Raw genomic sequence first — 144,179 nt, 5'->3', positions numbered from 1 at the left:
TTTAAACCTTAATTTTATGAGCAAACATTCTTCTTTCAAACCTTATAAGGTCTTAATCCCACTTACACGATGTCTACCTTGTATAATAACTTCCAAAGGCCCTCTGGCTACCATAACATTGAGGGCTGAGGATCTTAGTATTGGAATTTGAGAGGAGTAGAAGTTCTATTGCATTACAACCTTCCGTGAACCCACACTGGGCCTTGTCCTTTCTTCCCTGAACCCCAATAAAACTTTCAGCTAAGCCCATTTTATACATGAACCCCATTCCCTGGTCTTTTCTTTGCTCAGATTTTAACATGGGTATCCATGCAAGGAAGCACTTATGGGTAAATTTAAGATGTCTAAAGGTTAAAAATTCAATTTGTTCTTGTCTTGGCAGTACTGATTCTGTTCTCATTCTACATCATTCTCTCTCCTAGGGTATAATCCCTCTTAGTTCTTATTGGTGACTATCATTATCTTTTTCCTTTATTTTGAGCTTTTATTGATATTTCTAGGATATTGTTGTTCTTTTAATTCTGGTCTTCTCCGTGGTTCAATTTTCAGAACATGTCTCCAACACATATATCCGCATGCACAAAGATAAACACACACATCACAACATCCACATATTTCATTATTTACTTCTTCCTCCTCACATAATTAAGTATGCTTGCATTATTGTAGCTGTGAAAATGCTATATACAGGTTATAATAACCTGGGTAGTAAACTTTTCCTTAAAATGAATAACTTAGGTTGAAGAGTCAGAAATTTCATCTCAAACTGGAACTGGCTGAAGCCTGCACACACACACATACATATATGCATACATATATACATACATACATACATACATACATACATACATAATGTATTTTGTATCAAATCCACCAGGCAGTTCCCCCTCCCAGATTCCCCACAACCGTATCATCCTCCAAATTTCATTTCTCTCCCTTTTAAAACACTGAGTACAATTGATGCTGTAAAATTATGCATGGGTATAAGATTATCCACTGCCATGGAGAACCTACCTTGGGGTATAAAAGCATGAATGTGATGGGCAACCAATGGCTTTCTGGTTAGATTTAACACCTACTCCCCAGGACACAGCCCATATATCTAGCACTTTTAACTGCACTATTTCTGTTTCTGTAACTGGAAGCACTTCCCTCTTCGTGCATGAAGGCTGTAATGTGTCATCCGCTTTCTATAACACTTATGCACCAAGCCAATACAAGCATGAATCAAACATAATCCCCCCATCCTCCTCATATTTTTTGGAACTCCCTACAGATATGTGTATAAGTAACAGAAGAAGCTCTGCTATAATTTGAGTGGCTGTCATGCAGGTCTGGGCTGCCAGCTCATGGAACATAACTCCGTTCTTGTATTCTATCACAGATGTACCATCCCTACCTTGGCATAGAAAACTGTAGGTTTTATTTAACTTTTAGACTTCATAAATGTAGCAAAACTCAGCTCACAGTGGTAAGTTCTGAAACAGAGTTACACTGGCATCTAATTCTCAGATAATATTTCTTAAACAAATGATATTTTAAGAACTCAAATGGCACACAATCATGAAATAGCATGGAATTATTAGTCTTTCTCTAGAAGCATGGGGGTTTGATTGGGATCTTAACACTAGCACTTACCATCTATCTGTGCTAGATCCCTGTATGGTACTTGTGCTTCCGATGCCATAGAAACTAAAGAATTACACAGCACAACAACAGAGCTCAGTACTGCATGCCTAAGCCTACATGTTTGTTGTTGTTTGAGGTTGCAGTCAAAAACTGATGTACTATATGCTGTCCTGTTTTTCTTGTAGAACACCGTGGCAAAATCACTACATGCCAAAATATTCTCTATGCATTCTCCTCTGAGCTGGTAGTTTCAGCCTGACTTGGTCTGTACATCCAATATCCACATTCCTCTCCCATGTTCTATTCTCCCTGCATCTTCAAATCTTCTTCCCTCTAATTTAATTAATATTGCCCTATTTTCTGCAGACATAGGACTTATTGAAGAACAGTCCACCCTAATGACATTTTTTTAACTTGGCTCTCTCTGTAGAAAAACATAATTCTACATAAAGTCACATTATGTGGTAGTAGAACTAAGATACATTTTTGAGGTAGTGAATACTCAAATCAACTAGATAAAATATACAACCACTTGTCCTTTGCTATGGATATAATACTCAGATAGATACTCACCTGAACTCTACAATCACATGGAGAGGAACAGAAGTCCTCATATCAACACCAACTTGCTAAGCATGCAGGAGTCAACATGAGAAGGACCATCCATCCCCAGACAAGCCTTCATGGTAGATGCTCTAAGTCAACAGATGAGAGAGGCACCAGAAACATCTTAAGTACTAAGACACAGCCAGATACTTTTCCATCTAATCCCACAGAAACCATGAGGAAAAGCAAAACTGTTTTGTTTAGACTACTATTTTTAAATGATTGATTTTACACTGCAAAACAATTAGTATAATCTAGGCTTTTGGTTTGGGAAGGTATTTTCTTTGGTCTGTTTTTACTTTTTGCTTTTTTGAGACAGGGTTTCTCTGTGTAGCTTTGCCTCTTGAGTGTTAGGATTAAAGGTATATGGAAGTACTACCCAGCTATGATCTAGTTTTTATTTCAAAAGCTCTCACAAAACAGAAAGCTATTTGGTTTTTTTTATGGATTATTCTGTTGATACCATTTTTTCTGTCTCCTTTGCTAAAATTATCAATAGCATTTTTAAGAAGTTTTTTTTTTTTTTTTTATAGAATTTTTTTATTTCTTTTACAGTCCAGACTTTATCCCCATCCTGGTCTACCTTCTGACTGTTCCACAACCCACACCTCCTCCCCACCCCCCAACCCCCACTCCTAGTCTCTAAGAGGATATCCTTACCCCTCCACCCCACCACACCTCTCTATTCCCTGGAACCTCAAGTCTCTCAAGACTTAGGTGGTCCTTCTCTGTCTTAAGTCCAGACCCAGAAGTCCTCTGTTGTATATGTGTTAGGGGCCTCATATCAGCTGTCATATGCTATATGGTTGGTGGCTCAGTGTCTGAGAGATCCTGCTGGTCCTCCTTACAGGGTCGCTCTCCTCCTCAGCTTCTTCTTCTCCTCAGCCTTTTCCTAATTTAACCACAGGGATCACCTGCTTCTGTCCATTGGTTGGATGTAAATATCTGCAACTGACTCTTTCAGCTGCTCATTGGGTCTTTCAGAGAGCACTTATGATAGGCCTTTGTCTGTAAGCACACCATAGCATCAGTAATAGTGTCAGGCCTTGGGGCCATCCGTTGAGTTGCAGCTAAATTTAGGCATATCACTGGACCTCCTTTTCCTCAGGCAATTCTCCATTTTTGTCCCTGCAGTTCTTTCAGACAGGAACAATTATGGGTCAGAGTTTTTGACTGTGGGATGGCAACCCCATGGATGCCTCCACTTGATGCCCTGTCTTTCTACTGGAGGTAGACTCTACAAGGTCCCTCTCCCCACTGTTGTGCATATCATCTAAGATGCCTCCCTTTGAGTCCTAAGAGTCTCTCACCTCCCAGGTCTCTAGTACACTCTAGAGGGTTCCCCAACTTCTTACCTCACGAGGTTGTCGGTTTCCACTATTTCTGATGGCCCTCGGGCTTCAGTCCTGGCCCCCCAATACCTGATCATATTCCCCTCTTCATCTTGCCTTTCCCACCCAGGTCCCTTCCTCCTTACCCACTCCTGTGATTGCTCCCCCCACCACCACCAAAGAGGGATTGAGGCATCCTCAATTGGGCTCTTCAGCTTGTTAGCCTTCTTGAGTTCTGTGGATGGTATCCTGGGTATTCTGCACCTTTTTTTGGCTAAAATCCACTTATTAGTAATTGCCTAGCCTACAAATCCTTTTGGGTCTGAGTTACCTCACTTAGGATGATATTTTTCTAGTTCTATCCATTTCCTTACAAAACTCATGATGTACTTGTTCTTAATAGCTGAATAGAAAGGAACCACATTTTCTGGATCCATTCTTTGTTTGTGGGACATCTAGTTTGTTTCCAGCTTCTGCCTATCACAAATAAGGCGCTATAAACATAGTGGAACATGTGCTCCTGTGGCATGGTAGGGCATCTTTTGGGTATATGCCCAAGATTACAACACATATATACATGTGCATGAATACAAGAGTGTGTGTTTATACATATTCAGTCTTTGTCAACCTCCTTTATATATTTACATACAGACACAGGTAATACTGAGTTGTTGGATAATATTTTGGTATTCATTTATTTTTATGTGTATGAATATGTTCCTGTATACACCATGTGTAGAAATCTGTAAAGGCTAGAGGAAGATATCAAGGTCCCCTGGAACTTGAGTTGCAGGAGGTTGTGGGCTTCCATATGGATACAGAAACTAAATTCTCTGCAAGAACAGTACTCTTAACCACTTACCTATCTCTGAAATCTCCATCTGATAACATTTTAAGCAAGGCATTGAAAATGGGATAGAGTATTTGGAGCACATCAGGAAGGATTATGCTAGAGCTGCATTGAACCAATGACAAAGACACTTATAATATTGGCTAAATTTATCCATAAGTGAATCGTGATCTTACAAAGAATACATGATTTTTTTTTCCTGGAATTATTCAAGCACATTTTATAATTTAGTTAGAAAGGAAAAGAGGAAAACCAGAGATATTCTGAAAACTAAATAAGATGGGAGATTTGTCACAATAAGTATTAAGCCATAAGAAAAGAGAATTAAAATTTAGTTTTAATGTGTTAATATGCAGACATATCAGTACATCCTAAAATCAAACTTCATATAGAATCAAATACATATGGTGATTTAATATATGATAAACTTGGCATTTCAAGTCAAAGAGAAAATGTGAACTATTTAATAAATTGTGTATGAGATAAAGGATTGCCATCTGGTAGAAAATAAAGTAAAATCATACCTCTTACTTTACACCAAAACAAATTCCATATTAATCAAAGTTTTCCACATAGGGAAAAAAAAGAAACATTAAGAATAATAAACAAAATGTAAGTCTCATAGTAAAGATGATTTTAGGGGTTTCTAAAACGCAGAACCATAAGATGCAATAACCACATACATAAAACAAAACATGCTTAGAAAAGGCCACTATAAATAAAATTGAAAGAAAAAAGATAAGGTCTGAATGGAGATTTGCAGCTTACACTACAAATAAAGGGTTAGTGCCCTTTTAATAAAGACAAAAATAAAGATGGCATCCCTATAGAAACATGGTTACAAGCTATTAGTCCACTCCATTTACAGAGAAAAATAATTTAAAATACCTCTTAACCAACCAAGAATACATTAAATTCATTCGTATTAACTAAAGCTGACACTATAATACAACAAAATCTGCATTTAGAAAGAACCATTCTATATTAGAGGAAAGAACATCAAAAGAAGTTTTTAAACAGATACAGGGAATTTGAACTCAGGTCCTTATATTTGCAGAACAAATGCTTTTAAATTTGAGCCTTCCTTTTAACACAGATTATACTTTTGTGTATTTCACTATATACATGAATGTAAAACAATACATGTGCAAGAATATCTGTTGCTTCTTTCTGTAGTCTCATGATAGTGGAGGAATATTAAGAAATACACAAAAGTCAAACAACAGACGGCTTAACCATGATTCAAGAAGACAAACCACAGTGGAATGAATAGCATGGTTATTTTGTTTTAATGTAGATAAACCTGAAGTCACTAAACTAAGTATATTGGACATAAGGAGATGAATCTCCTGTGATTTCACTCACAGAAGTAAAGAGCAGAATGTTAGTTACCAAATGTTGGGGAGAGGAAGGACCGGAGAAGGTGTGGAGGGGTAAGTGAAAAGACACAAGTCACGACCAGATAAGGTGAATATGATCTGGGTTTCTGACACACAGAATGATGATAACAGTGAACAGAGTTGTACCAAATAATTCAAAATAAATAGAAGATAATGGTTTGAATTGCTTCATCACAAAGAAATAAAATGTTGGAACCTGCCCATCTACTCATCTGCTAATGAGAGTAAGAAAGACAAAGTGGGAAACCACATTACTCTGATGTAATTTGGCAAACCCCAAAGTTCTTGGGACATGAATCATTGCAAACTAGTTTTATAGATATCCTGTCACCCAAAAGATAACATATTCGATGTTTAATGCCAACACTGTGCAACTGAGAGCCATTGTGGTACTCATAATGGCAAAGCCCAGCTAGCCAAGTGCCACACTGGATATCTAACTTGAGTTTCCTGACATTAGTTCAGAAAGCAGAATTATTTCCTTTCTTTTGATTTAATAATAAAGGTTTTAATTATATATCAGACATACTTAATAAACATCAATTCTTGACAGGTTGGGTCATACATATGAAAAGAAGTTGTATATTCTTATAATTTATTAACTAATACATGACATACCATAATACATGCCTCTTCCCCCCTCCCTTCCTTCATTCCATCTTCTCTCCCTCTTCCGTTTCTTCTGACCCTCAATAAATGGCAGATGTTTGTATTGATCTTCTGTCAGTTTGCAAAGGACTGAGAGGCCTATAGTCTGCCATGTGTATGTAGCTGACAACAAAATTTATAGCAATGAAAACACGTGACGTAAGTATGGCAAAGGAAGAATTCTGCAGGTCAGTATTCAGTCGTTTCTTGAATTATTGGGCTACAGTTTCTTCCTGATGCTACTTATATACTAAGCAGTAATCTCGGTTCGTTAACTATTTACTCTTTATATATATATATTTACTCCTTGTCAGCCCATACAATTAGTGTATCAAAAAAAATGAAGCATCAAAGACAAATGAATTTATCTAGCAGCACGCAAATAAGAGGGAACCTTGGCATTGTGGTCCTTACTGGCTTTCCACTGTCGCTATTATCAAGTCCCTATAAATTTTAATGTACTATTGGGGTATTTCTGTATCCCTCTGTTGAAATATTACATCTCTCAACAATTTATAATGATCTCTTAGGTTCAATGCAACCTGAGCAGAAATAAGAAGGTTCTAAATTATGTTTTAAATAAATAAATAAAAATGGTACCTTTTAATAGTCTGTGGCTAAAAGCAAGTAGAATGAAACACAGTCAAGGGCAAAGGTACCTTGTCTGAGCAGAATCTTATCATTTTTTGATATCATCTCAGGAGTGAGAGAAGGTAGTAATGTCGTTCAGACTCCAAGAAAATATAACTGATATAATATCCTACCTCGGTCCTAGAAACCAGAGCAGGGTGATGCCCACTGAGATTTTGATTAGCAATGAGAATGTCCAGCTGTCTTTCTCAGACTGCATTCACTTAAGAGTGCAGGTTTCTGAGTGAGGTACACACAGAAAGTGACATGGTCAGGACGTCTCTCCACAATATTGCATCTTGTCATCTAGGTAAGCAGCAGAAGTGGGGAAGGCCCTCTGACCAACTCTAGATGTTCTTACAGATCCAGGACATCACAAGACAATCCTCCTTGCCCATCTTCCCACAAAGCACATCATCAAACCTAGGAATGTTCTCTTTCCCTGTTCCCTTGAAGACCTGTGTATAACAGGTGTCCATCTGTGTATCCAAAAGATAACCAAAGAGGCCAAGACAAATCTGAACAGATAGGTCTTATTGCATTTCCCCAAGGTTGTTTTTTTTCTTCTTCTTCTCCTTCTCCTTCTCCTCCTTCTCCTTCTCCTTCTCCTTCTCCTTCTCCTTCTCCTTCTTCATCTCATCCCCTTAGAATGCATCCTTTTGTTTCCTGGTTGTTCTTCTGCACAGGTCTCAGAAAAGTATCCTGGTTTTTCATTGTTCTCCATTCCTGAAGGCCTCTGATATGTTTCTCTTGGTTACCTCTTTTACTAGATATCCACCACAAAACCTGTGTTTTAGTGAGACAAAATTATATTTGTGTCTCGATGGAACTGAGGATTTTTCAGAACATTCCAGTGAACAGAAAGTGTAAAGAAGAACTCTACCTAACACTTAAAAAAAAGAGAGAGATGGGGTCACAGTACCATATCTATTCTATCATTAGCCAAATCTAATCATACCATTCAAGTCACGGAGGGGATTGCTGGTAAATATTCTTCATAATAGACAATCATGTGTGCAACAGAAAATGAGAAAGCCTACTAGGAAAAGAACTAACTGCACATGTTACAGGAAAGCTTGAACAAAATTTAATTCAGGAAGCATGGTAAAATTTGCTATATAGAAAGAAATTATTATACTTTTAGAAAATTTCACAAAACCACTTAGAATACTGAGGAGTCTAGTAGACAGGTTGGGATGGGTCAGGTAACATTAAAGGACCCTACTATATGTGTTGATACCCAGGAAGCTAGAGGTCAGAGAGATAAAAGAAAACATTCACAGCAAATCTGTAGTTGTCAGGAGAGAGAAATATATAGAAAACCCCAAGGAATCTCAGCAAAGTGGCAGAGAAGTTACATGGCCCAGAGGAAGTGATGGGAGCAGTCGCCTTTTAATCACCGCTGTCTCTCAGTGTCTCATTCAATGCAGGGTCTCAGAAATAGCTTAGGAGAGCTGGAGTAAATTAAAACTTTCCCCTGCTCCTTCCCTTAGACCTGAAGACTCAGACAGGAAACCTTATTGAAAGGGTTTCTTTTATCCTTCAGCCGCTCACAAAAGCCGCAGAGCCCCATCTCGGTAGAGCTGAGTGAATGGAGAACTTCAGACGAATAAAAGATACTGTGCTTCAGAGAGATCAGTCTGAGGAAGGTGCAGATGCTTGTCAGCCGAATAAAAGTGCTGAAAGAACGTACATTATTCTGAGGGAACCCATATTGCCAGAGTGACTAGAAAAGGCAGAATTATTTAAGGTCTGGAAAGGATCCAAGAGAGGGTCATCTAAGATTGGGAAATAGTATTTAAGAATTAGACATTTGCCGAATTAAAAAACTACAGTGTAGATGGCGGTGAGAGAACAAAGGAACCTAATAATCATCAATTTCAAGGCAAAATAATGAAAAAAATGGAAGTGATGCCAGTGGAAGTAGAGGGAGTTATGTTTAAAGGAACACTGTAATTGTGAAAGGCCAGTAGAAAAAGATCTATTTAAAAGAAATAGATACAGTCTCAGACATACCCTCAGTGATGTTTCTCAGATTAGAAAGCTGAAGAAGAAACACCTCTTCAAACTTAAGACAATGAGACAGGCAGGCAGACAGACAAACAGTGGTAAGATGTCTCTTAGTTTGGAACATGGCAGAATATACTCAGGCAAGGTTGGCCTGGGTCTCCAGGAAATAGTCTATGGAGAACTGAAAAACGACTGTCCAAAAGGCTAGGCCCAAGGCAGCAGAGGCAACAGCGGAAGAATCCAGAACTCTCATCCTGGCACGGGGCTACTTGGCACCAGCAGTGACTGAGCAGATGGGAGATGTCATTTCCAAAAGACTTGAAATAATTAACGTTTAAAATGGGGGAGGGGGAGAGAAAGAGAGAGACAGAGAGACAGAGAAGAGAGAGCAATTCCTGCTACATGGTGGCTTTAGAGCCCCTGACACTCAGCAATCCACACTCTGAGAAATTGGAAAGGGGCAATGGTCTGAAACCTGGTAACATAACATTGTGTGGCTGTGGAAAAGGAACCTGGAAACAGATCTGAAAAGCAATCTGATGGAAACTAAAGTCCGCATTAGAAATCTCCAATAGGCTCTAAGAAGTGTCCTAGATACCTGCAAGAGCTGAAGAGGGGCTGAGCCAGCTATGGCAACTAGAGCCCAGAAGACAGACATTCTCAGAACTGTGGCCAGGTCTGAGACTACACCTGTAAAACACACTGACATAGATAACAAAGGTAATCCAATTGAATAAAGGAAGGCCCAGAAAGGATGACTTTCCATTGCAAGGAAACTCAGAATGTTGAAGAAGGAATATGAGAGCCTGGACTACAAGCAACAATCAAGGCAATTAGTGCTGATCTCAGTCATTGTCATAGAAGCTCCTCCTTGTGGTGTATTCATTCATTCGTTGCCTACTCATAGCTGGAGTGCAGAGGACAAGCAAGTCTTGAATGACTAGCCCAGAGGGATAATAGGAAGTGCAAGGTGGCCCCACTCTGAAGGGAACTAGTCAGAGATACAGCCCAAAGAAAATAAAAGCATCCATATGTCTGGTGGAACTTGTAATCATCTCCAAGAATGTGGCAGTTTTACAATAAATTTTCTACAACCTGTGAGCTGCCCTATCATGATGCTGGATAGGTTATCATTAGCCTTTGTTCTTTTAATTCCTGATTCCTCCTTCAAGACGTTGTTGGTCCTCTTTTTTTCCTTGCTGGAGGATCTTTCCTGAGCCTGTGATCCTACACTTGATGCATTAAACAAGCACAATTCCCCAAGGATGCTGAAGTTAACCAACCAGATTTTTCCCAGCTAAATGTCCAATTTATACATGGGCAGGACTGAAGTTGCTCATTCCCAGGACATAAAAGTCTCTAAAATTTCATCTGTCAAGCCATTTCTGTTAAAATAATGACCTGAGATGAAATTTCTTTAAAATTTCAGGTAGGTTTTTTTTTTAAGAGAGAAACAAAGAAAGACGTTTGTCAACAATGTCTCCTTCTAAAATTGTAAACATTATTACTATGTAGGAGCACTTTGACATTAAGAATTATAGTGAGATTAAAACTAAATATAGGGTAAGTCTAAACAGTTTTCCTTGAAGTTCCCATTTAAAGCAAATGACAAAATACTCAATGCACCATAGTATGGACGAAATAATATATACTCATACTTAATGTACAATGTAGCATAAGTTCACGTTTATTAGAGGCCTAGTTGTCTTGTTTGTTTTATAGAAGACAAGGTCTCACTCCAGCCCTGACATGCATGGACCCCGGAATGATCTCTGACTGACAGTAACCCTCAGCCTCAGTCGCCAAAGTAACAGCAATACAGGAGGGAGTCCTGTTCTGCTCGAACTCTGGGGTTTTTAATCTCTCAGGTTTAAACCCTAGAGTGTATTATTTAAGGATATTTAAGGGTAACTTAGAAAGAAGAGGGTGAACTCAGCTGATGGGCTGAGGGCTTACACAGGATCCAGGTCCATGAGCGTGAATACTGCAAGTAGCTCTGGCCTATCTAGATCCAGGAATATATGGAAATACATCCTTACACAGTATCTCCTACTTAGGAGATTGCTGTACCTCACACCAAATTTTTATCCTTCCGCATGTATCTACGCACACAAAGTTGTTCCTCCTTGTTCTGGCCATGACCTCCCAGATACTTCAAAGCCATCTGGGAGGAAGACACTCTCATCTCACACCATTACTCTGTATCGTCACACTCCTCAAACCCAGATCATTAGTGTGGAGCTTACCCAAGTTCAAGTTGCTCTTAAAAAAAAAAAAAAAAAAACATCAAAGAGTTTCTCGTGAGCTTTTGATTCATGGGACCTGAGAAGACCCACTTCGAACTTTCTAGCCCAGCCCCTGAGATTTCCAGCCAGTGTGTGCAAACATAGTTGGGGAGGGGGAAGGTCATCTTTCCAGAAGTGTGCACACGTTATCATTCAGAAGTAATTACAAGACTGATGTATGTTATGGATCTAGTAAGGTGTAAATGCTTTTAATTGGCTTGTGGGTGCATTGGGGGCAATGATGTCAGAATCCCTCAACTCCATACCTCATAACAAAGCCACCCTGTGTAGGATGGAACCAGCAGGGTCCTGAAATTATGCCTGCCTGGGCTCCATCCTGCCTGCTGCTCAGAATCCCTCCTCCTGTAAGGTCTCTGAGCTGGGCAATCAGCAAAGCCCTGTTTGTTTTCGCACCTTTCTGCTTCAGGGGAAGTGATAGGCTTTCCAGGTTCAGAAGAGCCGCTCTGAGCTCTGCTCCACAGAGGAGTGAAAGTAAACAGGAAGGCGAGAGCCTCACACAAGGCTTTGTAACCCTTGTGTTAAATTATGTCAACAGGATGCTGAGTACAAGATCTATGCAGGAAATTCCACAGCCCAGTGATGAAACCTCCCTGGCACCTGGCTGGCAGAGACGCCTGTGTGGCAATTGCTTTGATCTACCCACCTATAAGGAAGATTTCAAAGAGAAAAAAATATAAAAATTAAAGGCAAACTATAACATGAAATAACCCAATGAGTTAGATCGCTGCTTAAGGAGCAGCTACACTCAGCGCCCACCTTCAAGGCTCAAATCAAGCATGGGCTTCTAAAGGAGCAGTCAAAACTTTTAAGTCCGATTTTAGCTTTTAGCTTTGGGGAAAGGTCTGTGCCTTTGTTAACACTATTCGGGATTCTTTTTTTTTTCCCCCGTTTTCTGGAAAGGGACTAACTTCAATCTCCAAAGTACACATTCAAGTTAATGAAGAAACATGAGGGGCAGCCGCATCGCATCCCTCCTTCCTGTTCACCTACTCCAGGGACACACCGCCATGTGGCAATGCTTACTCCCCCCACGGTCTTTCTCAGGGACATCAAAGGACACTGAATTAGGCTTAATAGTTGACAATCAGAATGTGTCTTTATGGAAACGTACAGCTGGCTGGCTGTGTAATTTATGGAAATTAAGCATGCATACATCTCCATTGTGCTAGGACACATTGTTATACAGTACGATGAGACACACAGGCAAAAACCTCATAATGGATCAAAAACGCTGTGTGTTCAAACACAGCACAGAGCCTGGACAGAGATTAAAAGTCTGCTTTTATATCACAGGGCAGGGCCTATTTCAAGAATAGACTAGAGTCATTCTTGTCCCTGTTGCTTTGAGAGAAGCTAATATTTCATGGTATTTTTAAAAAAATATTTTACCGTAAAGATCACTCTTTTTTTGCTCCTCCACCCCCATCTAGAAGGATTCTTTTTAGAGTATTGAGCTGATTTGCACATAGAAAGCAGGATTGTATTCCTCATACGTTGAGATAACTTTTATTTATTTAATTCAGGAAGTATAGCAATTTCTGATAAGTACTGGGAAAGAAAACATCTGATGACCTCCGTCAGCTGACTAAAATGTTCCTGGGTATGAACTTTATAAATAAGGACATTTTCTTCATTAAAACAGTGTCTGCTCCAGTACTTTTGTAAGAAGTACTCTTTGTTTTCTGTTTTTTGGGTTTTTTGTTTGTTTGTTTGTTTTTTTGTTTTTTTATTTTATTCCATGAGTAAGGGTCGGGGATTCACTCCTCAGAATGTTTTGTTTGTTTGTTTGGTTTTGGTTTTTTTTTTTTTTTAAAGTAGAGAAAAGCCAATCGTACTAACCATGATAACTGGTAATAATACAAGTGGTTTTGCTCACAGGCTCACCATGTACTTTCAGAAGTTAATGTGAGTGTGCCTAGTTGATCAAAGTACCTTGCCTGCTTGGGAAACTCACTTCGATTTCCCTTTATGATCTTCATTCTCAGGCAGTCACAGTTGGATAGGGTCGCAATGCTTCTCCACAGCAATGAGCAGCCTGTCAAGAACGTAACAGAATTCAGCAGGTGCTCTTCGGTTTCCTCAAACTGGAAAGAAATTCCAAAGAGATTCACACTTGTTGAGGTCCTGCCAAAAATGAGATAAAAAATTACAAATAAATGATTCTTTAATTTCGTTAGCTCATGAAACTGTGGATATACAAAATATAATTAAAATGAAGACATAAAAGTTAACTTTATTTGGGAAAGTGGCTACGTACCAAATAACTCCTTCGATCTGGCTTTTAGGAAAATCGACTTAAATTATTAAGAAATATGGACCCCAGTGGTAAACGGGATCAGATGTGCGATATTTATAGCCGCATAAATAAACACATTTCAAATTTTGTTTATTGGGGGCTCTTAGTAAAAAACGGAGAGAGAGAACTCCGGTGGAAATGGGAACCCTGCCATCTAGTGGTAATTTGGGGCATCGTTTCTTAGATAACATTTCACAAAAAAAATGTTGAGTCAGTTTAAGAATGAACTACTTTAGATTTTAAGAACCACTATAAATGGAAAAGTTGAAACAATACCACTAAACGTTTCTTCCCCACGGTTTATGGTGAAATAGCTCTAATGTTTTAAGTAGGATCAAAATAACTAGGCCTTTAAACACGATAAGTTATTTCTCAGTATAAGCCCACTTAATTTTAAAGGAATAATGTTTTTTCTAAATTACTAATTACTGTTTATCCACTTAAGACCTTCGTGAAATTGCACCTACTAACCTGTGTAAGAAGCCCTGCACGCTCCTCTAGTAATCATTCTTGTGCCTGTAAGATAAATTTCAAACTCATTTAAAAAATCCTTTATTTTTGGTTTTGATTTTCCTTTATAAAAATAAAACCAACCAGAAGGAGCTTGCAATATTCTGAAGCATCTTCATGCTTCATTGAGTCTTGAAATTTTGAATTTGTTAAATAGCAGTTGACTCAGTTACAAGGAATCACAACGCTAGTGTATTAACATACATTATGTCAACTGACATTTCAAGAGTAAACTCTATCGAAGTGGTTGGGAAATGTTACTTCACTTGGAAAACCATGCAAATAGTGAAAATATCATTTCTTGTCATATAAAAATATTATGTTTGGGCCCAGAGATCTGCGGAGCCATATGGAGGAAGAAAACTGACCTCCACAAATTCTCCTCTCGACTTCACACACACACACACACACACACACACACACACACACACAAATAAATGGAAGTTTAGAAACATGCTTAATCAGGAGCCTTTACACTCATTTATTCATCAAATTCCCTTCTCCCAAATTCCCCAAAGCGCTGTTACTACACTGAAGACACAGGAGCAGACGGCAATGTGTGTCACGAGTGCTGCCATAGTAACATGTGCACATGGCTCAGCTGTGCTGTGATGTAAGTAAGGAACTAAGACTCCTCCTCCATGCCTCCCTCTGTCCTTCTCTCTCCCTCCCTCTTCCTGTTTCCCTCCTTCCTGCCATCCCTCCCTCCCTCTTCCCTCCTCCCTTCTCCCACCTCCCTCTACCTTTCATGTAAACATGGCATTGTGGGCATGGGAACCCCGGTTAAGTAGGTGCTCTATGACCAGTGCTCCAGGGCCAGACCTGTGAAGACTCTCTATTCAGTAAATGAGAGGAGCAGCTCATGAGGACAGACCATGTACCCAAATGTGGGCATTGCAGGTAGGAAGTAGACACATGAAATGATTCTCACACGGAGGTGTGTGTATGCTTATAACATCATATTTATATTTTATATAATTATACTTCTTATCATATAAGATTATATGTTTTGGCCTAGATGGCTCAGTGGGTAGAGGTACTTGCTGGTAACTCCAATGACCTGAGCTCCATCCCTCTGGTGAAATATATATGTGTGTGTGCGCGCACGTGTGTACATGGTGTGTGTATGTGTACATGGGCATGCATGTATGCATGTATGTATGTATTACCAACTCCTGCAATGTTAGCCCTTCATACTGGGCTTTCCATCTTATCCTTCCAAGCATAGGTGCCCTCATCTGTTCTGGGCAGAACACTGTGTTACCAGAATTGGATATAGTTGATTATTCAGAGAGAAAATTATAGTAAAGGTGGCATTCTCTCTTCAGATCAATTGGTAAGAATACAGGAGCTGCAGTTCTTGGCTATGAGCCACTATGGACATCCCTGAGGGGACCCTCCAACCCTGTGTCTGAGTCCCACCTGCAGCTTTGGAATAGTTACAAAGTCATGGTGAAATCCTGTTATGCGAGTTGTCTTGGCTATCATAATGTGAGGATTATTTCACCCTTTTCTCAGGAAAGGACTTAAGGAAGCCCCAAAACATTGAGAAAGGGATGGTTGCTTTTGTATTTCCCAGTTTGCCTGACACATGTGCCCAAATGTGAGAGAAACACTGGCCAAGATGCAATGCTGCAATGCTGTTCTTTAAATGTAATTCCCACTCAATGAAGTTTGAGTAAATCTGGCTCCCTTTCATCATGTGGTTGAACCTTATCCAAGCAGCTAAAGGACTTAGGGCAGATGCCAGCTAAGGTCCCTCCAAAGAAACAGTTCTGCCTCCAGACTGCCTTTGGCCTCAAAACTGCAACATGAACTTTCCCCTGGCTCTGTACTGTTAGTACACTCTGGCAGGGCTATGGAAATTCTATGAACTTTCACTAAAATAAATTCTCTGGGGCTGGAGAGATGGTTCAAAGGTTAATAACACCAGCTGTTCTTCTAAAGGACCCAGGTTCAATTCCCAGCTCTCATGCAGCAGCACATGGTTGTCTGTAACTCTAGCTCCAGGAGATCCCATGCACTCGTCTTGCTTCTGCAGACAGTAGGCCACAGATGTGGTACACAGACATATGTGAAGGCCAAATAGCCATGTACACACAATACAAATAAAAAGTCAACATTTTGTGGGGCTGGAGAGGTGGCTCAGAAATTAAAAGTGCATTTATGCTCTCGCTGAGGACTTGGGCTCTGTTATCAACATCTACATTGGGCAGCTCTCTCTCTCTCTCTCTCTCTCTCTCTCTCTCTCTCTCTCTCTCTCTCTCTCTCTCTCTCTCTCCTCTCTCTCTCCCCCTTTCTCTCTCCTCCCTCCCTCCCTTTCCCTGCCCTTTTCCCTTTTCCCACCATTGCTTTTCTCTGTAAAAATCGTCATTTTTCACTTATGTCCCAGGTAAGCTTTCAGTCCACATTAGATGAGAGAGAATCTGTAACATATATGGAAGATACAGATGATGTTGTAACTGTCATTGTTTAGCTTCCATTAATGGCCACTAAGAAGCAGAACAGGCAGCAAGGAAAAATGGCCCTAAATTAGGTCACCTTGTCTGCCTTTGTAGATCTTCTTTCCTCTAGGTGCTAATATGAACTATTACAGGTTTTGAACATCCAACAGAAAGATTACTCATCCATCGATGATGCAGCTGAGGTTTTTGCAAACACAACACCGAGGTTTGCATTTGGGACCTACTTAACATCAATCTTGCAGGAGACAACAGCACGTTATGAAACTGGAGCAGTGTCCTCATGGCATGCTTCCTGGCCTTGCCATACTTGTTTTTCAAAAGATAAATGCTTTTCTGGGGAGTCTAGATAGAATTCTGAAAAATAAATCTCTGAAGTTCTGTAGCAATTACTTGTTCTTCTAAAAATAGTTGAATTATTCCTAAATCAAATTCATTCAGAGTGTTGCATGGTAGAACTATACTGGGTTCTAGAAAAACACATCCCACATTATAAAATTCTGAGAGAAAGAGAGAGAGAGAGGGAGGGAGGGAGGGAGGGAGGGAGAGAGAGAGAGAGAGAGAGAGAGAGAGAGAGAGAGAGAGAGAGAGAGAGAGAGAGAGATTGCATATGTCTCAATAATCCTGGGAAATTTTCTCTGGAAAATTATTATTTATATAGCTACATATGAACATACTTCAATCCAAGTCATTACTCAAAACTGTACTACAATCATACCATAAATTTGACCCTGCAACTGTAAGACTTTGATGAGCCTTAGCTACGGGAACCCTCTGAGTGAACCACATGGAGCAAGGGATCGATGCAAAAGCAAGAGGAATTTATTGTTCCAGTGCTCTGGGGGTCATCCTGCACCAAAGGAGAGGTGGGCAACCCTGGACAGCTCATTCAGTGAGTTTTTATACAGTTTCCAGGAGCAATCATGGGTCTCACTGAGCCAGGTCCACCCAGAAGGGTCATGGGCTGCAGAAGCAGCAGAGCTTCTTGGAAAGAATCCCTTTGGACCTTCATCCCCAGCCACGAGGCAGAGCTCATCCTCAGACCTCTGTGCACCTTCCCCACCAGAAGAGAGCTTGCCTACAGTATAGAGCATTAGCAGCTAGGCAAAATATGATAGGCAAAACAGTGTGCCCTTTAAATTGATTGGTCTTTAGGAAATGAGGTAGTAGAGACTTAGTCAGCCTCCCTCTTCCAGCCTACATACTCTCTGACCTCTCTCTTCTAAGAGGGGAGGGGTACCTGGTGGAATTTTCCAAAGGTCCTGAGCTGACATCTTCACAACAAGGAGTAATAGACTATTGATTCATAGAACAACATAGGTGGATATCAAGGGTATTCTAAGTGATAGATCTGAGCCCAAAAGATAATTTTCTGTATGCTTCACATGATACACTTAACATCACATAATTATGGGAATGGAAAATAGATTATTCACTTCCAGTAGTTAAAGTTGCCTTGGAAAAGCTTCTCTGCTTTAAACAAGGTAACTTGGAGGCTCAAAGACAGCAACATGAAAAGAGAAGCTATTAATTACCTTACATGTGATATTGACATGCAATACCAATATGCTTGCTTGATAGCCATGTTTAAGGTTTACTGATTAATTATTTATAGATATAAGGGAACACACAACTTAAAAATAACCATCATTAAAACCTTAAAGTTGACTGACAGCATTGGGGATATGGAACCTGAAGAGGCCACCTCCTGTAGCCAGGCAGGAATCCTAGTGGAGAGAAGGAGACGGCAACAACCCCACAAAACTTTCAACCCCCAAATTTATCCTGTCTACACAAAATGCAGAGATGGAAATTGGAGCAGAAAGTAAGGGAATGGTCAACCAATAACCAGCCCATGGGCAAGCACCAATCCCTGACACTATTAATGATACTCTGATATGCTTGTAGACAGGAGTCTAGCATGGCTGTCCTCTGAAAGGTTCCACCAAGCAGCTGATTCAGTCAGATGCAGACACCCACAGCAAAGCAGTGGTTAGAACTTGGAGACTCTTATGCAAGAACAGGAGGAAGGATTGTGAGCACCTAAGGGGATAGAAACCCCACAGGAAGACCAACAGAGTCAACCAACCTGGACCCTTGGGGCTCTCAGAGACAGCAACACCAACCAAGAACATATACAGGCTGGATCTAGGCCTCCCTGCATATATGTAGCAGAACTGCAGCTTGGTCTTCATGTGGATCTCAAACAACTGGAGCAGGGGTGATCCCAAAGCCACTGCCTGTATATGGGATATGTTCTTCTATCTGAGCTGTCTTGCCTAGCCTCAGTGGGAAAGGATGTGCTTAGCCTCACAGAAACGTGATATGTCAAGAGTGGGAAGATACCCAGGGGTAGCCCCACCTGCTCAGAGAAGGGGAGGGGATGGGGGAAGGAATTGTGAGAGGAGTTGACTGGGAGGGACCAGTGAGCAGGATGAAAAGTGAAAAAATTTTTATAAAAAGAAAAGAAAAGAAAGAAAAGAGAGAGAGAGAGAGAGAGAGAGAGAGAGAGAGAGAGAGAGAGAGAGAGATTTAAAGTTGGCCCCTGCCCCCTCAGACTGAAAATCTGAGATTTGTTTCCAGAACCCACACAATAGAAGGAAAGAACTGATTTTTGCAAGTTGTCCTCCGACCTATTAAATGCAAACCAGGATACACATGTGTGCATGAATCCACATTGTAAATAAGTAGTGAATATTGATATGACCAATATTTACTTTGATGATCATAGATGACAATAATTGGCTTGATGATGATGAAAAGACACAGAAAAAGAATCTAAATATTGGCGAGCTGGAGTGATAGGTCGACCATTAAGAGCACTTGCTACTTTTCCAGAAAATCTAAATTTGGTTTCTATCTACTGGCTGTTGTGGGAGATTCTCATGTGCATCAGTACCTTCAACTCCAGGATATTTGAGCTCCCTCTGGTTTTGTGTGCACCCATCCTTATACAATTGGCACACAGGTGCACACACATTAAAAAAGTCCTTTAAATATATATTTTTATCTTCCGTCCTAGAAGGATAAAGACATATTTGTTCTTTAGAAGACACAGTAACCGAATATATTTTAATGCATAATGTAATAAATATTATTAAAAACAACAAAATCTTTTAAATGTTTGTTTTATGAAGAAAATAAACTTATTTTTATTTAAAACTCCTTGTTATTTCAATAATAAACTTATTAGAATTATTGAACTTTTTAAACTATGATAAATATACATAAAATTAACTATGGTTTTCTCATAAGTTTGGGCCCAGCCATGGCAGTTCTACAGCCTAGACTTAGATAGATAGATAGATAGATAGATAGATAGATAGATAGATAGATAGATAGGAGCAGATTAAGCAAATATTAAAGTATGGAAATGGTCTCATAGACTGTTGGGAACTATTCAAAATGCATAGAATTAATCTCAACCTAAATCTGTGGAGAATTATGTAAATGAGAGCATATTCATAATGTTGAAAGCCAGGAAGCCAGGGAAACATCTTCAATGAGCATTAATACATTAGAAAAATTGGAATAGGATAATATTTTATAGGCCTTGAATAAATAAAGTATAGCACATGTATGGATATATGTATTATATCATGTACAAAAAAGAAATATATTTTTAAGGAAACAATATTTTAACACCATGCATAAAGGTTGATACATTTCATTATTTTTGTACTTCAGCAATTTGTACAAATGTTATAGTATTTCCTAATTCCTGACTTTCCTTTTTTAATCATAAAAATAATCTGTATTCCTCAACAACAAATCAATCGATAAATCCCAGTTAGTAAAGTTAGGCTGTAGAAGTATAACTTGGCTCAACTTAGCCCAGGGATCATTTCTGATGCTACCTCTGCAATGGAACCAGCAGAGCAGCATGCAGTGACTATTTGTTAAATCCAACCCACAAGCTCTATTGTGTATGGATTCCTCAAAAACCACATGGCTAAAGGCCACAACTCCCTGCATGATAGTGATCTAAGTAGATACATCTATGCCATGGCTCTGCTATAAGGGAGACCTGGATTGTATAAAGCAGGGGGGAAGTACGTACCTTTCATCTATTCTGAAAATATGTTTTTCAGTTAGACATTCATTTGTGGTGAAGCTGAGAGTAGCCCTGATCAGACAGTACCAGAACCACGGGAAATTGCTGGGGCATTGTGTTAATCTGTTGATCAAATATAACATCAGTGATGTGTGATAGGGCAAGGCAAACTTGAATCCTCAAAAGCTGCAGGATAAATGTAATCAAAGCGAAGTGACAGCACCCTGAATGTACTCTACACCAAAAGAAGTAATGTCAAGTTCCCTGAGAGGTACATAGTTGTGAACCCCAGCTGGGAAAAGGGGAGTGGTCTAATTTCAAAAGTAAATGGTGGTACTATGACATCTCCTAAGTTTCTGAGTCAGAATTGTACTTTGACCAGCCAAGGGAAATGACATAACCTTGATAATGATGGTATTTGGCATGCATGGCATTATGGTTTCTTATTTTGGATAAAGCCAAAAGCCAAATACACTTATTAACATGATTCTCCAACTGAGATTTAGACCTGAAATGCTTTAACTTTTCCCTCTTTGTCTTTATTGACCAGAGTAAGTTTAAGACCAAACCCTAGCACCACATTCAAAGAATGCAGCAATAGATTTTAACTTTCTGTTTGTTTTGATATTAAAAAAAAAAAGACAGAATCTTCCTACATAGCCCAGCTAGCTTTGAACTTATTATTTGGTTATGCTCAAAACTTCTGTGATCTTGCATTCCCCTCTTGGGAGATAGAATTACAGATATGTACCACCATACCCACCTGAAATAACTCCTTGATGGATTGATTTGTAAAATGAGTTTGAAAAGTAGATTTAGAAATAACTAAGAAACTCTTAACTACTGGATTTATTCTACTTATTTACAGATTTTACATATTTTCCCTTTTATATTATTTTAATTCATTATCTGCTTTAAGGAGCACATCACTCTATTTAATATAGCTTTGAAAAGCTGCCTTACAATATCATTGGGAAATTTTCAATTGTTGTTTAAGCTTGTTAGAAGTGAATTCTAAGAGCAATGAAGGTTCTCCTATCCCAGACACTGGAATGTTTATTTCATGGCCTCCAAAAAACCTTTGTCTGCAAATTGGTTGTAACCCTGACTCTATATCCAGGAAGAGGAGGAGTAGTAAAACAACCTAAAAGTGAAAGCAGTGTGCCCTTGGAAACAGCTAGAAGGTAAGTCACTGCCAATAGACACTTCTGTGGTTTAATCCCAAGATGTAAACCATGACCACATTGGACACAGGAGGCTGGATGCTCAGACATAGTTAGGGTTAGGGTTAGGGTTAGGGTTAGGGTTAGGGTTAGGGTTAGGGTTAGGGTTAGGGTTAGGGTTAGGAATTGACAAGACTCTGAAATTCAATGAGGAACTCCCTCTAACTAGACTGACTTGGCTTCTTTAACTGATTTAATGATGTTACCTATCTTTGTCTATTTGTTCTTTTTTTGTCTTACTATTCACCTCACTTCAGATTCTTTACTGCTCTACATGGGATTCTTCAGAAGGAATTCTCATTGCCTGCTTCAGTGAGTCTCTTCAGTGAATTTCTTCTGGATGTGTGGAAGTATCCTAATGGATTTGAGTGTCCAAAAATCAATCTCTCTCTGTCTCTGTCTCTGTCTCTGTCTCTGTCTCTCTCTCTGTCTCTCTCTCTCTCTCTCTCTCTCTCTCTCTTTTTCTCTCTCTCTGACTGTCTGTCTCTCTCTCTTCCTCTCCTCTCCTCTCCTCTCCTCACCTCTCATTATTCCTTGCTATATACTTAGAAAATTCTTTCAAATAGAAAATATACCCATTATAAATCATTCTCTGGATTGTATGCAACAAAATACGTTAGAGACAGAATAACGTACCTACTAAACTACTAGTAGTTTAAAGTAACTACTGGTTAGTAGTGGACTTACTAAATGAACATAGATCTCACACACACACATGCACACGCACACGCACATGCACATGCACACAGGCACACACTGTGTTTTGGTATTTTAGATCAATGTGTCCCAAACTCAAGTCACTTGGAAGAAGTAACTTCAATTGGGGAATCACACTGGTCAGATTGGCTTTGGGCACATCTGTGTGGCATCCTCTTGGTTAATGATTGATGTGTGAGGGTCCAGCTCCCCATGGCAATGCCACTCTGGAAGGGGGGATGGCTCTTGATTGTATAAGAGAAATAAACTGAGCAAGCCACAAAAAAATCCAGTTAGCATGAGTTCCTCTGTGGTATCTGCTTCCGTTGCTGCCCTGATTTTCTTCAATGATATACTATAACACAGAAATGTAAACCAAATAAACTGTTTACTTCCACAAGTTGATTTGGTCATAGTGTTTTTTTCTTAGCAACAGAAAACAAACTAGGATAAAAATATTTGCTGACTTGCCCTATACTTAAAATTATTAAGATATTATTCTAATGGGAGAGACAGAAAAGAAATAAAAACTATGATATACTTTGTACTTCTAATTATATACATTACTATAATATTAACATTACTAAAAAGAATTTAAATAATCCCTAATGCCTATTATGGATTAGTCAATTAAGTATTATTGTTTGGTTACTCCATTACTTTAATACTATAATTGTTTTCAATGACAGAAACTGTGCTTAGATACATTATACATGCTTATTCCATTTGCTTTTCATAAGATAAAATGGGTTGAGAGTATCATCCTCATTGTATTTTATAAAAGAAACTAATCTGAAGATATTAAGTCATTAGCTAACTGAAAGAATCAGATCTTGAACAGAATGCCTTAGAAAATAAACTATAAATTATATTTTCCTTTGTAGTTGAAAAACCATTCATATGTGACAAAAACACATTGATTAATTGCTCATGAACATACAGTGCCCTTTATTTTAAATATCAACAATCATTCCTCATCATTACCACATAAATGGTAACACCCCATTAACACTTAAAAAATGTCAAGTCCTAAGAGGTCAAAGGACTTGAGCTCCCTGCCACATAATGATTTACAGAAGAAGAGACAGAGATGGTGGCCTGATTCTCAGTCATTCTAAATACTTGGTATCCTGACTGTAATAGAATTTAGGGTGGAAACATTACTCAAAGATTGTACATCTAGCCCCTAGCCAAGATTTTAACTTGTCTTGAATCTCCCAGGGAAGTTGGTGGGTAGGCTCAAATTAATCATGCATTTCATATGGCCCACATACTACATATGAGAGATGCTTAATATGCTTCACCCCATTTAAACTTCAGGGCACCTCTGGGACATAGTTACTAATTTCATAATATAAGAAAAATCCAGATTAGTAAGATAAAGTCATTTGCTCAAGGTCACATAACTGGTAAGTAGTAAAATTGGTATTGAAAGTAGTATTATTCAATACTAGAGCATGCCCTGCCTCTTTACCACACATCCAATAAGCATCCTGATAACCCTAACATAGTGACAGGCATATCCAGGTAGGCCTTGTAAACTCAAAGAATATATTCATAAATGTGTTTGCTTTTAGGGTTTTTCTAGTGTTGGGGAACAAATATATTTTCCATAAAATCTAGTATATACTGGGAAAGAACCTAAAATCCCTCAGCCACTAGTTTATTACAAATAAGTAGTCAACCATGAATCTTCAGCCTGTTTAATGGAAAAAGTATCCTGCCCATGAGATTGATCAAAATCAACTAGTCACCGGAGATGGACACTAATATTTTAAATATCTCTGCTGGCTATAGCCCTGGGACCCTGTGAGCCTTCTTTATATGCTTTTACATGGGTAAGGTAATACCTATGAATAATGCCACAGTTTAATTAACCATATCCTCAAAATGAACTTCTCCATCTCATCAGCACACACATCCCTAGTTTATAGTTCCGTTTCTCCAGCATAATTCTGTCTAACCAACGGAGCCAACACAATGCCAAATAACACCATGTAATTCTTGCAACATCATGAGTTGAAGGTAGTTAGTGATCAAATATATAAGAAACACATAGACTAAGTATATTGGTAGGTAAATAGACAATTATTGATGATTAGCCATACTCACTTTAAGCAATCACCATGCTAAATGTTCTTGGTCAGTGTTTTCTATATGAAAACTATACTACAAGACAAGATTTGGACTCTGTAAACACTTTTTTAAAAGGATTTTTACAAAAATAAAGGAAATTGCTCTAGAACATATACAGGTATGCACATTAAAAACACATACATATTCAGAGGGATGGACCTCAAAGTACCAGTACCTTGTGCTACATGGATATGCAATGATACTTTCAGAAGTCCTCTGGTTCTTCCCTAACACCTTCATCATCATTCTTTCTTTCACAATTGCTGGTCTGTGCTCAGAGGTCCCCATGCCTCCCCATTTGTAACATTCTCCATTGTTTTTGTTTGTTTGTTTGTTTGTTTGTTTGTTGTTTGTGATTTTTTGCCTTTGGCTGCTCTTGTTGGGACCTCAGATACTGAGATCTGGCTACCATCTAGCCCTACACCTGTTTGTAACACACACATTTGGGAATTTCTGGAGCTAGCTGTCTTGGAGGAAAATAATCCCTTTGTTGTGGATGCTTCTGTGGATTTGAGATGGCAAATGACAATTGTAGGCGGCCACTGCCCATCATGTAAAACAGAAGCAGAGAACATCCATCTTCTATAAGGTTATGTTTTACTTTAACTGTTGACTTTAACTTTAACCTAGGTTGGTGTTTTCAATTGGATGCGGTCATCCATGAAGCTGGTTTTATAGCCTTGAAGAATTCACTGAGTCAAAAATTATTATGGCTGCATTTTTTTTTTTTTGCAAAGGCTGAATAATTTTATTGCCCTCAATGAGATTGGTAGCTGAGGAAGCCGAGGCAATGATGAAAATAATTAAATCATGTGCTTCAGGGCACAAAGCAATCAAATGCAGATGAAGAGAGAAATTTTGCATTCCCTTTCAATCCTTTTGACCTCCTTCTCCCACCAGCTCCCCCTCTACCACCCCCAGCCTGATACAACCACTGTCTAAGAAAACCAAACAACTGTGCCTTTCACTGGCAACTTAGCGAGTTGTGAGTTGTCATTGCCTTAGCCAAACAGGATTGGATCCAGACAGTAAGAAGATGAGGTTCTGCCAGAGACAAGCTTTATTTCCTTGGCTCCTTTCTCCTTTAGCTGACTGGGTAAGGACTTTTACTAGCATTATTTCTTATAATTAATTGTTTCACTTCACTGATCAAAAGCTGCTTCCAAATCTGATCCAAGGACAAGCACAGTCCCTGAAATTCATGGATCTTGACATTGCAAGCCCCATAAACCGCCAATGAGGAAAGGCTGGACTTGGGCAGAAATGCCTTTGGTGCCCTTTCACAGACCATAATCCACTCTCTGTATAGAGCAATGGAAATTTCTGACTATAGCTATACAGACAAGACTTCAATGTTCCTGCCTTTGAATTCTCAACTGTGGCTGTCTGTGCACATAGCTTTTCAGGAAAAAAAAAAAGGTATCCTTGTCCTTGCAATCTATTGCTCATTTGTAGGTGATGTAAAAGAGTAAATAATTCTTCTGGGGACCTTAAATGGGTTTTTCTACTATGATGTCATAGTGCACGAAGGCTTAAAGACAGCCTGTTTTCATTATAATTTACAGATTGTATTGTATTCAGATGTTTTCTTTTTTTACACAAATTTATTTTAAAACATCAAAGGAATCATACTCATTAAGAAGACAATCAAATTTGATTAAAGAAAAGATGACTTTATCATAGTTTCACAGTAATAATTTCAAAAAATTTAGATTTCAATAAATTTCAAAAAAGATACATTCACTAGTCACCCTTTTCTATGTTATGGGTCAGCACATGGGCTGTACATCTTGAGGTTACTATTCAACATTCTATATCACTGTGATTAGAAAGCTTCTCCAAAATGCATTGTTAGATGACAGTTTTGATGACTGTCTACAGGAGATCTCTCCCATAACTTTGTGTTCCTAACCATTTCTTCTGTTAATTGGCTACTGAACAGAACTATAGCTCTTTCCAACTTGAAAACCGGCCTAAATAGAGGTCTAGTTTTAGAGGAAATCAGAGATTCAATGACTATAGGTGTTTATGTAAAAGAAGTGCAGAGGACCAGCAAGTCAACCTGCTGGGGATTCTGGATGCCAGTGAAATATACATTAGCAGGATTATATTTTTATCAGGGAGCTTCAGTGGCCCACCAGGACCACTCCTTATATACTCTTGATCTGGAATCCCCTGGAGGTTACCTAAATCATGCATAGCTCTCATACTAGCATGCCTTTTCTTCCTCTATTTTCTGGAATATTTTCTGGGAGGAAAGACTTTGCGGCTATTATGAACTGTTTCTGAAGCCTCTGGATCTTTAAGGTGCCGAAGTAGATAATGGATTATGATATAAAGAATAGCATGATTTGTTCAAGTCATCAAACACTTTTGATATTTGTATTTCTGGGAAAGCAATTACTTATAAATATGAAATTTTATTAAATATTTTCTCTAGAATATATAATTTAGAGGAAAGGGATTCTGCTTGCTTATTTTCAAAAACAATGTGTACAAGAACAGTGAAATTCTTCTCCAATAATTTCTACAGGGAAGAAAGATCTAATTCTCACCTGATTAAATAGTTCTTCACTAAATTTTCAATGTAGAGGTTTAGGGTGTGGGAAGAAGCAATGTTACTAGGAAGGGAAATTATTTGCATGGAGTGCTTCATTTTAGGAGACAATAGAATATGAATATATAAAGCTACAGAATCATTTCAACACCCATGCCTCTAACAACCCCAGTCTAACACAGCATTTATACAGCTCCTCTAAAGGAAGCTCGAAGGTTATCCCTCTTTATGCCACTATTTCTTTCAGTCTCTTGTGCCTAACTAATTTCTCTTCAGTACGAATATCATTCAAAGACATCTTCGCCAGAAGGTCTTTTTTGTTGATAACAGGTGAAGATATACCTCATTTGTTTTTCCTTTCCTTCTAGGTTAGCTCTATTACATACTTCACTCTACTTTTTAATAAAGTCCAGACTCAGAATTGGATGCTCACAGTCAGCTATTGGATGGATCACAGGGCCCCCAGTGGAGGAGCTAGAGAAAGTACCCAAGGAGCTAAAGGGATCTGCAATCCTATAGGTGGAACAACAATATGAACTAACCAGTACCCCCCTGGAGCTCGTGTCTCTAGCTGCATATGAATCAGAAAATGGCCTAGTCGGCCATCAGTGAAAAGAGAGGCCCATTAGTCATGCAAACTTTATATGCCGCAGTACAGGGGAACGACAGGGCCAAGAAGTGGGAGTGGGTGGGTGGGGGAGTGGGTGGGGGACTTTTGGGATAGCATTGGAAATGTAAATGAAAAAAATACCCAATTAAAAAAAAAGAAAAAAAATTAATTCAAAAATATTTGCATTTAAATCCACTACATCAGTTTACCACCCATCCCTGTTTTCTCAACAATAGTTCTTTAGTTTACTAAAGTATACCTTCACATAGCTGTCATCATAAATAACCAAAAAGTTTGTGGCTTAAAATAATATGAATTGGTTACTTTAAAGTTCAGGAGGTGGGACAAACAACTTGAGTCTTAACAGGTTAAAAGTGGAGGTATTATCAGACCTGTGCTTCTCATGAGGGACTGCTTGGAGAGGCTCCACATGCATTTCTTCCCATCTTACAAGGGCCACCAGCATTCCATGGTACATGATCATTACCCTCCATGTTCAAAGTACATAGCTTTAAACTCCATACTTTAAATTCTGTATGTGAAACATACTTTCACATCTGTATTTCTGAGCTTTGACCTCTGGCCTTTCACTATGAAGACCCTTGTCATTCTATTTGGTTTGCCTGATTAATACAGAATAATTGTCTCATTCAAGATATTTACCTTGATCACATCTACAATATCCCTTTTGCCAAATGGACAAATTTGGGGATTAAAATATGGGCATCTTTATAACTCTTAATCTATCTACTTTGTTTGTATAATAACATAATGTCTGACAGAAAGTAGATAATTAATACACATGAATTCCAGTCATTATAAAATATAGAAAGTATTTATCACAGTGAGGTTATAGTTTATATAACAAAAATTATAATTCTAAGTGTTTTCAAATCAATATACTTAAAATTAGATAATTTTGAGATATTTTATATCCATGAAATTCTACTACCCTATACTCTAGTAAGATATTTATTTCCTTTATAATTCATATCTTGTGAGATGACTTAATGAAACACAGTATCATATATGCAAAGAAATAGTTACTTTTACTATAATGCTGAGTTATAACAATTATAGGCCACAAGTTAGTGCTAAATATGCACTAAATGGTACAATAAAGTTTGAACAGCCTTTTATGTAAAAACATATAAATTGTGTATCTATAGTGCATTGGGAAAATTATAAATTCTTTTTTATTCTCTGTCTAATTTGGGTCTTTAATAGAATGTTTTCCTATGGAATCAAGGGTAATACAATAATAATAGGTGCTGAGTTCAAAATACCTAACATACCACCTATATGTCTTCATCCATATTGTTACAGTCTGACCCAAGCAACCTTGCCCTCCCCTAGAGTAACCTTCTTATACCATTGACTCCTCATCTTTTCCTTAAAGGCTAACATCCACCACCTAACATCTAGAGTAACTGAGTAATTGATAACTAGTAATTATATATACTCTCTACTTAAAGCTTTTCAATGATTTTCCAAACTTCAAAATTCTGAATCTGGCCTTGAAGCTCTTTTGTGAGCTGAATTCCATGTTCCTGTGTAGCTCCTCCCCAGGTCACAATCTACTCAGGCACTTTAATCTTTAAATAACCACATTTCACAGGGTCACATGCGAATGCTATCCCTTCTTCAAGAACCATGTACCCAGTCAGTCTCAGTCTGGATGTTTTCATCATTATTCAACTCTCCGTCAAATAAAATGCCTCAGGCAGGCTTCTTAAAGTGGCTATCATTTTCTTTTCTTGTGATTCTCCAGAGTTCCCTTACAGCACTAGAAGTTGGGTCTTAGTTTGCATTGCTAGGTACAATCTCTCTCCACCATTTCTACATGTGAGTACCATGAATGCAGAAATACTATCTTCTCAGTTTAGGTATGTATACATAATTCCTAATAAGCCCAAATTCATAATTTAAATATCTAGCAGGCAATAAATATCATTAAGTATTTAAATATATTTATTCATTGTCTACAAACTTCTATGCAGGAGGGCATGTTACTGTTTTTCTTGACCCACACATACCGCACATATACATCATCAATAGACAATGATGATAAGTAATTGAGAAATGAATAAATGGTACAATAAAATCCAAACAGCCCCTTATGTAAAAACAGAGACGTTCATCTGTCATCCATGGGAAAATTACAAATTTGCTTTTATTCTCTAGTCTAATTTGGGGCTTTAGTAGAATGTTTTCCTATGGAATCAAGGGAATGACAATTATGGTGTTGTCTCACATAATGTATGCTAGATCTCTTGAGAATCACATTCAAACTGTAGGATTAATTCAAGGAAGCTGAGTTTGGGGACAAGAGTTATGCAGAAGGAACCTGGTGGGTGTTGTCCTGATATGAGATATTCAAATGTTTTTTTCTGATAATGATGTCCTGCCTTTCAATTTATCTTTGGATAGACATCTCTATGTTCCTTCACCATCTTATACTAGAAATATATGTTAGCAGGACAGGATGGATAGGAGATATCTAATACTTGTGTGCTGGCTACAGAAACTGGCGTGTAACTAACATCATTACCTGCTTTAGCATATACTAAAGGGGAAAAAAGTGTTGGAGGGTATCTACAATGTCCTATCTAGTCCATTCCATCAAGATGGAAAAAGCAAAAAGAATGTGAAAAAGAACCCTGGAGGGAAATACAAATAATTATTTGCCATCCTGTATCTTTTGTATATTTACTTAGTTTTTAGACTACTTTGGAAGGAATGCATATGACTGATTTCTAAATCATCTCTCTAGATATAACTTCATTGTTTTGCAGAATATATTCTACAGTGCTGTTCTGGTGTAATTACACTCAAACTAAATCTGGTGATGGCAATATAATACCTAATGGTTTTCAGTGTCTTGTTTTAATTGGTAGATGATTCAATCTTTCCAAGACCTGAAAGAATTCATGTTTCATGATATGTCACCTTTCTTTCCATGTCCCAAGTTCTCATTTTTTAGACTTCTTATTACTCCTCAAAATGATGTGTCACTCACTGTACTCTTTTCCAATTGCTCCTAGACCCAACCTCCTTACATACAGTCAGGACTCATATTTCCTCTGTGAAACTTCAAACTGTTTCACCCCAGTATAGGAAGAGATCAGATTTCCTTTGCCACATATTTTTAGCACTCTGCACTTCTGCTCTTTAACATTTACCACAAATGCAATTAAATGCCAGATTTGTAGTTGGCTGGTTAAACTTAAGAGTGTCTCAGATGCTAATGCACCAATGCTTTAGAAATTAAAAGCATTAACTTCAGAGAGCATCATTTTCAATCAACTCCAGACTCCATAGCAGGTTTATCTTACACCGTGTAAGCTCAGTAATGATATATTGAAGGGTAAACTGATCATGGGTATTGGCTGCTAATTGTTTTTCACATATAGATCTCCTTTTCACATTTGAGTGACTTATTCTTCCTCTGAACTTATACATTGGGACTATGGTCTGAATGTCCCTCCAAAGCAAGTGGAAATGCAACTCTCATTTGTGGTGGTATTAAGAGGGAAGACCTTTGGGGAACTGATATCTCTGCTCTCTTGAGTTGATCAGTATGATGTTTAGAGAGATAGAGGTTGCAACTATTCCAATGCTGACCTGTTTGCGTCTGAAGGTACTGTGTTTGTCCTTTCTGGAGGCTGCAGCAATCAGGAGTCATTTGGGGAAAAGACTAAGTTCCTCTCAGACACTGAACTGGTTAGTATTTGATTATAGAATTCTAACTCGTATAACTATGAGAAATATAATTTTTAATAAATTACTCAATCTCAGAAGCATAATCAAAAATATTTAACAATCCCCCCAAAACAGCAGTAACCAAATATCTGGATTAAATTAATGTATCTTAGTCTAATCCTAGCTTCAAGAGTTGTTTTGAATTTTTATATTTACACCAATGTAAAATTTCCAGTTCTATATAATTTTAATTATTTTTACAATTTCATATGTGAGCAGCATATTTACATCACTCATACTCCTTCTTCTTCCACTCCAACTTCCTCCATGTCACCCCCCTATGTCACTTTCAAATCCATGACTTCATTCTATAACTATTATTTCTATGCATGTACGCATGCATGCATACATTCATATATAAGGGGTGAGGACTACACTTATCTGTGGATATAAGGTTAGAAATTATACTGCTTTAAGGAAACAGCAATAGTTGATTCAACACTATTGAGTTGATGTGATGGATGTGAGATGATAACATAGCCTCTCTATCATCCCATCAACCCTAGGGAATTGGCTAGGTTTACAGTGCCAGCATGAACTCTTCCCTGATATGCAAGCCTTAAGTCCAATTTAGACAGCTGTTGGTTAACTGAGAGATAAAAGTATCACTACTGTACCATTAAGCATAACTTGTGATTCTGGTTTTATGTGGAGGTCCTTGATCCACTTGGACTCAAGTTTTGTACAAGGAGATAAGAATGGATAGATTTACATTCTTCTACGTGCTAACTGCCAGTTGAGCCAGCACCACTTGTTGAAAATGCTGTCTTTTCTCCAGTGGATGGTTTTAGCTCCTTTGTCAAAGATCAAGTGACCATAGGTACGTGGGTTCATTTCTGGGTTTTCAATTCTGTTCCAATGATCTACCTGTCTGTTTCTGTACCACTACTATCAAGTTTTTATCATGATTGCTCTGTAGTACACCTTGAGGTTACGGATGGTGATTCCACCAGAGGTTCTTTTATTGTTGAGATTAGTTTTTACTATCCTAGTTTTTTTGTTATTCTAGATGAATTTGCAAATTGCTCTTTCTAACTCTGTGAAGAACTGAGTTAGATTTTGATGGGGACTGCTTTGAATCTGTAGATTGCTTTCGGTAAGATGGCCATTTTGACTATCTTAGTCCTGGTTATCCCTGTGACTGATATAGGCTTTTTGAGTAGGTTTGACTCTTGACTGCTTTCCTCCCTTGCCAGCCCGCATAGCACCATTGGCTACTATGAAATCCAGTCCTCAGGACTAGGCTTCCAGTTAAGATTCAGCTTGATTCCTCCAAGTCTACATCTGAAGTATGCCGTGTCCTTGATAAAACTGAGCGTCATTACCTGACAAGCAAGGAAAAGCAATCACAATAGCTGATATGATTTCAGTAGCTTCTTGGAAACCCCTAACCTACTGCTCAAATGGAGGTTTCTTATGCTTAGCACTGGGGTTTTGTTAGATTATCTGTGGCTGTTAGGAAGAATATCACCAAATGTGATAAAGCTACAGTGTGTGTGTGTGTGTGTGTTTTGTATGTATATGTCTGTGTATATTTTTAAACATATATTAATATTTTTCCTTATGGCTTTGTCACACATCCAGATCATCAGTTTTGCTCACTCTCCTTCACTATCACTGTCCCACTCCAACCCACAGTAAGAAGCACACTTATTTGTTCTTGACATATGTTTGTGAGTTTTCAAATTTTTCATTTCAGGATATTATTGAGCTCTATTTTTGTTTTTTAAGAAAAAAGGAATGGGGATACTTCTTAGAGACCTACTACAACATATTTTACTAGAATTCTGCATATTATGCAAGGTAAGGGTACAAAGTCGTTAACTAAGTCTCATGTAAATTTGAATCTTTGAACATTCTAAGAATAATAGTTTTATGAGTAAAATTCTCAGATTAAAAATTTTAAAAAGGCTGGAGAGATGGCTCAGCTTTTCCAGACATCCTGGGTTCAATTCCCAGGACCACATAGTGGCTCATAACTGTCTGTAATGGTATCTGATCCCCTCTTCTGGTGTATTTAAAAACAGATACAGTGTACTCATGCACATAAAATGAATAAATAAATCTTTTAAATAATAATAATGATAATAATAAAATAAAAATGAAGGAAAGAAAGACAGCATAAAGTTAATGGGGTAGGAAAAAGGAAGAGGGCAGAAATGGGAAGAAGGGGAGTAGAAACTGAAGGGGCAGAGCATTGGAAGTGTATTAAATGTATTTCATTCTAGAATCTCACACTCTGAGATTACATTATTTCCTAGCATGAGCTGCCCTTGCCTCAGTGGTGGAAGAAAATATACTGAGACTTCCTCAGACTATGAAAAGAACTATACCTCCTCTGTAGCATATGCACAGACCACGCCTATACCATTACACCTATTTCTCTTTTTCTTTTAAGTTGACTATTAAGTGAAATACCTTATTTCACTTAAAGCACTCTGGTATTTTCAAAATCTCACTACCTATAAAATAATCATAAACAATTTGCTCAATGAAATCATAGTGTTATTTTCTAATATAACAAGTCATTTTCAACCAAAACACACGTCTATGTATGCTGTTGGTGCCAAAGTTCTATTAAAATCATCACAAATTGTCATATAAAATGATCCTTTCTGATTCTCTTGAAGTTGTTTTATGTTTTCACTACAACCTTCATACTCACCTATATCACTTTGATATTTTTTTCCCTTATGTACACAGTGAAAGTCAGAAATGCCTAAAATTAAACAAAGCATTAAAGGACTCTACCTCCTCACTCAAAAAGACAGATGGGTGCAAGCACTAATGGATATTTTAAACCATAAATTTTGAATCTGAAAGAAAGCAGAAGACATTTATGAAATGGCGGCCTCTCTCATTTCACAGTTCTGCTAATTATGTATCTTGGCCATTGCCATGCAACTGTAGAGGTAGCATTTATCATCTATGGATATCAAAACCATCTTCAGAACTGTACATGTTTCTCACCTCTCCTAGCCTCCATATTGTTCTTCATACAGCATGGAGACAAGGACTTCAAAGGGAATTCCTTCCTCAGATCAGCTCTCAGTGGGAGGCAGAGAGCAACAAGAAACAAGATTCTGCTTAGTATTTCTTGAGTGCCAAGTGCTTCCTCAACACTGTACAATACACAGAGAAAGACATGGTCCATGCCCCATGGGGTTACCCTGTAAATAGGACCGATGAGGTGAAGCATAATTGGCTAAATTCTTACCCTGTGTTGATGACTTCTCTATGGGAACTCAAATCGTCCTCTGTGGAGACGGGTGCTATTCTCCAAGTACTTAACAAGTGCTTTATATCTTTTGAGAGCCTGGCACTGAAGGCCCCATAAGGAGGGAGAGCTCTGTGTTTGTCATAACTGCCTTGTATTCAGGCTGTTCCTCAGACAGGGTCTTCAATAGCCTTGACAGCAGTAGGGAGTCAATAGATGGCTTTGTGAATGATCCAGGAGAATCAGGAAGACCCTTATCCTAGAGACAAATGCTCAGCCTAATACTTCCAGAACTGATCTCCTGGTGGCTGGTTTTAGCATATCACTTCAATGACTGCCCCAAGTGGCCCCCAGGCTTTCCTTATATCAAAAGGATGCCTTTGAGAACTACCGCAGACTTGATGCTGCCCTCCTGATGGCTAGATTATGTCCTTCAGAAAGCCTCCCAGGCTCTCATTCTGTAGAACCTAGGTACCCCACAAACTTTGAAAATGCTAATCCTTCTTTACCATCTGACACCCCACCCCATTTTATATGCTTCTTCTGAGGAGATAACAACAACAACAACAACAACAACAACAAACACACAAAACAAAAACAAAAACAAAAACAAAACCCAAAAAACAACAAAAAAAATTTCATACCAACTCTAACATCTCACAACACCTTCCTAGAGTTTTTATATAGTTAGACTTCATTTCTAAACAGTTACCTGTTTTTTTTTTTACTCCAGCCTCTATTTTGTATTAAACAACAACAACAACAACAACAACAACAAACTGTTCCTATTGGTAGCTAATTGTGCAAATATAGCACAACCTTCTGTAAAGCCTTCATTGCTCAAATTCCAGGCTGCATTATTTTCTGGACATTCAGAAGAGTTCTAAAGACAAACAAACAAACAAACAAACAAACAAAGCAGAGGTTCGTAGTCTCTTACGGTTATGGTTGTAGTTCCTATCATTTCATCTCCAAGTGTTTCTTCCTATATTCTCTGTATTTTTTATTCTTAGTCTGTGATTTCTTTGAAAAAAATTTGATACAGCATTGCATGTGGTCCAGGATAGCCCAAAACTCACTACATAACGGAGGCTGAACTACTGACTTACTTACCTCTACATCCAACGTACTGAGTTTGCAGTCCTTCACTACCACACCCATCTCTGTGACTTATTTTTAATATCTACATTTAGGCAAGTAGAGTTAAGAACTATGGGGTAAAACTGACCAGTAATGAGGCAAAACATTCTCTCTTAAGAAGCTTCCCTGCAGAATAAAATGTTTCTGTCTTGGAGTAAACTTCCATTCAACACCATCTCAGTTTGCAAAGTATCAAGAAAAAGCACACTGTCTATGAAAAACCTTGACCTTAGCCTGAAGCTCTACAGATTCCAACCAATTAAGTTCACATAAATATGCATTTCTAATCTAAGATTTAACAACCCTTTAAAAAATAAGTTATACTTTGTAAAAAAAATAAATCATGAAAATGCATCCCAGAAATTGAAATCATATAATTATCAGATGAAAACAGAAATTATCTATGCTTGAAATGTTTCATGAAAATCACAGATGGATTCAAAAGCATGAATAAGCTGCATAAATCTATAGAACTATAACAAACATATTTAAAATTTGACTTATGTAAATGCCAGCTCTATAGTTAAAATTAATACACAATTAAGTAAAAACTTGTATGTAGCTGAAGAAATATTAAAGTGAAAGACAGTGTAAAATATGTTCAGTGTAGAAGAGATGTATGGTTCAATGGTTAAGATCATTTGCTGCTCCTGATGAAGACCCGAGTTTGGTTTCTAACAACCACATCAGATTAATTGCTTTTGCCTGTCACTCTAGTTCCAGAGGATCTCACATTCTCTTCTAGCCTCTGTGTGTACAAATCATACAGAGACACATAATCAAAATTTTAAAATAAATCTAGAAAAATAACAAAAAATATTCTGCAAAGAGATGAAAATAAAATATATTTAAGACGACTGTGGAGGGGGATCTTCTCAATTTCTACTATGTATCTGATGAACATCATGTTACATGAAAGAATGGAAGGGCAGGATGTCAGCTATTGTGATGGCTATTCACATTGGTCAACTTGACTACATCTGAAATTAATGAGAACCCATGTAGCTGCATACATCCGTGGGGGATTTTTTTATTTTATTTTATTTTATTTTATTTTATTTTATTTTATTTTATTTTATTTTGATTGAATCATTTAAATTAGGAAGACCCAGTCTTAATCTGTACCACAACTTGTGAAATAGCTGAGGAAAGAATGAGGAGAAGGGAGAGGAAGAGGAGCAGCAGGAGGAGAAGAACAGGAGGAGGAAGAACAGGAAAATAAGCCAAAACACAGCAAAGGGGTGAATTTGGTAAGTCTTGGAGGAAGGAAAAGATATGATCAAAGCACAGCATATAACTCTCAGAAGGATAAAAACTTTGTGAGGTGCTTCACACACACACACACACACACACACACACACACACACACACAGTGACCCACTTGAGTTTAATAATGCATCTCTGAAGAGCTATAGATATCTCACAAAAAATTCAGTGTTAGCTTGGAAGTCTAGTAACCCCTTGCCTTCTGACCCTTAACAGCTTTTGTCCTTTGTTTTGGTGGCTGAGGTCAACTCATGTTCTTGGGGAAAGGTGGGTGGTGTTGCAAAAATAAAAAGTGTTGGTTAAAAATAAATTGTTGGTTGGGGGTCCAGGAGCCTCCCAAAACAATGTGGGCTAGTCCCGTTGCCCTTGGTTGCCTTCTGATATTGAAGGTAAGACTTCATTGCTGAAAGCACCACACACTTCAAACATAGAATATGGACGAATTGAGCTGGAGTTGACCTACAAGAGTATATTTCATATTGCTGAGTCATATTCCATTTTACTATGAAATACCACAATTGATTTCTACATTTAGTTGATAGACATTCTGGGTTTTATAGAGTAAAGCTGTATAAATATTTTAGGTAGGGTTTGTGTGTTTCTCTTGCTTAAACACTAGGAGTAAAACTGCTGGCTCATATGGTAAGTGAATGTTCAACTTTCTAAGTAACGGGCACATACTCTCATAAACCGCTGTGATGTCTTGCCTTCTTGTCTGTATCCTGTGGGGTTTCTGGTGCCTCCAGCCTCAGCTTTACTGCATGTCATTAGGTTTAACTTTTAATTCGGCTGAGAGGAACACTTATTTTGCTTCTCTCACGAATGTATGGTTCTTTTTATATAAAAATATCTTACTTATTTTGTTATATATATTGCTAAGCAGTCCATATTTTCAAGTGTCATGATATATATTACCATTTTCATATTGATTTCCTATCAGGTAAGTTTATACTCAGACTATAATTGAATTTGAATACTGGCCTTAAATTCTACAGATTGATGAAATTCACTTTTTGTCCTTTTACATTTTTTAATAGGTTCTTTGTAGTTTCCCTTGTAGACAATCTTGCCATAAAAGCAATTTTATTTGTTTCCAGAAGATGTCTTTTGTTGTTGTTGTTTTTAACCTTGTTTCATTGTATTGGCCAAGACTTAAAGGCAGGGTTGTAAACTTGGTATAAATGTGTAAATTTGAGCAGCCTCACTTGAGAACCTGCAAGACAAAACTGCAGTTTGAATCTAAGGGTGCATGTACAGATTGGAATATTTTACAAGCTCAGATGAGAATTCCCACTATTTGCTAGACTAATTTTTGTTATTTTCTACTGACTTAGAGGACTAAGGCACATAGACAGTGACAGTGAGGTTTTTATTATTGAAGATATTGTTCTCTTCATTTCATATCACCTCCCTATTTCATAGTTCCCAAATATAAAAGATAAGAGGCAAGACACATCTTTATCACGTGATCTCATTTAACATGGTGTCTTCTGGTTCCATCCTTTTCCTACAAATGATAATAGCTCATTCTTTTTAAAGACTGAATAATACTTTGTTGTATGCACATAGCATATTTTCTTTGTCCATTCATCTAAGACTGGCTCTTAGGGTAAGTCCACATTGTGGCTTTTGTGAATAGTGCCACAATAAACACAAGGCCACACATGCCTCCTTTGTATGGTGACGATACCTCCTGATATACACCCAGGAATGGGATAGCTGGGTCACACAGTAGCTCTATGTTTGACATTCGAAGGAGTGTCCACACTTTATTCTAAGAGCCCTGCACTAATTTACACTCTTTCCAACACTCTCCAATACTTAGATCTTAGAAAGCCATTCTAGTAGAATTGTAACCATATCTCACTGTGGCTTTTATTACCATTTTCCTGGTGGCAAATGAACAAAAAAAAAAATAGCTTTCTTTTTTTTTAAGTAAATGCATTTCCGATCATTTTCATATTATTTTGACTTTCTAGTACTTTATATATTCTGAAGGATATTAGCCCTCTGTGCAATGCAAAGGTGGCAAAGATTTTTCTACACAAGGGGGCTTTTAAACATCAGCAATTAATGCATCTGAACTGAACTCTAGTGCGTATACAAATAAGCATGTCCTCTTACACATATGCAACCTCCTATCTTAGTTCATACAACAAATAGCATTGCTCAGTTGTTCAAGTCAAAACCATTTAAGAGTATTCTTATTTTTTTCTTCATATACTCACATTCCCAATGTATCCCGCTGATTCTCTCTCTCTCTCTCTCTCTCTCTCTCTCTCTCTCTCTCTCTCTCTCTCTCTCTCTCTCTCTCTCTCTCTCCATTCTACTACTATAGTCTGGTATATAAGTAGTCTAGAGATATCTCCAATGTGTTTTCTTGACCTGAAATATTGATGATGTTTCTTTCTTCAAACAAAGCTAGGTCCAAGAATTCAAAGTCTCAATACCAAATTCAAATCCTCTCACATAGTTATTTTAAATATTGTCTTAAATATCTCTATATGTTTAGTTATTTACAATCTGACTTATCTGCCCCATGAAATTGTACCCAATGTCTGTAAATGGTAAACCATGACAAGCTCCAAATGATACAGGACTCCAACATACTGATGCCCTTCAGAGACCCCTGGCCTGGAGAATTTTCCACCTTGCTGAGGAGTGGCATCTGCTGCATCTGCTGCTCCTGTGAATTCTCCATCTCTCTATTGATCTCTCTGGGATATTGTACTCTGTGTAGTTGCACAATGCTACTGTCCTCCTGTCTCTGAAACATTTCTGACTAGGACAGTCTATCTCCAACATGAAGCCTTTCCCTGTGTCTCTCCCATAATCTCGTCTTTCAAATCCTTGGATTCTTAGTGCTATCTTATCCTAATCACCAGGACTTACAATGGAAATTATTACAATGGTCTCCCTCTTACCATCCTAGGTGTATCTCAACCAAGCCTTTCTCTAGTTAATAGCTGACCACCTTTCTTAAATGATGCTGCTTTGCTCTTGGAAACCTTCCTCACCATCTGCTAGAATATATCCCTCTCTGCTGCTTTCCTTTGTCCGGTTTCACTCCTCGTTTGTGGGTTTTGCAGGTTACTTTTACACCCTGCCTTTCTTCTTTCCCTTGCAATAACATGTTGCATATTCTCATTTCAGAAACTCTCCGTTGCCTGAAGGACTTCTGTTCAGATGCTTCGAATGCTTCCTTCTTTTTGATTAGGTTTGAGATTCACTTACCTCCTTGGACACATCTTATACTTTCAGCACTTACAGAACTTCTAGTTACTTATTTTGCTCCATCCCATGACATATTTTCTTTTCATTGGAGACAAGACCTAGTCTACCTTATTCTGTACTATAACCAAATAGCTAGCACCAGGGAAAATTTAAATATTTGCTACATATGTGAGAGAATTAATACTGGGCTAAATAGAGTTGAGTCTGGAACTACAATCTGGAGATTCAGATCATAGAAAATCAGTCTCCTTCGTCTGCTCCAGTCCTCCAGTCTAATTATATAGCCAATATTTACTTTCTGGACTCTAATTTTATGGATTTGATCTCCAGGTTTACACATTTTTCTCTCTCCAACGCTTCTTTGTTCAAATCACACTGTAAATTGCGCTCAAAACAATCCAATGTCTTTTTTATCATGGTTCTCATAACATATTGTAATTTCCTGTTTTCTTGATGATCTCCTCCATCAGACATTATCTCTCTCAAAGCAAAGAACATGTTTGTCTTCTCTCAAATATCTATTATGAGGATGCCACTTTTATACTTGAACTATCTTTCTGAGTTATAAAAAAAATATACTTTTTATTTTCTTAGACTACATTTAATTGTCCTTAAATTTTTGTGTTATATTTTATGCTCTCTGATTTATAAAGAAAAATAAAATATAGGACTGAATCATCAGATGTTCCTATGATAATGTTTTGGAATAACAAGGAGCATTAAACATAGAGGGATCTACCTGAGAAGCAAGATGATACCTCTATTCTAACATCTGAAATTGTCATTTTAGGTTGGTTGACAATTACAGTGATGAAGAAAGAACCAAAATTAATCATTCATATTGTATATGGGCAGTTATAACCATCCAAGGCCTAAGTTTTTTGACATCTAGCTGTGGCTGAAGGATAGGTTAAATACCAGTATGTGTGTGCTGCCACTGAATAAAAAATAGAATTTAAAGAGAGAAAAGATTTGTCTTGACTCCTTGTTTCAAGGATTTTGATCCATGATTAACTGGCTCAGTTGCTTTGAGTCTGTAGTAATGACTACATTGTGGTGAAATCACACTGGGGAGGAGGGTCTCAAACCAACCCTAACCAGGAGGCAGAAAGGGAGAAAAAGGAACCAGCAACCCATGATCTTTTTCAAGACATTTTCTCGATTACCTGAAAACTTCCACTAGGTTCCAGATCTCTGTACTCTCCACTGCACATGCCTTCATTACTTCTCTACTGCAATCATTTAACTACCTTTCAAAACTGAGGACCAAACCTACAATACATATGCTTATTGTAGAATATTCTAAATAGTAGCATTAAAGCCACCAGCCAAATTAAAATTTTGAACACACACACACACACACACACACACACACACACACGAGGATAACAAGCAAATTGGTTTGACTCAAAGGGATACTTCACCCTAAGTCTTAGTGGCTTTCCATCTTCCCATTATCATTGGTATCCTACAATCTCATGATACAATATTCATGTTGATTGAAGCTGTCTATTTTAGTCTTAGAAAATCCTAAGGTTACTATATTTTTTTAATGGCAAATTTATCTTCTAATACATTTCCATTTTAAATATTTTATCTTACAATGACTCAATGTGGACTTGGTAATATGTCAACCACTGGCAATTCTTTAGGGAATACAATGTCACTGGTCCCACCTGACACTCTAAAATGTCAGTCATCACTGAGGTCCATTTAAGAGGTAGATTTTTCTTTATGAGACTCTTCAGTGTTTGTCTATAGACAGTTGCAGATACTTGTTGGTCCCAGGGAACTAACTCTCCAGTAACCAGGACACACATTTATCCAGAGAATCAGTTGATTTCACCTTTTTTTTTTTTTTCCAAGCCTAACTGTAACCAGCTTTATTAAAGATTCTTTTCATAAACAATCATGGTATTTCAGGCAGGACATGGGCAGACAATCAACAATATACAAGAACTTCCAAATTCCCTTCTTGTATAGACTACCAAAATCAGAAAGCCACTATAAAACCCAATGAAGTCTTCATTCAATGCTTTGAAAAGGGGGAAGTAGCTTAGAGTGAGGGTTGACATTTCACATTAAGGATGTTGTTTTAACAACTTTTCACAAGCCGACCCTGACTTTTAGGCAGAATTATCAATCTGAAGATCCACAATCCTTTATAAAAGGAACCAGTGCTCTTCTGAGAACTCTCGATGAAGTCACTGCAAAGTCCACATCACTCAATGGACTGGGAAACCAATTTTGGGGGCCAGGTTCCAACAGGTCTCTGGTTTTTAAGGGAATTAAGTCTATGTTGATAGTACAGGGGGAAGAGGATATAAAAGTGAATTTATAGTTTTCCCAGACCACAAGGCATTGTTGTGCCTTGGTGGCCACCTAGGTCAAACCAGGATCTCTCTCCTGGGAGCCAACAGGAGCCTTCCAAAATTATCAGGGAAAGAGGTTTTCTGTCCTCAATCCAGCTTGGGAGAGATTTTGTTACTGACACATGATCCTTCCCCCACCCAGTAATGAAGTGTTCTGTGTGCTAACAATATAGCTTAAAAAAAAAAAAGTAAAACGAAATTCTGCATTTTTATAAAACTTGATAAAAAATAGTATTTCAAACTGTACAGTCACCAGAAGTACACAGTTATCAAAAATGCACACACATCACTTGGCATCTCCAGCACCTTCAGCTTTCTGTGCCTGGTCTGTTTTGGCATCTCCATTTTCTGCAGGATTATTCGCATCTTTCCCGGCATCAGCTTTCCCCTTCTTCCCCTTGGGTACCTTCTCTCCCTTCTTCGCAGGGGCCTTTTTAGGTTTGGGCTCTGGCTTTGGAGGAGCAGGTTTAGCAGACAACCTCGCAGATCTTCTCTGTGGCTCGTCCTTCACCTTGATTTTGTCTCCTTTAGCATCCCCTTCAGCCTTTCTTTTGGGCATGGTGGCGGCAGGGGACGTCGGCGCTGAGCACGGGGATACAGCGGCGCGCGGGTTTGCTCCGTCCGGGGGTCGTCCTCGCTGCTTCCTCCGATTTCACCTTTTAAATAACAGTAAAAGTTTATTCATTTCCTAGGATTGCCTCTCATTCCCAAGAATAAAAAATAACTGGATGCCAAAAACAGGATAACATTGCATCCTCTGCATAAAGATAGGCATGGCCATGATTTTCCTACTTTATATGTACAAAGAAAGTAAAATTCAGGAAGTAAAACCTAACTATCAAATTTAAAATAATTAGACTAACAAATATAACTCTCAGGGATCTAATTAATACATGTGACTGGTTTATTTATGCTGTTTCAAAAGTGTATAGTCATAGGGTCATACAGTAAAGTTATACAAGATGAATTGATAACATTATGGTCACAAGAACAATAGGGTGTCTAAACTTTGTGGAAAACACAGTTTACATTTAGTCTATCAGTTCCCTTTGTGATTTTTCCCCATTTCTCTGCCATGTATATGTATGTATGTATATGTATATACATCTATATATGATATATCTGCTATATATAGGCCTAATATATGTTATACATACATGGATATGACTGTGTATATTTAATAAAAACTAACTCACATTGCTTTCTCCAAACCCAAATTCAGTTTCTGTTACTTTCATCCATGTAGCAGTCTATATGACTGGAACAAGTTATCTCAAGCCATCCCAGTTACTTGGTGCATAACACAGGCCTGATGAATGTTGTCACTGTAGTTTATTAATATTAGTGGCCACTCTCAACTTGGTCCCTGAACTGACTCTGTAGGAATTGCTGAGCACCTGCCCCTTGTTTCATTCTGCTCAGGATGAAGCCTTCTCTCTCAGCCTTCTGTGTGAGGATTCCACTGATGCTACTTGAGGTGGTTGCGACCCACAGTGATGAGGCTCGACGAAGATGATGGGCTCGTTAAGTTCATCTCATTTTAGACACACTGCAAGCGGCATTTTGTTTATATGGTTCATTTCGCCGACAAATTAGATTTCAAATTGATTGCTTTCCAAAATGGCTTTGTTCATCAATTCTAAGGCCAGGAAATTACAATCAGAATCCTAGTAATTAATGGTCTCCCACATTAAAAATGTTTTTTAAACAGCAGTCCAGTCAGGGACTTCACCGGAATGTAAATGTTCTCTTGACTTTTCAGCCTTTCTCAAACACTTTATGGGATAGGCTAGAAATAAAGGATTTTCCACACACTCACTGTGAAAATAAAAGACCTGACAATTCACAACAGGGAAGGCTAGTACTTCTTAGTCAGAGACTAAACCTAAGGCCAGGCAGAAAACAAATGAAAGTTTTACTCTAGACAAGAGGGTACCTGATATTGGGTTGTGAATTTAGAGCATGTAAACTATTTTGATAAAAAGAAAAAAAGAAAACAATGTCTACCATACACCATTTTTATTTTTCAATAGTACACAAGGTACTTAATTTTGTAAAGTCACTATCCATTCTTTGGTTTCATTTTTGAAATAAAATTATTTACATTGCCTTCTTAAAATCAAATTTGAAATTTAAAATAAGTAAAGAAAACCATGAAGTTTTCCTAAGTTTTATTTGCTTGATGTTTTCAACTGCAGCTTTTTCCTGCCACTAGTATTAGAATCCTTCCAGGTTTTTTTAGGATTTTCAGTTGCATCTGAAACCTACCCATACTACAATTACTTTGATGAGGGCTTTTAGTTTTCACAGCTGTGTGTTATAAAATAAACCATAAGTGCAGATTATGACATAAATCAAATGCATAGCTTAATTATTAATGACATGACTTTGGGGAGAAATGACCTTTTGTTCCCATTTGAAAAGAGTCCATCATCAGCTGCATCCTCATGTCTGGCTCGTCTCCTAAGTAACTGCCGTCTGGACTTACGTAGTAAGCACTTGCCTCTGTGAAAAAAATAAAGTTGAATTTTCCAAATGAATATTCTCAAATCACAGTTAGTATTTCTCCAGGAACTAGAAAAGGACTTTCATTTATTTTTCAAGTTCTAGTTTAGGTATCTGTGAGGTACATATCATTTAGCTCCAGGGAGTCTTGTTTTGGGACCATACCCAGCTCAGTAACGTACTTACATATAGTCCACTCTATTCCCCTCCACTTACCTAGAAAGCTGTAGCTTTCCAAGAAGACAGCAGGAACAAAATGAGATCGCAAAGAAAGGGAAAAGCTCATGAGTCCTTTGTGGAGGTGCAAGGGTAATGGAGGAGGAAATCCGTTCTTCCAGCTAGTTATAAAATCCCAATTCAGTAACCAAAAATTTCACTCTTAGGCATTTTAGTGGCACACTCTAGAACATACATGCTCCTGGACAAAGCTCCTGCTCTTGGCTCTGGGCTCAAAAGTGGTTGCCAGTTGGTTAATAAGCTGCTTTAAAATTTAAGACTTTTTTTTCTTATAAAGAATATTAGATGATGTGTTAATTCAAATTGTTATCTGCCTTGTAATGATGGCAAAACCAACTTCAAATAAAGAGAAGTTGATTTTCTCATCTGAAATCCTAGAACCTCGGATCTCCAGATCTTAACTGCAACCTCTTTGCCAACACCACTGGATTCACTACTCCATTGTTTTCTTGACCTTAAAGCTTGTGGTAGCTTCTCCTGTTTACTGCATGAAGCCCAACATTCTTTGCAGGTCTCCTTATGCAGCAGTTAGTCCTCTAATACAGTTTGAGGGTTAAAGGACATGCTCTTCCAATTAATTTACATTCCAGAAGAGAAAAGTGTTTTGGCAGTCTCCTCTTTGTTTTGTGTTCTGGAGACAGATGATTTTTGCATCTGAGTAGTAAGCAAAGGTTACAAACCATAGCACATTGGCACTCTTTGATGACATGAGATTTGCGGTTTTACCAAGTGAAGGTGGTAGAACCAGAGGTTTAGCGATGATCTATCCATCACTAACCTAAGAGAACAGTGGACAGATAGGTAGTACCAGGAAGAGATCTCTGGAAACAAATGGGGTGACTCAGAGACCTAAGATGTTTGGCCATTTGGGGTATCAGGAACCTTCTCCCCCCTTTAAACTTCAAAAAGCACAAGTTTCTTTTTCATGTTTTCTATGGACGAGAGCTTAAAAGACATGTCAAAGAAAAATATTAATTCATGTTTTTCACTCCTAAAGATCTTCCTTCCCCTCTGCTTTTGTATGAACCGAATTTGTGTGTGACATCTGTACACATAAACTGTACTGTGCCTACTAAGTAGACAGCATTGTAAACTTCATTGTGCCATTTGATCCTCAAAATGGCAGAGGGTATCTCTGAACGCAGTTTCACTGTGAGATTAAGTTCTTTCTTACTTTTTTATTGGATATTTTCTTTATTTACATTTCAAATGTTAACCCCTTTCCCAGTTCCCCCCAACCCCCGTCCTGGAAACTCCCTACTATACCCCGTCCCCTTGCTTCTATGAGGGTGTTCCTCCACCTACCCACACACTCCCACCTCCCTGCCCTCAATTCCCCTATAATGGGGCATCTATGGAGCCTTCATAGGACCAAGGGCCTCTCCTCCCATTGATGCCTGACAAGGCCATCCTCTGCTACATATACAGCTGGAGCCATGTGTACTTCTTGGTGGCTTAGCACCTGGGAGCTCTTGTTGGTCTGGTTGGTTGATATTGTTATTCTTCATATGGAGATACAAACCTCTTTAGCTCCTTCAGTCCTGTCTCTAACTCCTCCTTTGGGGACCCCACGTTCAGTCCAATGGTTGGCTGTGAGCATCTGCTTTTGTATTTATAAGCCTCTGGCAGGGCCTCTCAGGAGACATCTATATCAGGCTCCCTTCAGCAAGCATTTCTTTTTCTTTCTTTTTATTTTTCATGTATTATCTCTTTTTTAAAATCTTTTTTATTAGATATTTTCCTTATTTACATTTCAAATGTTATTCCCTTTCCTACTTTCCCCTCTGAATACTTCCTCTCCCTCCTCCCCTCCCACTGCTCACCAACCCACCCACTCCTTCCTGGCCCTACCAGTCCTATAGTGGGGCATATAACCTTCACAGGATTAAGGGCCTCTCGTGCCATTGATGACTGACTAGACCATTCTCTGCTACATATGCAGCTAGAGCCATGAGGCCTAGCAAGCATTTACACTGTATTTATATTTTGGCATCCACAATAGTGTCGGGGTTTCCAATGCACCCTATCAGAGTTTAAGTTCTTTGCTCAAGACTCTTACTGTTAGAAGCAATGGAATAGGGACTTAGAACGCAAGCAGTCTAACTCCAGAGCCTGTGCTCTTAACTGTCACAATCACTTGGCTCTCTGTATCATTCATGCCATGTAAAACAACCATCTCTCTGTGTTCCTGTATTTTATCATCTTAGTTATGACAAATTACTATTTTTCTTTATTTAACTTCTATAATTCATTTTCTACTGGTGTATTGTGAAGTTGGGTTAGATTCATACCAAGATTTTAAGTTTAAGATTATCTGTCTCCTCTTCCCAAGTGAAATTGGTACCATATGACAATACATAGGACGGTGCCATGTGACAATGATAAATAGAATGTGTAAGAGCACAACTTCTGATGGAGATGCAGTCTCAGAGCTGCTTCTGTTTGAATTTCCCCGATGACTACAGATGATAAATGTTTTTCCATGTTTATCATCCATGAGAATCCGTTGAATATTCTCTATTCATTTCCTTAGCCTATTTGGATTGGGCTGTTTAGTAATTTTGGTATTTTATTGGCTTTTTGGAATTTTATTATTTAACTTTTTAGTACATTCTAAATATTAACCTTGTGTCAATTATAGAGCCACCAAACACACGTCTCTATTATGTAGGATTTCTTTATTCTATCTGATGATTCCTTTGGTGCAAAAAATCACAGTAAGCAAAGAGAGTCAGAGTGAGAGGGACTAATACTGCACATTTTCCCTCATTTGTGAATGCTAAATATTATAAATATGCATACAATTTATATATTTGTTTTACAGAGATACATAAAATCGTAAGTATAGATGACATAAAAAGAGAAGGAAGACCAGGAGAAGAAAGGGGAAGATGGAGAGAGCTGGCCACTTAAGGTATGAGACAGGTTTCCACAAAAATGTCTTCTTAGGGTTATTTTATTTTATTCTTCATTATGTGTATGAATATGCATCTCTTTGTGTGGGAGTGTATACATGCTATTTCCAGAGAGTTTTAAGACACAAGATTCTCTGAAGCTGAGTTACAGGTAGTGATGAGTACCTGATGTATGTATGTTCTAGGAACTAATATTGGGTCTTCTCCAGAAGCAGTGTGGCCTCATAAATGCTGAGTCTATCTTTTCAGCCTCCATAAATATGTTTCCATGAAACTCACTACTATATAAGGAAGTTTGAAAAAAATAGCATTTCTAACAAAAGCTTTACAATTTGTCTCGTATCAAAAGGTCTTGTAAATGCTAAAATATTCAATTTAAGATGCTGTCATAGCTCAAATTTTCAACTATTATATGCTACTTTCTATAACACAGCCTCATGCCAGGAGCCTTAAAATTCAGAGAATAATATTTTATCATTTGATTAGGCAGTATGACATGTAAAAATTCTGTGCTAAAAATTTCTTCAAACTGCTAGGAACAATGTACACCTAATAGCAAAAGATACTTTCCAACATGCCCATATTTGTGGAAAGCTGCATTTTTAACTTTGTAAAGACCCCGACTGACAATTGGAAATGTCTGAAAATGTCAAGAGGTGTAAAGTCTGACTGTTCTGTGTGAAGCTGTGCATTCCCTAATGTTAGAGATTTGAGGCTGGAGCATCCAGGTGACAGTGCTCTGGAAATGTCATCAGAGAACTGCATTCTTTGTGCAGAGGAAAGAATTGTACACCTTTTCTTTTCCAGCTGTAAAGTTTATCATTTCATCAGTATACACCAAAAAGAACAGTTAATATCTTTGGATCACAGATTAGACATGTACACACACACACACACACACACACACACACACACACACACACACCTCAATAGCACCACTTATACTATTATGTTAAGACCTTGATGTACATTTTAGTAATGTTACTGACTTAAATCCCTATCTTTCTAGAAGGTAGCTATCCTTGTTGTAATTTACATTCAAATCAACAGTATTTGAATTTCTTGTTAGAAGTAAGAATTTTCTAACAAATGATTTTTCATTTGCCCAAATAACATAAACTCAAATATTTCCCTCATTGACAAGCAAATTTTGCTTTTTCTACATTAATGCCTCCATTTGTATTCAAAGACAACCATATTACATGAAGAAAGAAAATGCTTATGACTTTGAATTGGTTTAATGTCCATTACTGTTCCCTCTACTGGGCTTTTAAAGATCTTATGAAACGAAATGCAAATTAAATTGTGTGAAGAAGAGACAAATGTCTCTTTCATTCATAACAAATTGATGCAAAACGCTTACGGATTATCCAAATGCTGCATCTGGACCTGGTGTTACCACATGGAAATTCATTATAGAAAATATACTATGCAGATTAAGAAGGCTAATGTAGCATGAAAACTATAATTTCTACCACGATTCAGAATTATACATTCTCATCCACAGAAAGATTGCTCTGACAAGCATTGACACCAGCTACCTCAGATTCTGGCATTTGATTCAAAATGTATGGAACAAACATTTAGAAGAAATACATAGCATGTCAAACCATGTCAGAAGGTCACATTATTTCCTAATTCCTAAAGAATAACACTTGGGAAGACAACATCATTATCTTATCCAGCAGAGAAATGAAACACTACCTAGCAATTTATGTTTTTAATCCAAATCAAGCAGCTATCTCTCATGAACTTCTAAAGCAATAAATGTTTGCCCCAAATGTTAGCCACACACAGTTTCAAATGTTGGCATCACTTTGACAAGAGAATACAGAAGCAGATGAAAGTCATTTTATAAACAGTTTATTTAACCTGTCATGTACAAAATACTGGGAAAGTTGTTTATATTTGTTGACACCATGGCCTAATTCCTGCACTGGATCTGAGCACTGTGAATGTCTACTCCAGTGCACTCTTTTTGTTTGAATAAAGGGCTCTGGGATACTGTGTCGTACCATGCTGGGTACACTTGTATTACTGGGTAGAGATGACTTAGTGTAGCCAGGGAGAATGTCCAGCCTTCCATCTAACTTAGCTTGCTCATGGCTCACTGTCAGCTTGCCCCCTGCCTCAAAGCTGGCGCCCTGACAGAAATGGCATAGATGACTCTGTCTTCTGTAATTATTTTTCTTAGGTCACCAAAGTGCACATGAAACAAAGGCAAGATTAATCTCTGCTATAGAATGTACTCAAAAATCAATAGCCATGCTGTTATTAAATTATATGTGAAATGAAGCCATAACTCAACAGAAAGACATAGTTCTTTGCATTATATACTAAGTTTTATTGGACTGGACAGTGAATATTCATTTTCTACCTGGCAACTCAATAACACACACTTTAAAAAAATCCCCCCTGAGAACCACATTTCCTACACCTTGTATTTTGTTCCTAACTCCTCAAATTTCCTCTCAACCCAGGCTGTAGGAAAGTCTTCATTACTAAGCTTCTATTACTATTTCTGACAATCTGCGTTCATGAATTTCCCAAGACTGCCATAATAAATTACCACCACATGGGCGGGTTTAAAAAGCGACAATTTGTTTTCCTATTCCTCTAAAAGCCTGAAATCTAAAAGTGAAGTTTTGGCAGGGCCACACTGCCCCTGGAGGCAGCAGGGGAAATCTCATTAATGTGTCTTCCACATTAATATTGTATGCTTTAGAGTTTACACTCTTAATGTGTATTTTTAAGAGTTTACACTTAGAGATTAAAGTGAAACAAATTTAGGTTCTAATCTCTGACTCATGTTCTGGCTTTGTAGACTTAGGCAAGAGCCTCACCTTCCTGAACTTCAATTTCTTCACTGTAAATTGAGTTTATAATTATAGTCATTCACAGAGCTGTTAATGAGTATTAAATGAAGGGATGTTTATATGCTAGTTGGAACAGAGGCTAGCTTATCATGATTAAGTTAAAATAATCACTCACGATCTCTATTCTTGCAGACATCATGTTTAGAGTTATTTTCTATAGAAAATAATAGGCTCTTTGGAACTATATCTGTAATTTGTTCTCTATTGCTGTGTCCTGATGCACAAATAAATGCTTAATGTACCACAACTTGTATTAACTAAAAATCATGTAATTAGAATTAAATCAGAGCTATTTTCAGGTTTCAATGTAAGTAAGTTTTATGCAGTATTACTACAAAATCATTAGCCTGTGCCCTATATAGTATATCTATGCTGCATTCTAAATTCACGGAATTCAATAGATCCCATTAGCTATAGTGTGTGCATAGATGTCCATGTTGTATATTTATTCATACTTGAATACACTACTCTACTTCTGCCTTCTTGGTGAATGTGTCAGATTACCATAGTCTCTATGATTCTAGGAGCCTCTAATTTTCTTACACCATATATAGCCAAGCGTTTGAAATTTAGCATATGGAGCTATATTCTAATTTTTTGGCTCTGAAATTTTTCACTCCTACAGGAAATTCAAAAATGGCACGTTGATCACTGTAATCTATATGAATTCACCACTTGTTAAGATCTCAATGCTTTAAGAGTTTATGTCCTGTTGAACACATATGATCACTTTAATTGTATATATCCTGACATTCACCTTTAAGTGGCACATATCTTCTAAGAGGAGTATAATCTTTTATTTAGACTAACCACTGTGCTGTTATAAAATTCAAAACTCTATAATTAAAAAATGATGAATTTTAGCATACAGCACATACCCAAGTTTTACCAGCCCTCCCCAGTAGTGTCAACATTCAAGCCAGCATATTGGGAGCTAAGTTTCTCAGACACAAAACACTAGTATGCATGTTCAAATATTATGTATCTCATGATTTATATATTTCATGGTAATACTTTCAATATTCACATAAATATCACTTAAGTAATTAGAGTATTGAATCTTTCTGATCCTGGTTTTAAAATATCAGTTCATTAAATTGTAAAGTCTAGATTTTCACCTACATGTCTTTCCACTCTATCATTTTGCTTCTGGTCAACACTGATTTAAAGTCGTGTGTGTGTGTGTGTGTGTGTGTGTGTGTGTGTGTGTGTGTGTGTGTGAGTGTGTGTGTGTGTATGAGTGGGTGTGAGTGTGTATATTTGAGTGTATGAATATGTGTGTGAGTGTGTGTATGTGTGAGTGCATGTGTGTGTGAGTGTATGTGTGTGTATGTATGACAATTAATGAAAAAAAAGCAAAGAAGAATAGATGGAAGGGTTTGGCAGGAGGCAACAGAAGGGGAAAATGACACAATTATGCTATAATCTCACAAATAAAATTAATATTTTTAAAATTTAAAAACATTTGGCTAATATTAGTATAACCAGCACTGTTTTCTGTATTAATACTTCAGAAAATATTTTTTGATATTGTTGATTTCAATCTATTTCTATCTTTGGGTCTAAGTTAAGTATCTCATACATGGCATAGAGTTGGACCATGGTGTACACTTGCTTGTTTTCGTTTGTTGATTAGAGAATTATTCAAAGAACATTTAAATTAGCTATTGATAAAAAAAAAGAATTCAACTTTTGTATATTGCTTTACCTATGTTCTGTGGCTTTGCAGTCCACTTCCTGAACTCGTGTTGTCTCCCTTGCTTTGTTGTTTTTTACAGAGAACCATTTAAATCTCTTTCTCATTACCATGTATATTCTTTAGCAATTTTCTTTGAAGTTACCATGGGAATATATTTATTATAACATCCTAAAGTTATGAGACTTTATTTTGAATTTAGACCAACTCCATGCCAACAATACATAAAATCTCTGTTCTTCTAACATTTACCCTTTTAAAAGATCTATTTATTTTAACTTTAGTAAAAGGTGTTGGGTTGCCTGGAACTGAGGGCACATACCGTTGTGAGCCATCATGTCGGTAAGCGGTACAAATAAACACAGCTCCTCCCAGGAGACATAAGTATTAACTGTTGAGCCATCTTTCCAGCCCCTCATCACCACTGTGTTACCCAAGCCTTGCTACTTGCTACTATTAAGGGCACAGCATTGCAAGTTTATATATGGTGTGGCCAAACATATTAATCATTAGAATCTGAAAGTATGTAGGAAAAATGTGGACCAAAAATCAAGAGTTTTATTACTATTAGCTTGTGCATCAGTGTTAGTTTGTTGGTTGAGTTATTCTCTTTTTTTAATCTATTTGTTATTTTTCTTTCACAGGAGGCAATTGTTATGTTGTAGAGAGAGTTTCTCATTAGAGTTGAGGTCTCTCTCTCTCTCTCCCTCTCTCCCTCTCTCTCTCTCTCTCTCTCTCTTAGATTGGAATTTATGGCCAGAGGTTCTATGCCCAGTCTATAGTGTCTGGGTGCTGTCCTGGCTTAGCTCGTGTCTCTTGTCTACAGCTCCAGCTGGAAGTTTTAGATGCCCCCTACCTCCACGGTGCATGTTTGCCTCATGGGAGAACCACTCTGGAGTGTCTTCCCTGGTTCGACAGCTTCACCCTCCACGAATCATGTAAATTAGTACGTGCCAGTGCCTCTTGCCAGTGCCTCTTAAGCCGGGTCAGATTCCGTTTCCACCTTGCATCTGCAGCTCCTATTACTCCTGAGCCCACCAGCCCTATACTGCCTCACTGTTCTCTTCTCATCTGGAACTGCTGCTCACCTTCCAAAATATGATGCTCCTTATGGACGTCATCTGAAGTTAGATCAGGGGTACTAGCCACTTCCTCTGAAGCCACTGTGAGAAGTACAGCACCCTGTGGGCCTCTCAGCCATATTATATAAATAAATAAATAAATAAATAAATAAATAAATAAATAATATGAACATAATTCAAAAAAATGAAATTTAAATAGAATTAAAGATATATTTATTATTTTTAAATTTTTTATCTTATTTTTAATTTATTTTTTACACTCCATATTCTGTTCCCCGCCACCCCATCCACCCTCCATCTGCTCTACATCCCACACCTCCTCCCTACCATTCTGTCTCCACATGGATGCTCACACTCCCCTCCCACCTGACCTCTAAACTCCCTGGGGCTTCCAGTCTCTTGAGGGTTAGGTGCATCATCTCTGAGTAAACACAGACCTGGCAGTCCTCTATTGTATGTGTGTTGGGGGGCCTCACATCAGCTGGTATATGCTGTGTGTTTAGTGGTCCAGTGTTTGAGAGATCTTGGGGGGTCCAGATTAATTGAGACTGCTGATCCTCCTACAGGGTCACCCTTCTTAGCTTCTTTCAGCCTTCCCTAATTCAACAACAGGGGTCAGCTGCTTCTGTACATCAGTTGGGTGCTAACAGCTCCATCTGACTCTTTCAGATGCTTCATGGGTCTTTCGGGGGGCAGTCATGATAGATCCCTTTTTGTGAGTGCTCCATAGCCTCAGTAATAGTGTCAGGCCTTGGGACCTCCCCTTGAGTTGGATCCCACTTTGGGCCCATTGCTGACCTTATTTTCATCAGGCTCTTCTCCATTTCCATCCCTGTAATTCTTTCAGACAGGAACAATTATGGGTCAGAGTTGTGACTGTGGGATGGCAACCCCATCCCTCACTTGATGTCCTGTCTCTGGGCTGGAGGTGGGCTCTATAAATTCCCGCTCCCCAATGTTGGGCATTTCATCTAAGGTTCCTCCCTTTGAGTCCTGAGAGTCTCACCTCTCAGTTCCCTGATGCATTCTAGAAGATACCGCCCCCCCCCACCACCTATTTCCTGAGATTACCTGTTTATATTCTTTCTGCAGGCCCTCAGGGCTTCAGTCCTTTTCCCTTGTCTAATACCAGATCAGGTTCCCCTTTCCCCCTACCTCCCCAACCCTGTACACTTTCCCTCCCAAGTCCCTAACTCCCTCCTCACTTGTGATTGCTTTCTTCTCCCTCTCCAGTGAGGTTGAGGTGTCCTCACTTGGGCCCATAAGCTTGTTGACCTTTGTGAGTTCTGTGGACTTGGGTATTCTGTATGGTTGTTTGTTTTTGTTTTTTGTTTAATATCCACTTATTAATGAGTATATACCATGCATGTCCTTTTGGGTCTGATTTATCTCACTCAGGATGATATTTTCTACTTCCATCCATTTGACTGCAAAACTCAGGATGTCCTCATTCTTAATAGCTGAGTAGTATTCCATGTGGTTCATTTACACAAGAGTGTATAGCTGGGTCTTCAGGTAGATCTATTTCCAATTTTCTAAGGAACCCCCAGATTGATTTCCAGAGTGGTTGTAGCAGTTTGCAATCCCACAAGCAATGGGGAAGAATTCCTCTTTCTGCACATCCTCTCCAACATGTGTTGTCACCTGAGGTTTTGATCTTTGTCACCCTGATTGGTGTAAGGTGGAATCTTAGGGTCGTTTTTTATTTGCATTTCTCTGATCACCAAAGACTTTAACATTTCTTTAGGTGCTTCTCAGCTATTCAAGATTCCTCAGTTGTGAATTCTCAGTTTAGTTCTATACCCCATTTTTTGGTTTCGTTGTTTGGTTTTTTGGTGATTAACTTCTTGAGTTCTTTATATATTTTTGATATTAGCCCTCAAGTGGGGTTAGTGAAGTTTTTTTTCCCAATCTGTAGGTCACCCATCTGTCTTATAGACTATGTCCTTTGCCTTACAGAAGCTTTTTAGTTTCATGAGGTCCCATTTATCAATTGTTGATCATGAGCCATTGGGGTTATGTTTAGGAAAGTTCCCCCTGTGCCAATGAGTTCAAGGCTCTTTCCCACTTCCCTTCTATTAGATTCAGTATATCTGGTTTTATGTTGAGGTCCTTGATCTACTTGGACTTGAGCTTTGTACATGGTGACAAATATGGGTCTATTTTCATTCTTCTATATACAGCCAGCCAGCAAGACGAGCAACATTTATTGACGATGCTTTCTTTTTTCCATTGTGTATTTTTGGCATCTTTGTCAAAGATCAAGTGACAACAAGTGTGTGGTTTTATTACTGGGTCTTCAATTCTATTCCATTGATAAGAGTTTAGAAGTCAGGTGGGGGGCGGTCGCCATCTTGGTCCGGGACCCGCCGAACTTAGGAAATTAGTCTGAACAGGTGAGAGGGTGCGCCAGAGAACCTGACAGCCTCTGGAACAGGCAGAAGCACAGAGGGGCTGAGGCAGCACCCTGTGTGGGCCGGGGACAGCCGGCCACCTTCCGGACCGGAGGACAGGTGCCCGCCCGGCTGGGGAGGCGACCTAAGCCACAGCAGCAGCGGTCGCCATCTTGGTCCGGGACCCGCCGAACTTAGGAAATTAGTCTGAACAGGTGAGAGGGTGCGCCAGAGAACCTGACAGCCTCTGGAACAGGCAGAAGCACAGAGGGGCTGAGGCAGCACCCTGTGTGGGCCGGGGACAGCCGGCCACCTTCCGGACCGGAGGACAGGTGCCCGCCCGGCTGGGGAGGCGACCTAAGCCACAGCAGCAGCGGTCGCCATCTTGGTCCGGGACCCGCCGAACTTAGGAAATTAGTCTGAACAGGTGAGAGGGTGCGCCAGAGAACCTGACAGCTTCTGGAACAGGCGGAAGCACAGAGGCGCTGAGGCAGCACCCTTTGTGGGCCGGGGACAGCCAGCCACCGTCCGGACCGGAGGACAGGTGCCCGCCCGGCTGGGGAGGTGGCCTAAGCCACAGCAGCAGCGGTCGCCATCTTGGTCCGAGACCCGCCGAACTTAGGAAATTAGTCTGAACAGGTGAGAGGGTGCGCCAGAGAACCTGACAGCTTCTGGAACAGGCAGAAGCACAGAGGCGCTGAGGCAGCACCCTGTGTGGGCCGGGGACAGCCGGCCACCTTCCGGACCGGAGGACAGGTGCCCACCCGGCTGGGGAGGCGGCCTAAGCCACAGCAGCAGCGGTCGCCATCTTGGTCCCGGGACTCCAAGGAACTTAGGAATTTAGTCTGCTTAGGTGAGAGTCTGTACCACCTGGGAACTGCCAAAGCAACACACTGTCTGAGAAAGGTCCTGTTTTGGGCCTTCTTCTTCGGCCAGGAGGAGGTCCAAATACAAGATATCTGCGCACCTTCCCTGTAAGAGAGCTTGCCAGCAGAGAGTGCTCTGAGCACTGAAACTCAGAGGAGAGAATCTGTCTCCCAGGTCTGCTGATAGACGGTAACAGAATCACCAGAAGAACAATCTCTAAACAGAGTCAACTATAACTACTAACTCCAGAGATTACCAGATGGCGAAAGGTAAACGGAGGAATCTTACTAACAGGAACCAAGACCACTCACCATCACCAGAACCCAGCACACCCACTTCGCCCAGTCCAGGGAACCCCAACACACCTGAGAACCTAGACCTAGATTTAAAAGCATATCTCATGATGATGGTAGAGGACATCAAGAAGGACTTTAATAAATCACTTAAAGAAATACAGGAGAACACTGCTAAAGAGTTACAAGTCCTTAAAGAAAAACAGGAAAACACAATCAAACAGGTAGAAGTCCTTACAGAAAAAGAGGAAAAAACATACAAACAGGTGATGGAAATGAACAAAACCATACTAGACCTAAAAAGGGAAGTAGACACAATAAAGAAAACTCAAAGCGAGGCAACACTAGAGATAGAAACCCTAGGAAAGAAATCTGGAACCATAGATTTGAGCATCAGCAACAGAATACAAGAGATGGAAGAGAGAATCTCAGGTGCAGAAGATTCCATAGAGAACATCGGCACAACAATCAAAGAAAATGGAAAATGCAAAAAGATCCTAACTCAAAATATCCAGGAAATCCAGGACACAATAAGAAGACCAAACGTACGGATAATAGGAGTGGATGAGAATGAAGATTTTCAACTCAAAGGTCCAGCAAACATCTTCAACAAAATTATTGAAGAAAACTTCCCAAATCTAAAGAATGAGATGCATATGAACATACAAGAAGCCTACAGAACTCCAAATAGACTGGACCAGAAAAGAAATTCCTCCCGACACATAATAATCAGAACATCAAATGCACTAAATAAAGATAGAATACTAAAAGCAGTAAGGGAAAAAGGTCAAGTAACATATAAAGGCAAGCCTATCAGAATTACACCAGATTTTTCACCAGAGACTATGAAAGCCAGAAGAGCCTGGACAGATGTTATACAGACACTAAGAGAACACAAACTGCAGCCCAGGCTACTATACCCAGCCAAACTCTCAATTATCATAGAGGGAGAAACCAAAGTATTCCACGACAAAACCAAATTCACGCATTATCTCTCCACGAATCCAGCCCTTCAAAGGATAATAACAGAAAAAAACCAATACAAGAACGGGAACAACGCCCTAGAAAAAACAAGAAGGTAATCCCTCAACAAACCTAAAAGAAGACAGCCACAAGAACAGAATGCCACCTTTAACAACTAAAATAACAGGAAGCAACAATTACTTTTCCTTAATATCTCTTAACATCAATGGTCTCAACTCGCCAATAAAAAGACATAGACTAACAAAATGGCTACACAAACAAGACCCAACATTTTGCTGCTTACAGGAAACTCATCTCAGAGAAAAAGATAGACACTACCTCAGAATGAAAGGCTGGAAAACAATTTTCCAAGCAAATGGTATGAAGAAACAAGCAGGAGTAGCCATCCTAATATCTGATAAGATTGACTTCCAACCCAAAGTCATCAAAAAAGACAAGGAGGGACACTTCATTCTCATCAAAGGTAAAATCCTCCAAGAGGAACTCTCAATTCTGAATATCTATGCTCCAAATACAAGAGCAGCCACATTCACTAAAGAAACTTTAGTAAAGCTCAAAGCACACATTGCGCCTCACACAATAACAGTGGGAGACTTCAACACACCACTTTCACCAATGGACAGATCATGGAAACAGAAACTAAACAGGGACACACTGAAACTAACAGAAGTGATGAAACAAATGGATCTGACAGATATCTACAGAACATTTTATCCTAAAACAAAAGGATATACCTTCTTCTCAGCACCTCATGGTACCTTCTCCAAAATTGACCACATAATAGGTCACAAATCAGGCCTCAACAGATTCAAAAATATTGAAATTGTCCCATGTATCCTATCAGATCACCATGCACTAAGGCTGATCTTCAATAACAAAATAAATAACAGAAAGCCAACATTCACATGGAAACTGAACAACACTCTTCTCAATGATACCTTGGTCAAGGAAGGAATAAAGAAAGAAATTAAAGACTTTTTAGAGTTTAATGAAAATGAAGCCACAACGTACCCAAACCTTTGGGACACAATGAAAGCATTTCTAAGAGGGAAACTCATAGCTATGAGTGCCTTCAAGAAAAAACGGGAGAGAGCACATACTAGCAGCTTGACAACACATCTAAAAGCTCTAGAAAAAAAGGAAGCAAATTCACCCAAGAGGAGTAGACGGCAGGAAATAATCAAACTCAGGGGTGAAATCAACCAAGTGGAAACAAGAAGAACTATTCAAAGAATTAACCAAACGAGGAGTTGGTTCTTTGAGAAAATCAACAAGATAGATAAACCCTTAGCTAGACTCACTAAAGGGCACAGGGACAAAATCCTAATTAACAAAATCAGAAATGAAAAGGGAGACATAACAACAGATCCTGAAGAAATCCAAAACACCATCCGATCCTTCTACAAAAGGCTATACTCAACAAAACTGGAAAACCTGGACGAAATGGACAAATTTCTGGACAGATACCAGGTACCAAAGTTGAATCAGGATCAAGTTGACCTTCTAAACAGTCCCATATCCCCTAAAGAAATAGAAGCAGTTATTAATAGTCTCCCAGCCAAAAAAAGCCCAGGACCAGACGGGTTTAGTGCAGAGTTCTATCAGACCTTCAAAGAAGATCTAACTACAGTTCTGCACAAACTTTTTCACAAGATAGAAGTAGAAGGTATTCTACCCAACTCATTTTATGAAGCCACTATTACTCTGATACCTAAACCACAGAAAGATCCAACAAAGATAGAGAACTTCAGACCAATTTCTCTTATGAACATCGATGCAAAAATTCTTAATAAAATTCTCGCTAACCGAATCCAAGAACACATTAAAGCAATCATCCATCCTGACCAAGTAGGTTTTATTCCAGGGATGCAGGGATGGTTTAATATACGAAAATCCATCAATGTAATCCATTATATAAACAAACTCAAAGACAAAAACCACATGATCGTCTCGTTAGATGCAGAAAAAGCATTTGAAAAGATCCAACACCCATTCATGATAAAAGTTCTGGAAAGATCAGGAATTCAAGGCCAATACCTAAACATGATAAAAGCAATCTACAGCAAACCAGTAGCCAACATCAAAGTAAATGGAGAGAAGCTGGAAGCAATCCCACTAAAATCAGGGACTAGACAAGGCTGCCCACTTTCTCCCTACCTTTTCAACATAGTACTTGAAGTATTAGCCAGAGCAATTCGACAACAAAAGGAGATCAAGGGGATACAAATTGGAAAAGAGGAAGTCAAAATATCACTTTTTGCAGATGATATGATAGTATATATAAGTGACCCTAAAAATTCCAACAGAGAACTCCTAAACCTGATAAACAGCTTCGGTGAAGTAGCTGGATATAAAATTAACTCAAACAAGTCAATGGCCTTTCTCTACACAAAGAATAAACAGGCTGAGAAAGAAATTAGGGAAACAACACCCTTCTCAATAGCCACAAATAATATAAAATATCTCGGCGTGACTCTAACGAAGGAAGTGAAAGATCTGTATGATAAAAACTTCAAGTCCCTGAAGAAAGAAATTAAAGAAGATCTCAGAAGATGGAAAGATCTCCCATGCTCATGGATTGGCAGGACCAACATTGTAAAAATGGCTATCTTGCCAAAAGCAATCTACAGATTCAATGCAATCCCCATTAAAATTCCAACTCAATTCTTCAACGAATTAGAAGGAGCAATTTGCAAATTCATCTGGAATAACAAAAAACCGAGGATAGCAAAAACTCTTCTCAAGGATAAAAGAACCTCTGGTGGAATCACCATGCCTGACCTAAAGCTTTACTACAGAGCAATTGTGATAAAAACTGCATGGTACTGGTATAGAGACAGACAAGTGGACCAATGGAATAGAATTGAAGACCCAGAAATGAACCCACACACCTATGGTCACTTGATCTTCGACAAGGGAGCCAAAACCATCCAGTGGAAGAAAGACAGCATTTTCAACAATTGGTGCTGGCACAACTGGTTGTTATCATGTAGAAGAATGCGAATCGATCCATACTTATCTCCTTGTACTAAGGTCAAATCTAAGTGGATCAAGGAACTTCACATAAAACCAGAGACACTGAAACTTATAGAGGAGAAAGTGGGGAAAAGCCTTGAAGATATGGGCACAGGGGAAAAATTCCTGAACAGAACAGCAATGGCTTGTGCTGTAAGATCGAGAATTGACAAATGGGACCTAATGAAACTCCAAAGTTTCTGCAAGGCAAAAGACACTGTCTATAAGACAAAAAGACCACCAACAGACTGGGAAAGGATCTTTACCTATCCTAAATCAGATAGGGGACTAATATCCAACATATATAAAGAACTCAAGAAGGTGGACCTCAGAAAATCAAATAACCCCCTTAAAAAATGGGGCTCAGAACTGAACAAAGAATTCTCACCTGAGGAATACCGAATGGCAGAGAAGCACCTGAAAAAATGTTCAACATCCTTAATCATCAGGGAAATGCAAATCAAAACAACCCTGAGATTCCACCTCACACCAGTGAGAATGGCTAAGATCAAAAATTCAGGTGACAGCAGATGCTGGCGAGGATGTGGAGAAAGAGGAACACTCCTCCATTGTTGGTGGGATTGCAGGCTTGTACAACCACTCTGGAAATCCGTCTGGCGGTTCCTCAGAAAATTGGACATAGTACTACCGGAGGATCCAGCAATACCTCTCCTGGGCATATATCCAGAAGAAGCCCCAACTGGTAAGAAGGACACATGCTCCACTATGTTCATAGCAGCCTTATTTATAATAGCCAGAAGCTGGAAAGAACCCAGATGCCCCTCAACAGAGGAATGGATACAGAAAATGTGGTACATCTACACAATGGAGTACTACTCAGCTATTAAAAAGAATGAATTTATGAAATTCCTAGCCAAATGGATGGACCTGGAGAGCATCATCCTGAGTGAGGTAACACAATCACAAAGGAACTCACACAATATGTACTCACTGATAAGTGGATACTAGCCCAAAACCTAGGATACCCACGATATAAGATACAATTTCCTAAACACATGAAACTCAAGAAAAATGAAGACTGAAGTGTGGACACTATGCCCCTCCTTAGAAGTGGGAACAAAACACCCATGGAAGGAGTTACAGAAACAAAGTATGGAGCTGAGATGAAAGGATGGACCATGTAGAGACTGCCATATCCAGGGATCCACCCCATAATCAGCTTCCAAATGCTGACACCATTGCATACACTAGCAAGATTTTACTGAAAGGACCCAGATGTAGCTGTCTCTTGTGAGACTATGCCGGGGCCTAGCAAACACAGAAGTGGATGCTCACAGTCAGCTAATGGATGGATCACAGGGCTCCCAATGGAGGAGCTAGAGAAAGTACCCAAGGAGCTAAAGGGATCTTCAACCCTATAGGTGGAACAACATTATGAACTAACCAGTACCCCTGAGCTCTTGACTCTAGCTGCATATGTATCAAAAGATGGCCTAGTCGGCCATCACTGGAAAGAGAGGCCCATTGGACACGCAGACTTTGTGTGCCCCGGTACAGGGGAACGCCAGGGCCAAAGGGGGGGAGTGGGTGGGTAGGGGAGTGGGGGTGGGTGGGTAAGGGGGACTTTTGGTATAGCATTGGAAATGTAAATGAGCTAAATACCTAATAAAAAAAATGAAAAAAAAAAATAAAAAAATAAAAAAAAAAAAAAAAAAAAAGAAGTCAGGTGGGGTGGGAGATAGGTGGGATATAGGGGTGGTAGGGAGGAGGTGTGGGATGTAGAGTAGTTGGTGGGTGAATTGGGGGGCAGGGAATGCAATGTGGAGAGTAAAAAATAAATTAATTTTAAAAACAAACTTTTTAATTAATTTATGAAATTGAATTAATTGATAAATTAATTAATTAATTTACAAAAAACCAAAGATATATTTATTTTTTTAAATATAATTTTTATGGAAAAGTACTGAGACTTATATTTTGTTTTTTCTTCCTTTTTAAGAATGGTGAATATGTTATGAAAAGGTAAATTTATTGTTATATATTTATTTTTATCAAGACTAAGTATAGAGGAAAGAGATGAATTAGAAGAAAAACCTCAACCTTAATAAAACATATATTTTTTCTAGATAAATTGGGTACTTACATGTTATGAGAAAGAAAAATTTAAAGAGTGGTTCTAAGAGAAAATAGATTTACATGTGAAGCTCAGCTTTGCAATTTAATGATTGTGTGAACAAGAGCATTTCAACCTCTTGAGCCTTCTTTTTGTCATCTCAAAGCTAGTCATCCTCAACTTATTTGCTGGGACAGAAGCCTTGAGACAGGGCAACACATAAGGAGTGGAGTCATCTGTCTCATGGTGTCAAGGGAAACCTTCAGGACAAAGATTGGGAGGGCTGCTTTTGCTCCTGAGACAACATGTTGCTTCCGAGTCCCCTGGGAAGATAAACAGTGTGCCTTCTCACTGTGGAAAGGATGGAGAGACAAACTGATTGAGTAATTTATGAAGCTTATTTTATAAAGGTCTAAACTCCATTTACTATAGAAGAACGCCTGTGGTTTAATCACCTCCTTAAAACCCCAAGTCTTAATTCCATTGCATTGGAGATTTTTAACATGACTTACAATAATCCAAACCTTTAAACTTTAGAGGCATTACCGTCATCCCAACTTCATAGTGTTGTTTTAAGAACTAAGCAAGCTATAGGATTTAAAGTACACTTCAACGGGTTGAATCTTGCCTTTGCTCACCAATCTGTTTCTTTATCATGTTCTCATAGTGAGGAGAGAATATGGCGTCTTTAGGCTTAGCTCTCACTGGCTCTAGGCAGGTGACATGAGACAAATGTTGTACCATTCCAAACTTTAACCAGCTCTCCTGAGACCTTCCTCATCTGGTTTGTTCTCTTGCACCATGAAGTTCTCAACATCAGACACCACAACACTACTGAGAAGTGTGGTATACAGTTTCAGGGATGTATGTTTTAAATGCTGCGAATTACATCAGCCAAAGAACACTGTTGTACTTCTTTCCCACCCAAGTTAAATACGAACTATAAGTTGTGGATGACAGAGTTGTGTTACACTGAAAAAAATCTTAGATACAACTAAGTATCTTCAAAAGTACTCCTTAAGCCCTAAGTGCCTGATACTTGACCATAGAGAACACTATATTACTTATAACTCAGTTTTCTTCAGGCTATGGAGACATTCAACAGAAAGCATGATGCTCAGCCTCATATTCTCTCAGAGGATAGGGAAGATAAATGTCCCATGAACTCCGATAAGATGCACTCTAGAATTTAGAATCTAGAAAGCACCTCGCATGGGTATCCTCATTTCACATCTGAAAGAGAGACACTACTCTTACCTTGAAAGGCTTGCATTAGCAGATAAACACACTCATTTTGACAAGTACAAATTAGGGAGTCTACTTATGAGGAAAATCCTTAGAAATTATTCATTAATGCTGCATTTATTTGGCTAATTTCTTACCAGAAAACACAAGTCAAAATATTTTATTTGCATTTCAATACATCCTCCTTTTTAGGTTTAACCATGCAATGGCTGACAACTGCTAGACTAAGAACTATTAAAAGAGCTCCCAATTTCCTCTCAAATATTAGAGAACTGAAATAAGGATTTATGTATCATCTACCTCAAACTTCCTTTTCCCTTCTAACTTCCACACCATGAGATAGCAATCCTTTTCTGCAAACTTTATATAAATCATTACCTATTCAGTGGAATTTAATATTAATCATAAATTGGAGAAATAAATATTTCCACTAAATATATACCACATATTATAAAAGAAATTTGAGCAGTCACGTGAGTGTATTTTGGTAGGGGTGAGACATAATTGAGTAGTATAGGAAAGGTTTCCATGTAGAAGTCATGTTGAAACTAATGTATTCCTAAACATAGGAAGTTGGGCAAGGAGGCATCCCTAAGGTGATGGAAACAGCATATAAAAAAGTGAGCAGCTCATTAGAGCAGATAGAACAGGCTAGGGAGAAGTGTCATGAACTTAAATGGGAGAGTATCTGACTAATGTCTCAGGGCTGAGATGCTCCATATTTGTGTGGCTCTGCGCTGACTGTGTAGACTATGTGGTTATGTTGCTTGTCCACCATACCCTGGATCCTGCAACTTGGAGAATACTTTCAATATATTTCTTGTATTCTTTCTTCCAGATAGGTTCAACCAGTTAGAGCTCTAACATACTGTCCAGTTCAATGAAAAAAAAAAAAAAAGCCAGAGAATAAAGTGAACGGGAAGCAGGGGAAAATGAGGTGAAAGCGAGAGAAAATGTATTTCTTTACCTCTTCCCCTGGGTTTGAGGGAGGTTCTCACCTCGCTCTCCACTCTACTCCTCCCTGCTTTCCTCCTTCTCTGTTTCATTTGCAACAATGTTCCCCTCATTAGCATATTTAACTTAGGGTGGTAATAATTTCCTGCTGTTTCAAGCCTCAGGGCACTTTGTAATTCTTTGCTGCTTTTCTTTAACTCAACTCATATTTTTTGGATGGCCTTTTTTTATTATTAAACTCTTATTAATTATTTGCTTGAGTGTGCCATCTGGTTTTGGTCAGGTCCTTGAATACTGCAGACTTACAGACTATATCCTTAAAATTGGCATCCCATCTTAAAAGAAGTGAAATGGAATTCTTAAAAGTGTTTGTATATATTCTCACATATGTGTACTTATGGGCACATATGTGTACTTAGGCATTGGAAAACAAAAACTATGTTTTAATTCAGAATTACAGAATCAGTTTGGATGCAAAATATAAATTGGGTTAGAAGAGTTAAGAACAGATGGAGATTTGCTATTTTAGGTTAAGTAAGACATGAAACTACCTTGGATAGGAAAGTAATGATGGAAATTTAGAGAAGTTGCTGAATTGAAGTTGGGGTAAAAGTCTGCAAGGGTGGTATCCAATACGTTGCTTAAATAATCAATGGGAAGGGGATTCTTGACTGAGCTGAAGTACCTGGCCACTTTCCAGCTTTGCAGATACCAACCTGGCTTTTGCATTGGACATTTTGAAGTTGAGAGGCCTTGAAATGATGTCCATGTGGAGATACGAAAGAGACAATTAGTTAAATGATCTGAAACCGTTGGGAGAGGTCAGGATTCCAGGACATCGATTTGATGGTTTTGAGGCATATGGTAACGATCAGTCCTCCTTCTTGTGTGAGGTTTCCTATAGGGTGAGAACATGGCCCACACCCAATCCTGAAGAGCTCTAACACACTGGCCAGTTCAAGGAAAATAAACCAGAGAATAAGGCAAAAAGGAAACAGAGGCTTCGAGGGAGAACATATGTGATAGCAAGAATGTGGTGTGGAAGACAAGAATCAGAATACATAAGACACGAAGTCATACCCAGCCTCTGATTTACTAAACTATGTGGAAAAGTATTTTCCTACTGTATTTATTTATTTATTTATTTATTTATTTATTTATTTATTTATTTATTTATTGTTTTTTAGCTAACAAATGCTGTATCCTAATGAAAGTGTCTTTTATATTTGACAATAATTTGAAAGCCTCAGACTCCCTTTGGTCCAGTGGACCCCTTTTGGTATCTGCCTCATTTTCATAGTTCTTAATTATGCTGTACTATCCTGTACAGTTTAGGGATACCCCCCTCTGTCTTCTTTATTACTGCTTGCTCCAAGCAGAATGAATACACCAGGTCTAGCACTAAGAATTTTGGTAAGCGCTAACTAAATTTTTAGTCTAGCAAATTTCTTCATTCAAATAGAGAAAGAAAATTTAAAAAACAAAGCACAATGTCTGTCAGGGACCTACTCAGGGGCATATGGTTAGTGAATCACAATCAGATGAGAACTAACATTGTTCCCCACGTGGAGGAAGCACTGCAACCACTTGATGTGCCTCTCCTGATCTCTGTATCGCAAACTAAATAAAGAGAGATTCATTAAACAGGTCGGGAAACATGCACATTTTAAAGCTCAAAATGAAAAACTCAATACGTTCAGGAAGATCAAGAAGTTGTCTGGTATGTTGAAAAATGTGTATGCTATCATAATTTGAATATGGTTATCATGTTTTTTCCCCTAAACTCTTTGAAACCATTCTCATCCCTAACAGTGTAGTCTATTCCATGGTCCTCTTGACTATGGCTCCTGGTAACAAAAGAAATGTTTTCAGTTCTCACGTCCCTTGTGTGAAAAGACTGTTCACCTGCTGTAAAAAGAGCAAAAGACAATCTAGATATTTAAGTCACCCAAAGTATTCGAATAACTTGTTTGTGTGCCTGTTTTAGTGACTATTTACCATGCACCTAAAGTGCTTCTGTAGCAACTGATTCTGTCCTACTAGAGACGTGAGTATCACATTAGAAGATTCTGGTAACATGACAAAATAGTGGACATAGGTTCAGAGTCCTATGAGTTGTGTATTAAAAACCAATTAAACTGATTAATATTATCTTATTAGCCATGTAAAAGTCTGCTCTCTATAACACTGTAGAAGCTTAGTAAAATCACCTCACTGACTGAAGGCTAACAATGTATCCAAGAAAGACCACACACACACACACACACACACACACACACACACACACACACACACACACACAAACAGACTGTGGCGAATAGAGGTTTGATAAAACCAAAATAAGCAAATTCACAACAAAGACAAATTGATATAAGTCATTGAGGCACTACTACAAGGTACTGGGAGAATGCTCTCAGGACAGACATCTAATAGACTGTCATTGTTTTACTAGACTGATGATGTTGCCAAGCAAACTAACACTGCTCAAGCTCTCCCTTTTCCTTTGGAAAATAGTCAAGTGCAAGGTTGCTCCAAGCCTCCTAGAATTTCGTGTCCATCTGCTCTTAATCAATAAGAAATCTCAGGGATTGAATGTACCATGGACCCTTAGACAACCTCATCATGAGGCTGAGGTCTTGGCTTCTTGTCGTGATATAATTCGTACTTCCTCTGTGAGCATAAGAATCCTACTAAATTGTCCACAGGAAACCATGATAAGAAAGACATAGAACAGTCAAATCCCAGATTCTAGTTTATATGGATCGGCATCACTATGAGAATGAACTTTTTCATCCAGTGTACTTTTTAATGATCATCATAAGAATCTTGAAGTGCTTTCTTTTTGTTTTATACAGGATCCTGAAGGTGCAAGGATTGAATGTACCATATAACATTGGTATGTACCAAAGCCTAGTACTAGATCAAAAGGAACTGCTTCTTTTGGAATGATTGACTAATGAGTTCCCATAGACCTCAACTCCAAATGTTAGAATCTATTGCAATTATTATTGGTTACTCTCCAGAACTTGATGATATCATATCGCTGAAGTCACCAAATACTTGAGTCAGATGTTGGTGAAATTTGATGGTTACAGTCTTGGAAGTGTCATAACTACTGGCTATCTTTCATAGCACTGGAAGAATTTATGTAAGCTACCAGAAGAAGAAAGTAACCATCAATCATATCCAGCTGTGAACCCTGCAAGCTACAACAATAACTGGCTTGGCAATACATGCCCACTGATGCTACAGTAATGTGAACATCATGGATTTAACCCACCACTTTCTTACTAGGTTTAAGTTGAGATCCACTAATATATATATATAAACACATTTACACACACACACACACACACACACACACACACACATATACCTGGCACCATTACCAGGCCAAGAACCTATGACTAGACATGCCATAGGTTCTAGAGGAAAACCTATAACTATTATGCTGCAAATGGTTTCTAATGACTTAGTATTACACCCATTTGATCTCAATATATCTACACTCTCATCTGAAAAGTTTCTCTTTGTAGTATATGATAAATAACACAAGCACCATACCTAGCCACATTGCTGAGAATAAAAGACTGTAGGACGCTGAGCACTAGATAATATCCATATGCTGTGTCCCCACTCCCCATGATCAGGGATCATTTCAGAAAGAGAAAGAAAGAGTTTAAGAGACAGAGTGGTGGATTATTACAAGGAAACATCTGGACATGGTAGAACAACTGATACATGAGTTCACAGCAATCATTATGGCATGTACAAAACCTGTTCAAGCCAAAGCTCAACCAAATACCAGCATGAAGAGTGGAGTTGGCACATAATGCTACCTCTAGCTGTGAAGTAAAATAAGTTGCTTAGCTTCTGGGAGAAAAAGAACCAATTTTCTGTAAGAGTGTAACCCCTGATAAAACAACCATTCTCTGGTGGAAGACCACACATCAAAGAATATTTGAGCAGTATAAATTGTTTTGAAGGGTGTAATTAAAACATTAAAAGGCATGTAGTTGTATGGATAGGGAGGGGGAATTGATCTGGAACAAGCTGGTTAAGGGGAGTTCATATGATCTGTGAAAATCAAAACTCTCAAAGAAGTATTTTTAAATAATCTCTAAAATAAATAACGTGTTCCATTGAATCATCTTGTATCATTTGTCTTTTATTGTAGAGTTGGGCTCTACCCTATAAAAGAATATCAATAAACAATCCTTAAGTATTAGAATGCAATTTCAGTTGGAATTCATTAGAAAGTATGCACTCATCAATGGCTACATGTGGTATTCTTGGGAATACAGAGACAAACAACTTAAAGTAAATCTGTACAAAAAGGAATTTATCTTTATTAAGCCAGAGTGTTGGGTCTGTGTTATTGATTGCAGCCTCGAGATTAACAAACATAAGTTTTAAATGAAACTACAGAAATGCTAAAGGGGTGTCTCTAACATACAAGCTTATTTCAGTAAAGCAAGCTTAGGATCTCAAAATGTCTCATATTGAATTGCCAGGCTGTCCTAATGATCTATATAATCTTCCAGTGTCTGGTGCCCAATGAATCTTGGCAAGGAACTGAAGGACTGATACCTTCTGGAAAGCTATTCTCCCATTTGCAGATGGGATTTTGCTTTGACAAACTCAATACCTTGCTAATTGCAATCTTCATTCTTGGGAAATCAAAGTCAAGAGAGTCCCTTGACAATCTTCAAGATCCTGACTCCTTTTCTCAAGGAACCAAAGGTCAAAGTGAGGTCCTTTCATAGCACTGGCTGCACTCAGACACCAAGAACAGCAGGGATTTCCTGGTTAGAAACCTGGGCAAGCCTGAATTATATGCACAGAGATGTAGCCAAATGTGCTGGAATGAAGAGAGATTCAGCAAACAAGGCCCCCTGCTAGTGTCTCCAGCCTGCTCCCATCATTCCTGCTTCTCAGTCAGAATTGGCATGATTGAATTTCATGCAGGTCATTGAGGTTGGCCTGTTACTTCAGTCTGTTTCTCATTTGCATTCTCTCCTGCCTCAGGGTTTTGGCATGTCTGCTCTCTGCTGTTCCTGGTGCGTAAAATATCATGATTTCTTTAGAATATGCCAATGTGTCCCTCAGACATTGGGTAAACATGTTTTTTCTTAAGAGGCTGGTGACAGGACTGAAGAGATGAATCCGTGGTTAAAAGAATTTGCCGACTGGGCTGGAGAGATGGCTCAGCAGTTAAGAGCACTGACTGTTCTTGCAGAGGTGCTGAGTTCAATTCCCAGTAACCACATGGTGGCTCACAACCATCAGTAATGGGATCCAATGCCCTATTCTGGTGTGAGACAGCAACAGAGACAGTATACTCACATATATAAAATAAATTAATCTTAAAAAAAAAAAAAAAAAAAAGAATTTGCCAATTGTGCAGAGAAACCAGGCTTAGTTTCCAACACCCATATCAGGCAAATCATGATTTGCAACTCCAATTCAAACACCTTCTGTACCCAAGGGAAATGAAATCCACTAAGGGTTCAATGGATGTATATGAGTAAATCATAAGGCAGTTGTGATTTTTCAGAAGCAAAGAAACAGCCATGTATTTCCAGTTATGCCACTCACAAACTTTGCTGTCTCAATCATGGCCTCAGCATCTTAAGCCACCAGTAATAGAGCTTTGTTTTCAAACTCTCATTCTGTGCATTCTTAATCCTTTCTCCTTCTTGAAAATTAGGAATGGCTCTGTCAGTTCATCTGCTCCATAGGTATGGGCAATGCATCCTTGTGTATATGCATTGGACTTCTGTGAAGTACATACTCTCACCTTGGGGAAAAGGAAAGGAAAAGGTGGCCCAGTGTCTGAAAATGTGACTGTGATAGATGTATTTGTTATGGTAGTGGAACATGGCATATCTACCGATGTCTTCCATCTCCTTTCCTCTCCACCTGGTAAATGGGGCATTGTAACTGTGGACACACTGGAGGCTTATGGTGTTCATTTTTATCCCAATAAATCACATGAGATTTTATACTCATTTTTAAAATAAAAAGCTTGCTAATTCCTATACCTGAAACTTTGTGACTGGGCATTTAAAGTTTATTTACTTTTACTTATTATTTAAATATTAACTCTTAAGGAGCTAAGGAGAGATGAGTCTGTGCTTAAGAGTACACACTGCTCCAATAGAGGTTCGAAGTTCTAATCCCAGACATCCACATCAGGGTGCTTGCAATAGCTTTTAACCACAGCTCCAATAGTCTGATCCCCTTTTCTGGGCTGTATAGTTATCTCCCCCAAACACACACACATACACCTACACATAAATAAAAATAGAAATAAGCAAGAAAAAAATAATTCCTAAAAATCAGTTAATATAAACATGCTGGTATTTCCTCAGTTGCCAGTGGGTCCTCACTGGTGGAATCAAGATGTTTTTCCTCCCCTAATCTCAACTATTATTACTGCCCTCCCCACTTGAACAATACACAGATGCTTTTCTCCTTGGATTTTATTACTTTCTCTACAGAAATCCTTACTGTTTTCTGGGACAGGTATTATTAACAAAGTTCCTTGCGTACAAGAAGAAAGAAAAATGCATTGTTGGTATTTCTTTGTTCTCTATCAAAGTTGATCTTTTCTATTAGTTATAAACTGTCTAAAACTCACTAATGGCTACTAAGTTTCAGAAATCTCAAATTTTGCATTGGTATAACCAAAGGAAGAAAATCACAGATTTTTGTTCTTATAAGCAATATCAACAGCCAGTCCTTCCTGCAAATATCTCCCGGTCAGGCTATGGCGTTCAAGATTACTACAAGTTTGGAAGTTTAATTGTTACCCCTGGCACCTCATGAAATTAAGACCAATATGCCCCACTGAGTTAGAGAAAGAACTGTTTAGAAACAAATAAACACTTAAACTATAGCAGCATGGCCAATAAGTTCAGTTATGACATAATATGCTACTCATTATTTAGGTTCACACAGAAAGACTGGTACATACACATAGACACTATGTATATACAAACGTACAAGATGAAAACTCAAGAAAATCTTTCTAAACACTTATTATTTTCCAACTCCTACAGCCAACAAAATCTGTGTGTGAGTGTGTGTATGTGTGTGTGTGTGTGTGTGTGTGTGTGTGTGTGTGTGTGTAATTTCTTTTCACCAGCAGAGATGAATTTAAATAGTAAAGAAGCAACTAAACTAGAACACAGGGAAATCAACACAGAGAAGTGGAGAGAATCTGACACTGATAGGCAGTATGATCCTAACCTTGGCTTTCCAGTATCACTGGATACAACAGATCTTGGATGGGCTGAATTAAGGATCAAAATTCAAAAGCATTTTGGAAATACTCCCTTCCCAAGCTGTGCTACAGGGCCCCCCAATGGAGGAGCTAGAGAAAGGACCCAAGGAGTTAAAGGGGTCTGCAACCCTATAGGTGGAACAACAATATGAACTAACCAGTACCCCCGGAGCTCATGTCTCTAGCTGCATATGTATCAGAAGATGGTCTAGTCAGCCATCATTGGGAAGAGAGGCCCCTTGGTCTTGCAAACTTTATATGCCTCAGTACGGAGGAACTCCAGGACCAAGAAGTGGGAGTGGGTGGGTAGGGGAGTGGGAGGGGGGCATCTGGGGGACTTTTGGGATAGCATTTGAAATGTAGATGAAGAAAATACCTAAAAAACAACAACAAACAGACTGGACAATAGAATAACCTTGCTTTAAACATAAATAATGTGGCCCTAATTTCCTTTGCCAGGGTTTGTATCAATATTACATAAATATTTGAGTTGAGAATCCTGGTTAAATTACCTGAGTCTACATTTCCCTTTTATAAGAATCTGTGGATGGCAACTTAGCTATTCCTAGGTGAACTTTGGGTCCTATAATTACTAGGAAATCTTTGCAAGGCATCATCATTTTGGAAGATTTTGGGAAGGAAATTTGTAGTCTTAATATAATCATCTTGGTCTCTGAGCCAGTGATTAAAAATGCATGTTATATGAAAGTAAACTCACCATCTTCCACTTCATCAAATTTTGTGGTAAATATATTTCATCATGTGACAAAGAAATCACTGAAAAAAAAAAAAACCCTGAAATGAAAATCAACAAACATTCTCACTATAGCTCCAATAATTAAACACAAAGAGAAAACAGAATTATTGCTATGAATCAAAATATATGAGATTGTTAGCAAATATGGATCTCAACTCTGAAACAGAAGAATATACAGAAATTTAAACACCAACATCCTTAGGGATGGCATGTCCTTTGTGCCATTACTGGGGGAACCATTTCTCTCCCTGTACCTTAGCACTTTCTTGAGTGTGGAAATCCGTTATATGGTTGTTTAATGATTGGGGATATGATGACTGGGACTTTTACAGCAGATCATATAGAAGAGGAGATGGATGGAGAGAGGCAGCTCAAGAGAGGAGTCAGATTTACAGAAGGTGGTCACCTTCTCCTTACTACAATCATGGAGGATACAGGTCACATTCTCATTCACGATCCTACTGGCCTCATCACTATTAAAGCATGAAGATGAAGACTTTCTGAAACCTGCCATAGAGCTGGGATATTGTTTATGGACAACACTTTCTATTGTCCCCTGTTTAAAAAGTAAATAGTGCCTCGTGAAGTTAGGTGACTTTTACACCTTCTATGATGACTATTTTTGGTGGAGTTAAAATGCTGTTTTCATTTGGTATTTGTGTAGTTCGGTGCTTTGTTCAAAGTTAAGTGTCTTCAGAAAAGTATGTTTTGCATGTATTTTTTTACAGTTTAAATTCTGACCGCTGAGAAGTTTCTATTGTACAAAACTTTATTTAAAAGGTTTTTCTACTGAATCCAGGCTATTCTAAAGATCGAAGACTCTGTGTAAAATGCTACCAGATGGCAAAAAGCAACAATAAACAAGTTTAATTTTTACTTTTCTTTCAAAATATCAATGCTTAACCAGAACCATTCTTAAGTTATCAGTAAAAAATTTTTAAAAATTAAATTTAAAAAATTGTGTCTGTGGCAGTATACAAAAGACTCAATAACAACAAATTTCTTCACCCTGAGTTTTTCTTAAGGAATTCATCTAAATACAATCTGTGTTTAAATTCCCTCATAAGTGGAGCCTCGTGGTCTATGTGGAACCTAATTGAAGAATTAGTATTGCTTCAAAACCTTCAGCACTGTCTCAAAATGAGATGACCTCAATGTGACATGCATATCTAATTTCCTTCATGGTTGCATAAAGTAAGCAAGAGAAACATTCCTAACCACTCCTGACAGCTTTTATCACAAGCTATTCAACAAATGGTTTCCATCTATTTGTCTCAGAAGGTAGATTGAACAAAACAGCCAGTGGAAGTAGAAGGAACATTCATTGCCCACCAAGGGAATAAAAGATATTTAAAATTAATGGATAGCTGACACAAAAACAACACTGGGAAGAGTTGCATACACAGTCTTTTACTGTAAAATAGGCAGATGTGTGTGTTAAACTATACATCAAAGACAGGAATTCCCATTGCATTACAGTGGCGACTCTCAACCTTCCTAATGCTGATACTGTTTCTCATGTTGTGCTCACTGCCCAACCATAAAATTATTTCATTGCTACATGATAAGTGTAATTTTGCTACTGTTATGTATCGCAATGCAAATATCTAATATGCAGGATATCTGATATATGAACCCCAGAGGGGTCATGACCCATAGGTAGAGAACTGTTGCATTATAGGGAGCTGTCATTCTTTACCTTGGCTAAATCGGTCATTCCAAGCACCTACATTGGTCTTCCCTTGGCAATCTTCGCAAATGTTGTTAGGATATTTTCTAAGGAAATCTCTGTTGATCTTAAAGTTCAGTTTTCAATAGAAAAGATAACCAAAGCTTGAATTAATTTATGTGCAGAAAAGTGCCTAGAAGAAATGATTTTAAATGAAGAATGATTAATTTCGGCTTATTGTTTCAGAGAATGCAGTCCAAGTTCAGCTGGTACCAAGGAACCTGGAGCCATGCTAAATAACATGGCAGGAGGCACACAGCACAGCAACATTTCTCACTCAATGGTGGCCAGGAAGCAGCGAGAGTAACCAAAAATGTCTCATTATAAGGTCTATCTTTCCATAACAAATTCCCAGTGACATATACTTCCCACCACCAAGGTCATGTTTGTCCAGCTATACTACTTTTCCTCTGCTTATTCAATTATTCAAATTTTGATTCCATCAGTGGCTTAACACATTGTGACTCAACCACTTTGAACAAAACTCCTCCTGTGAACAGTTTGTGTTGAGGAACATACTTTCAGTAGAGGAGACTTTGGGAGTGGGGTGGATGAAGATATCTCATGTCTAAAACTTAAAAACCTTTTGATACCTTTTAGCCACTGTGCATTTTAAAGATAGAATAAAAAGACATGAATTAATTGAGTAAAGGTAGGGAACTCCTTTTGTGCGGGAAGTGGGTGAGGCCGCAGGAGCCGTGAAACCCACTTGTTTACTGCCTTGCCCGAGCTTGCACAGTGAGGCTGCATGTGTGGGCTGCCTGCCAGGCTGGACAGTTCCTCGTGATCCAGACCTGTCAGCCTATCTGTGAACGACCTAAGCTCATGCCTGGAGTGTGTGTGAATTCTGATTGGATGAGGTGGGGTGGATCTAGAAGGAAGTGAGTGGGCACAGGTAGTTAGTTGTTGTTTAGCCCTTGCCCTAGGTAGAAGCCAGAAGTAGATTAAGAGTAGTTTTTTAGCCCTTGCCCTAGGTAGAAGCCAGAATTAGTGAAGAGAGTAGTTGTTTAGCCCTTGCCCTAGGTAGAAGCCAGAAGTAGAATAAGAGTAGTTTAGCCCTTGCCCTAAGAAGAAGCTGCTGGGGAAGAGAGCTGTAAAAGAAAAAGCCCGAAGTAAAGTTGCTGTGTGAACCCGACTTGGTGTCTGTGTCATTCGTGTCACCACCGGCTTGGAGGACAAACAACACCATTGCCTGATTCTCCCTTCCAAAGCACACAAAGAAGGAAGAACCATGCCTATCAGAAACCTGTATTCTAACACCAACCTTCTATGTACTAGAATATTCCTCCATCTAGTTGGGAACAACTGTCATATAATTATGTTTTGGTGTGATTTGCTTTCTTTTTCTCAAAAAAATTATTTATTTATTTTATGTATATGAGTACACTGTAGCTGTCTACAGACACACTAGAAAAGTGCATTGGGTGGCCCTGGAGTGCTTTGCCTGAGCATCGGCAGCAGACATCTTGATTCTGGAACTCTGCCAAGAGTATTCTGCATAGGTGAGAGTGCGAAATACAGAAGCTAACAGCTTCTGGGACAGGTGGGAGCCACAGAGCTAAGGCAGCCCCCTTTTTGGGCCCCAGACATCTGGCCACTTTCCCGGCCAGAGGATAGGGGTCCGCCCGGCCTGGGAGCTCTTGGCCTGAGCATCTGCTGCAGACATCTTGGTGCCAGGACTCCTCCGAGAGTATTCTGCACAGGTGAGAATATAGAATACAGAAGCTAACAGCTTCTGGGACAGGCCAAAGCAACTCAGCTTCGGGACAGGTCCTGTTTTGGGCCTTCATCTTCGGCCAGGAGGGAGGTCCTAATGCCAGATATCTGTGCACCTCCCCTGTAAGAGGAGAGCTTGCCTGCAGAGAATGCTCTGACCACAGACACTCAGAGGAGAGAGCTAGTCTCCCAGGTCTGCTGATAGAGGCTAACAGAATCACCTGAGGAACAAGCTCTAACCAGAGACAACTAAATCAACTAACTCCAGAGATTACCAGATGGCAAAAGGTAAACATAAGAATCTTACTAACAGAAACCAAAACCACTCACCATCACCAGAACCCAGCACTCCCACCTCGCCCAGTCCAGGGCTCCCCAACACACCCGAAAAGTTAGACCTGGATCGAAAAGCATATCTCATGATAATGGTAGAGGACATCAAGAAGGACTATCATAACTCACTCAAAGAAATATAGGAGAACACTGCTAAACAGGTAAAAGATCTTAAAGAGGAAGCACAAAAAATCTCTTAAAGAATTACAGAAAAACAAGACCAAACAGGTGATGGAATTGAATAAAACCATCCAAGACCTAAAAAGGGAAGTAGACACAATAAAGAAAACCCAAAGTGAGGCAAAGCTGGAGATAGAAACCACAGGAAAGAAATCTGGAACCATAGATGTGAGCATCAGCAACAGAATACAAGAGATAGAAGAGAGAATCTCAGGTGCAGAAGATTCCATAGAGAACATTGGCACAATAATCAAAGAAAATACAAAATTCAAAAAGATCCTAACTCAAAACATCCAAGAAATGCAGGACACAATGAGAAGACCAAACCTACGGATAATAGGAGTAGATGAGAATGAAGATTTACAAATCAAAGGACCAGCAAATATCTTCAACAAAATTATAGAAGAAAACTTCCCAAACCTAAAGAAAGAGATGCCCATGAATAAAGCTTCATGCTTAAAGCTTCTTGTATAAGAAGCCTACAGAACTCCAAATAGACTAGACCAGAAAAGAAATTCCTCCCGATACATAATAATCAGAACAACAAATGCACTAAATAAAGATAGAATATTAAAAGCAGTAAGGGAAAAGGGTCAAGTAACATATAAAAGCAAGCCTATCAGAATTACTCCAGATTTTTCACCAGAGACTATGAAAGCAAGAAGAGCTTGGACAGATGTTATACAGACACTAAGAGAACACAAATGCCAACCCAGGATACTATACCCAGACAAACTTTCAATAACCTTAGATGGAGAAACAAAAGTATTCCAAGACAGAACCAAATTCACACATTATCTTTCCAAGAATCCAGCCCTTCAAAGGATAATAACAGAAAAACCCAATACAAGGATGGAAACCACATCCTACAAAAAGCAAGAAGGTAATCCCTCAACAAACCTAAAAGAAGACAACCACAAGAACAGAATGCCAACTTTAACAACAAAAATAATAGGAAGCAACAATTACTTTTCCTTAATATCTCTTAATATCAATGGACTCAACTCCCCAATAAAAAGACATAGACTAATAGACTGGCTACACAAACAGGACCCAACATTCTGCTGCTTACAGGAAAGCCATCTCAGGGAAAAAGATAGACACTACCTCAGAATGAAAGGCTGGAAAACAATTTTCCAAGCAAATGATATGAAGAAACAAGCTGGAGTAGGCATTCTAATATCTAATAAAATCGACTTCCAACCCAAGGTAATCAAAAATGACGAGGGACACTTGATACTCGTCAAAGATAAAATGTTCCAAGAAGAACTCTCAATTCTGAATATCTATGCTCCAAATACAAGGGCAGCCACATTCATTAAAGAAACTTTAGTAAAGCTTAAAGCACACACTGCTCCTCACACAATAATAGTGGGGCACATCAACACACCACTATCACCAATGGACAGATCATGGAAACAGGAACTAAACAGGGACACAGTGAAACTAACAGAAGTTATGAAACAAATGGACCTGACAGATATCTACAGAACATTTTATCCTAAAACAAAAGGATATAACTTCTTCTCAGCACCTCATGGTACCTTCTCCAAAATTGACCACATAATTGGACACAAAACAAGCCTCAAAAGATAAAAAAATATTGAAATTGTCCCATGCATCCTATCAGATCACCATGGAAAAAGGCTGATCTTCAATAACAAAATAAATAATAGAATGCCAACATTCATGTGGAAACTGAACAACACTCTCCTCAATGATACCTTGGTCAAAGAAGGAATAAAGGAAGAAATTAAGATATTAGGCCAGAAACTTAGTATGCCTGAGATATAAGAGACAATTTGTAAAACACATGAAACTGAAGAAGAACGAAGATGAAAGTGTGGACACTTTGCCCCTTCTTAGAATTGGAAACAATCACCCATGGATGGAGTTACAGAGACAAAGTTTGGAGCTGAGACAAAAGGACGGACCATCTAGAGACTGCCATATCCAGGGATCCATCCCATAATTAGCCTCCAAACGATGACACCATTGCATACACTAGCAAGCATTGGCTGAAAGGACCCTGATATAGATGTCTCTTGTGAGACTAGGCCGGGGCCTAGCAAACACATAAGTGGATGCTAACAGTCAGCTATTGGATGGAGCACAGGGCCGCCAATGGAAGAGATAGAGAAAGTATCCAAGGAGCTAAAGAGATCAGCAATCCTGTAGGTGCAACAACATTATGAACCAGTACCCCGGAGCTCTTAACTCTAGTTGCATATATATCAAAATATGGCCTATTCAGCCATCACTGGAAAGACAGGCCCATTGGACACGCAAACTTTATATGCCCCAGTATGGGGGAATGCCAGGGCCAAAAAATGGGAATGGGTGGGTAGGGAAGTTGGGGGGAGGGTATGGGAGACTTTTGGGATAACATTCTAAATGAAATTGAAGAAAATACGTAATAATAAAAATATTAAAAACAAAAGAAAAGAAATTAAGGACTTTTTGGAGTTTAATGAAAATGAAGCCACAACATACCCAAACTTATGGGACACAATGAAAGCATTTCTAAGAGGAAAACTCATAGCTCTGAGTGCCTCCAAAAAGAAATTAGAGAGAGCACACATTAGCAGCTTGACAACACACCTAAAAGCTCTAGAACAAAAGGAAGCAAATTTACCCAAGAGGAGTAGACAGCAGGAAATAATCAAACTCAGGGGTGAAATCAACCAAGTGGAAACAAGAAGAACTATTCAAAGAACCAACCAAATGAGGAGCTGGTTCTTTGAGAAAATCAACAAGATAGACAAACCCTTAGCCACACTCACTAGAGGGCACAGGGAAAGCATTCTAATTAACAAAATCAGAAATGAAAAGGGAGACATAACAACAGATCCTGAAGAAATCCAAAACACCATCAGATCCTTCTACAAAAGGCTATACTCAACAAAACTGGAGAACCTGGATGAAATGGACAAGTTTCTAGACAGATACCAGGTACCAAAGTTAAATCAAGATCAGGTTAATGATCTAAACAGTCCTATATCCCCTAAAGTAATAGAAGCAGTCATTAATAGTCTCCCAACCAAAAAAAGCCCAGGACCACATGGGTTTACTGCAGAGTTCTATCAGACCTTCAAAGAAGATCTAATCCTGGTTCTTCTCAAACTGTTCTACAAAATAGAAACCGAAGGTACTCTACCCAACGCTTTCTATGAAGCCACAATTACTCTGATACCTAAACCACAAAAAGACCCAACAAAGATAGAGAACTTCAGACCAATTTCCCTCATGAATATCGATGCAAAAATCCTCAATAAAGTTCTTGCTAACCTAATCCAAGAACACATCAAAACAATCATCCATCCTGACCAAGTAGGTTTCATCCCAGGGATGCAGGGATGGTTCAATATACAGAAATCCATCAACGTAATCCAGTATATAAACAAACTCAAAGACAAAAACCACATGATCATCTCGTTAGATGCAGAAAAAGCATTTGACAAAATCCAACACCCATTCATGATAAAAGTCTTGGAAAGATCAGGAATTCAAGGCCCATACCTAAACATGATAAAAGCAATCTATAGCAAACCAGTAGCCAACATCAAAGTAAATGGTGAGAAGCTGGAAGCAATTCCACTAAAATGAGGGACTAGACAAGGCTGCCCACTTTCTCCCTACCTCTTCAACATAGTACTTGAAGTCCTATCCAGAGCAATTCGACAACAAAAGGAGATCAAGGGGATACAAATTGGAAAGGAAGAAGTCAAAATATCACTTTTTGCAGATGATATGATATTATATATAAGTGACCCTAAAAATTAAACCAGAAAACTCCTAAGCCTGATAAACAGCTTCAGTGAAGTAGCTGGATATAAAATTAAACAAGTCAATGGCCTTCCTGTACACAAAGGATAAACAGGCTGAGGAAGAAATTAGGGAAACAACACCCTTCTCAATAGTCACAAACAATATAAAATACCTTGGCGTGACTCTAACTAAGTAAGTGAAAGATCTGTATGATAAGAACTTCAAGTCTCTGAAGAAAGAAATTAAAGAAGATCTCAGAAGATGGAAAGATCTCCCATGCTCAGGGATTGGCAGGAACAATGTAGTAAAAATGGCTATCTTGCCAAAAGCAATCTACAGATTCAATGCAATCTCCATCAAAGTTCCAATTCAATTCTTCAACGAATTAGAAATGGTAATCTGCAAATTCATCTGGAATAACAAAAAACCTAGGACAGCAAAAACTCTTCTCAAGGATAAAAGAACCTCTGGTGGAATCACCATGCCTGACCTAAAGCTGTACTACAGAGCAATTGTGATAAAAACTGCATGGTACTGGTATAGTCACAGACAAGTAGACCAATGGAATAGAATTGAAGACCCAGAAATGAACCCACATACCTCTGGTCACTTGATCTTCGACAAGGGAGCAAAAACCATCCAGTGGAAAAAAGACAGCATTTTCAACAAATGGTGCTGGTACAACTGGCGGTTATCATGTAGAAGAATGAGAATTTATCCATCCTATCTCCTTGTACTAAGGTCAAATCTAAGTGGATTAAGGAACTCCACATAAAACCAGAGACATTAAAACTTATACAGGAGAAAGTAGGGAAAACCCTCGAAGATATGGGCACAGTAGAAAAATTCCTGAATATAACAGCAATGGCTTGTGCTATAAGATCGAGACTCTACAAATGGGACCTAATAAAATTGTAAAGCTTCTGCAAGGCAAAAGACACATTCAATAAGACAAAAAGGCCACCAACAGATTGGGAAAGGATCTTTAACTATCCTAAATCAGATAGGGGACTAATATCCAATATATATATAGAACTCAAGAAGGTGGACTCCAGAAAGTCAAATAACCCCATTAAAAAATGGGGCTCAGAGCTGAACAAAGAATTCTCACCTGAGGAATACCGAATGGCAGAGAAGCACCTGAAAAAATGTTCAACATCCTTAATCATCAGGGAAATGCAAATCAAAACAACCCTGAGATTCTACCTCACACAAGTCAGAATGGCTAAGATGAAAAATTCAGGTGACAGCAGATGCTGGCGAGGATGTGGAGAAAGAGGAACACTCCTCCATTGTTGGTGGGATTGCAAGCTTGTACAACCACTCTGGAAATCAGTCTGGCGGTTCCTCAGAAAACTGGATATAGTACTACCAGAGGATCCCGCAATACCTCTCCTGGGCATATATCCAGAAGATGTTCCAACTGGTAAGAAGGACACATGCTCCACTATGTTCATAGCAGCCTTATTCATAATAGCCAGAAGCTGGAAAGAACCCAGATGCCCCTCAACAGAGAAATGGATACAGAAAATGTGGTACATTTACACAATGGAGTACTACTCAGCTATTAAAAAGAATGAATTTATGAAATTCCTAAGCAAATGGATGGACCTGGAGGGTATCATCCTGAGTAAGGTAACCAATCACAAAGGAAGTCACACAGTATGTACTCACTGATAAGTGGATATTAGCCCAGAAACTTAGGATACCCAAGATATAAGATACAATTTGCTAAACACATGAAACTCACGAAGAATGAAGACCAAAGTGTGGACACTTTGCCCCTTCTTAGAATTGGGAACAAAACACCCATGGAAGGAGTTACAGAGACAAAGCTTAGAGCTGTGTCAAAAGGATGGACCATCTAGAGCCTGCCATATCCAGGGTTCCATCCCATAATCAGTTTTCAAACGCTGACACCATTGCATATACTAGCAAGATTTTGCTGAAAGGACCCAGATATAGCTGTGTCTGGTGAGACTATGCCAGGGCCTTGCAAACACAGAAGTGGATGCTCACAGTCAGCTATTGGATGGATCACAGGGCCCCCAATGGAAGAGCTAGAGAAAGTACCCAAGGAGCTAAAGGGATCTGCAACCCTATAGGTAGAACAACATTATGAACTAACCAGTATTCCGGAGCTCTTGACTCTAGCTGCATATGTATCAAAAGATAGCAAGATTTTATCGAAAGGACCCAGATGTAGCTGTCTCTTGTGAGACTATGCCGGGGCCTAGCAAACACAGAAGTGGATGCTCACAGTCAGCTAATGGATGGATCACAGGGCTCCCAATGGAGGAGCTAGAGAAAGTACCCAAGGAGCTAAAGGGATCTTCAACCCTATAGGTGGAACAACATTATGAACTAACCAGTACCCCTGAGCTCTTGACTCTAGCTGCATATGTATCAAAAGATGGCCTAGTCGGCCATCACTGGAAAGAGAGGCCCATTGGACACGCAGACTTTGTGTGCCCCGGTACAGGGGAACGCCAGGGCCAAAGGGGGGGAGTGGGTGGGTAGGGGAGTGGGGGTGGGTGGGTAAGGGGGACTTTTGGTATAGCATTGGAAATGTAAAGGAGCTAAATACCTAATAAAAAATGGAAAAAAAAAAAAAAAAAAAAAAAAAAAGATGGCCTAGTCGGCCATCACTGGAAAGAGAGGCCCACTGGACTTGCAAACTTTATATTCCCCAGTACAGGGGAACGCCAGGGCGAAAAAGTGGGAGGGGGTGGGTAGGGGAGTGGGTGGGAGGGTATGGGGGACTTTTCGGATAGCATTGGAAATGTAAATGAGGAAAATATCTAATAAAAAGTGCATATATATATATATATATATATATATATATATATATATATATAAAGACTGCTATGAACATAGTGAATTATGTGTCCTTGTTGTACATTGAAGCATCTTTTGGGTATATGCCCAGGAGTGGTATAGCTGGATCTTCAGGTAGTACTATGTTCAATTTTCTGAGGAACCGCCAGACTGATTTCCAGAGTGGTTGTATAAGCTTGCAATCCCACCAACAATGGAGAGTGTTCCTCTTTCTCCACATCCTCGCCAGCATCTGCTGTCACCTGAGTTTTTGATCTTAGCCATTCTGACTGGTGTGAGGTAGAATCTCAGGGTTGTTTTGATTTGCATTTCTCTGATGATTAAGGATGCTGAACAATTTTTCAGGTGCTTCTCAGCCATTCCGTATTCCTCAGGTGAGAATTCTTTGTTTAGATCTGAGCCCCATTTTTAATGGGGTTATTTGATTTCCTGGAGTCCACCTTCTTGAGTTCTATATATATTGGATATTAGTCCCCTATCTGATTTAGGATAGGTAAAGATCCTTTCCCAATCTGTTGGTGTCCTTTGTGTCTTATTGACGGTGTCTTTTGCCTTGCAGAAGCTTTGCAGTTTCATGAGGTACCATTTGTCAATTCTCGATCTTACAGCACAAGCCATTGCTGTTGTATTCAGGAATTGTTCGCTTGTGCCCATATTTTCGAGGGTTTTCCCTATTTTCTCCTCTATAAGTTTCAGTGTCTCTGGTTTTATGTGGAGTTCTTTAATCCACTTAGATTTGACCTTAGTACAAGGAGATAGGAATGGATCAATTCTCATTCTTCTACATGATAACCACCAGTTGTGCAAGCACCATTTGTTGAAGATGCTGTCTTTTTTCCACTGGATGGTTTTTGCTCCCTTGTCAAAGATCAAGTGACCAGAGGTGTGTGGGTTCATTTTTGGGTCTTCAATTCTATTCCATTGGTCTACTTGTCTGTCACTATAGCAGTACCATGCAGTTTTCATCACAATTGTTCTGTAGTAAAGCTTTAGGTCAGGCATGGTGATTCCACCAGAGTTTCTTTTATCCTTGAGAAGTTTTTGCTACCCTAGGTTTTTTGTTATTCCAGATAAATTTGCCGATTGCCTGTTCATAGCAGTCTTATGTATAATAAATAGTCAGAAGCTGGAAAGAACCCTGATGTCCTTCAACAGAGGAATGGATACAGAAAATATGGTACATTTATACAATGGAGTACTACTCAGCTATTAAAAACAATGAATTCATGAAATTCTTAGGCAAATTAATGGAATTAGAAAATATCATCCTAAGTGAGGTAACCCAGACACAAAAGAACTCACAGGGTATGCACTCATTGTTAAGTGGATATTAGCCTAAAAGCTCAGAATACCCAAGATACAATCCACAGACCACATGAAGCTCAAGGAGAAGGAAGACCAAAGTGTGGATTCTTCAGTCCTTCTTAGAAGGGAGAACAAAATACTCAGCGGAGGAAATACAGAGACACAGTGTGCAGCAGAGACTGAAAGAAAGGCCATCCAGAGACTGCCCCACCTGGGGACCCATCCCATATACAGACATGAAATTTAGACACTTTTCTGGATGCCAAGAAGGGCTTGCTGACAGATGCCTGATATAGCTGTCTCCTGAGAAGCTCTGCAGATCCTGGCAAATACAGAGGCAGATGCTCCCAGACAATGACTGGGCTAAGCACGGGTCCCTAATGGAGGAGTTAGAGAAAGGACTGAAGGAGCTGAAGGGTTTGCAATCCATAGGAAGAACAATGATATCCATCAACCAGACCCCCCTCCCCAGAGCTCCCAGGAACAAATCCACCAATCAGAGTACACATGAAGGGACCCGTGGCTCCAGCCACATATGTAGCAGAGGATGGCCTAGTCAGACATCAATGGGAAGAGATGCCCTTGGTCCTGGGAAGGCTTGATGCCCCAGTGTAGGTGAATGCCAGGGCAGGGAGGTGAAAGGGAGTGGTTGGGTGGGTGGAGGAACAGCCTTATAGAAGTGGAGGGGGTGTGGATGGGATAGGGGGTTTCCACAGGGGAAACCAGCTAAGGGGATAAAATTTGAAATGTAAATAAATAATGTATCCAATAAAATTAAAAAATATTTGAAAAAGATACGAGTACACTGATAATTGAAGCTGACCCAGGCAAACTTTACATTCCTCTCTTCCTCATCTTTAGTCCCTTGAAACTTCAATTTTAAAACAAAGAAAAGAACTAAATAACATTTGTATTTGCCCATGTCCATATGTACCACTGCACTGGGATCACTTCATTGTTTCTCGAAGTGATAGCAAGAGGAGATTCAAGCAATATTTAGCAAAAACTCACTAGGTATTTGTTATTCTGTTCTTGTCCAGTCCCATCCATCAGCCTATCCTGATGTATTCTTTCTCCCTTTATGGACTCCTCAGTACCACCAAAGCCCTACCTTTCTTCAACTCTATAACATCTTTCTGTTGTATCTATGATGAAGATATAAGCTTCCTTTATGTCTTTGTCCCCATGTCACTCTATCAATGTCCCTTTATCTTGCATGGTGTAAGGAGTGGGGCTTAGTTTATCATCTTTGCTGCTATCTGAATCTTCCAGGCTTGATCAAGGAAATTGTCATAGGATCTAAATCTCTTTCTTCATTGAACTCCATTGCACTGAATATCTCTTCCAAATGACCTCTTGCATTCATTTTGCTTATGTTTTACTAATGAAGACTATTATAAAGGGAATTTTTGATAAATATATGACTTATGACTGAGTGGGTGGGTAAACGATGATTACATAAGTAACATTCTGCATCATATCTGAATTGCCTCTGAACATAGGCTAACTCTGCCCATTCATATTTCCTGGTGGAAAGAAACTCTCCAAGACAAGTTGAATTGTGTATTAATTTCACATATTTTTAAAAACAGCAAAGGTCTTATGAACCAGGGGGCATTTGCAACCATATGCTTTTCATGTCCTGGTTCAGCTGAAACGGTCTGGAAGTAATTGTAAGACCAGTCTTTTCTGGGATGTCAACATACATTTATCAAGGTTTCCAGGCAGTAAGTTTCTCTTTTGAAAGCTTAAAAGATGTGTCTCTTGGCACTACATATAAACATTAGATTATTTTGCTGATTTTTTTTTTTGCTTAAGAAGTATCATTTTCTTCATCTGCCATGATAACTTTATAATGCCCAGCACACAAACTATTTGTGTCTCTGAATTTCAAATTCATTACAATAAGAACCCTGAATTTTAAAAGAAACCAGAATAAGCCTTATGAAGGCTAAGAGGCAGGGCAATAAGACAACATTCTCATTCAATGGATGAATCCCCTTTCTTTTCATCTCCTCTTCTTCCTGTTATTGAAGTTTGGATTACTCTCTTCTTAAAATCATCAACTGCATTTTTTAGATAAACATAATTATTAATCTTACAATGACTGGTTTCATGGTGGTGCACATAATTTACCTTCAACCACAATAAATACACTGTCTTAACATGACCTACCACCATTGCAAGGCATAAGACCTTTAAAGATGGGATGATGAGGGAAGAGATATCCATGAATCAAATACACTAAGGGTTAGTACAAAGGAAAACAGTAGCTCAAACTACAATCAATGTCTTGACAGAGAATGAAGCTTTCTGCACAGATTTCTTTGGAGTCTGAATTGCTAAATCCACACTGAATCTTGGGGTATAAAAAAGCACACAGGTGAGTGAGTCCTAGTGAGCCCCAGAGAGCCATCTAAATGGAAATAACCTGACTGTCATCAACTAGGATTTTAATAAGATGGTTTCAAGCCACTGGGGAAAGGAAGAGAGAATTAGTAGTAATAGTAAGCCAGGTTCAAATACAGTGGTCTTGTCACTGGGAGAGAATTGGCAGCCTCCCAGTAACAGAAACAGAAGCAAAAACCTATAAATAAAAGGAACCCAACCATTTCAACATAAGTACAAAGGCACTTGCAGAAGACCCATGTAGATCATTTCCAGACTGCCATGAGGAAGAAATACAGGAAACCATTTAAGTGTATGGGCTGTTTGAAGCCTATCCTTAACTAACACATGTAATTTTGGAAAAGTCACTTGTGTCTTGAATGATTCATATTAGTGTCATTTAGTATATTTCCAGTGGCAGCTGACAAATCAGAACCAAAGTAACCTTGGCTGGATAGTTAAGAAAAGTGAGGACAGTGGATTGAAAACATGTCCTACACTGTGCCTTGGTGGCAAAACATGTATGGTTGTGTCAACTTGTGTCCATTTACTCCTGTATTGACATAAAATTGAACATTTGTTTCTGAGACCACTCTCTTAATACTAAAGACTTTGCTCCCAAGCAATCCAGGAGCAAGAATTTTCCAAAATTTTATCATGCGTCCACACTGCAGTCATCTCATGGAATTAGACTTTGCTTCGTGCAGAGAACATTGATCCTGAGCTCCTGAACAAAGCAATAGTAAGGGCTGAAGTTTTCATCCACCAACAAACCCTCTCATAGAGATAGGATGCTATTCCTGCACTGCACACTAGGCTGCATTGAAGACAGGTGTCCTGAGAAAAATAGAACCTAAAGAAACAGGAGCCAGTTAAGCTACTAACAGCTTTTCTCATCGCGTAAAAGGGGACAATACTTGTGCCAACTTTGGAAGTTCAAGAAATGATTGAGAGTTAATGCATAGTAAGCACACAGAACACCTTCCAGGTCCTAGGATAATAATAAATTCAAGGTTGTTGTTCCTGTCATTATTTTAGATATCACTACTACCCTGCCTTCTCCACTCGTATCTTCTATGAAAACCCCCACTTGCTCCATTTATCTATTCCCCCTGTGCAATTAATCCCTGATGGCTGACTGTTGAATTGGCTTAGGAATTTAATTATTGACCCTGTATTCATACTAGTATTAGCTCAAGATACTAGTGTACCACTGCTCTCCTTTAAAGGGGGTCATGCAAATTTCATAGAAGTCAACAAACATAATTGAGGCCATTGTCTTATGCTGGAGTTATTTTTGTTTTGGGGAGCTGAATGTCTGTACTCATTACTCTTTATTTGCCAGGCATCATTGCCTAAACCAGATACACAATGAAGGATACATAGGGAAGTAAGATGAAGCCCATTTGCAAAATTTACTGCATGATATCCACTAGCATGGCTAGCCCACAGGTGGTGTCCAATGAGCTTGAAGAGTGGAAGTAGTATCTCATGAAAATATCGTAATGATCAATAAAAAACTTTGTGGTATATGGAGATATTGATAAAGCTGTTTTTAAAGCTGACAAGATAAGATAGAAAAACTAATTCAAATTGGGGAATGATTTGGCAAAGTTTCTCAGAGGAAATGAAATCGAGATGGGGTGAAGGGTCTTATACAACTTGCAGCCAATGAGTACATATGCTCAATCTCTAGCATCCAGATGTATTCATGTATCCTGTTTGTCTATTCTACACATGAAATTATTTTAGACAGTTAAACTTTATCAATTGTTTGTCTTGGAAGGCTTTCTGATTTTCCTTGGATAAAAAGTGGAGTTCATGGAAGTTTTTACTAACTTTCACATATTCTGCCTATTAGGTAATAAGCCCTGTAACAGAATATCAGATGAAAGACATCTGAGAGCTAGCATCCAGACACGCTTCCCACTGCATGGATCTATAATTTCTTGATGAGGCAGGGCTATGTTTGACATAGTTTCCTGTGGTCTTCAGAATTTGCCTTTTCAGGCCACATACCCCTGGTATTTATTATTTCACATTTAGTTTGCCTTTGGTAATGAAAAGGGCTTAAAGATAACAAGATGAATACTTGGGGGGTTACAGAAAATCTGGCTTCACTTCTAAGCCAGAAATAACTTGTAGTACAAGTTAGAAATTCAAAGCAATAGGGCTTAGAAGGGGAAAATCAGCATGAAACTGTGGTTTTAAGTGGCCATTGCTGGGAAAACAGCATTGTCACCAACTGGTGCAATGTTTTATCATTCATTATCGTGCCTGGCCAAGGGCATATTGTACAAATATAGGCAACATAGGAACATATTATGCATGGCAGGGGTAAGGTAATGAATTTCAGTTCTCCAGACATGCAGTCTTTGTCATATATTTTAGTAACAAAAGACAGAGCCTCTAGTTCTAAGCATTCCAAGTATGTTTTTATAAATTTTGTCTCAACATATAGTTCTCAACATTTTAAGTAAGAGGGTGATAGAAATAGCTCTAACATAGAGTGATTTCTACAATGTTTTGACAGTATTTGTCATAATTCTCATCACATAAGATATTTAAAAGATCCTCACCCTACTATAGAAGTAAAAGCATTCTTTAAGTATGAAAAAAGAAATCTGGGTAACTTGAGACCTATTCAGGAAATGTAATCATTCTATTGATATGTCAGAGTTCGTATTTTCCCACTGAAATTTAAATTTAATCCAATATTTGTAACTGAAGAAGACAAATAGATATGGAATAAACACAACTACATTAGTGCAGGTTTCTATTTTTCTTTGTATAAAATAAACACATGTATAACTAGAAAAATATAAAGTTAAGGATCTGAGAGTTTCCCTGTGTTGGATGCTCTACATTAAAAATATGAAGATAGCTGGGTGGTGGTGGCGCACGCCTTTAATCCCAACACTTGGGAGACAGAGGCAGACAGATTTCTGAATTCGAGGCTAGCCTGGTCTACAAAGTGAATTCCAGGACAGCCAGGGCTATACAGAGAAACCCTGTCTCGAAACAAACAAACAAACAAACAAACAAACGAAGATATAAACCTCCAAGTATTTTAATAACTACCACAGTAATTCCAACACATGGGAGGTAGCAACTTCAGCTACATAGTAAGTTTAAGGTTAGCCTTGGATACATAAGATTCTTCTACACAAAGAACAAAAGACTAAAAGGAGATTCAGGTTGACTAGGAAGATAGAGAGTATGACCACCTGCACTAGATACTGTTCTAGAATACAGTAACTTGTGCTCATAAAATAACAAAGAAACTCAGCATTACTGAGGCATACTGAAAAAAAAAAGATAAGTTGTATACTGAATATACTGGACAAACACCACAGTATCTCAGAACACAACACAATGCTATAAAAAGGAAAGGGATAAGTAGTATGTGTGGTAAAGAAGTTACCACCTTCCAGCATGTTCTATGTGCTTATGCTCAATGACCCACTAATATACCTCAGTCATGTTGTCTTGGTCACTCCCTTTATATGCCTGACATTCTCTCTTCCATTCCTTGTATTACGTTGATGATGTTGTATCTGTAGTTCCTGTTCTATTCCCTAGATTTTCCATCTCCAGGATTCCCTCAGTTTGTGTTTTCTTTATTGCTTCTATTTCTGTGTCAGTTCTTAGACAGTTTTACTCATTTTTTTTCACATGATTGATTGTATTTTCCTGTATCCAAGGGATTTATTCATTTCCTCTTAAAAACCTCTACCGTCTTTACAAGATTAGACTTAGGGTCATCTTCTTGTGCTTCAGCTGTGTTAAGATATCCAGGGCTTGCTGGCTCTGATGGTGCCATATTGCCCTGGCTCTTGTTGATTATGTTCTTATGCTGTCCTTTATCCATCTGGTTGTCCTTGGTGTTAGCTGGATGTTCCTGATGTCAGCAAGACTCCTTGGGGGCACAGGCAGAGCTGTGGGCCTAATAATGGATCTCAGGGAACAGTACCCTGTTCACCTCTGATGTCTGTGCCCCAGGTGGACCCTTTGTTGACTGTGCCCCAGGAGGGCCTGGCAAGCAGAGGATTGGCTGCTGGCTCCTCAAAAAGGCAGGAAGTGCTGTGGGCCAGAGATGGAGCTCAGAAGACATTACACAGCTCATTTCTCCTAACTGTGCCCCAGGTTGAGCCAACTCTGGATATATTTCTTTTGTTTGCTTGCTTTTTATTTGTTTTTGCAATTACATAGGTTAAACCCAGGACCTCACCTAAGCATAGAAAATGCCAATAAACTATAATCTCTTTTAAGGTTATATTTCCTTTTATGCCATTATCAATATAGACACAATTTTGATATGTAGAATTTACTATACAGTTTTAAAGAACATAAAATATTTACAATAAATTTTCTTTTAATGGCATAAAATATTTTTAAATTTTCAAAATCAATCAGATTGTGGTATTTTCTTATAAATGACTTCTATGTCAATTGCTTGGTAATGAATGCCACATGCTCTGCGTAGTTTCAAGCCCCAAATTTACTGACATCTCTTATAGAGTCAAGTGTTTGGTTGATTTGTATAGCTGAATTGAGTCTCTAATCTCTTAATGCAAGATCCTATGCATACCCCTTAGATAAGGCTTGTTAACTTTATAGATTGATTCATCTACATTTATTGATCATTGAGAGATGACAAAAATTATTCACTCTAATAAAGATTTGCTTGACTTCTCTCTGTGAGGCTATCAATTTCTGATTTATATAGCTCAAAGCTCTGCTCAGGGTGTCATCTACCACTCAATATTTGACTTGAACATGAAATATTTTCTGCTAATTAAACTTCTTTCTATAACTTTGTGGTTAGAATAATTTCCAAAGATAAAGCAGTAGATGCAGTGTATACTACCAAAGAGTACTATTCAACTGTCCTGTCCCTAGCATGCTTTTTAAACTTTCCCATTGCATCATAAACCAAATAGAGATATCACCTCAAGGTGAGAGTCAATATTTTTTTTCCACTCATTGAGCTCAAATTGCCCATTGGGTACTGTGACTGTGGATTAGAGTGAGTCTCTAAGGATAAAAGCACTCTCTTACCCATTATAGAAAAGGGTGTGAGATTGATGGTGAACACATCATGGCATAATCATAACATGCCCCTAGATTCTTAGATTCAAGTCTCACATACCCTTATTCACATCATAGTGGGCTATTCAATTACCTTTGCTCCCCAAGCTTCAACAACTAAAACTAGGGTAGGCAAATGCACAGATTAACAGTATGCAATTCTGCACAGAAAAGTTGAAGAAAGCCTCCAGCAGAGCTGCCAGGGTCACATGGGTCCTAAAGAGACATCAATTGCTATTCACAGGTTTAATTTACTATCATCCGTCCTGGCTAAGTAGCTACATGGAGGCAAGTCAGTGGAAGAAAGAGAAACTTCTAAATTTATTTTAAAAATGTGAAAGTTTTAGTATCAACTTTCAGTAAGGCCCCTTTTTTTCCTGTCCTACAGTTCCTAGGACTGGTTCAAAACCACTCAGAAGTGAAGCCATAGTATCTCACCATGGGGACTACAAGTAATTTTCTTATCTGCCTGCTTCACGATACCCATTGGCTCAGACAAGCAGAATAGCAACATGAAATGTGGTACCCATTATCATGCATCTCCCAAGGAAGTGACTCAACCATGGGGTAAGTGTACATTTCAAATATTTCTAAATGAGTCACAAAAATGATTAAAAATATCTATTCTTCATATGTAGAGGGAATATGGCAGTATTCTTCTTTTTCATAACATAGCCTGCATTTACATTTCACAGTTCGGCTTACAATCTCAGGCCAGGGGTGGGTTCTAGTAGATTTTCCTGGATGGCACAAAGCTTCGTTGTCTATGACCACTCCCTGCAGAAAATGGAGAAAAATCTTCGTTGCCTCTTGCCATGATGTCACTAACCATACCATGACCTCATTCAAACACCATTATTTCTCAAAGGCTCTAACAAAAATTATCTTTGCATTACTGATTAGAGCTTCAACATAAAGATTTTTAAAGCCATACTTGAGTTCCTATCAGGATCCACATGGCATTGCTCACTTTCTCCTTTGACTTGGAGAAAAACTAAAGCTATACATTTTGTTGTGTAAGTTACATGTCGGCCAAAATTCTCACTTTAAGTTATTGTTTGTTTATCTTAATTTCTAGAGCAAACAGTAGAAATCAGTTATGAAAGCAAGTTAGATTAAGACTTAGAATTAAAAGCAGGGCCTTCTGTGACATACCTTGGGTACTCATAAGAGTCAACACTGTAGTTGTCTTCAGACACAACATAAGAGGGCAGTGGATCACATTGCAGATGGTTGTGAGCCACCATATGGTTGCTGGGAATTGAACTCAGTACCTCTGGAACAGCAGTCAATACTCTTACCACTGAACCATCTCTCCAGCCCATCACTTGTGTATTCAAAGTTCAGTTTGAACACTCTTATATAGATAAGAACATATTTAACAAAAAAGTTTATCCTCGCAAGAAAGTAATGGAGATATTTGCAGTCTCAATTCTCATAATTTTATTTATTTGTATGTGAAAAGTGGTGATTTACAAAAGAAAAGTAACAGGATCCAGTGTCCATCCCTGGTGTTTCTATGACACACCAGTTTCTATGGTGGAGCTTGATAAAGTGTACTATAGACCTTAGGAGCAGGAGTGTGTATACAGTGGAATGTGACAATAAGGAACTGTGGCAGAGTGTGCAGTACTGAGAGGAAGTTGGGATCCCATTCCAGATGCCTCCTTCTCTTGTGAGTTCCTCTAAGGGTATACCTGTACCCTCTTTTCAGACTTGTATTACTTTTGCCCTGATAATGAAGGCATTTATATATGGTTTCCAATTTCATGTCCCACTGTACAAGAAATAAGTGCAGAAAACTGCTTACGTTTGTCTAAGTAGGAGGAATGGGCTGGAGAATTGGTTGTGACAGGAACCTGGGAAGAAAATGGCCCTCTTACATATACACAGCTCTCATTTCTATGACAATCAATTTCAGGCAATCTATCAAAACACCCCCAAAAGCACATGGGTGTTTGTCAGGTTATATTGCCTGATTTGTGTTTCCAGTCATTTGGTCCCTAACTGTACTCATTCTTATGAGTGTTTCAGACAGACTTGTTTTACACTAGAGAAAATAATTTGCAGACTTTCGCAGAGTGAGTACTCGGAAGATTTGTTTTGTTAAATAGAAATTGGAAAATTGTAACTAGGAAGATGTGTAGGAATATGGAAATGTCAACCTTTCCTGTTCTCTTTTCTCAGCAAGTGCAAGAAGTGGGAACTCCAGTTTGTGCTCACCTTTATCATTTCCTTGAACTTGAAGTCATTCCTATGAATAAGCACACAAACTTGATCAAATTATATATATAAATAATTCTGCAAAATTAGAATTTTTATTTTCTCAGTACAAAAGGGAGAGCTAAGATGGATAGAGCTAATCAGAACTTAAATGTGTACATATGGGTTTCCAACCTTTAAGCAATCATTTCAGTGTTAACACTGCCTAAATCAAGCACTTAGAAAGAACAAAGCCTTATCAGAGAGAAGCATGGGCTCAACCATGTTAGGACTCAAGGATCTTAAAGAATGAGTAATGTAATGTGTCAACCCCTGGGCAGCAAATGATTCATACACAGTACCTTGATGTAGCCACAAGACAGTGATAAGAACGGTGCAGTCTCACTCACAATTCTGCATGTGGGAATGCAGTACTTAACCCACTGTGGAGGTTAGGAGTCTCTCATTTGTCACATATTAAACAAAGATGGTAATAATGGTTCTTCTGAAAGGATGCTTTAGGGGGAGCAAAATCAGACAGTCTGTCAGTCAGACAGACAGACAGACAGACAGATAGATAGTAAAGTGCACTTTTTGGTTTCTTGATTAATATAAAGCTCAAGTCAACTTGATCTATTCAACCAAGAGGAATTGTGAAATTCAGGGAACAAATAATTAGTACTTTGGATTTTAAGAATTGCTAGATCTAGAACATAAACTGCCAGCATTCGTACTATCCATTCTTCCTAAAAGTTGCATATGGCTATTTGTATGAGCCTAATTATCCCTCATCTCTGAAGAGCTTTCTCTCCAGAAAAGTGGATATATAATTTGGCTCCAGGAATGTTCTCACATATATCAGTGCCCATCTTCAATTTCTCTTCTCTCAAGATCAAGGCACTGAAAATTTGACTTGAGAAATCTCCAAAGGACCTGTGAAAAATTAGTTTTCTGTCAGAAATTGTCTAAACTTACAAAGTTACACACTTACATGTTCCTCTGAGATCACAGTTCTTGCGATGGAAATCTGATTCTCAAGACAACCTCCCACTACCAGAGTTTGGGGAGTCATGTTTAGAGTGAAGCATGGCTTATAAGCACTCCTTAGAATAATATTTTTTCCTATTACAGTTGGTGAGTCTGTGAAAGGATAAGGATTTTTAAAAATGTATTTCTAACTATAACATACACTGACTTACTTGTGAAACTACAGAATGCCTATCGAGCTTTTGATAATTTAACTTTTTCTGATACAAATCAAACAATCTACCACTGTAATAAGTTTTAAACTGATAACACTGATGCTCACCCATCAGAATTTGGCTGTGTTAAGTAAGTAGGGCAGAGAACTTAGCACCTTCTCTTGTTTCCCTCAGGAAACTCACTTCCATGGGCCTATAATTGTTTTCAGATTTGTCCTATGAAGAACAAATTGTCCTCAGATATTGACAAGATTACCTTTCGGGTGTAACTTCTGTTTGTACTTACCGTTTAGAAAGTCACTATTCACAAGAGTGTCAGTGGAAAACCTGAAGCTCATACCAATACCCCTGTAATATGGCACAAAAGGAACACTCGCCAACAGAAGAAGGAGGAGGAGGAGGAGGAGGAGGAGGAGGAGGAGGAGGAGGAGGGGGAGGAGGAGGAGGAGGAGGAGGAGGAGGAGGAGGAGGAGGAGAAAAAAACTATGCATCAAATATGGCACCAATTGCACCAATTGCAAACAGAAATACTTCTTACTCCTTCTGCTCATATCTAAATCAGTAAAACAAATACTGAACTTATTCTCCTGAAAATCAGATACTTAAATATTCCCATTATTGGTACTCATTATCTATGGTGATTATAAATGACCCGTGGCCTTTATTTCAAGCTTATTTGCCTGAGGGTGGCCCCAGAGCACACGTATCATTTATGAATCAATAACTATTCCTAGTATAAAACTGGACTATAAGTCTGTATAAACAATGTATGTTCTCTTTGTGTCTCTCTCCCTTTTTCTCTGTGCTAGCTAGCTTTTTGTCACTTTGACACAATCTAGAGTCATTTGGAAAGAGGAACCTCTTAACTGAGAAAATGTTCCCATGAGATTAGCTATGAGCAGGCCTGTCAGCCATTTTCTTGATTGATGATTGATACAGGAAGGCCCAGCCACTGTGGGCAGTGCTACCCTTGGGCTGGTGTTCATGGGTTGTATAAGAAGGCAGGCTGAGTGAGCCATGAGTAGCCAGTAAGCACCACTCCTTCTCCTTTCTTTTTTTTAATTTTTACCTTCAGAATCCTGTCCTGAGATCCTGTCCTGCCTTCCCTCAGTAATAGGATCAATCTATAAGTCAAATAAAGCCTTTCTTCTCTCCAGTTGACTTTGGTCATGGTGTTATCTAACCCAACCCTAAGCATGACAACCCCTTTCCCTTTTCTTTCTCCTTCCTTCTTCCAATCTTCCTCTCTATATGATAAAAGTATCATAAAATAAAAATGTGAATATATTTGTATAGATCTACAGTTTGGCCCTTTAAGAATGTAATTCCCCAGAAGAGGAACAGTTTTACATGGAATCCAGAAGATGGTGGAGGATGACTATGGGCCAATTACTTGCACCTAATGGTAAAGAGAAGTGGGTATAGACTTCCAGGAGGCAAAGATGAACATTACACATCTAATTGTATTTACTTTGTTGCTTCAGTGGTTCTCCCAGATGCTGTAGCCTGTGGAGGGGGATTGGAGAGCCTGAGGAAGTCTGTACATCTGACAGAGAACAGCAAATTCATACTCTTTTCCATTTCCAAGGCATATGATGCTGATCCTTTTGCTCGTTAACATATTTTCATCAGCTATATTATTCTCAAGTTGTGCAAATGACGCAGCCAAAAATGTCAAGTTCAACACAAGCAGCAGATACTTCTGATGTTTTGATTCTGCAAACAGATTTATATTGAAAATAATTCAGCCAGTGTGCCTAGATAACTGTACATGAGAACACTGGAGAATGAGAGAAAGGAAGAGGGTAGATAGCTCAGGAAATAACTGTTTTGCTATTGATCAAAAGAGAGATCAACAATAATAGCGATGAATGAAGAGAAGTGAAATGTGGTCAGATGGCTCTCTACCGCTGAACTTGGATTTCACTACAATATTTTCATCAGCTGCATATGATTTTCCATAATCTAGTTAACAAACTGTGGGGACTAAGGAAAGGAAGGATACTGTGAAGAAGGAAAGAAACTAAAATTTAGTAGATTTGAGTACAGCCTTAAGTGTTACTTGTCTACAAAGTTTTTTAGATTATTTATTTATTATATATTACATCCCAACCTCAGCTTCCCCACCCTCCTTTCTTCAATCTCTTCCCCTCTCTACCTCCTCTCTCGTCACTACCCACTCCTCCTCCATTTTCCTTCAGAAGAAAAAAAAAAGCAGGCTTTTCAGGGATATCAACTAAACATGGCATATGAAATTGTAGTAAGACTAGACACATATCCTCATATTAAGGTTGGAAAAGGCAACCCAGTAGGAGAAAAGTGGTCCTAAAAGCAGGCAAAAGAGTCAGACAGCCCCAGCTTGAACTGTGAGGAGTCTCACAAGGAGCCAAGTTACACAACTGTAACATCCATACAGAAACCCTGGTCAGAGCCTTGCAGGCTCCCTGATTGCTCACTCTCTGTGAGCCCTATGAGCACAGGTTAGTTGATTTTATGAGTTTTCTTGTGAAGTCCTTGACCCTCTGCCTCCTACAATCCTTCCTTCCACTCTTCCACAAAGTTTCCTTAGCACTGCCTAATGTTTGTACCTCCAAAGTTTTCAGTATTTTTAGTTTGGGTCCAAAATACAAGGTAAGAAAACAACACTAAAATAAATAAATAAAATCAATTTATTATCTAACTTATTATTATAGATAAAATCAAAGTATTATCTAATTTGTTTTTTTTTCTTACTTTATTTAGGATTAAAGTTCAAAGATTCACACAACAACTGGAAAATATATTGAGAACTTAAGTTTTATGGGTGTATATTTTTTCTGCATCTTTGATTTTAAGTGGATCTGTGAAGGCAAAGCCTAGTAGGCTGGTCTGACAGTTGTCTCATTAGTAGCAAGCCAATGAACTTTGCAAAATTTGTGGCTAATATTAGGTAAAACATTGTTTTTTTTTTTTATGGATTCAGGAGTCTTCCTAATCAGGCAGGTAATTCAAATTCCATCACTCCATGGTTTAATAAGGTAGATGGCATTAACTACAAATACCAACACTATACTTTCTGGAATATTTTATTCTTTGGAAATATTGTACATTTCCCACAAGAGACCAAGCTACACAACTGTAACATACATGCAGAAAGGGAAGAAATATATATATATATATATATATATATATATATATATATATATATATATATAGCAATTTTCTCACTTATTATTATTATTATTATTATTATTATTATTATTTTGCAATTTTCTCACATCCACCTTCACTGTCTTCTTTTAGCTCTCCTGGCCCCGAACAACATTTTCCTCATCTCTCTCCCAACTTCATGACTCCTCTAACTTATAACCCACTAAGTCTAATAATTAGCATTGCCCATATGCACGTGTGTGAGGAGTCATTCACTGGAGCTTGGGAAGCTTGCCACTGGTCACTCCCCTAAAGATATATTTTGAATTATATCTAACACTAGTTAATTGTTGATTTCCAAAACAGAGGTAAGAAGCTGATGAATAAATGGGAGGAAAATCGATGGACAAAAATGTTAGAACGCAAAGACATTACCAACAGAAACAGTGAAATTTGTCTTCCCTATGGTGTGTAATTGGTTATTTCTTGTAGCTTTAGAAGTAGAAATTCTAGGGAGTGAATGATTTTTGTAAAGTCTCCAAAAAATAGAATGAGATTCCTTTTAAGTTTAAACATTGTTAGATGATGATGTATAGAGGAAACACTGCAAGGGGACCAATTAGCAAGGAAAGAGACTTGTGCTCTGTGTACTCATTTGGGGTAAAAGCAAGTACTCTGAGCCTCTCAAAGTGGAAAGGAACATTTGATGAAGTGCCAGTTTGTTCCTTTATTACTAGGAAATCCATCTTTCAAAACCAGGTTTTGCATTTTTTTAAACAAACTAGCATAGCATGTTTTACTGTGCCTTTATATTTTGGACTGAGCATGGGGTCCCCAATGAAGGAGCTAGAGAAAGGAGCCAAGGAGTGGAAAGGGTTTGCAGCCCCATAGGAGGAACAACAGTATGAAATAACCAGTACTCAAAGAACTCCCAAGGACTAAACCACCAACCAAATAGTACACATGGAGGGACTCATGGCTCCACCTGCATATGTAGCAGAGGATGGCCTAGTCAGTTATCAATGGGTAGAGAGGCCCTTGGTCCTGTGATGACTCTATGTCCCAGTGTAGGGGAATGCCTGGACCAGGAAGCAGGAGTGGGTGGATTGTTGAACAGAGGGAGGGGGATGGGATAGGGGGTTTTCCAAGGGGAAAGCAGGAATAGGGGATAACATTTGAAATGTAAACAAAGAAAATGCCTAATTAAAAAAAATAGCATAGCATGTTTTACTGTGCCTTTATATTTTGATAACCTCTTTGGGGAATGTGTGTGTGTGTGTGTGTGTGTGTGTGTGTGTGTGTGTGTGTGTGCGTGTGCATGAGAGAGAGAGAGAGAGAGAGAGAGAGAGAGAGAGAGAGAGAGAGAGAGAGATCTTCACACATAGGGCCACAAGCAAATAATAAGAAATAACTGGAAGCCAAATTGCATAGCTTGAATATCTGTAGGTTATAATAATGATTTCTATTCACATTTTTAAAGTGTTAATTGTTCACTGTGTCCAAGTTAGTGTTCAAAGAAGTCTGTGAAGGTAAGGAGGTAGCAGGAACCCTTAAGTCATAAAAAAAAAAAAAACAAAAAACAACTCTTTCTGCTTCTCTTCTTGCTTCTTCATGTGTGTTGTATGAGTTCTCTTTGTCTACTTTCCATATTCTAGAATAATATGCAATTTCCCTAATCACGAGTAATGCCATGCTCATATACATTTTCTAATATATGACATAGGGAAGGAGGGTTCCACAAGATAGGATATTAGTCTAGATAGTTCAAACCATGTAATTCTTTTGAACTATAATAAATCTATCTACACCATATCCTGTATTTGAACAGTAAATGTAGGTCCATGTATATAGTGAACAACAGTTTAGCTTGTGTAATGAGGAGGAGAGAACTGATTTCAGAATACACTTTGTAATATCTGAGCTTCAACTTTGTCAGGCTGATGGTGGTCAAATTATACGCAAATAAGGCAAATATCTGATTGTCCCAATTTTCAGTCTCTGCATAGATTGCATGCCTAAGGTTATATAGTTTGCTGAACACGTCACAGGACTGGACAGGGAAGCATTCAGAACCATCTGTAGTCTGCCCTGTTCACTCTCAAATAATCTTGACAAACTGACCTGTCTGTCTTACCTTACACCACTCTTTTCAGACATTTGAAAATTCAGAATTGGGAGTCAAAGGCTGATAATCTAGCACCAAGTCATACAATGACTCTTTCTCCCTTAGAGGGATTTTACCCTTTTTCTCAGTGCCTGAAAAGGAGAAAGAAAGAACTTTCTTTGAATATCCAAATTCTTTTCATCACCATGAACAGTTGTCAGGACCATATTTTTAATGAAGACAAAGATTCTGTTTTTATGTCAACAAATCTTTTCTAAAAGATACAAATAGACTCTTAAGCAAATTTGACTGAAAAATTTACAAGCTCAAATTGAGGGACATGTTTGAGAAGCAGCCTTTCACTTAGACCACCAGGGCATCATTTCTTTCCTTTTCTCTTTTTCCTGTTCTTTTTCTCTTCTCCCCTGCGCTCCTTTTTGTTTCTTTTTGTTTGTTGTTGCTGCTGTTGCTATTTTGTTTTCACAAAAATAATTACCCAAGTGGGAAGAAGGCTCTGCTAGAGCAGCTGCTGCTGTTGTAACAGGGTGTACCTTTTAGCACAGGAAGAATCAAGACACCTTCTGCAAAATTGGTGATTCTCTTGCTATGTTCTGACTCTCAAAGTTGGAAAGTTCCTTTCCTCCTCTGCCTCCTCCTCCCTCCCTCCCTTGCCTTGCCTTCTTCTTCTTCTTTTTTTTTTTTTTTTCCTTGAAAAGATGTTTTTTCCTCATGGTCTCAGATCATAGAATTCCAGAGTCTAATTTGAATCCTTCCTCATTCTGTGAATGAAACAAGCCCAGTCTCAGACACAGCGGCACTCCAGCTTTAATGCTGACTTTAATATGATGCAACCTAGACCTTATTTCAGTTTAAATCCTTCTATGTTGACATCATATATTCCTGTCTCTGAAATAAATGATTTTTAAGTCTGTTTTAAGGCTGTTATAGAGGACATCTGGAAAAAATTGAACCATGGTTAAATATGCATAATAACAACAGCTATTTTTACTAGCTTTTAAATAAATGCACAGCATGATAATGAGCCCTTTGCATAAATTATTTCATTATACAATTTTAAATTTTTATCTGTTAGCTGAAGAAGGAAGGGAGGGACAGGGAGAAAGGAAAGATGAGTAAGGCCAAGTTCCTATACCCTTATAACAATGAAGACATTATGCTCTAAGTCTTCCCATCTAAGAGAACAGTGTCTATAAACAGAAAGATGAGAATGAGAAAGTTAGTTTCTAGAAGAAACACATTCCAATGGGGGGGGGGATCTCAGAAGTTGATAATGGGATTTTCCTAATTCTGGATACCATGCGACTAGAAAACATTGTGTGTGTGTGTGTGTGTGTGTGTGTGTGTGTGTGTGTGTGAGAGAGAGAGAGAGAGAGAGAGAGAGAGAGAGAGAGAGAGAGCTCTTGACTTATATACTCTATTCAAGAAACTCGGAAGGGAGGCCAGGGTTCCTCCAGAACCCATCTGTATAGATAATCAACCAGAGATAACCCTTAATCAACTGAATGGAGACAGGCTGGTTGCTAAGGGAAGTGCCTTTCCATTTTCCATAAGGGCCAAGTCCTGACATGGTTAGCTGCTGCCTTTGCACTGCTCAGATAACACCTTCCAACACTTTCATTTAACACTGCCTTAATTCATATGCCATTTGCTCAAAATACTTTCTAATTGATTTCTGCTGGATCTGTAATTATACAGAAAATTTTGATGGTATCTCTCTATTGATTTAATAATTAGTTACTCTGCCATCTATGTAATTAATATTTCTTGATCAGATATCGTGTGTTAGAGACTGCATTAAGAAATGACAGCAAAAGGTACATCTTTCATAAATGAAACAAACAAATGAGAACATTTGAGTAAGATGAAGAATTATATTGATGGTATCTCTAATGCAGATGGAAGGGAGAAGTGAAGACTAACCTAAATAAAAAAAAAAAGTCAGGCAAGCAAGACTATATAAATTAGCCCCAGAAGACAGTAAGAGCATGATTTATTAGTATAAATCATCTTCCGCTTCCAAGAATGGCTAGGACTGCTCGTGAAAGAATAGATTAGAGTTAAAACTTGTGTGAAGTAGGGGCATAATCATAGATATTTTTAAACTATTGTGCAAAGGTTTGGCAGTCATGCTGTACATGGTTGGTGATTTGATAGAACCTGTGTGATGCTTGGGGAAGTGGTCATCTGAAATCCCAGATTTCCCGTTCGTTGCACTGTACACAATAAGAGAGGATGTACACTGAACACACATAGTCCATAGAGAGGGCTCTTGCTAGAATCTAGTCACCAGAGGAGGACTGAGTGGTCCACAGAGAGCAGTATCCGCACAGCACCTCTGAAATGTGCAGAAAGGCAGCAGGTTTGGTGGCACCCTGCAATCATTGCATTAGAATCTTCACCACAAGTTCCCAAAAGCGATGTGCAGAGACATGGAATTGAGACCTATTGCACTGTGCAAGGGCTTCTTCATCTTCAGATGTACTGTGTGTTAGCCTAGAGAGATTTCAGCCAAAGATTCTCTCCTCAGCCATGCTCAAGGCAGGCCCTGCTGAGTGCTTTCTCAACGAGGTCTAAAGTATGGCCTGTCGAAGCTTAATACAATAGTACTGAGTTTCTAAAAGCTTCAGGCTGCAACCCCAGAGGGACACTGTTCCCCTTAAGGTTTGGGTTGAGGAAAGGGTTGTCAAACAAATTACTACTAGTGGGGCAGGGGGGGGGGGGGAGACAGACATCAATGAGTACCACCTAGCACATGGTCACCAACCTCTTCTCATGGCTATAGTTACTTGTTTGACGGTGTAGAACCCCATTCTATTCTCTCATTTCCCTTTAACATGCCAGTCATAGACATTAAATTTAGCCCACTCCATTCTTTTCCATATTTCAATAGTCATGACTGATTAAAATCTGGCTGTTGGAGTCTCTGGCTGTAGAGTCATCTGAGGGATTTTAAAGCTGAAGACACAAAGTTGTATCCCAAACTAATTAAAAGTGGACCAGAAAGTCAAATCTGCTCTGGGAAGAAATGTGAGAAAGAGGATACTAACAGAACTTGATGACAGGTGGATTGAAGAATGACAGAGAAAAGCCAAGAGTGGCTGTTTGTGAGCTGAGAACTGGAGAAGGGTGCTGCTGTCCAACACCCTTTCTACACTAAGCCCACCTCAGTTCCTGTGCACATCCTTACAGCTGTGTTCTTTCATGAAATGCACATGTTTTGTAACCCTTGTATCCACTGGAGAAGGCTCTTAAATAAATGTTGGTAGGAAGAGCCTGTAGAAAAAAATGGAATTCTGGATGACAAGAAAAGTATATCTCCAATCTGAAAACACATCTCTTTCTATTCTCTGTGCATAGCTCTCAGAGGTCACTTTCAGAATAGCTCTAGGGTACCCAAGGAAATGAATACATGGCATTCTAACCAACTCTTTTGCATGGCTCATCATCAAATGATAAATTCCTTAAGGGTTCTCTCTCTCTCTCTCTCTCTCTCTCTCTCTCTCTCTCTCTCTCTCTCTCTCTCTCTCTCTCATTATTTAATGAGGAGAATAGAGCTTCCACAAGAGAAGCAAAAGTCTTTTTCAACGGTGCCTTTTTAAAACTACACCTTTTTCCCCCTTCTAAATTGATTGAGCTTGCTTAGTCCATAATTTCCCGCAGAAAACTTGCACCCAGCTACTGCCAATTAACGATGTACTCAGCCATTGGTCCACGGGGATATTATTTCTGATTAAGCATTAACACACTTTGACACAGAGCTGTCAGTGTCAATTGGTTTAAATCAAGCTGAAATGTCAAACTACTTTGGCATGGCTCATCCATAGCTAATGCTGAAAGTAGGGGGTCAGAGGACCTAAATCTACTAAAGAGGAAACCAACAACCATGGTGCTCAGTGGGATGCAGGGTAAGAAGAGCCAACCTCATCCAAATATGCAAAACGAGAGAGATTTGTAAGCCCTTTTCTATGAACACACATGTAGGTCTCCAGGGAGTGGGAAGCCTTCCCTCTGTGTTTATCTTATTGCACCCAGAAAACTACAATGGGACTTGTGCATGATAAGCAAGTACTCACTGTTGGTAAACTCACAAAAAGCAACCTCCACACCCTACAGAGGCACTGGCAGACATATTTGGCTTACAAAAGCTAGAAGAAAGCTTAGCTGACAAACTGTGAGGGTTGGAAAAATGGTTTCTAACAGTAACTGAGGCAGTGATGGTAAATATGACTTGTGCCGATGGGATCATAACTTCATAACTATATAACAAAGTGCACATAATTATCTCTGATGTGTCTATGGTTTAGATAATGCCCTCACCATTCCTGTAGTATAGGCTTGCTGCCCAGCGTAGCACTGTTGGTGAGGACAGGCATTCCAAGGGGCCCAATAACAGGCTTAAAAATCTTTTTAATATAATATATTTAAAATAAAACATATAATATAATATTAAATATTATATTTGGTATTATAATATTTAAATATATTAATGTAGTATATTTTGTTCTTGTTTTCTCTCCTACAACTCCTCCCATATCCTCCCCATCTGCCTTTATGTTTTCCCTCCTGCTCCCCTGCCCCTCTCTCTGACAGGTCTTTAGATAAAAAGAAACATAGCCTTGAAGGCGATCTTATCGTGGGGTTGCTGGTACTTCCCCCGCCCCTTCCATCTTGTGCTCTGTGGCTTCTGCTAAGGTGATGCGTACCTTTGCCCCTCAATACACTGCAGCCATCAAACAACAGAGTCACTCAATCTTAGCCGAGAACTTCCTCAGGAAAAGTTGCATATGCTGAGGGAAAGCTAATCAATTCATGATCTCAAATTCCATACTAACATTTTCATATTTGTCTTTGAGGACTGCCATTTTGGACTTAAGAACAAATGATTTTTGAAGAGTCTTTCTGAAACTAGACATAATGCTATATAAATATTGAGTTATGATGTAATGCATAATAAATGCTTTCTGAATGTTTGCTATATCGCAGGTAATGTTTTAAATAATCATTTTCTATTAACTTATTCAGTATTCACAAGAGTTGGTACTTGGATTATTCCCATTTGATAGATAAGGAAGTGGAGCCTGTTGCCTACAGTCATTCAGGTAAATGGTGGTAGCAGGGCAGCGAGAATTCCTGTTAGATTACTAAAGTGTGTATATGTGCTGATACATTTGTCTGAATCTGTGCAATGTGCACTGAGAGTGAGCTCCTGTGGAAACACAAGTTTGAAGTAAGAATGGTATCTCACATTAAATTTATTCATTGTAATGAATGTGCCACACGGGAGGAGGTGTTAAGACTAAAGGAAACTGAGAGCTGAGGGAAAGGAAACATGAGAAATGTTGGCAATTCTGTTCAATGGCAACGTGTCCACATGTCTCTGTGTGTGTGAGTGTGTGTGTGTGTGTGTGTGTCTGTTTCTGTCTCTCTGGCTTCCTCTTTCTGTTTCTCTGTCTCTCTCTATCCCTGTGTCTCTTGTCTCTGTGTCCTTCTGTCTCTCTGTCTCTCTCTATCTCTGTGTCTCTTGTCTCTGTGTCTCTCTGTCTCTCTCTATCACTGTGTCTCTTGTCTCTGTGTCCCTCGGTCTCTCTGTCTCTCTCTATCTCTGTGTCTCTTGTCTCTGTGTCCCTCTGTCTCTCTCTGTGTCCCTCTGTCTCTCTCTATCTCTGTGTCTCTTGTCTCTGTGCTCCTCTGTCTCTCTCTCTCTCTCTCTGTGTCTCTTGTCTCTGTGTCACTCTGTCTCCATCTCTGTCTCTCCTCACATACTCTTCTTTCCTTCATTCATATAGCTAACCTTCAAATAAACATAAACCTCATAACCATTTTATAAAGATAAACCTACATAACATTTCAGAAACTACATAGACATGTGCTCTTGAAGTCAGGTAAATAGAAGGGATTTCTTTGAGGTCAGATTATTAAAAGGAACTAAACTGCCATGTGATAAGTTCTCAAGTGAAGGGAACAGAATAGGACTCCGTGAGCCTTCTGAGGAGAAGCCGCTCAGAGAGGCACTATGTAGACACGGAGCACGATGTAGACGAGGTGTTGATCCACCTCGGACAAGAGCACTGGCTTCATCAACTGCAAAGACGGCAACTAATGTGATGTTCTGAACAAATTTATATTTGAAATTGCACATGCATATTTGAACTATACATATAAATGCTTAGTATAAAATTTAGTCAGGAAGAATATAAAAGAAAAATAAATAAATATATCTTTTCTTTACCTAAACCTCTCTAATCTCCTCACAGATAATTTTTACTGTATGGATATATAGACCCTCATACATATTTATACAGGCATGCATTGTACATGTGTATATATTATATATCATATATGTATTATATGCAATATGTATATATCTGCATCCTATATAGTACAAACATACATCACTATATACATTTGTTAATTTTCTTTTTTGTTTAAAATAATATGGAACACTCACCTTGTCTTTACACATATCCCTGCTTTTTATTTTAGAACTTTGTGGGTTTTATATAAAAATAACATGTCTTCACATGGTCACAACAAGATATGCAGTATTAAAGAAAAAACTAGGAATGATAGCTCCAAGAACTACTTGCATTACACTGGGTAAATCACTCAGAGTCATTGTGCCTCTGTGTGTGTGTCTGTGTGTGTGTATGTCTCTGTGTGTGTGTGTGTGTGTGTGTGTGTGTGTATGTCTGTGTGTTTCTGTGTCAGTTGTGCCTTTTAGCTATTAGGAAAGATGCAGGGAAGAGCTGTATGCAAGGTATATAGAGATGTGTTGTCCATCATATGAGCCCTGATATGTTGCTACTCAAACTAATAAGAACTATGATTATGCCAATCCAAACAGAACTATATTTCTGTTAAGAAGCATTCTATTAATGGAGGAAATTGATTTAAAAAAAACCAGAATGTGGTCTTATTTCAAATGTCAAATAGAAGGATGGTGCGTTCGCTTGTAAATTATGCAGCTATGCACAAAATGCATTCGATGGACACAGTGAAACCTGCAGGGTCATCAGGTAGAGCATGAATTCAAATCATCACCTGCACAAAGCAGCAACTACATTCCGCAGCTGAAGGCATTCCATTTTGTATGCTTCAGAGACCAGGGTGATTCCAGCTCCCGATTCTGTTATAATTTATGGTAAATGAGGCATGAATTTGGAGGAATTATTTATTTACTTCTGAAGTGAATCTGTGACCTGTGAATGACCCTATTACTAGTTAATAGTAGGAAAGAATTACTTGTTACTGGAATGAAAGGCAGGGAATATTATCTAAGCACATGATCTAATCTTCACTATTCACACAGTTTAAATTTCTTCCCTAAAGGATCGTGTCAACAATACTCACAAGAAGAGAGAGTGAGATCATTATCATGTAAGAAAGATGAATATGTGGATACCTTTGGATCCAGCACACCTAATTTTAACTCCAGGGTTTATGTATGAGCAGAATCCAAGATTCAGATACACCTCTTAAGCCATTTGCAGTTCTTAAGTATAAATTCAAATATTAAAAATTATGCAAACTAGTATTGGGATAATATTTTACACTTTATGAACTCAATTTTGCAGCAAGTAATTGATGTAATAAGTCAGATTCAAATAGTATATTGGGTACTCTTCTTCGGCACTAATTTATTTAAAAAAAATCAATTATAGGATCAGGAAATTTAAAAATTCACACTAAAGAAAAGGCAGCATTGATTAAGCAGTACCCTAGCGAACAAATCCTATTTTGTTCGAATAAATTTGAAGACACCATTGCACTGAATGTTGCAAATCTCTTAAAGCACGAGTTTCTGAGTCTTCTCCTACCTCAGGAAATAGGGAGGCTTTGGGACTTTTATCCATCCTTCCCAGAGCATAAATCTCTCTCAGCGTTCCGATAATTCAAAACTGCAGTAATTGAATGTAGAGAAGTAACGATTGTTGTCCAAGTACAATTCACTCAGTCTATTGATTCAGCGCTTAGCTGTTTGGCCTAATCACGGTGGTTTCCCTTATCAAGCAAGCGTAGCTAAAGCAGCCCACTGCTTGACCTGTGCCCGCTTGTTAAGGTTTTCTTTCCCTTCGGGCTGGAAGATTTCAGAACGATTTTCTAAAGTTGGCCACACGGGGGCAGCATGACCATGCACTCAAAGGCTTCGGGCCCCTGCAGTTTAAAATTAAGAGTGCAGCATCAATCAACTCAAGCAAACATCCTTTTGTGTGCTATTCTTTGACTTAGGGATGTGCGAAAACGCTGTGTGGTCTGTGAAAACAGAGCTCTGTTTCTTCTGTCCAGATTTCTAGAGGAATATGGGTGCAGGGTGAGAGGTAGTGCTACCCCTAATGAGCCAATTAGTTTGAGTGGCACAAATACCACTAAGGACTTAGAGAGAGAAAGAAAAAAAAAAGCTTCTATGGGAGACAGAGAGAAAATAAACCTAGCTTTAGTTTTAGGCAAAATGGTGCCTGTGTTAAAAAAAAATGTCTCTTTATTTGACTTTCCAATAAAGAAGGAAGAAATATTTGGATTGGTAGTCTCCATTTGTATTCATGACCTCCTTTTTCAGACACATTTTCAGTCACATTTTCATATTAATATACTTGCAGTTTACCCAGCTTGCTAATCTATGCATTCCAAATATCTCACCATATTCCTTTCACCTGCAATTTCATTATGGAGGAAAAGAGCTCTCATATGTCTTATGTATACATATATTTTCCAGTACATGCAAGGATTATCATTTACCTCTCACAGTCATTGTGTATAATAGGTGCTATTGTTTCCATTTTATTAATGGAGGGAAATGACAAGAAAAATTAATTGAATTGATTCAAGTTCCTACAGCTAGTGAGCGGGCAGGACCTGGTGTGTCTGAGATACAAACCCCGTTTCTCTCCTCACACTTATTTCTCATTAAGGACTAATATCTCTCTTTTTTAAAATCAATCTTTTCCTTTCCGCTCATAATTGTTCAGTTTTATTTTTAACTCATGCACTGAAAAGAATCAAGAAAGAAGCAGGAAATAAGTGCTAACCTTAGTGTGCAGGTAAGATTCAACATCTAGTGAGATCTGCTCACAAACCAGTAGATACTGATGTGTAGAATATGGAAGGGTGTATACAGTGACTATAACAGGTATAATTTATGTCTCCTCACTTTTATTTTAACTAACAAACAAATGTATATTTTTCAGTTACGAATCACATATTAGCAACAATAACATGATTGGATCTACTTATGATTAGAAAGAATCCTACAAAATAAGGACAAACAGAAAAATCTTTCATATGGTTTATAAAGAAAACCATCAAACAACCACACTCTGATCACTGTACAGCTGTAGCAATAACCAAGTCAGCTAACATCATAAGTTAAGTCATTCTGCTCCCTTGGACATTAGAAATGTCCTGTGGGAACATGGGATCTGCTTGCTATCTGTATGAGATAAAAATTATCTACCTGCTTCAGCCTCTGACCACAGGTTCATCCACACACTTCTTTCTCCAGTTTCTGATTTCTGACGTTACAAGTATTTTCTCTCTAGCCAAGACATTTGCTTCCACCCAGGTAAAGATCAGAGATGGGTATGTGGATGGGTGGGTGGGTAGGTAGGTAGGTAGATAGATAGGTAGGTAGGTAGATAGATAGATAGATAGATAGATAGATAGATAGATAGATAGATAGATAGATAATAGTTGGATAGATAGGTAAGTAGATAGACAGGTAGGTAGATAGATAGATAGATAGATAGATAGATAGATAGATAGATAGATAGATGTATACACACATACATACACACATACATACATACATACATACATACATACATACATACATACACAAATAAAGACAGATAAAAGAAGTGGACAGAGGATGAGAAGGGAGAGAGAACACAACACATATGAGTGGATGCCTGTGTCTGAAGTACTAAACTTTACCTGTAGTCAAGCTGCTAACCAGATGTGTGAAGCTGTGCTCAGCAAAGGAAATTATTTTCACCATGGACCTTTAATTCCCTGCTATGTAGTGCTCTAATCAGAGATATGTCTCCTGTTTGCACCAATACACCATGAAAACCTGTGACATGTCAGTCTTGGGGTTATGCTTCAGTTGTCAATTCATATATTAGGTTTGCTTCTGTTACAGCAACATACATCACAATCAAAAGTCACTTGGAGGAGAGAATGGTTTCTGTTCGATCACAGGTTTCCGCCTATCACCTAGGAAAGCTCAAGTTGAAATCTGGATGCAGGAGCTGACTGGAGCCCACAGGGGAAGGCTGTTTACTGACTTGCTCTCCAAGCTTGCACAGTTACTTTCTTATGAAATCCTAAGCCCACATGTCTGGGTATAGCACCATCCATAGTGGGCTTGTTCCTCCTACATCAATTAGCAATTAAGAAGTGCATCTCAGTAAATCAATAGGGACCTCATGAACCTGCAAAGCTTCTATATGGCAAAGGACACTCTCATTCAAAGCACAGTCTATAGATTGTTGGGTTTTTTTTTCCAACTACACATCTGGTAGGGGCCTAATATACAAAACACATAAATAACTCAAAGTACTAGTTGTCAAGAAATGACCCTATTATAAAATGGGATACAGGTCTAAACAGAGAATTCTTAAAAGAGGAAACTCCAATAGCTGAGAAACATTTAAAGAAACATTCACCATTCTTACCCTCCAGAGAAATGCAAACTAAAACTACTTGGAGATTTCATCTTACACACATCAAGCAAAGAGGGAACAATTATCCATTGCTTGTGGGAGTGCAAACTTGTACAGCTGCTATGGAAACAAATGTGGCAGTTTGTCAGAAAGATGGAATTCATCTACCTCGAGATTCAGCTATATCACTCTCAGGCATGTATACTCAAAGAATGTTTCATCCTACCACAGAGACACTTCCTTAACCATGTTACCAGATATTGGAAACAACTTAGATGCACCTCAACAGGGAAAATGTGGTACATCTGCAGAGTAGAGTTTAAATTCAACTGTTTAAGAAAAATCATGAGATTTGCTGGTAAAATGGATGGAACTAAGAAAAAAAAATCATCCAGAGTTTGATATCCCAGACCCCAACAGATAGATATGGTATATAGTCATTCATATGTGGATATTGGTTGTTAATTCAATAATAAAAAAGCTACACTCTGTAGAACCACAGAAGTTAAGTATATAATAAGGGATTGGGGGTGGGGCAGATAGATCTACTTAAAAAGGATATAAAATAGATACTTCTGAATAGATGGGGTCCTAGAACAGAGAATCATGTAGGAATAGGAGAGGATTTAGAGATGAGGGATAGAATAGGAGGAGAAGAGAGATACATAAAATCAAGAGCCATTTGAGGGGTATTGTGAAAGCATAATCCGGTAAAAAGTTTCCTAAAATATATACATGTATTAAAGTCATATAAATAAAACCATCTAATAATCGGGGAGATAGAGCCCCATTAGGCCATCTCTTGTCTTTAAATAAAGCTTCCATATCAAAACTGGGTTACATCTAATTGAGCTGTTGCCCAAAGAAGTCTTATGGGAACCCCAAACAACCCATGCTATTGCCAATACTATAGGTTAATCTCCACAAACTGACGGCAAGATCCTGTAGCCAACAATGACATCTACACCGCTCATTGAAAATGGAGACATTTATTTGGTGACTACATAAAGATTTCATCCCTACGTGCTCGTCGTACCTTTGGTACAGGAAGCTACTCTGCATGCAACTAAAAGAGAAACATCAAACTACTCACAAACCCTTGGATGTATGATGACAACCTCTCTGCAAAATATGCTGGGTCCTTGATGGCACAAACTTTGTGGGAATAGCCAATCAACATCTGGTTTCACTTAAGGTATTCCACATGGAACCCATACTTGGTTCCATGTTCTGCTTGGTGACCAAAATCCTGAGACTAAATATTCTAGCGAGCTAAGGTAAAATCAAAGGAAACAAAGTTCCAATAAAAGAAGACTCCTGGTGACATTTTGCTACACTCACACATCAATGTCTTCTTCAGCCATCACCAGAGAAGCTTCCTCCTCCAGAAGATGGGAACAAATACAAAGAAACACAGCCAGACCTGCAGAGAGTGAGAGACCACCACGAAACGCTCAGCCCTAAATAGCATGTCTCTACAAAATCCCTCCCCTCAAGGCTCAGGTAACCCTTCAGAAGAGGAAATAGAAAGAGTGTAAATCTAGAAGGGGTAGATCACACACACATCACATCACATCACATCACATCACATCACATCACATCACATCACATCACATCACATCACAAAAATGCCTTCTAAGTCAACATGATGAAAGATCACATGAACTGGCAGAGACTGGGGCAGCATATGCAGAGCCTGTGCAGGTCTCCACCAGGTCTCTGCATATATATATTCTGGCTTCTAATTTAGTGATTTTGATGGAATTCTTGAGTGTGTAAACTAGTGGGGTCTTCATTTCTTGTCTTGTCTCTTGGACTCTTTTTCTGTGTTTACATATTTTGTCCAACGCAATGTGTTAGTTTTAATTTTATCTGATTATATTTTATTTTATTATTATTCCTTAGAAGCCTTGTGTTTCCTAATGAAAGACTTAAAGGGAGTGATACAGATTTGGGGGATGGGATGGATAAGGGGAGAAATTGAAAGGGGAAACCATAATAAGGATATATTAGATGAGAAAAAAGTCTATTTTTGAATAAAAGGAATAAAATGAAATAAAATGCCATGCAGACATGCCTGCAAGCTAAAATGATGGAGAAAATTCTTCAATTTATAGTCCCTTTCCCAGGTCTGTCTATATTTGGGTCATGTTTTCAAAAATTAACTAGCATGGTTGTTATAGGAAATAGGCCTTGGGCTGCACATGTGTATTGAGGGAGGTGTCAGAAAGATGTGGGTATAAAGCTAGCACACTGTTGATGTCATTTCTGGACCTTCCGTGAAGCCCATCTTCACCATAGAATCTCAATGTTTTCCCTATGCAAGTCTATGGGACTAGATGTATTTGCTGTTACTGTCTATGACAGAAAGTTTGAGAATGAGTTATCACTAACACAACGCACTACATAAGGATCTTCTGAGATCAAAGTGGAGAACATGTCTTCTGGCTGTGTGGTGGCAGTGCAGGAGCCTGGTTACTACTGTCTTGCCTTCCGAAGGTAAAGTGATTTTGGTCTACCTGACTGTGCATGAGATCAGAAAGAATACGTTTCTCACCTTCAAAGATGCATTCCAAATGCCAGTCAAGACTTTTTTCATCCTCTAGGAACCAACCTGGCCCAACAGCTATGGATAGATGAGAACATCTGCACAGTTATGCTGTAGTGTACTTATTATGGCTTACCCCATCTGATATAGACCACCTGGGTACATCCTTGGGAAAAGTGTAATTATGACCTCTACAATAGCAGTATTATTTCTGACTATTCCCTTCAGCCAAGATAGGATATCTCAGAGTCTCACAAGTTTGTGCTTGGTCTTTTTTTTTTTTGAAAGTTTTCATTACATCACAATTACTCTAACTAACATGAAACTTCTACCAAAAATGTAGGGTACCCATATTAGTTACTTTTCTTATTCCTGTACTGAAGCACCTGACACACATTAGTAAAGAGGGGACTGATTTTCTTTAGCAGGCACACTCAGAGATTTCAATCCATATTCCAGAAAGAGCACCATGGCATTAGAGTTTTGTGTAAGAACCAGGTGTTTACCTCATGGCAAACTGAGAGAAGAGAAAAAAAGAATGGGCTAGAGGCCAGGTTCAACCTTCAAAGGCATGTTCCCAAAAACCTATTTTTCAATATAGGAAAAGTTCCCTTCCTAAAGTTTTCAAATAGGCCCACTAGCTAGGGACAGTACACTTAACACATAAGCCCATGAGGGAGGTATCATATTCAAACCATAAGAAACCTACCCACTCTTATTGAGTCCTTAATAATAACCTCAACAATTAAAACTTGGACCCAAATTCCATTCACTATCCTCTCTCCATTGGACCCAAGTCCAACTTGAAGTCTTTTAATATTAGAACCAAATTAAACTCTGCCTCTAATAGTAGTGCTCTGTGCTTTGTTTTGTTTTGTCTTATTTTGCTTTTGAGACAGGGTTTCTCTACATATCCTTGGCTATCCTGGAACTCCCTATTTAGACCAGGCTGGCTTCAAGTCCACAGAGATCTGCCTGCCTTTGCCTCCCAAACGTTGGGACTGAAGGTGTGATCTACCAAGTCCAGAGACCCAATAGCCGCACTCTAAGACATCTCCTTTCTCCAATGCACAGCTATCCAGAAAACAAATTAGTATTTGTGGTATGGATGAGAGAAATATTGGTTAGAGAAAAACGTCTGCACAGATCTTTAAGAACTATTATCTATTAGAATCCAATTATATGAACTGGTACATATCTGAAATTTGGCAAAAGAGCCTAATTTCCTATCATGATAGCTAATCTCAGCCCTAGTCCAACAGTCTTAATATTTTTTCAGTTATATAACTTGGAAAATTTCAACTTGACTGAATTCCCATTGTCATCTCCTCCACCAAAGAATGCTATAATTTCAATTATCCCTCCTGTTGAACATGACACACTATTTAAATAGATCTCTAACCTTGGTGACAATTACAATTACATCCATTTTGTCACTAAAGTTTAAATATTGCCATATTGCTTCAGCCACTCCCCAAACCCATCATCTACAAGTAGGAGAGTTCAGTCTCATGGCAGTTTTCCCATTATCAAACATATCAGTGTTAAGCCTATTAAAAAAAATGCTCCTTCTGTGAACACTTCTTAGTGTCATAGTAAGCAGCATGTTTTCTGGGATTCTCCAGGAAACACAGTCAACTTAACAGCCAGCTCTTCACTCTCTTATTAGCTCAGTTACTTCTCTTGCTGCTGTGATAAAATACTCTGAAAAAGGAAACTCGAGGGAGAAAGGATTTATTTTGGCTCACACTTCCTGGGGACAATCTATTCTGGTAGGAAGTCATGGTGGTAGATGTGTAAGGAAGGTGTTCACATTCTTCCTACAGCCAAGGAACAGGAGATGAATTCCTGTGCTCAGTTTATTTTCTCCTATTTTAAACAGACTAGGATCAAGCCCAGGGAATGGTGCTACCAACAGTGAGCAGGTTTTTCCACCTCAATTAGTGTGGTCATAATAATCTCTCAAGGGCATGCCTAAAAGCTCATTTCCCAGGTTATATCAGATCTTAACAAATTCATATTTGGATTAACCATTTCGTTCATCTTCTACAGCAAAATCATTTCAATATTCCCACCTACCCAGTTCTTATCCTTTTCTCAATGTTTTTCCAATGGAGTGTTATATGAAATTGTCCTATATAGAGAATCAAACATCTTTTGACCCTAGACAGGGCACATATAACAGGCCAAAGACAGTGTGACAAAGAAAGTAATTAGTGTTAATTAATTATGGGAACATTGACAACTTAGGAATGACTACACACCTGAAGAAAATCAAGAAAATTTTACTCCCAGTGAAACCTGACTGATTATATATATATTCAGAGAGGGGTGGCTAATGGTCCATTTTCTCCATATCAGAATGTTATGAGGTCCTGTGTTGGTCGTTTGCATATAAACATAGCTGTTGAGTATTCAAGATGGCAGACAGTGTCATGCCTGAAGAACAGCATAACACAGTAGATACTTTCCTTCTCCACTATTCACCTTTATTTTCAAATCTTAAGGTACCAGTCCAAGAAAAAAAATCCAGATAATAGTTCTAGAATATGAAGTTAACATCATATATATGATGAGTATATAATATGAGTAAATTCCTCAATATCAAAAAAAATTCATCCAAAGGGTCCACACAGTATCTGTTTCACCACCCCCATATCTTGTTTCTACAAATCTTTTTCCGGTACCTAGCAAGACATGCTAGTCAAGTTCTTTAGCTTGTTTGTTTTGGAGGGTATATGGTGGAGGTGACAGCTAATTTTTCCTAGAGTTAATATAGTACTTCTTTGTTTAGACAGTGCAAAGACTGAATTCCGGAAGTTCATCTGAAGGAACTGAATGATTGGGAGAACAGATGGGACACCACCTTCTTGGGCAAGAACATCCTGTGGTCTCTAGACAAGAAAAAAAAAATGTAGGCCTCTGTCAGGAAAGGCACCTAATTGTTTCCTTTTAAGAAATTCAAAGGAATATGCAAATCTAGGATCCTCTAACTAATTCACTCAAATGCCTCCGGGCCAGTTTTCTATTAGTCACTTTTCCTAACAATCTGCTAACAATATGCCCTTTGGTACATTTTGTCTCCTCTGGGGCTTGCCACCCTGACTTTCTATCCATCCTGAACCATCATTTGAATATGCATCACTGTTCCTCAGTGTTGCCATAAAGTTCCTTGACATTCATGGTATGCATGGAATGGTCCATTTTCTGCTGAGTCTGTTTTGTTTTGCCAAGGGTTGACCACTCCAATACTCTTTTTCTTTCTTTTCTCCTATCAATTTTACCATACTCAGCTGGACCTTCTCAAAAATTAAAGTTCTACCTACTACTTTTTAAACCATTAATCATAATACTACTGAATAAAAGAGTCTTTCCAGAAGATGAGCAAAGGCCCATTAGTACTTAGATTCTTTCATGGGACTTATGGTCACTTCTCTTCTTCCTGGCTCCATGGTTAAGACCACACTTATTTCCAAATGACTTAGAGCATTTGTGCACCAAGTGTGTATCTCATCACACTTAGTGCACATATGTATATATATATATATATATATATATATATATATATATATATATATATGAAAATAGCACTGACTATCCACATACCTTGTGCAAAGATTATTTCAAAGAGTATGCAATGCAAGTAACATATACAATAGCTACCCAACATTTACATGAATTAAATTGTAAGCTCATGTCTACAGCCAGAAAGAGAGAGAAAGCAAGAGAAAAAATAACAGTTCAAGAGTGTGTGAATTTCCACTTTCAATAATTGCTAGCTTGCCTCTGTGACAAGGGAGGTGTGAATCTGCTATTCCCATATTTAGCTCCAGTCGCTACTCCCCCCCACCCCCAGCCTCTCAGAGTGAGCATTTCACAGAGTAGGAGTCATATGTGCCTGAGGCTGTGGCTTACCATGATGAACGGCACACAAGCAATGAGCTCAAAGAATATTCACCAATTGTTTATATACTTCTATCATTCTTCTCACCTTTCTCATTTCACTTGCAATCTGTGAGCTCTGCCACCCAGCAACTTGTCAAGTTTTCTCTTTCAAAGATGACTGTCTTGCATTGAAGACACAGTTCACTCAATTAACAGAAGTCACTGGTTTGCCCTTCCTTACATGTTTTTGTGGCTACTCAGAGGACTTTGGATACAGTTTCAAGCACACACCTCCCCTGTATTTAATACCCATCTCCATACAGAACATAAAGGAGGATGTGCCATCTCTACCATTGTCCCATTCATTTAACCCCTGCCCCATATACTCTGCCAGGCTTTTGTGACACACCTTTTAGCAGGGAAAATATTCTATCTCATGTAGTGTCTTATATGGTCCCTCTGTCCTGGCAATCATTATCAGTTGAAAGTTTATTTTTAAAGCTCTTCTTTGTTTATATAGTTAACTCTCTATAAGATACCAGCAGTCCTGCGAGTTTGCAGCATGTTGCTATTAGGTGTCTCCAACTCTTTGTCAACCTGTCTTCCCATGCTGACACAGAAATCAACTGGATAAATCCTGTGTGCTCTTCCTCCACTGTCTACTCTCTGAGGATACTTTTTAAATAAAAGAAAATGTAAATGTAGTATAGAAGAATGTTATCCAGCTGTAAAAAAATGAAATCTGTAAGTGGATAGATTTGGAAAATACAATGAGTGAGGTCACCCAGGCCCACAAAGGCAACCTTTGTGTTCTCCCTCATATATAGGTCATAAATTCAACCCTGATGTTTTCTGTGTGTAGCTTAAAGTCATGTGGAAGCCAAAAACCTAGAGACAGGAAAGTGGTGGGAGACATATTAATGAAAGCAGGATAGTAGAGAACAGGGGAAGTGAAAATAGAGAGAGGGTTCCTGAAATTAGATAGGTTCTTGTGTGGATGAGGGGAGGGCTGTGGAAAGAAGAGGCAGCGGCAAGTTGACTAAAATGAAAGGTTCATAGAGAAGCTACATGGAGCTTATCATCTTGAACACTAGTAAAAAGTATAGTAAGAAACACACACACAAATTCTCACTGTCAGGTACAGGTTACCTCCTAGGATACATTAATCCTGGAGATTCTAGAAAGACCAAAGCAATATAGGCATTGCTGTTGCTCTGGGTCCCCTTCATAACTATATAATTACAAGCCTGTCTCTGGAAATACTACATACTGTAGTTGCAGAACCTAGAGAAATAAGTCCTGAGCTGACCAGAAATAAACGTTCCTCCTGCTAGTATTGGCTGCTGGGCAAGAAAGAACACCAATGGTTTTAATAAATAATAGATGCTACATGGTACAATTCCAACCTACTAAGCAAAATTTGTTCACTGGTATAATAATGGCAAGACTGTTTATAACCAACCACTCTCTTGATTAGATTTGAAGAATTCATCCTTACTACTATAAACATGTGTTCAAAAAGGAAAAAATGGTCATTGACCCATGAAGAAAACCTAATTTTATTCTTTTTCTAAGTGGTCATGTTTACAAACTGAATTCTAAATATTTACATTATACCCACAAAGTTGTGCTCCTCTTAACTTTGGTCAGAAGAACTGCCTATTGCAGAAGATAATGAAGGTAGTCAATACAGAGACTCAGTCACAGATGTCCCCAAGGCTTAGTGAACCCTGAGAAAGAGGTAGGTTGAAAGAACATGAGTACAGAAGGACAGAGAGAATTTATGTGAAGGCCTGCCTTCTGGATATGACATGGCTGCTGTACTCAAGATCTCATGGCAGCTGTGGTTACCTGTAAAAGAGTTTCACAAGATCAAGCCAGTAGAAAATTCCAACATAGAACTGGGTGGGATCTCAAGGCCCCTCTTCTAGGTGACTAGTGATTGGCAGTTGGTGGCTACTGTGGGAGGGGGGTCACATTTCTATGGGAAATGGCTACTGGCCCCAGAACTCTGGCACATAGGGAGCTCTGATGGCACTTGATGAGTCAGAAAGAAAAATGGACATGAAATTAGAAGGATGATGGTAGGGAGTAAAGACAGATACAATCAAAATAATGTACATATAAATGTCAAAGAATTTTTAAAAAAAACACAAGAAAAAATGTAACTCCTCTCAACACTTTTTGTTTAAGCTGAGGAAAATACTCTTTTTTTTTCTAAAACAAAACAGCACCAGTTTTTTACATGACATATATATCCCATGTTAATTTCTCAGCAAATGATTTATCACTACCACCAGCAACACCTATCTTTGTATAATTCTTCTGTAGTTTGGGTCTTTGCCAAGAAGACTAGACATGGATATATGATATATGTCAACAAAATTGAAAGGCTTGCCTAAGTTCTCCCCCCAGATAAGCAGACCTCTGATATAAACACAGTAATGTTCCTACACGTTTCTTGATGCTGTGCCTAGAACACAGTAAGCCTTTGATTGATGTTAATTGTTTCTAATTATTGTAATTGTCATTTGTTGTTTCTCCCTGCATGCCACCCTACCAATATGCTCAACAAGTATACACACAGATTCATACTCTGTCTCCAGATCCATTTTTGTCTGTAATTTGTTCACAGGTTTGATCCTATAAGACACTTTCAGTAAGGTTTATGTTGCCTCCAACTACAAGCCTCTTTGCTTTACTACAGGAAAAACAATCACCCCCAACTCCCCCCTTGGCTTAGCTAGGGATTTAGACACAGATGTCTGCACAAACCAGAAAATACAAATCAAGGATAGTAAACAGGATCCATTTCCTGATATTTTACCAACAACTTCTCAATCAAAATCATGAACTACAGGCATTAAGAGCACTTGCAACCCTATGGCAGCTCACAACCATCAGTGACTCCAGTTACAGGGAACCCAATGATCTTTTCTGGTCTCCATGAGGAATGTAGATGTTGCATAGACATATACACGGGGAAAACACCCTTACATACACAATTAAATCTTTCAAAAATAAATTAAAATCAAGACTTGGGTCCAATGATTTCTCATTTATGCTCACATGGTACATACTTCAGAATGTTTGTAAGAAATAAAACAAGTTCTGTATACTTCTAAGCTGTGTTAGGCAATTAGACCATCTTAACATTAAAACTGGGACGGGCATATTTCCAAATCTGAGCCCACAGATGATCTTCTCTGTTCGTTCGCTGTGTTACCTGGAAGCTGCTACTGAATGAAGTTTAGAACATGAAAGAAGTTTAGACCTTGAATGGCCAAATACAATTGAACCTTTTTTTTTTTTTTTTTTTTTTTTTTTTTTACCAGTTTTGAAGATTCTGGTGGTATACCCTCTTGTTAACTTCATTTAGCAACTAGAAATGATATGACCTACCTCATGGGTTATTATGAGATCTAATTCATATGGTGTGTTATGCCAGAGTCCTTTATATTTTTTCATGTGCTGCACAGACTCTTTTATTTTGAGAGAAGGCACCACAAGTTGCCCACTCTGACCTGGAGCTTTCAATCCTCCTGCCTCAGCTTCCAGAGTAACTTGGAACACAGGCCTATGACAATAGCTGTAGAAAGAACTATATCACTGGGTACTTTGGTTGATGTTCTATCCAGAGGGCAATGAGGAGGGCCTGGAGAGACAGGCTGATTCCCTATGTCCTGGATAAGGTAAGATGGCATGGCTGTGGGACCCAGCTGCTGTGCCTCTTGGCCGTGCTCTACCTCCAGATCAAAGAACACAAGCTCAAGAACATTTAAAAACCCCCAGCTGCATGGAGACTTTTCTGTTGCCAGTTGTAAAGTGACACCTAGTTATCCAGATCTCAGAACATGTATGTTTTGTTAGTTACTGTTGCTCATGTGCATTTTAGTGAATTCCTAGTCAGCCAGAAAGGTTAACCTGGATCAGAAATCTTAAGGAAGGACTAGTTAATCTGTTCCTCTGTAGAATGCTTGACAAACTACTCTTTAAGAAAAGAGAAAAAAGGGGGGAGGGAGGTATAGGGGTGCTGATGAACCATCCTCTTTGTGGTTTCCACCATTGCCTGTGAAATGTCTATATCTTAGAAAAAAGGCACCCCCCAGCAAAAGGCATAGTGAAAAGAACTTAAGGCAAGAATTCCTGGTGCCAGTATTATGAGTGATTACCCTCCTCTTATTAATTAGCTTTCTTCATTCACAGTAGATGAGATCTTCCCGTGCTCATCAAGGGGCATATTTTGCTGCTCTCATAGAATTGCTAAATTTTGGCAAGGTGATGATGGTACATGCATTTCTTTAATTCCCAGCATTCAGGAGGCAGAAGTAGGTGGAACTATGAGTTCAAGGCCACCCTATTCTATAGAACAAGTTCCAGGACATGCAGGGCGACACAGAGAAACCCTGTCTCAAAACAAAAATGAAAAACAAACAAAAAAGAATTACTAAAATACAAAGAATCTGATTTGCAATGAGATATTTCTACACTGCAGTAGTAATGTCTCAATGGGTTAAGGAGAGGTAATGTCTGTGAATAAAAACATTTGCAAGTGAGTCTAAAACTTGAACCCTATAAACTGAAAAGGGTTTCAGAAACTCTTGCCTTGTGTTGAGACAAAAATAAAGAACAATTCCCTCCTTTATGTGACTTTATATCTCAGCCTTGTCTTACTAAATGTCAAAGGACAGCCCTGTGTTTAAAAAAAACCCAGTCTGTGGACAGAATTTGCTTCACAATATTTCTAAATCTTATAAGGTTACTAGGAGCTAAGTAGTCCAGGTTTTACTACAAAATTTAGTAGATATTTTTGCGTAATCTAATGAGATCAAATACGATTGCTTTATATTTTAACTATCAACATGTTGGGTTTCAAAATTATTCTTAGATTATGTGCCCAATTTAAAGTATGCTATTGAAGTTGAAAGTATGCCAATATGGAAAGGGACAGCACCATTCTCCCTAGAGGGAGAACTACTGTATCCTTTCGGTGGCTGACAAGGTTGCTTGTGGACACAGGTCTTATCTAAGGCTTTTAAAGGAATGATAGAAGATTGTAAATAGTATTGGCAGGTGTTTACCTCATGAGAAAGAATTGCATGATAAAGACATATGCATCTTACCTCAATAGCATGGAAATAGTCTTCCAACACTACAGGAAGAACCTGTGAGATCCAGTGTAACTGTCTCTCAACTGCTTATGACCTCTTCAAAGAAAAGATGGTGTTGGAATCTACAGAACATTACATTTATGACTCACACAAAGAACAGACAGAAGCTCCATTGCTTCTGCTCCCCCTAATTTCTTAGACCCTCACTCTTCTCCAAGCTGCTTGCCACTGCGCCGTCTCACCATGTTCAGATAATGCAATGGCAGGAGTCAAAGCTCAGTGGATAGTAGAGCTGTTACTTAAACACATCTGGGCTTCGGGGCCCACAAGGAACAGAGACGAGGCGATTCTAGTTCGCTTTTTGGTGCTGTGATAATCAACATAACCAAAGCAACACGGGAACTGGGGGTGGGGCTTATTTAGCTTACAAATCCATGCCACTGCTCACCAGTGGGAGAAGTCAGGACAGGAGCTCAGTCAAACCTAGGCAGTATGGAGGTAATCTGTTGGCTGGCTTGTTCCAGGCTTCTATACATCTGCCTTTCTTACATCCCCCAGGCCCACCTGTCTAGGAGTGGTACTGCACTTAATGGAGTGGGCCTACCTATATCATAGCAGTCACGAAAAATAACTTACAGACGTTACCATAGGCTAATCTGAGGGGAGGTATTTCCTCAGCTGAGGTTCGCTTTTCCTCATATCTCAAGTTGACAACCAAGATCAGCTATCACAGAGGCCAAAGGAATATGAAATGCATTAAAAACAGCCCTTCAATTAAATCTCTGAGAGTCCGTGTTTTGAGATTGCATTAGTTTTCCCTGACAAGTACATCTTAAGTCTTTTAGTCTTAATATTTTTCCTTAAATGAACCAAACTTTTACTTTAATTTGTTGATCATGGCATTATTCATTTTAACTTTTTATTAAAGATTTCACATAGAGACCAATTTTTAAGAATCAATTTTTTTAATCACTTGAGAGTAATCTCATGTGCTACATTTTAAAACAATGCTTCCTTGAACTTGGTCAGATCTGTGACCTCTTATTCAGCTCAATATCCAGTGCAAATAGATATTGTGTCAGGATACACACACACATGCTGTGTCACATGTGTCACATGCTCAGCTAAAAACTGCCCATTGAGCCCAGAGGGTCCAGTTGGCAAAGACAGATCTGAGAGAAAACCCCAGGGCTGTTCTTGCTTCAAAGGCAACAGAAGCCTCCTGGCAGGCAAGACAGAATAACTATGGCCAAAGTTATTGTTCTCTCTTCTGACTGCTCTGACCCCAGTCCTGTAGTTGCTACCCCCACCCTTGGAAGGACTAAGAACTAAGCAAAAGAGTGGTTCTTCCTCCATCCCTTATACATTTGGACAAGAGAGCCAGTTATAACCACTTCTGTCTGCTCTGAGCTTCACAGATCAATCAGCTCCACTGAATAGCTGCCAGCCATAACATTTAAGCCACTATCCCCCCCACCCCCAGGACAGCTTCTTACAGGCCTGCAAAGATAACCTTCTAAAGCCAATACTTGTATTTTTTCAAAGGATCCCAAAGCATAAAATCTCATGGAGAACAAGGACCATGTCTTATTTACCTCTAGTTTCACAGAATGTTCCCCCAACATGAGGGGTAGGAACTCAGTACACATTTGCTAAACTGAAAGGAAAGTTTGTTCTGTTCAGAGAAGGAAAAAGAAATGTTTCTGTGACATATAGTGGTTCACTTCAAAGTAGAGAACCGGCAAAAACTTCTGAGAAAACACATTAGAAGTTTTCATTATATGTAGGAGTGATGTTGGTGTTTTCTTCCTAAATAGAAAATATAAATCTGTTTGAAATACTGCTGGAAAGATCAGAGGACTGCTAGGTCTCCTGTAATTAAGGAAGACTTGGGAGTTACAAGCAAGTGTGAGCTATGGATCAAATTCAAGTATGTGTGGACACAGACACACAACACATACACACACACACACACACACACACACACACACACACACACACCACACACACACACACCCACCCACACACACACATCCGTCGATTCCTCATCATTAAGTCAATTATATCTGCTAGTGTTTGGAACTGTGTAATTATATAATGTTACAAACAGGCTGTGTCTGAATGTCTGTATGTTTTGTGTCTTTGTATGTTTCTCTGTCTGTCTTTAGACATGGGGGGGAGGGGGAAGGGAGAAGAGAAGGGGGGGAGGGAGAGGGAGAGAGAGAGAGAGAGAGAGAGAGAGAGAGAGAGAGAGAGAGAGAGAGAGAGAGAGATTTTAACATCAAATATATTAAAATCCCAGCGACTCTTATGCATGGTAAAACATTGAGTAATTACCCCAGCCCAGACATTTCTTTACACATGCTTTCTGCAATCTCCCACTTTGTTATTTATGGAAAGATGGGGGGCAGGGAGCAGACAACTCTTACCATGGCAACCCTTACAGAATATGTTACACTTAATATTATCTGTCACTGCTTAGATGAGAGTACTTCTTACAGTGTGGCTGAGGATATAGCATTTGGTTTGATTATATGCAAGTCTAAAATATACCAGGGAAACATACTAAGAAAATAAAAGAACATAAACTTTGTTCCTTTGTGAAATAGCACCAGTGCCTCCAAAAGTCTCAAGTCCCTTGTGGGTGAATTGAAACCTGTGTAGCATGACCACTCTTGTCACTATGTGATAAAGAGATCCCTCTCATTGTAAGACTGAAGATGCAGAACATGGGTGTTATAATTTCTTTCCAGTGGCTTACCTCCAAATAGGAAAACTGTCTTCCTAGCAGCTGTTTCAGGTATCCACTCCCTAATGTCATGGATATAACTAACTTCCAAAGCATTTGGCCACTGCTTTCAGTGGGTCGATCTACATTTGAGGCAAAACCAACCAACCAACCAACCAAACAAAAAACAAAATGAAACAAAAATACCAAAACACCTTTGCTTCTTTCTCATGGCTTCACTTGTAATTACCTTCTCTAGCCTCAAGATTGATTCTTCTTCTTTGGAGAAATCTTATAGACTTGTCTATGAGTTGTGAATTCTTTCAGGTAACAGGCAACATAAGCTTCTAGTGGAAGATGCTAGGAGGGGTCAGTAGGGTACCATTCTTGTTTGATTTCTGTTGCTCTAATAAAAACACCTTGACCCAAAGCAAATTTGGAGGAAATGGTTTATTTGGCTTACAACTCCAGGTCACAGTATATATGGAAGAAAGTCAAGGCAGGAGCTCAAGGCAGGAACATGAAGGCAGACACTTCTATTCCTCAAGCATTACCCCTGACCACAGAAATGTTGGCAGTTTTATAGAAGGATATGGCAGGCATTCTTCAAGTGAGGGCTGTGTTCTCTCTGGGTCTTATGCCAAGGAAGCTTCAAGCTAGGTACCTTGATAGATACTCTGTGCATATCTTTCCAGTCTTTGTCCATGAATCTCCATATGAATGAAGCTCAGTCTAAATAGACTGTTGTATTTTGAATGTGAAGTGTTCTCCAGAGGATCAAATGTTTGAATACTTAGTCCCAGATGCGGACTGAATCTATCTTTCTATCTCTCAAGGTTGGTGCACTTTAGGAGAGCAATCCTTACTGGAGGAAGTATGGTACTAGGGGTGGCTTTTGAGATGTGATAGCTTACACCATGTCCTGTCATCCCTGAACTTCCTAACAGTGATACAGTGTGACCTGTCATCTCCCACTCCTGTCATCACACTTTCCCTGTTATGATGCATTATATCCCCACAAACTACAAGGCAAAATAATTCCTTTCTTGTTCAAGTGGCTTCTTGTTCATTATTTTGTCGCTGCAGTGGGTAAAGGAACCAGTGCATACCCGATCCACTACTAGGCCACAAGCCTTTCTCTCTCCTGAAACGCAAAGATACTACCTTCTCCTCCACTGTTAGCTCTATAGTTCTACCAGAAGGTGAATACCAGATTAGGATCTTTATTTTGCTTTGCTGATGGCACTCATAAAGGTTAGTAGATTATAATAGAAATCACAATTTTCTGAATAGTATACCAGCCCCACTGCCTCATTACTTCATAAATGTATATTATCACTCCATTTTATACATAAGAAAAAGGCACTGGGAGATTTCACATCATGCCAAGGCTGACTTGCTAAAGAACACTTAGAAGTACAAAAGCTTTACTTATACCTTGATAACCTGTCTCCAGGGACCATGTAAAGATCATTAGTTTAATATTTTTCTCTATTCAATATTTTCAGCACTGTTATAATCCATACTAGAACCTTGTGTTAAGTATTTTTAGTGTTGATATCTCTAGATGAGATATTGGGAAACTTAAGTACATTAACTTTCTGAATCATATAAGAGATAGATTCACATTAGATTCAAGTTTGTCCCTAGCACTTTAACACCTAATAATAGCTCTCTCTCTCTCTCTTTCTCTCTCTCTCTCTCTCTCTCTCTCTCTCTCTCTCTCTCTCTCTCTCACATACATACACATACACACAGACAGATAGAGACAAAGACAGAGATAGAAAAACACAGAAATATGGATATATAAGTATCCATTCTGTCTTACAAACTGCTTCCAGAATTCATAATTGTTTTCTTCCTTTAGCATAAATGATCATGTTTTCTTTCAGGGATAATTTTTATTTTGAATATAATAAGTATTATGTTGTTAAATCCAACCACATGACACTGTACTACTACCCACTAAATTATTCAGTGGTCATAAAGTGAGGGCTCCCAACCTGAATCCTCAGGTCTCTTTCCTCCATGTGGTACAGTTTTAATCAATCAGAATCTTTTTAATTTGGTGTTTTTACAGAATTGAATTATTTCCAGGTTAAGCTCACCCAAGTAGAGTTGTGATTGCCATCATTCCAGCTCTGTTTGGATATCTGTCCAGTTTGGAATCAAACTATTCTCCATGTGTGCAACACACAGTGAAGTCACTTTGTAACTGATAGCTTGGGGATGAAGACTTCCAACACAGATATTGTTGTTCTTCATCAATCAGTATGTGGAGCTCAGGTTCTCACTACCCTTCAATGATGCGAATGGACTTTTTAAAGAACCAATTAGGATCCTTAGTACTAATTCTCAAGGAAGATACTGTCTTTTCCTTTTGTTTTTTCTTAGATATTTTCTTGATTTACGTTTCAACTGCTATGCAGAAAGTTCTCCCTCCCCCCACCCTGTTCCCTTACCCACCCACTCCCACTTCTTGGCCTTGGCATTCCCCTGTACTGGGGCATATAAAGTTTGCAAGACACAGGGGCCTCTCTTCCCAATGATGGCCACCTAGACACTCTTCTGCTAAATATGCAGCTAGAGACATGAGCTCTGCAGTACTGGTTAGTTCATATTGTTGTTCCACATATAGGGTTACAGACCCCTTCAGTTTCTTGGGTACTTTCTCTAGCTCCTCTATCGGGGGCCCTGTGCTCCATTCAATAGATGAATGTGAGCATCCACTTCTGTATTTGCCAGACACTGGCATGCCTCACAAGAGAGAGATATATCAGGGTTCTTTAAGCAAAATCTTGCTGGCATATGCAATAGTGTCTGGGTTTGGTGGCTGATTATGGGATGGATCCCTGGGTGAGGTAGTCTCTGGATGGTTCATCCTTTCATCTTAACTCCAAACTTTGTCTTTGTAACTCTCTCTATGGGTATTTTGTTCCCTATTTTAAAGAGGAATGAAGTATCCACACATTGGTCTTCCTTCTCAATTTTCTTGTGTTTTGCAAATTGTATCTTGGGTATTCTAACTTTCTGGGCTAATATCCACTTATCAGTGAGTGCATATCCAGTGAGTTCTTTTGTGATTGGGTTAACTCACTCAGGATGATACCCTTTGGATACATCCATTTGCCCAAGAATTTCATAATTTCATTGTTTTTAATAACTGAGTAGTACCCCATTGGGTAAATGTACCACATTTTCTGTATCCATTTCTCTGTTGAGGGACATCTGGGTTCTTTCCAGATTCTGGTTATTATAAATAAAGCATCTATAAACATAGTGGAGCATGTGTCCTTATTACCAGTTGGAACATCTTCTGGGTATATGCCCAGGAGAAGCAATTCTTCCGGTAGTACTATGTCTAATTTTCTGAGGAACCACCAGACTGACTTCCAGAGTGGTTGTACAAGCTTGCAATCCCACCAGCAATGGAGGAGTGTTCCTCTTTCTCCACATCCTCACCAGCATCTACTGTCACCTGAATTTTTGATCCTAGCCATTCTGACTGGTGTGAGGTGGAATCTCAGGGTTGTTTTGATTTGCATTTCCCTGATGATTAAGGATGTTAAACATTTTTTCAGGTGTGTCTCAGCCCTTCAGTATTCCTCAGTTGAGAATTCTTTGTTTAGCTCTGTACCCCATTTTTAATGGGGTTTTTGAATTTCAGGAGTCCAGCTTCTTGAGCTCTTTGTATATATTGGATATTAGTCCCCTATAAGGTTTAGGATTGGTAAAAATCCTTTCCCAATCTTCTGGTGGCCATTTTGTTTTACTGACAGTGTCTTTGGCCTTACAGAAGTTTTGCAACATTATGAGGTCCCATTTGTAGATTCTTGATCTTATAGTACAAGCCATTGCTCTTCTGTTTAGGAATTTGTCCCCTGTGCCCATATCTTCGAGGCTCCCCCCCCCCTATTAATTTCAGTGTCTCTGGCTTTATTTGGAGGTCTTTGAACCACTTAGACTTGAATGTTGTACAAGGAGATAAGAATGGATCAATTCACATTCTTCTACATGATAACTGCCAGTTGTGCCAGGAGCATTTGTTGAAAATGCTGTCTTTCCCCCCACCCCCCACTGGATGGTTTAGCTCCTTTTTCAAAGATCAAGTGATCTTAGGTGTGTGGATTCATTTCTGGATCTTCAACTCTATTCCATTGATCTACCTGTCTGTCGCTGTATCAATACCATGCTGTTTTTATCACAATTGCTCTGTAGTACTGCTTAAGGTCAGGCATGGTGATTTCACCAGAGGTTCTTTTATTGTTGAGAATAGCTTTTGCTATCCTAGGTTTTTTTATTGTTCCAGATGAATTTGCAAATTGCCCTGTCTAACAAAGTGAAGAATTGAGTTGGAATTTTGATGGGGATTGCATTGAATCTGTAGATTGCTTTTGGCAAGATAGCCATTTTTACTATATTAATCCTGCCAATCCATGAGCATGGGAGATCTTTCCATCTTCTGGGATCTTCTTCAATTTCTTTCTTCAGAGACTTGAAGTTCTTATCATACAGATTTTTCACTTCCTTAGTTAGAGTCACACCAATGTATTTTATATTATTTGTTACTATTGTGAAGGGTGTTGATTTGTTTGAGTTAATTTTATATCCAGATACTGCACTGGAGCTGTTTATCAGGTTTAGGAGTTCTCTGGTAGAATTTTTAGGATCACTTATATATACTATCATACCATTTGCAAATAGTGATATTTTGACTTCTTTCCTTCCACTTTGTATCCCCTTGATGTCCTTTTGTTGTCAAATTGCTCTGGCTAGGACTTCAAGTACAATGCTCAATAGGTAGGGAGAAACTGGACAGCCTTGTTTAGTCCTTGATTTTAGTGGGACTGCTTGAGTTTCTCTCCATTTAGTTTGATGTTGGCTACTGGTTTGCTGTAGATTGCTTTTATTATGTTTAGGGATGGGCCTTGAACTCCATATCTTTCCAAGACTTTTATCATGAAGGGGTGTTGGATTTTTTTTCTTTTCTTTTTTTTTAATATTTTTTATTACATATTTTCCTCAATTACATTTCCAATGCTATCCGAAAAGTCCCCCATACCCTCCCCCCACTTCCCTACCCACCCATTCCCATTTTTTTGGCCCTGGCGTTCCCCTGTACTGGGGCATATACAGTTTGCGTGTCCAATGGGCCTCTCTTTCCAGTGATGGCCGACTAGGCCATCTTTTGATACATATGCAGCTAGAGTCAAGAGCTCTGGGGTACTGGTTAGTTCATAATGTTGTTCCACCTATAGGGTTGCAGATCCCTTTAGCTCCTTGGGTACATTCTCTAGCTCCTCCATTGGGAGCCCTGTGATCTATCCAATAGCTGACTGTGAGCATCCACTACTGTGTTTGCTAGGCCCCAGCATAGTCTCACAAGAGACAGCTACATCTGGGTCCTTTCGATAAAATCTTGCTAGTGTATTCAATGGTGTCAGCGTTTGGAAGCTGATTATGGGGTGGATCCCTGGATATGGCAGTCTCTAGATGGTCCATCCTTTTGTCTCAGGTCCAAACTTTGTCTCTGTAACTCCTTCCATGGTTGTTTTGTTCCCAATTCTAAGGAAGGGCATAGTGTCCACACTTCAGTCTTCATTCTTTTTGAGTACTTCAGTCTTCATTCTTCTTGAGTTTCATGTGTTTAGCAAATTGTATCTTATATCTTGGGTATCCTAGGTTTTGGGCTAATATCCACTTATCAGTGAGTACATATTGTGGGAGTTCCTTTGCGAATGTGTTACCTTACTCAGGATGATGCCCTCCAAGTCCATCCATTTGGCTAGGAATTTCATAAATTCATTATTTTAATAGCTGAGTAGTACTCCATTGTGTAGATGTACCACATTTTCTGTATCCATTCCTCTGTTGAGAGGCATCTGGGTTCTTTCCAGCTTCTGGCTATTATAAATAAGGCTGCTATGAACATAGTGGAGCATGTGTCCTTCTTACCAGAAGGGGCATCTTCTGGATATATGCCCAGGAGAGGTATTGCTGGATCCTCCGGTAGTACTATGTCCAGTTTTCTGAGGAACCAACAGACTGATTTCCAGAGTGGTTGTACAAGCTTGCAATCCCACCAACAATGGAGGAGTGTTCCTCTTTCTCCACATCCACTCCAGCATCTGCTGTCACCTGAATTTTTGATCTTAGCCATTCTGACTGGTGTGAGGTGGAATCTTAGGGTTGTTTTGATTTGCATTTCCCTGATTATTAAAGATGTTGAACATTTTTTCAGGTGCTTCTCTGCCATTCGGTATTCCTCAGGTGAGAATTCTTTGTTCAGTTCTGAGCCCCATTTTTTAATGGGGTTATTTGATTTTCTGAAGTCCACCTTCTTGAGTTCTTTATATATGTTGGATATTAGTCCCCTATCTGATTTAGGATAGGTAAAGATCCTTTCCCAATCTGTTGGTGGTCTTTTTGTCTTATTGACGGTGTCTTTTGCCTTGCAGAAGCTTTACAGTTTCATGAGGTCCCATTTGTCAATTCTCGATCTTACAGCACAAGCCATTGCTGTTATATTCTGGAATTTTTCTCCTGTGCCCATATCTTCAAGGCTTTTCCCCACTTTCTCCTCTATAAGTTTCAGTGTCTCTGGTTTTATGTGAACTTCCTTGAACCACTTAGATTTGACTTTAGTACAAGGAGATAAGTATGGATCGATTTGCATTCTTCTACATGATAACAACCAGTTGTGCCAGCACCATTTGTTGAAAATGCTGTGTTTCTTCCACTGGATGGTTTTAGTTCCCTTGTCGAAGATCAAGTGACCATAGGTGTGTGGGTTCATTTCTGGGTCTTCAATTCTATTCCATTGGTCTACTTGTCTGTGACTATACCAGTACCATGCAGTTTTTATCACAATTGCTCTGTAGTAAAGCTTCAGGTCAGGCATGGTGATTCCACCAGAGGTTCTTTTATCCTTGAGAAGAGTTTTTGCTATCCTGGGTTTTTTGTTTTTCCAGATGAATTTGCAGATTGCTCTTTCTAATTCGTTGAAGAATTGAGTTGGAATTTTGATGGGGATTGCATTGAATCTGTAGATTGCTTTTGGCAAGATAGCCATTTTTACAATGTTGATCCTGCCAATCCATGAGCATGGGAGATCTTTCCATCTTCTGAGTCTTCTTTAATTTCTTTCTTCAGAGACTTGAAGTTTTTATCATACAGATCTTTCAATTCCTTAGTTAGAGTCACACCAAGATATTTTATATTATTTGTGACTATTGAGAAGGGTGTTGTTTCCCTAATTTCTTTCTCAGCCTGTTTATTCTTTGTGTAGAGAAAGGCCATTGACTTGTTTGAGTTTACTTTATATCCAGCTACTTCACCGAAGCTGTTTATCAGGTTTAGGAGTTCTCTGGTGGAATTTTTAGGGTCACTTATATATACTATCATATCATCTGCAAAAAGTGATATTTTGACTTCATCTTTTCCAATTTGTATCCCCTTGATCTCCTTTTGTTGTCGAATTGCTCTGGCTAGGACTTCAAGTACTATGTTGAAGAGGTAGGAAGAAAGTGGGCAGCCTTGTCTAGTCCCTGATTTTAGTGGGATTGCTTCCAGCTTCTCTCCATTTACTTTGATGTTGTCTACTGGTTTGCTGTAGATTGCTTTTATCATGTTCAGGTATGGTCCTTGAATTCCTGATCTTTCTAAGACTTTTATCGTGAATGGGTGTTGGATCTTGTCAAATGCATTTTCTGCATCTAAGGAGATGATCATGTGGTTTTTGTCTTTGAGTTGTTTATATAATGGATTACATTGATGAATTTTCGTATATTAAACCATCCCTGCATCCCTGGAATAAAACCTACTTGGTCAGGATGGGTGATTGCTTTAATATGTTCTTGGATTCGGTTAGTGAGAATTTTATTGAGTATTTTTGCATCGATATTCATAAGAGAAATTGGTCTGAAGTTCTCTTTGTTGGATCTTTCTGTGGTTTAGGTATCAGAGTAATTGTGGCTTCATAAAATGAGTTGGGTAGAGTACCTTCTACTTCTATTTTGTGAAATATTTTGTGCAGAACTGGAATTAGATCTTCTTTGAAAGTCTGATAGAACTCTGCACTAAACCCATCTGGTCCTGGGCTATTTTGGGTTGGGAGACTATTAATAACTGCTTCTATTTCTTTAGGGGACATGTGACTATTTAGATCGTTAACTTGATTCCTGATTTAACTTTGGTACCTGGTATCTGTCCAGAAATTTGTCCATTTTGTCCAGGTTTTCCAGTTTTGTTGAGTATAGCCTTTTGTAGAAGGATCTGATGGTGTTTTGGATTTCTTCAGGATCTGTTGTTATGTCTCCCTTTTCAGTTCTGATTTTGTTAATTAGGATTTTGTCCCTGTACCCTCTAGTGAGTCTAGGCAAGGGTTTATCTATCTTGTTGATTTTCTCAAAGAACCAACTCCTCGTTTGGTTAATTCTTTGAATAGTTCTTCTTGTTTCCACTTGGTTGACTTCACCCCTGAGTTTGACTATTTCCTGCCGTCTACTCCTCTTGGGTGAATTTTCTTCCTTTTTTTTCTAGAGCTTTTAGATGTGTTGTCAAGCTGCTAGTGTGTGCTCTCTCCAGTTTCTTCTTGGAGGCACTCATAGATATGAGTTTCCCTCTTAGAAATGCTCTTATTGTGTCCCATAGGTTTGGGTATGTTGTGGCTTCATTTTCTTTAAACTCTAAAAAGTCTTTAATTTCTTTCTTTATTCCATCCTTGACCACGGTATCATTGAGAAGAGTGTTATTCAGTTTCCACCTGAAAGTTGGCTTTCCCTTATTTATGTTGTTATTGAAGATCAGCCTTAGTCCATGGTGGTCTGATAGGATGCATGGGACAATTTCAATATTTTTGTATCTGTTGAGGCCTGTTTTATGACCGATTTTATGGTCAATTTTGGAGAAGGTCCAGTGAGGTGCTGAGAAGAAGGTATATCCTTTTGTTTTGGGATAAAATGTTCTGTAGATATCTGTTAAGTCCATTTGTTTCATAACTTCTGTTAGTTTCACTGTGTCCCTGTTTAGTTTCTATTTCCATGATCTGTCTATTGATGAAAGTGGTGTGTTGAAGTCTCCCACTATTATTGTGTGAGGTGCAATGTGTGCTTTGAGCTTTACTAAAGTGTCTTTAATGAATGTGGCTGCCCTTGCATTTGGGGCATAGATATTCAGACAGTCATTAATATTCTGGTGTCGGGAGATTCCGCTGGCAAGGCACCCCAGTGTTCGAGTGGACCAGAAGGGACTTGTGCCCCAGGTCAGGCCCGGGTCGTCTGCTTCCCTAGTTAATGCAGTCTCAGGTTCCACGTGATTGGATTGGGGCAGACACTGTGTTCCACTCACCAGAGGTCTTAGGATTCCGTGGGGAATTCTGTGTGGGCACTTGCGGGTGTCTGGAGACTCCGCTGGCGAGGCAACCTGGTGCTCGAGTGGACCAGAAGGGACTTGTGCCCCAGGTCAGGCCCGGGTCGTCTCGCGGTATTGGATTTTATCAAATGCTTTCTCAGCATCTAAGGAGATGATCATGTGGTTTTTGTCTTTGAGTTTGTTTATATAGTGGATTAAGTTGATTGATGGATTTCTGTATATTAAACGTCCCTGCATCCCTAGAATGAAACCTACTTGGTCAGGATGGATGATTGTTTTGATATGTTCTAGGATTTGGTTTGTGAGAATTTCATTGAGTATTTTTGCATCGATATTCATAAGGGAAATTGGTCTGAAGTTCTCTATCTTTGTTGGGTTCTTTCTGTGGTTTAGGTATCAGAGTAATTGTGGCTTCATAGAATGAATTGGACCTATCCAATTAATCCATCAATACATTCTGCTTCTATTTTATGGAATAGTTTGTGCAGAACTGGAATTGGATCTTCTTTGAAGGTCTGATAGAACTCCTCACTAAACCCATCTGGTCCTGGGCTTTTTTTTTTTTTTTTTTTTGGGTTGGGAGACTATTAATGACTGCTTCTATTTCTTTGGGGGATATAGGACTGTTTAGTTCATTAAACTGATACTGTTTTAACTTTGGTACCTGGTATCTGTCTTGGGAATTGTGCATTTCATCCAGGTTTTCTAGTTTTGTTGAGTATATCCTTTTGTATTAGGATCTGATGATATTTTGGATTTCCTCAGGTTCTGTTGTTATGTCTCCTTTTTCATTTCTGATTTTGTTAATTAGGATAATGTCCCTGTGCCCTTTAGTTAGTCTGGCTAAGGGTTTATCTATCTTGTTGATTTTCTCAAAGAACCAGCTCCTGGTTTTGGTTGATTCTTTGTATAGTTGTTTTTATTTCCACTTGGTTGATTTCAGCCCTGAGTTTATTTCCTGCCATCTACTCCTCTTGGGTGAATTTGCTTCCTTTAGTTCTAGAGCTTCTAGGTGTGCTGTCAGACTGCTAGTGTATGTTCTCTGTAGTTTCTTTTTGGAGGCACTCAGGACAATGAGTTTTCCTCTTAGGTCTGCCTTCATTGTGTCCCATAAATTTGGGTATGTTGTGGCTTCATTTTCATTAAACTCTAAAAAGTCTTTAATTTCTTTCTTTATTTCATCCTTGACCAAGTAATCTTTGAGTAGAGTGTTGTTCAGTTTCCACATGAATGTTGTATTTCTATTATTTATGCTGTTACTGAAGATCAGCCTTAGTCCGTGGTGATCAGATAGGATGCATGGGATAATTTCAATATTTTTGTATCTGTGGAGGGCTGTTTTGTGACCAATTATATAGTCAATTTTGGAGCAGGTAGCATGTGTTGCTGAGAAGAAGTTATATCCTTTTCTTTTAGGGTAAAATGTTCTGTAGATATCTATTAAGTCCATTTGTTTCATAACTTCAGTTAGTTTCACTGTGTCTCTGTTTTGTTTCTGTTTCCAGGATCTGTCCATTGGTGAGAGTGGGGTGTTGAAGTCTCCCACTATTATTGTGCGAGGTGCAATGTGTGCTTTGAGCTTTACTAAAGATTCTTTAATGAATGTGGCTGCCCTTGTATTTGGGGCATAGATATTCAGAATTGAGAGTTCCTCTTGGAAGATTTTACCTTTGATGAGTATGAAGTGCCCCTCCTTGTCTATTTTGATGACTTTGGGTTGGAAGTCGATTTTATTAGATATTAGAATGGCTACTCCAGCTCCTTTCTTTGACTCATTTGCTTGGAAATTTGTTTTCCAGCTTTTCACTCTGAGGTAGTGTCTGTCTTTTTCCCTGAGGTGGGTTTCCTGTAAGCAGCAAAATGTTGGATCCTGTTTGTGTAGCCAGCCTATTAGTCTATGTCTTTTTAATTGGGGAATTGAGTCCATTGAATGTTAAGAGAAATTAAAGAAAAGTTATTGTTGCTTCCTGTTATTTTTGTTGTTAAATTTGGGATTCTGTTCTTGTGGCTCTCTTCCTTTAGGATTGTTGAAGGATTACTTTCTTGCTTTTTCTACGGTGTAGTTTCTGTCCTTGTGTTGGTGTTTTCCCTTTAGTATCCCTTGAAGGGCTGGATTTGTGGAAAGATATCGTGTGAATTTGGTTTTGTCATGGAATACTTTGGTTTCTCCATCTATGGTAATTGAGAGTTTTGCTGGGTATAGTAGCCTGGGCTGGCATTTGTGTTCTCTTAGTGTCTGTATAACACCTGTCCAGGCTCTTCTGGCTTTCATAGTCTCTGGTGAAAAGTCTGGTGTAATTCTGATATGCCTACCTTTATATGTTACTTGACCTTTCTCCCTTACTGCTTTTAATATTCTATCTTTATTTAGTGCATTTGTTGTTCTGATTATTATGTGTAGGGAGGAATTTCTTTTCTGGTCCAGTCTATTTGGAGATCTGTAGGCTTCTTGTATGTTCGTGGGCATCTCTTTCTTTAGGTTCGGGAAGTTTTCTTCTATTATTTTGTTGAAGATATTTGCCGGCCCTTTAAGTTGAAAAATCTCCATTCTCATCTACTCCTATTATCCGTAGGTTTGGTCTTCTCATTGTGTCCTGGATTTCCTCGATGTTTTGAGTTAGGATCTTTTTGCATTTTGCATTTTCTTTGATTGTTGTGCCGATGTTCTCTATGGAATCTTCTGAACCTGAGATTCTCTCTTCCATCTCTTGTATTCTATTGCTGATGCTTGCATCTATGGTTCCAGATTTCTTTCCTAGGGTTTCTATCTCCAGAATTGTCTCATTTTGGGTTTTCTTTAATGTTTTTACTTCCCTTTTTAGGTCTTAGATGGTTTTGTTCAACTCCATCACCTGTTTGGTTGTGTATTTCCTGTAATTCTTTAAGGACTTCTACTTCTTTAGCAGTGTTCCCCTGTATTTCTTTAAGTGAGTTATTAATGCCCTTCTTAAAGTCCTCTACCAGCATCATGAGATACGATTTTAAATCTGAGTCTTGCTTTTTGGGTGTGGTAGGGTATCCAAGACTGGCTGAGGTGGGAGTGCTGCGTTCTGATGATAGTGAGTGGTCTTGGTTTCTGTTAGTAAGATTCTTATGTTTGCCTTTTGCCATCTGGTAATCTCTGGCATTAGTTGTTATAGTTGTCTCTGGTTGGAGCTTGTTCCTCCTGTGATTCTGTTAGCCTCTTTCAGCAGTCCTGGGAGTCCAGCTCTCTCCTGAGTCTCAGTGGTCAGAGTACTCTCTGCAGGTAAGCTCTCTTCTTGCATGGACAATGCACAGAGGTCTGAAATTCAGACCTGCTTCCTGGCTGAAGATGAAGGCCCGAAACAGGGTCTGTCCCAGAAGATGTGTTGCCTCTGCAGTCTGCATGCTCATCTGCACAGACTGGTCTTCGAGGGACCCGGGACAGAAGATGGCTCTCTCACCTGCTCTGGTTGTCACAACCCTCCCAGACAGCCACCTTGCTTCTGGCATGGAAAGGTGCCCAGATGTCTGGAGCCCAAAACGGGGTCTGTCCCAGAAGCTGTGTTGCTTCTGCAGTCTGCTCGATCACCCTCTGCTGTGTGTGAGCTGACTTGAGCAGACTGGTCTCCAAGGGACCCGGGACACAAGATGGCTCTCTCAGCTCTCAAGGAAGAATCTTATCAATGTTGGCCATCATAAGCATATATTTAATATATTTAGTCATCAGGACATAGGAAGGTCCATTAGACTTCCTTAAGAAAATTCATAATTCTTAACAGAACTTAAAATATACATTATCCCTTAGGTTAACGGTAAGTCCTATACTATCATTTGCTTAACTTGAACAGAGAGGCTTCTCAATTCTCTCATACTTGAAAGAAGAACATGTAACTTGGTCCTTAGAATCAAAATGATTTTTAGGTTGAATGACTCACATGGTTGGACTTAGAAAGTAGGAGATCTGCAGACCAACCACTCTTGTATGAAACAATAAAAGTATTATTCATGGCTACCTTGCCTTCTGTACTAGCTGTCTGTTGCTTTAATATGCCTATACTCTTAATTTGGGAAGTCCTATTCCACAATTCTGTCTTATCATCATAGCTCTCTAGAAAATGTTGTCCTGCCTTTGGATGTGTAAAAGTACATTTGTAACATCCATTTCTATTCAGAGGACCCTGAGTCCTGAATATCAATGTAGATATGAAGTGAACATGCAGCCTAAGACATTTTGAATAGCAAGGAATATATGAAGGATGAATCAAAGGCATTTTATAATGCATATTTTATTTTCATTGTTCCAAAATATATTACTTCAAAATATATCAGTTTAAAATACATACCTTGTAGATTCTACATTTCAGAGATTCAGGCATAAATCATCAAATAAATCATCCAACTTACAGTCTCTCAAAGGGCTGAAGGTCATTGTCCTCACTGCCTACATATGAGCCAAACAAGAGCAACAACAGTAGATACACTAAACTGGATGGAGGAAAGACCAGGAGGCCTCATCCCTACAAAGAACTATGCAGCAAGTTTTACTGAGACTATTTTCACATTGGGTACTTTTGGGTAGATAGATAGCAGTAGTCATGAAACAGAGTAAAACTAATAGTGTCAAGATATGAGTTGACCTTTTAGTTGTAAACTATATGAAAGAGGCCCGCAGAGACTCAAATGGAATTAAATATTACTTTTCCTTATTCCAAAAACACCTCATTGCCATCACCCTCTATACTCAAAACTCCTAAAGTAAAGCTAACTCCTAACTAGGTTCCAACCAAGTACCATCAACTATGCTATGCAGTTGGCCCCTGTCCTGCATAAGAAAATTAGGTAAACTAATAAATTACCCTATGAAGTAGCTGATGTTTGGGATGCTTAAAAGTTTGGCTCCACTTTAGGATGTTCATAGGGAAGAGAGACTAAACAACAGTCATGGTCCTTTGTTGCCTTGAATGGGGAGTAACCTCTGTTCATAGCCCAGTATCCCTGATAATAGACATGAACCAAACTCTAAAGAGGCTGGAAGTGCAGTTTCCTATATGCCTAGAGAACAGCATGAACTCTCATAGTATTTAATACCACATCCACAATCCTTCTCTACAAGAGCTTCTGCTAGGTTTCAGAGAATGTAGCAAAGTTTTCCAAGGGGATTAGGCCAGAGGCTGAATTAGACACCCACTAAGTCTAACTTCAAAATGCATGTTGTTTTATTATCTATCACAAAAGCCTTATACTTAGTGGAATTATTGCTTAGGGAATTGCTTCTTAGAGTATTCACTTTAAAATGGCAGGCATTTAAAACCATTTGTAATGTCTCACCTTAATCCAGTCTTAAAGAAAAAGTCTTTCTGAAATCTGAATAAGTCTCATTTAGAATTTGATCCTCATGTCATTTGTATTCTTTCCACTGACAGACCGTCTGAAAAGCCTAGGTATAGCTCTAAAACTTTATTCACAAAGAGCTGTGGCATGAGACAGCCACCCTCTAATCATTCTTAGCCTTTGCCTATCTAGTGTTGTTAGAGTCAACAAAAGTTACCTTGCTGTGTTTCCTGTTCTTCCCACCTCTCTCCACCAGATAACTCTAAGTGGGTTTGGTAGAACAGAGCACAGCTTGAGAAGAAAGAAATGTGGTTCATGTGTCTATGCCTTCCCTGCAGCTGTAAACTCCCACAATTCACCAGATCTGATCTCTGTGACTATCTATCTGGCTGCAGGTACATGTGTCTCTTTCCTTAACAAACTATGTTTACATTTAAAACACACAAACACACTAATACGATATATACAAATATTATTTAGCATTAACTAAAAGCTGAGATGTTAGAATACCAGCTTGCTTATTGGCTAGGCAAGCCATAAAAATTTTTATAAGTAGTACTGATCAAATTAAATCTCCAATCTGCTAAAAGAGATAAGCTATATGAATCAGAAAAGTCAAGAAAAATGCTGTATAATAAGAGAGTTTAGGCAAGCAGAATCATTTGAATACCCTGATTTGAAAGACTGTTCTGCTAGAAGTAAGGCATCATATAACAAAGAATATTTGATTAGAAAAGCACCAATAATCATAAAAATGGAAATATGACTCTATTAGCATCTGTTAATTGAATATTTAATTGTACCTTGAAGTGTCTTAAGAATTCTACACATATTTTTCAGTTAGTTTAACAAGGGGTTAAATGTATTCACCCCTCACAATACATTTATTAAGTCTTCACCTTGTGGCAGGCCAAGGTCCATAGATTGAACTTACAGAAGAAAGCCAATGGAAAATTTCATCCCTACTTTGAAAGCTACTGTTTTAATTAGGGTTTTATTGCTGTGAAGAGACACTATGACCACAGCAACTTTTTTTTTAATATTTAAAAGTTTCTTTAATTAAATTTTTACACTCCATATTTCATCCCCCCCCCCAATCAACTCTCCAACTGCTCCACATCCCACACCTTCTCCCCACCCACTCTGTTTCCACATGGATGCCTCCACTGCTCCTGATCTCTAAACTCTGATCAGTGAAATACAATTGAAGACCCAGAAATAAAACCACACACTTAAGGTCATTTGATCTTTGACAAAGACACCAAAAATATACAATGGAAAAAAAGAAAGCATCTTCAATAAATGGTGCTGGTCTAACTAGCTGTCTATACATAGAAGAATGAAAATAGACCCATATTTGTCACCTTGTACAAAGCTCAAGTCCAAGTGGATCAAAGACCTCAACATAAAACTTGATACATTGAATCTAATAGAAGAGAAAGTGGGAAAAAGCATTGAACTCGTTGGCACAGGGGGAAATTTCCTAAACAGAACTCCAATGGCTCATGCTCTAAGATCAACAATGGGACCTCATGAAACTGGAAAGCTTCTGTAAGGCAAAGGACATAATAGATAAGACAAATCAAAAACTACAGATTGGGAAAAAATTCTTCACTAACCACACATCTGATAGAGGCTAATATCCAAAATATATAAAGAACTCAAGAAGTTAATCACCAAAAAACCAAACAACACAATAAAAAATGGGATAAAGAGCTAAACTGAGAATTCACAACTGAACAATCTCGATTGGCTGAGACACACCTAAAGAAATGTTCAAAGTCCTTAGTGATCAGAGAAATGCAAATCAAAACAACCCTGAGATTCCATCTTACACCAATCAGAATAGCTAAGATCAGAACCTCAGATGACAACATATGTTGAAGAGGATGTGCAGAAAGAGGAACATTCCTCCAATGCTGGTGGGATTGCAAACTGGTGCAACCACTCTGGAAATCAATCAGGAGGTTCCTTAGAAAATTGGGAATAGCTCTACCTGAAGACCTGCTATACCACTCTTGGGAATATACCCAAAGATGCCCCACCATGCCACAGGGGCACATGTTCTACTATGTTCATAGCTACCTTATTTGTGATAGCCAGAAGCCGGAAACAACTTAGATGTTCCATGACAGAAGAATGGATTCAGAAAATGTGGTTCATTTACACAATGGAATACTACTCAGCTATTAAGAACAAGGACATCCTGAGTTTTGCAGGCAAATGGATGGAACTAAAAAATATCATCCTGAGTGAGGTAACTCAGACCCAATAGAACATGCATGGTATGTACTCACTAATAAGTGGATATTAGCAATAAAATAAAATAAAATAAAATAAAATATAGAATATCCAAGATACAGTCCACAAAACTCAAAAAGCTCAACAAGCTGAAGTGCCCAAGTGAGGACACCTCAATCCCATTTGGGAGAGAGAAGAAAACAATC

The 144,179-nt window shown here is 38.7% G+C and overlaps 1 pseudogene across 1 annotated transcript; it reads right to left on the bottom strand.

Moving 5' to 3' along the window:
- Window positions 1–42,409: 42,409 nt before the first annotated feature.
- Gm7931 (predicted pseudogene 7931) lies at window positions 42,410–110,177 on the bottom strand (annotated as a pseudogene). The gene is made up of 3 exons (NR_169028.1): window positions 109,950–110,177; window positions 45,349–45,450; window positions 42,410–43,601 (listed from the first exon to the last, which is right to left on the bottom strand). The product of NR_169028.1 is annotated as a predicted pseudogene 7931 (transcript).
- Window positions 110,178–144,179: the final 34,002 nt, after the last annotated feature.

This window comes from Mus musculus, chromosome 5, assembly GCF_000001635.26.
Source record: "Mus musculus strain C57BL/6J chromosome 5, GRCm38.p6 C57BL/6J".
In the NCBI taxonomy this organism is placed as follows: Eukaryota; Metazoa; Chordata; class Mammalia; order Rodentia; family Muridae; genus Mus; species Mus musculus.
This window is presented reverse-complemented; position numbering and strand designations above follow the sequence as displayed.